At 43.7% G+C, this 144,179-nt stretch overlaps 1 protein-coding gene across 1 annotated transcript; it reads left to right on the top strand.

Annotated features, from left to right (window-relative positions):
- The first annotated feature begins 31,709 nt into the window (after positions 1-31,709).
- On the top strand, positions 31,710-108,722 carry STXBP6 (syntaxin binding protein 6). Its single transcript, XM_073639039.1, has 6 exons — positions 31,710-31,913; positions 69,696-69,877; positions 100,420-100,550; positions 105,027-105,192; positions 106,488-106,645; positions 107,910-108,722. Exons 2-6 carry the CDS (start codon positions 69,724-69,726, stop codon positions 107,931-107,933), a joined length of 633 nt encoding a protein of 210 aa, XP_073495140.1. The 5' UTR covers positions 31,710-31,913; positions 69,696-69,723; the 3' UTR covers positions 107,934-108,722.
- The last annotated feature ends 35,457 nt before the right edge of the window (positions 108,723-144,179 follow it).

Genomic DNA, 144,179 nt, shown 5'->3' with positions numbered 1-144,179 from the left:
AAAAAAATGGGGTGAGGAGTCCCCGAAATATATGTTACTGTCAGACAATCAAAAAAGGCCACACACTCTCTGAAAAGCTAAGGATTCTTTAGCGCATAAAAGGACCATACTTATTAAAGTTTATTAGCTTTAACATAAAAAATACAGTGTTTACAAGAAAAGATATAAAAAGATAAAAATAAAACGACACACAAATATTCAAAAACAGGTGTAAAATAAGAAGGGAGAAATAACAGAAAATAGCTAGTTGTTCTTCTGTTTCCTTTGAGGAAGGAGAAAATGAATCATGGATCACCATTAGCAGAGGCAAACCCCCACATATGACCCCCTTTCTTTTGTGTAAACCAGCTTTAATATACCTGACCCATGACTCGTTTTTCCAGGATGGCCTAGATTGGAATATTAAAATTGCTGTGTTGTAATTAGACTGTGGGCTAAATAGGGGCAAGTGTCCTGCATATTAAACCTTGTGCCTCCCCCACCCCATCTACACACAGTAAATGGGAACTATTCTGCTTAGTTACAGACCATCTGCTAACTCTTTTAAGCTCACAGTCATGGAGCTGAAGTGTCATGGTTGACACCTCTGTATTCCAGTCCCCTTGTTCTGAGTTCCTAAATCAAAATACATCAAAATACATTAATTCCACAGTGCTTCACAGACATTATAGGCACTGTCCCCATCGGGGCTTACATTCTACATTCCCTATCAGTATGTCTTTGGAGTGTGGAAGGAAACCGGAGAACCCAGAGGAAACCCACGCAAACAAGGGGAGAACATACAAACTCCTTGCAGATGTTGTCCTTGGTGGGTTTTGAACCCAGGACTCCAGCGCTGCAAGGCTGCAGTACTAACCACTGAGCCACCGTGCTGCCCATAGTTTATGCCTTTTGATGTAGATGCAGTCCTGTGGATGGCAGATTCAAATCAATGTAATTTCACTGCTGTTATACATTTCTCTTCCCATTATATATTTCCTTTACACATAAGTATGACAAAGAAGCATTTAATGATCAGCTCCTGGAAAATCAAAGAAGATCTTCAGTTACCTGTGAGTCCTGCAACCATCAGAAGATGCCTACGTGAAGCCAAACTTAACAAGAAACCCTCGTAAAGTACCATTGCCAAAAAAAAAAAGGACGTGTTGAAAAGGTTACAATTTGCCAAAAAACACATTAATTGGCCTAAAGAGAAGTAACGCAACATTCTATGGACAGAAGAGAGCAAGATTGTTCTTATTGACAGTTTGTGAGACGACTTAAACACCAAATTCATGCGGAAGTACACTGTGAAGACTGTAAAACATGGAGGGGCAAGCATAATGGTTTTGGGAAGTTTATCATAATGTAGAGTTGCCCATTTATCGTATACCAGGCACCATGGACCAGTCTGAATATATTAAAATACTGGAAGAGGTCATGATGCTAAAGAAAAAATTTGCCCTTGAAATGGTTATTTCAGCAGGACAAGAACCCCAAACACACCAGCAAGTGGGCAACATCATTATTCCAGACCAACAAGATTGATGTTATGAACTGTTATGAAGTGACCAGCCCATCCCCAGACCTCGATTGAGAATTCGTGGAGTGACATAAAAAATGCTAGTTTTGATACAAGTATAAAAAAAAAAGAAAGGCGCCCCATGTGTGTGTCAATCAGGCTGATAAATTATACACATGTCAAAGGTGCTCACTAGGGCTGAGCAAGCATGTTCGGATATGGAGTTATCCGAGCATGCCCGGGTTCGGATAGAGGAGCTGGCATACTCGAGTCAAATGTTTGGGTAGCCGTGGCCGCATGTATCATGGCTGATACACTGAGCTAAACATGCGGTGAATGCCCAATACACAGGCATCCTTTTGAAGGTTTCCACAGTAGGCAAGAGTCTGATGTATTGGGGTAGAGAGTTCCAGAGTAGGGTGTGATGCACGGGAGTATGCGATTGTGGGAGGAGGAGATAAGAGGGCAGTAGAGAAGGAGATCTTGTGAGGATCGGAGGTTGCGTGTAGGTAAGTATCGGCAGGGCCGGCTCCAGGTTTTTCTGGGCCCCGGGCGAAAGAGTCTCAGTGGGCCCCTTTAATACATACCACGATTCATGATGCACAGATACCGCAGAGAAATATATATATATAGTACAATGCAAAGATTTCTCTTCTTTCATTACATGAGCAATATCTATTGTAAATTCCACAATAGCTCAGAAACCGGCGAATCGCTCCACACAGAATACTGGCCCCCATATAAGGCCCCATACGGAATACTGGCCCCCATATAAGGCTCCATACGGAATACTGGCCCCCATATAAGGCTCCATACGGAATACTGGCCCCCATATAAGGCCCCATACGGAATACTGGCCCCCATATAAGGCTCCATACGGAATACTGGCCCCCATATAAGGCTCCATACGGAATACTGGCCCCCATATAAGCTCCATACGGAATACTGGCCTCCATATAAGGCTCCATACGGAATACTGGCCCCCATATAACGCTCCATACAGGATACTGGTCCCCTTATAAAGCTCCATACAGGATACTGGGCCCCATATAATGCTCCATGCAGGCTGTTACCCCCCACATAATGCCCCATACAGGCTGTCCCCCCCTTATAACGCTCCATGCAGGCTGTTAACCCCCACATAACGCCCCATACAGGCTGTCCCCCCCCCCCCCCTTATAATGCTCCATGCAGGCTGTTCCCCCCACATAAAGCACTATGCAGGCTGTCCCCATGCAGGCTGTTCCCCCCCTTATAATGCCCCATGCAGGCTGTCACCCCTCCTCTTTATAATGTCCCATGCAGGATGTACCCCCCCTCTTTATAAGGCCCCATGCAGGATGTCACCCCCCCCTCTTTATAATGCCCCATGCAGGATGTCACCCCCCTCTTTATAATGCCCCATGCAGGATGTCACCCCCCTCTCTTTATAAGGCCCCATGCAGGATGTCAGCCCCCTCTCTTTATAAGGCCCCAAGCACGATGTCACCCCCCCTCTTTATAATGCCCCATGCAGGATGTCACCCCCTCTCTTTATAATGCCCCATGCAGGATGTCACCCCCTCTCTTTATAATGCCCCATGCAGGATGTCACCCCCTCTCTTTACAATGCCCCCATGCAGGATGTCACCCCCTCTCGTTATAATGCCCCATGCAGGATGTCACCACCCTCTCTAAATAATGCCCCATGCAGGATGTCACCCCCTCTCTTTATATTGCCCCATGCAGGATGTCACCCCCCTCTCTTTATAATGCCCCATGCAGGATGTCACCCCCCTCTCTTTATAATGCCCCATGCAGGATGTCACCCCCCTCTCTTTATAATGACCCATGCAGGATGTATCCCCCCTCTTTATAAGGCCCCATGCAGGCTGTCACCCCCTCTCTCTATAATGCCCCATGCAGGATGTCACCCCCTCTCTCAATAATGCCCCATGCAGGCTGTCACCTCCTCTCTCAATAATGCCCCATTCAGGATGTCACCTCCACCCCTTTATAATGCCCCATGCAGGATGTCACCCCCTCTCTCTATAATGCCCCATTCAGGATGTCACCCCCCCTTTATAATGCCCCATGCAGGCTGTCACCACCTCTCTCTATAATGCCCCATGCGGGATGTCACCCCCTCTCTTTATAAGGCCCCATGCAGGCTGTCACCCCCTCTCTCTATAATTCCCCATTCAGGATGTCACCCCCCCCTTTATAATGCCCCATGCAGGATGTCACCACCCCCCATATTATGCCCCATGCCTCCATACATTAAAAAAAAAAAAATCAAATACTCACCTCCCTCCTCCTCACCTGCTGCAGCTGCTCAGGTCCGGACTCCAGCGTCGCCGGTATCTTCCCGCTCTGTGCTCCCTGTGACGGCTCAGGGGGAGGGCGCGGTGGAAAGACGTCACCACACCCTCTGACCTGAGACGTCACAGGGAGAGCACAGCAGGAAGACAGCGTATCTGCGGAGGCACGGGGAGAGGTAAGTATCCGCCTGCCGGGGCCCTGAGCAAGTGGGAAAGAAGGGCGGGCGCTGACACAGCTCTCCTCCGCCCATAGCCCAGCGGGGTGCGCGACCGCCAGTGGGCCCCTCTGTATGCTCAGGGCCCCGGCACTTGCCCGGGTGCTGACGCCGGCCGTGAGTATCGGGAGACTAGGTCACAGATATATGGAGGAGACAGGTTGTGGATGGCTTTGTATGCCATGGTTAGGGTTTTGAACTGGAGTCTCTGGGTAATAGGGAGCCAGTGAAGGGATTGACAGACAGGAGAGGCCGGGGAATAGCGGGGGGACAGGTGAATTAGTCGGGCAGCAGAGTTTAGGATAGATTGGAGGGGTGCGAGAGTGTTAGAAGGGAGGCTACAGAGCAGGAGGTTGCAGTAGTCGAGGCGGGAGATGATGAGGGCGTGCACTAGTGTTTTTGCAGATTCGTGGTTGAGGAATGTACGGATCCGGGAGATGTTTTTGAGTTGGAGTCAGCAGCAAGTGGAAAGGGCTTGGATATGTGGTTTCAAGGAGAGATTAGAGTCCAGGGTTACCCTAAGGCAGTGAGCTTGCGGGACTGGGGAGAGTGGACAGCCATTGACTTTGATGGATAGGTCAGTTGGGGGTGTTGAGTGAGACAGTGGAAAGATCATGAATTCAGTTTTATCCATGTTAAGTTTTAGAAATCTGTCAAAGAATGATGAAATATCAAACAGACATTGTGGTATTCTGTTTAGTAGGGAGGAGATATCGGGTCCAGAGAGGTAGATCTGTGTGTCATCAGTATAAAGGTGATACTGAAAGAAATGGTATTCTATGAGCTGTCCCAGGCCGAAGTTGTAGATGGAGAAGAGCAGGGGTCATAGGACTGAACCTTGGGGGACACCAACAAGGGCGAGATGAGGAGGTGGTGTGTGATTGGGAGACACAATGTCCTGTCTGTTAAATATGAGGAGATCCAAGATAGGGCCAAGTCTTTGATGCCAAGAGATGAGAGAGTCTGTAGTAAGAGGGAGTGGTCCACTGTGTCAAAGGCAGATGACAGGTCCAGGAGGAGGAGGACAGAGTAGTGTCGCTTGGATTTGGCAGTTAGTAGGTTGTTGGTGACTTTAGTCAGGGCAGTTTCAGTGGAGTGGTGCGGTCGTAAGCCAGATTGTAAGCGGTCAAAGAGGGAGCAGGAGGAGAGGTGGGAGGACAGTCCAGAATGGACATGTTGTTCCAGTAGTTTTGAGGCATAGGGGAGAAGTGATATGGGGTGATAGCTAGTCAGAGAGGAGGGGTCAGGGATGGCTTTTTGAGGATGGGTGTGATCGAGTCATGTTTGAAGCATGAAGGGAAGACACCAGTTGTTAGTGACAGGTTGAAAAGGTGGGTTAGCATTGGGATGAAGACTGTGGTGAAGTTGTGGATGAGGTGGGATGGGATTGGGTCAAGTTTGCAGGTGGTGAGGTGTGATTTGGAGAGTAAAGAGGAAAGTTGATCTTCCGTAATGGTGGAGAAGCTGGTTTTGGAGGAGGAGGGTTGAGTAGAAATGAGGAGGAGCTGTGGGGACTTTGGCAAAAGCTTTGTCTGATGGTGTCAATCTTCGGCTTGAAGAATGAGGCAAAGTCTTCGGCTGAGATGAAAGGAGAGGGAGGAGGCGCTGGGGGGCGGAGGAGAGATTGGAAAGTGTTGAATAGCTGTTTAGGCTTGTGAGACAGGGAGGATATGAGAGATGAGAAGTAGGTTTGCTTTGCTGCATTAAGTGTGGACTTGAAAGTAGTGAGGGACTGTTTGAATGCGATGAAATGCTCGTTGGGAGTGGGACCTTTTCCATTTCCGCTCGGCAACCCTGGAGGCCCTTCGCAGTTCTTTACTCAGGTTGGTGTGCCATGGTTGCCTGTTGAGTGGGCGAGCTGTGGTATGTGTGAGGGGGGGGCGACCGAATTGAGAGATGCAGCTGTTGTGGAGTTATATAAAGTGGCAGCAGCATCTGCATCGTGTAATGAACTTATGCCTGTGAGAGGGAGAAGGGATTCAGAGAGTGAGTGTAGGTCAAGGTGTGTGAGATTTCTGCAAGGGTGTGCAAGTTTGTGGAGTGGGGCTTGTGCACCTGGAGAGGGAAGAGAATGTGAGGTTGTGGTCAGAAAGAGGGAGAGGTGAGCTAGAGAGGTTAGATAGGGAACAGAGGCGGGTGAAGATGAGGTGCAGTGTGGAGCCATCTTTGTGAGTGGGGGCAGAAGACCATTGAGCATGGCTGAAGGAGGAAGTGAGGGATAGAAGCTTGGAGGCAGATGAGTGGGAAGTGTCAATGGGGATGTTGAAGTCACCAATGATGATAGTGGGGTTGTCAGCAGAAAGGAAATGAAGCAACCAGGTGGTGATGTGGTTAAAAAAAATGGTGGCTGGTCCTGGGGGGCAGTAAATGACGGCCAGGTGGAGGTTGGAGGGGCAGTAAATGCACACACAGTGCACCTCAAAAGAGGGGAGAATAATGGAGGGTGGCAGGGGGATTTGGGTGAAGGAGCAGTTATCTGACAGGAGAAAACCTACTCCTCCATCAAGCTTGCCATTGGAGAGGGGTGTGTGAGAAAGATGGAATCCTCCACACGAAAGTGCAGCTGGGGAGGCCGTGTCAGAGGGGGTGAGCCAGGTTTCGTTGATGCAGAGGAAGGAGAGTTTGTTAGTAATGAAAAGATCATGGATGTAGGAAAGTTTGTTGCAGACGGAGTGAGCGTTCCATAGAGCTCCTGTTAGTGGAACTGGGGGCTGGGAGGATGGGTATAAGGTTTGAAAGGTTGCGAGAGTTTGTGACAGATCGTGGATAGGTGGCGGAATTGACTGTGGGGATGAGCTGAGGAGGGCCAGGATTTGGAGAGATATCGCCGGCAGACAGAAGGAGCAGGGAAAGCATTAGTAGGTGGGAGCAGGAGAGGGCATGAGATGGCTGTCTGTGTATAGAGACACAGGAGTGAATATTGAGAAATAGTTCTGAGGAGGAGGTGAGATGAATGGGGAGGTTGGAGGGAGAGATGAAGAGTTCCTTACTAGGTGTAGGGATTAGGGGGGTTAGTAGAAAGTGAAGATCTACAGGGGAGAGAGTGAAAACAAACAAACATTGTTCACTTTTCCTGGGTATCCTGTTAACTTCTGTTCCCTTCAGGTTCAATTCAGAATTAATTCAATGCCACACTTGTATGATCACACTTGGTGATACACACTGGCCAGACTACGTCATCAGAATTAGACTTCACAATATATATGCTAGTTTAGTGATTAACAGAAAAGCTAAGCTTGGTTTAGGGATTGTACTCACTCAGGTGCAGTGTGAGGCAAACAGGAGGCATGTTCCTCTAAATGTTCATAGCGGTTTATTGGCTTCATAAACTGGTCAGAAAGTGAAATGCAAACAAACAGCCTTTAAGACAGGCAAAAGCAAAGAAAACAGCCCTTAAAGCAAAGTCTTTGGTAAACCGGACCTGTGGTCACACAGGCTGATACTTATCCAGCACACAGCTCAGTCTGGAGACATCACACACAGGAAGCCTTCTCCCTCCAAACACAGACCATGTGCCAAACAACACCCAGAGGTGAGGTATGGGGGTAGCTGAACCAGCCCATTCTCTTCTAGCTACCCGTTACTCGGCTCCCAGGTGCACCAAATGATCCTCTTAGTGCTTATGTGCACTAGAGAAACACTCTACATCAGAGACCAGCCATCTCTGTGACACATACAGTACAGACCAAAAGTTTGGACACACCTTTTCATTTAAAGATTTTTCTGTATTTTCATGACTTTGAAAATTGTACATTCATACTGAAGGCATCAAAACTATGAATTAACACATGTGGAATTATATACTTAACAAAAAAGTGTGAAACAACTGAAAATATGTCTTATATTCTAGGTTCTTCAAAGTTGCCACCTTTTGCTTTGATGACTGCTTTGCACACTCTTGGCATTCTCTTGATGAGCTTCAAGAGGTAGTCACCGGAAATGGTCTTCCAACAATCTTGAAGGAGTTCCCAGAGATACTTAGCACTTGTTGGCCCTTTTGCTTTCACTCTGCGGTCCAGCTCACCCCAAACCATCTCGATTGGGTTCAGGTCTGGTGACTGTGGAGGCCAGGTCATCTGGCGTAGGATCCCATCACTCTCCTTCTTGGTCAAATAGCCCTTACACAGCCTGGAGGTGTGTTTGGGGTCATTGTCCTGTTGAAAAATAAATGATGGTCCAACTAAACGCAAGCTGGATGGAATAGCATGCCGCTGCAAGATGCTGCGGTAGCCATGCTGGTTCAGTATGCCTTCAATTTTTAATAAATCCCCAACAGTGTCACCAGCAAAGAACCCCCACACCATCACATCTCCTCCTCCATGCTTCACGGTGGGAACCAGGCATGTAGAGTCCATACGTTCACCTTTTCTGCATCGCACAAAGACATGGTGGTTGGAACCAAAGATCTCAAATTTGGACTCATCAGACCAAAGCACAGATTTCCACTGGTCTAATGTCCATTGCTTGTGTTCTTTAGCCCAAACAAGTCTCTTCTGCTTGTTGCCTGTCCTTAGCAGTGGTTTCCTAGCAGCTATTTTACCATGAAGGCCTGCTGCACAAAGTCTCCTCTTAACAGTTGTTGTAGAGATGTGTCTGCTGCTAGAACTCTGTGTGGCATTGACCTGGTCTCTAATCTGAGCTGCTGTTAACCTGCGATTTCTGAGGCTGGTGACTCGGATAAACTTATCCTCAGAAGCAGAGGTGACTCTTGGTCTTCCTTTCCTGGGGTGGTCCTCATGTGAGCCAGTTTCTTTGTAGCGCTTGATGGTTTTTGCAACTGCACTTGGGGACACATTCAAAGTTTGCCCAATTTTTCGGACTGACTGACCTTCATTTCTTAAAGTAATGATGACCACTCGTTTTTCTTTACTTAGCTGCTTTTTTCTTGCCATAATACAAATTCTAACAGTTTATTCAATAGGACTATCAGCTGTGTATCCACCTGACTTCTGCACAACACAACTGATGGTCCCAACCCCATTTATAAGGCAAGAAATCACACTTATTAAACCTGACAGGGCACACCTGTGAAGTGAAAACCATTTCCGGTGACTACTTCTTGAAGCTCATCAAGAGAATGCCAAGAGTGTGCAAAGCAGTCATCAAAGCAAAAGGTGGCTACTTTGAAGAACCTAGAATATAAGACATATTTTCAGTTGTTTCACACTTTTTTGTTAAGTATATAATTCCACATGTGTTAATTCATAGTTTTGGTGCCTTCAGTGTGAATGTACAATTTTCAAAGTCATGAAAATACAGAAAAATCTTTAAATGAGAAGGTGTGTCCAAACTTTTGGTCTGTACTGTACCTCCCATCGATTATGCAACCATTAGCCACCTTACACTGGAAACAAATTTCAGTTTATATTTTAAATTTTCAAGTTTGTAAATGAAAATGCAGACATTGCTATTTTTTTGAGCAGCTTATTATTTATTTTTCTTCATTTTGAATTTAAAAATTGACTTTTTGTTCATATTTTCATTTGTGCAGTGCTCCCATTGCCTTTGTGTATATGGAAAAATGCTATTGTGAGGATTGAGCTTTTTCTCAGTTATTTTAAACACACTGCTATTATTTCACACAACTGTATACACTTAATTTATTTTGTTACTATTATTTATAAAGCATTTAAAAGATCAATTAAGTATATACAAATCTTTTGCGATTTGTTATCCGCTATGGAACATAACATGGAAGAAAGCTTTATCCTCTGTTTGAAACTATTAATCCACTGATTTCAAGGAACTGATTACTTAAACCCCCCACACACATTAAATTAAAGTCGTCAGAATCTGCCAATTTTTTGGCAGTCGGCCCACCATCTAATATGCATGAGGCCTCTCAAGACTAACCCAACAGATAATGTCGAAGCTAACAGCTCTTTCATTTTAGAATACAGGGCTGCATGGCAAATCAGTCATGTGCATGAAACCTGAGTTGTTTAATATGAAGGTGAAGTGCTTTTAATCATTGCAGGAGTAGGACAAATCAGACAGTGCAGTATTCCGACTCCTCTCTGTAGCGGTAAACCCGTGACACAAGAACTGTGAAAAATTCTTACTACCTGCAATATCCCTGGCACCTCTTCTGAATAGTAGGCTGCCTTGGCATCACACAGGGTTCACACCACAACTCCAAACCTATCACAACCAGCAGCCTATTAACCTAAGGGGTCGCAAAGGATGCTGCTGGTTGTGATAGGTTTGGAGTACTCTGTTTTGGCAGCCATGGACTATCAACATGGTCAATGGACATGGGTCCTGGGAATCTTTTTGGTCAACTGTAGCTGACAGCTTTACTAACAGTTTCCTACACAGATAAAGCTGATTTCTTGGGTTCAGGAACAAGCACACTTTGTAACCACCTGATTGTCAAGCAACTCATAAATAGGGATTTGTAAAGTAGATAATCCCTTTAAGAAAACACATGTGGTCACAATCCAAAAAATATAATATTCTCGATTTCATTTTAAAGGTAGGGGCTAAACCAAAGTGTAGACAAATAATGGAACTGGCTGTGCCCAGATTGTGCAAATGCTGGAAATTAATAGTCTGCAAGTGAATAAATGATCTCGCTTATTGGAATGAGTAGCAATTTTTAAGTTCATGAATCAAGCTTCTTTTAATTACCATATATTTTCTCTTTTTAACAAGTATCAGCCAAAAATGGCAAAATTTTAAACTGAATTGGGAAAAGGGTGATGGTGAATGGTTGAATGCTTAATCATTCATGTGAGGGTTGAACAAAATCAATGCTTGTAAGTCAAGCAAAGAGGGAAGCAATGAGTTGATTTATTGGTACCAAGCTTGTCCTATCTTCTCTGAAATTGATTATGTGTGCAGCGCTCAGAATAATAAGACCCTGCCTACCTCCGGGAGGAATTTTATGTTCACAAATTGTGCAGTGTATGAGTAATAAGCAATCACTATTTTATTGCAAAAGAACATTTTTCTCTTGGAAATTAAGCTGTAGGATATTTTCTTGTCCTTTTTTTTTTCAAATAAGGAAAAAGGGAAAAGGTGAAACAATAAAAAATGTAAAGTTCAATAGTTTCATAAATAGCTTTATAACTTGGATTCCAGTTCTAAAATTCTTAACTGTATCTTGAATATTTTCTTGGAAGTGCTGCATTATTAGGCATTATTAGGCTGTGTGCCCACTATGTGTTTTCCAAGCGTTTATGCTGTGGAATTTCCGCAGCATAAACTCTTGGGAAACGCTTGGTAATCCGCTCCCCATGGTCCCCAATGACAAGCCGCAATGTCAATGCCCATGCTGCGGATTTTTCCGCAGCATTTATGCTGCGCTCAAAAATCCGCAGCATGTCCATTAATTTGGCGGACACGCAGCGTAATCGCCGCCATTGACTTGCATTGAAACGCATAATATCCGCGTCAGTACATTTGTACACACGGATATTATGCGTTTCTATGTGCAGATGGTACCCAAGTCTGGAGGAGAGGAGACTCTCATCCAGACCTGGGTACCATAGAAACTGTAAAAAAAAGAATTTAAAATAAAAAATAAAGTTTATACTCACCTTCCGTTGTCCTCCCGGTGTTTTGTCTGCTCCGTCCGGTGTCTTGCACTGCTCGCGCTGTTGTGAAGGACTTGCAATGACGTCACTGAGTCATGTGACCCATCACATGGCTCAATGACGTCACCGCAGGTCCTTCACAAAAGCGTGAGCAGTGCAAGACACCGAACGGAGTAGACAAAACACCGGGAGGACAACGGAAGGTGAATATAAAACTTTATTTTTTTATTTTTTACCATTCTTATTCTTTTTTTTTAACTAACTTGGTCACACTACTATAAATCCATGCCGTTTGCATGGATTTATATAGTGTGAACAAGTAGTCAAGCACTTTTCCAAGTGATGCTAAAATCGCTTGGAAAAGCGCTTGATAACCCGCATGCAGAAATGCATGCAAAGACGCTTGACAAACGCTTCTACCCGGCGGGAAAAACGCATGTAAAAAAAGCATGAGTTTTTCCTGCCAGGGAGAAGCGTAAAAAATATGCAGCATTTCTGCATCGTGGGCACATAGCCTTAGAGGCAGAATTCTTTAGAGTAAAATAATAGAAGTAGAACTCAGTAGGACATTATTTTCTGATACTTATGTACAGATTGGTAGTATTTCTATAAAATATAGTCATGTAGCCTTCACCATAATTATCCAGAAAGACAGCAGCATTCTTGGACTCTTTCACATGGACACATATGAGACAGCACTTTTTCATCTTTTTTTATACCTGTTATATTACAGGGATTATTATTTCCACGTCAGGCTTTGGCAGTGCACGTCTTGACTTTACGACCCTGCACCACGCAGTGATTTCCAAAGCCTGGACGCTACCGGAAGTCCATGGCTATACTGAAAAGGCCAGAGATGCGGCGCTCGATGGCAGAAAGAAGAGAACTGGATGGCGGGCAGTGAGCAGTGGGGTGGCTGGAGAGGTGAGAGTGTTCAGCTTTTTTTTTCTTGTCTTGTAACGGTTTCTAGTTCGCAACCCGGTGACTGCCTGTATTATTTAAGCTGAATACTGCCTGTATATTAAAGCATGGCATATGCAATGGAACCTTGATAATCTGCAGAAACAAAAACACAGGAAATGTAAAGCAAAAGATATGATTAGATGCCAGTGTGCAAAACAAATTATTTTCACCTGTAGTGATTCTACCTGTCACGATACTGTAGCAGGGCAATGGTCTCCTTCCCTGTCCCTCAAGCTAGGAGGACCCTAGGCTATCCCTGTTCCCCAGATTACTCCTGATGGTGGAGATGTTGGGGTCTCGTATCTTGCTATGCTCCTGTATGCACACTGATCTGTTTCCTTCCCCACTGAGGGGAGGTATGGGACAGAAGTGTATAGGATAACACAAACCTGACAGACTGGGATAAAAGAAAACCACAATCATACAAAGTCACTCACAAAACGACCGAGTGGGAATCAAAGGAACAGTAAGAGGGATAAAGCAAATGGGAAAGAGGATTAGGATAAAACATGATATCAAATCTACGCAGATATCTCCCATAAACATTAACCAACTGCTACTAAGTCAGAAATCTCCTTCACCACCAAACCAGGAAGTTGTAAACTATCACCAGCAATTCCCCAATGCAAGCAAATATGAGCATATATTCCTGAGATGAGCATACAGTATATACCTTAAGGGAGTGGCAAACACAGGACAGCTGAGACAATTCAGGATGGAGAGCTCCAGGAGATCAACAGAACTGATTAACCCTTGTAATAACAGAGTAAGGAAGACTTGCGCTACTAAAAGGAAGGTGTAGCAGATGTAATACAGTTATATGAAAAAGATTGGGCACCCCTATTAATCTTAAGCTTAATGTTTTCTTAAAATTGTTGTTTCTGCAACAGCTATTTCAGTTTGATATATGTAATAACTGTTGGACACAGTAATGTTTCTGCCTTGAAATGAGGTTTATTGTACTAACAGAAAATGTGCAATCTGCATTCAAACAAAATTTGACAGGTGCATAAGTATGGGCACCCTTATCATTTTCTTGTTTGAAATACTCCTACCTACTTTTTACTGACTTACTAAAGCACTTTTTTTGGTTTTGTAACCTCATTAAGCTTTGAGCTTCATAGCCAGGTGTATGCAATCATGAGAAAAGCTACTTAAAGTGGCCACTTGCAAGTTGTTCTCCTGTTTGTGTGGCACCACAGTAATAGAAATATTAAGTCTGAGAGCAAGTGGGAGGTTTCCTGGTCAGGAGCCCTTAAACATGCAACACCTCCTGTCCCAGACCAGATAGGGGAGGAACCTGCCCTATATAAACTGGATCTGGGGCGGGGTTAGTGAGTCAGAGCCTGGAGTTTATTCCAGACACAGGGAAAGTAACAGCGAGGAGCTCTGTAGGAGCAGGAGCTGAAGACCAGGGGCTGGAGCTAAGCAGAGCTCGCCCTGGCAGAAGAATCTAAGAACCGGACACCGGAGTCCGAGGCTGCAAGGATCTTTAAGTCCAGCAGCAGAAACCAGCCGGCAGGGGATTCCAGGTCCTCTGGCCATAGAAGCCCGGAGGCTCAGTCACGAGCAAGGGACCAGCACTGCCATCGAGGAGCGGAGGCTAACAAAAGGCCCCAAGTCACCAGCCGTACGGGTGAGCACTACACGGTACACTCCGGGACGTGGGCTACTTCCACTCGCTTACAGCAAGGTAGCCAGGAAGAGTGCAGTCAGACGGGGAGGCCTACAACTCTACCTGGTCAGGGGAACTCCTGTTTGCTCACAGACTGACCAGGCTCCTTATGCTAGCCAGTACTCCCGGGAGGGTCTGCCTTATTATCACCAGTAAAGACCCTGAACTGCACTGCAAAGACTCTGAGTCGTTTCTGCTGCGCTCGTGCACCATCACTCCCATCATCCACACTCAAAGCCCTGAGGCTATACTCCTCCCGTGGGGAGTTATTCCATTTTCTGCTGCACATACAACACCAGCCTCAGCGGTCTGCCTCGCAGTGGCGGTACACCCTGACCGCAATCCACGGGTGGCGTAGTCGGACAATTAACCTAAAACCTATAAAAGACTGCCACTGGTTTGACCACCCTGAGCCACGGGACCGGGTCACCGCCACGGAGACTACAACCCCCAGAGACCCGGCTCGGGTATCCCACGCACGTGCACACACGGCCCAGGGGGCGCGTCATTTGAATCTCCTCTGAAGAGTGGCATCATGGGCTCCTCAAAACAACTGTCAAATGATCTGAAAACAAAGATTATTCAACATAGTAGTTCAGGGGAAGGATACAAAAAGCTGTCTCAGCGATTTAACCTGTCAGTTTCCACTGTGAGGAACATAGTAAGGAAATGGAAGAACACAGGGACAGTTCTTGTTAGGCCAGAAGTGGCAGGCCAAGAAAAACATCAGAAAGGCAGAGAAGAAGAATGGTGAGATCAGTCAAGGACAATCCTCAGACCACCTCCAGAGAGCTGCAGCATCAACTTGCTGCAGATGGTGTCACTGTGCATCGGTCAACTATACAACGCACTTTGCACAAGGAGAAGCTGTATGGGAGAGTGATTCGAAAGAAGCCGTTTCTGCAAGCACGCCACAAACAGAGTCGGCTGAGGTATGCAAAAGCACATTTGGAGAAGCCAGTTTCTCTTTGGAAGAAAGTCCTGTGGACTGATGAAAGCAAGATTAAGTTGTTTGGTCATACAAAAAGGCGTTATGCATGGCGGCAAAAAAACACAGCATTCCAAGAAAAACACTTGCTACCCACAGTAAAATTTGGTGGAGGTTCCATCATGCTTTGGGGCTGTGTGGCCAATGCCGGCACCGCGAATCTTGTTAAAGTTGAGGGACGCATGGATTCCACTCAGTATCAGCAGATTCTTGACAATAATGTTCAAGAATCAGTGACAAAGTTGAAGTTACGCAGGGGATGGATCTTTCAGCAAGACAATGATCCAAAACACCGCTCCAAATCTACTCAGGCATTCATGCAGAGGAACAATTACAATGTTCTGGAATTGCCATCCCAGTCCCCAGACCTGAATATCATTGAACATCTGTAGGATCATTTGAAGAGGGCTGTTCATGCTCAGCGACCATCAAACTTAACTGAACTGGAATTGTTTTGCAAAGAGGAATGGTCAAAAATACCTTCATCCAGGATCCAGGAACTCATTAAAAGCTACAGGAAGCGACTAGAGGCTGTTATTTTTGCAAAAGGAGGATCTACTAAATATTAATGTCACTTTTCTGGTGCAGTGCCCATACTTATGCACCTGTCAAATTTTGTTTGAATGCAGATTGCACATTTTCTGTTAGTACAATAAACCTCATTTCAAGGCAGAAACATTACTGTGTCCAACAGTTATTACATATATCAAACTGAAATAGCTGTTGCAAAAACACCAATTTTAAGAAAACATTAAGCTTAAGATTAATAGGGGTGCCCAAACTTTTTCATATAACTGTATGTGCAGAAGTTTGTGTAACCAGACACTGCAATCTTCAAATTGATGACACAAGGGCCTGCCTGCACATGGGATACCCAGAAAGTAGACAGAAATGGTCAATACTAGGCACAATGTGCACTTAAGATCCAATATATATTGTAGAAAATTAATTTTTATTTGATGTCTTCACATTTAATATTTTAAGTTTTAAAATATTTTTTTTAAGTAGCATAGCTTTGCAAAAATTACAAAACTGGCATTTGTGAATGAGGATTGCTGTATGCTTCTTGAATTCACTGATTTTTAAGAATTATTTCTGCACAAGTAGCCTTGCTCCAACTTAGAATTATTATGTGCCTTATATATTGAAATGAGCTAAAGATTCAATACTCTCCGCTGCTGTATTTAAGACTGAGGTAAGTGAAAGTTTCAGCATTTCTCAGTATCATATAACACTTTACTCTCAGGCACACAGACATATTGATTAAACACTTGGCAAGTGCACAAGAGGCTCACATGGTGAATTCAGTTAGATACCAGATCTGAGGACATTGATAAGTATCATGGCTCTGCAACAGAAATCCATTGTAGAATTAGCTCAGTAACTGGCACATGCATTTCATTGTGATAAGAAGGTTAAAAGCAGATAAGTATAATATTACAGTTTTCTTCTGCGGAATACTTCAGTGTTAAAGGTGCAGTTGTTCTGCAATTAAGTGCAGCTAGCGAACACGGCAGAAATGAGGAAACTCATTTTCTCAGTTTTGTATTCAATTTTTATCAATCTCCAAGATCTTCATTTGATTTATGCAAGATATGGAAAATTCCTAAAATAATTTTTTTATCACTAGTGATTTTGTTTAGACTCATTTTGACCAACTGTGGATAAACCAGCATACTGCTGGTGCGCGAAATGGGAATCTTGACTCATCAAATTTTGTTGGGTGAGGATCAACTTGGTTGGCATACACACTTTTTTACAACTATTTATGAAAGCACATATTTAATTCAGGTAAAGAAAAGTTTGGATGTTTAAAAAAAAAATAATAATCTTTGAAGACCTGTTTTTGTCAACATACATGTTAGGAAGAAATAGACCACATGCATAGAAAAAAAACTGCAAAAAAGACTTGCAAATATAAATATATTTATAATTTAAATAATGTTAAAATTCAGCTTTGTTTCCCCAAGTACCAGTTCCCTAGGCCATAATGATGCTGGACCATAGTGATGCCCTGTAACGTGATAATAATGTTCAATTCCGTCAAGTGTCGATTAATCGAGACTGAGGTAGTAGGAACTGCAGATAACCTGCTCTGCTGGTAGTGTATCCACAAAAGAATCCAATACGGTAAAAGGGTTGCAGTGCGCTTTATGTTTCAAAGTGCTCTCACTTCTTCATCAGGACAACCACAAAGATCTTTACCTATCCTTTGTTAAAAATCATAGAAATCTAGCCCTCAAGAGCGCAATGAAGGTGCTCGGCCACACTAAGTGTGCACTTAGCACCCTAATTAGCATAGAGAAATAAAGATTTATTGCAAACCGGAGGTACAGCTTTTTACAGTCAAGGTATGATTTTTATAGCTAAGTCTGCTATATAACTACATGTTTAGTTTAAATTGAGTTTTGCAGGGGACAGACTTCCTTAAATTGTATTGTATTATTTAGTTGTTACTTTTAGGCAATATTATAGACTATTTTATATTAAAGTGTTAGATTTTTCATCTAGGTTAAAAAGAATGTCTGGCGCTACTCACTTCGGCAAATTGACGTGAATGTCGCTGATAAGGTCATGTCTGTACATACATGCCAAGAAGTGCACCATCGTCACATCCTGACAGGTACGTGCAGATGCAAAGTCCTTAGTGATGCTTACCTCCCGATGCGCAAGTGAGCAGTCAGAAAAGTGCTTTAAATGGAATCTGTCAGTAGGATCAGCCTTCCTAAGCCATCTATATTTGCATGCAGGTCATAGAAAGTGGAATAAAATGATTCCTTGATATCTGCAATCTGATGTCTTATTCCAGAGAAATCCATGTGTTTCTTATATGTAAATGAGCGGTTAAGATTTATGGGCGGTGCATAGATCTGTAGGAGATTCTGCCTCCAGAGCTTAGTTTTAATAAAAGAAGGTGTTACCAGTTTGAGACATGGACTTAACACTAACACAGAACAGGAGAACTGAACTTTGTCTTATAACAAACACGGTGCAGCTGCAGCTCTCACAGCTCTGCTGTATTGTAACACTATTACAACTCTGTCTGCCTGTGAGATGGAAGCTGAGAGGAACCTGCAGATGTGTCAGTTATAATCGCACACAGCTCTGCAGTGTGATCAGAAAAGCAGAGAGCGGCCAATATATATCCCACTGGTAACCATTACATATCACACTGGTAACGCCCCCCTTTCATGGAAAATAAGCTCTGGAGGCAGATTCTCAAGGACATCTATGTATGGCCCATAGCCGGGAATAACTCATTTACATATAAGATTGCAGATATCAAGGTATCATTTTATGCAACTTCATATGACCTACATGCCCATATAGACGGCTTAGGAGGATTGATCCTACTGACAGATTTCCTTTAAAAGACGACTATTGAAGGTGGTCCTGCCTTACCTGTTCACGTTTTACATTGCTGGCATTATATGGTCAGACGTAGTTAAAAAAAGTTAAAATTGCTTCTATTTTTAAAGCTTTACAGCATTGTACACGTTGCCTTGCATTCTACACATTTCCCCAAAAGGACTGACATTACTCTTGGAAATCTATAGAAATGGTAAGTATTATTTCTAGATCCTGTAAAAATCTAGTGTTTTAACATCAAATGTGCCTCAACAAGGCAAGCCTTAAGCACTTGGGTCTTTGACAAACCGTTTAAGAAATCTGAGTTCTATTTCTCATGATGACACTTTACTCGTGAACTGCAGTCAGCCTAAAAAAAAAAAATCTACACTGGTTACAGTAGCTTTCCTGTTTAAAGTGGTTGTATCGTCATTAATCTTCAGAAGCGTTCCGCTCCACAGTTTCTCAGATTCCGGCTTACTGAGGTCTGGGCTGTTTTGCTTACAGCTAGAACACGCTATTTTGGAGCCCCCATGTACCAAGAAGCAGGAAATGGGTCAAGTGGGTGTCACAACAGAACACTCAGAGCGCACGTAGCGTCTCATGTGCGGTTGCAGATAAACCGTTTCCTAAATGTCATAGCGGCTTTTTGCTGCAAAATTGATTGCTAGTGGCTATTTTGCAGAAATATAACCATACATATTAAAGACATTTGCAATTAATTGCTAAAGATATAGCGGGACGCTGCTGCGACGTTTAGGAAGTGGCTTCTCAGCAGCCGAACTTCGGATGCATGCAACATGCGCTCGGTGTAACTCCAGCTCTTGAAAGTCAGGAGACAATCTACCCCCTATCACAAATCCTGTAACCATCATAAAGTTACAGTCTACCTGCATCCTGTCCATCAATGTGATAATGAAAATGGTGCACAGAGTGCCCCACAAAAAAAATGGTGTCATATATAAATAGGATGTACATCACTCTGTATAAAAATATGGTGCGAGGATACAGTACCACTCCATATACTCAGTGAAGAAAAAATCCGGACTCAGAGTTGCAGAAAAAACAAAAACAGATTTATTAGTAAAGCAATCCAAAAACAGTGACGTTTCGGTCTAAAAGGACCTTCTTCAGACTTTAAGGAGATAATAAACAGAAAAAAATGATATGTTACAGTGAAATATACAACGAAATTTACTCGTATATACACATAATAATGGTTGAGACCACCTTATACAAGGTAAAAAACAACATGTAGGAAAACTTGCACAAATCAAACAACTGTATAATAATTGATGTCATATTTACAAGAATTAGAATATGGCAAAAAAAACGACAAAGAATATGTATGGGTCTCTGAAGAAATGCATGCAGCATTTCATTGGGTATGTACAGAAGTTAATTCGCAAAGATCACTGAAAAAGGAAAGGTACCCCTAGTATATAGCAGCCTACATGGGGATTCAGCAAAGGGTTTGTTAAAGACTTAAACGCAGCAGACAGCTATGGTGCACTTAGTAGATAATAACTGTGAGATAGTGACGGACAAATCCACAAGAGGGCACTGAAGATTTAGACCATAAGGAGAGGTAATGTGTGTCAGTCGCTTGATATAGTGTCTGTAAATCGAGTTTCTGGTTCTGGCTTATATCCTAAGTCATGTGATAAGGCTCGTTAAAGGGTCACTATTGACTTTTAGGATTGCTACTTCCTATAGGTGGCTCTAGAGTTCTGTTCCTCTTCCTCTCTGAAGAGACAATTTGCATAGAAACATGATATAAAGAGAAGACAATAAGATGAGCCCCAGGGTAGAGTGAGTGTGACATGAAAATGCACTCACCAGATTGCATATGCAACCTGAACCATATGCAATCTGGTCCTCTTCCTCTCTGAAGAGATAATTTGCATATTTAATTTCCCAGAGCAGCATTCATGGCATATACAGTGGGTACGGAAAGTATTCAGACCCCTTTAGATTTTTCACTCTTTGTTTCATTGCAGCTATTCAGTAAATTATAAAAAGTTCATTTTTTTCTCATTAAAGTACACTCTGCACCCCATCTTGACTGAAAAAAACAGAAATGTAGACATTTTTGCAAATTAAAAAAGAAAAACTGAAATATCCCATGGTCATAAGTATTCAGACCCTTTGCTCAGTATTGAGGAGAAGCCCCCTTTTGAGATGGTACAGCCTTGAGTCTTCTTGGGAATGACGCAACAAGTTTTTCACACCTGTATTTGGGGATCCTCTGCCATTCTTCCTTGCAGATCCTCTCCAGTTCCGTCAGGTTGGATAGTGAACGTTGGTGGACAGCCATTTTCAGGTCTCTCCAGAGATGCTCAATTGGGTTTAGGTCAGGGTTCTGGCTGGGCCAGTCAAGAATGGTCACAGAGTTGTTCTGAAGCCACTCCTTTGTTATTTTAGCTGTGTGCTTAGGGTCATTGTCTTGTTGGAAGGTGAACCTTCGGCCAAGTCTGAGGTCCAGAGCACTCTGGAAGAGGTTTTCATCCGGGATAGCTCTGTACTTGGCCGCATTCATGTTTCCTTCAATTGCAACCAGTCATCCTGTCCCTGCAGCTGAAAAACACCCCCATAGCATGATGTTGCCACCACCATGTTTCACTGTTGGGATTGTATTGGGCCGATGATGAGCAGTGCCTGGTTTTCTCCACACATACCACTTAGAGCTTTTTGTAATAATTCTATCTTCGTCTCATCAGACCAGAGAATCTTATTTCTTATAGTCTAGGAGTCCTTCATGTGTTTTTGAGCAAACTCTATGCGGACTTTCACATGTCTTGCACTGATGAGAGGTTTCCATCGGGCCACTCTGCCATAAAGGCCCGACTGGTGGAGAGCTGCAGTGATAGTTGACTTTGTGGAACTTTCTCCCATCTCTCTACTGCATCTCTGGAGCTCAGCCACAGTGATCTTGGGGCTCTTCTTTACCTTTCTCATCAAGGCTCTTCTCCCACGATTGCTCAGTTTGGCTGGACGGCCAGGTCTAGAAAGACTTCTGGTGGTCTTAAACTTCTTCCATTTAAGGATTATGGAGGCCACTGTGCTCTTAGGAACCTTGAGTAATGCAGAAATTCTTTTGTAACCCTGGCCAGATCTGTGCCTTGCCACAATTCTGTCTCTGAGCTCCTTGGGCAGTTCCTTTGAGCTCATGATTCTCATTTGGTCTGACATCCACTGTGAGCTGTGAGGTCTTATACAGACAGGTGGGTGCCTTTCCAAATCAAGTCCTATCAGTTTAAACACAGCTGGACTCCAATGAAGGAGTAGAACCATTTCAAGGAGGATCACAAGGAAATTGACAGCATGTGACTTAAATAGGAGTGTCTGAGCAAAGGGTACTGAATACTCATGACCATGTGATATTTCAGTTTTTTCTTTTTTAATAAATTTGCAAAAATTTCTACATTTCTGATTTTTTTCAGTCAAGATGGGGTGCAGAGTGTACTTTAATGAGAAAAAAATATGAACTTTTTAGAATTTACTAAATGGCTGCAATGAAACAAAGAGTGAAAAATTTAAAGGGGTCTGAATACTTTCCTTGCCCACTGTAAGTCTCTTCATACTAGTGTGTCACTCTCCACAAGGAGAAACCTTACCCCTTAGATTCCAGTCTTAGACTCTCATCTAGCCAAATCACATCTTATACTTTGTACTGATGAGGACCAATACCCCAAAACACTGTTTCTACAAATTGAGATTCTGAGTTGGATTTTATCCTAAGTCATATTTCAAGGCTCGTTAAAGGGTCGATATTTACTTGAAGGATCGCTTATTCCATTAGGTGGCGCTATCGCTCTAGTCCTCTTCCTCTCTGAAGAGACAATTTGCATATCCAATATGATAGTATTGACGAACTTAGCACTCGTAGAAAGTTGCAAACTATTGTGTTTTATTGACATGTGCAATTCACAGTTTAATGCATAACGTTTCGGCCAGATCCCTGACCTTCATCAGTTGCATGGATTGTTTTTAGACAGGTGTTTAGAAAATATAAACCATGGGCTCAGAGAATAGCGGGTCACTGCTGGAGAAACCGCAGAGTTTATTCTGAGGGTCATTCGCATAATCGGCCTGATTTTCTCGGATGAGAGAATCTACGGCCGCCTGGACCTAGCCTAAATGTATCATAGGTGGGGTACCACTCCTATGTGGTTTGAGTAACTGATTGTTCATAATTCCATAGACTTCAATAAGCCACACATACATTGTATCCAGCCACCTATCCTCCTGAGTGCAGTATGGATATGTTAATGTTGGCCATCTTTCCTTGCAGAATGGGGAATTTTTTCAATACATAGGTGTCCCAAGTATGTGATAAAATAATGGGATCATACTGTTAAGTTAAAGGTGCCCAGCATACATCTTAGGTAGCAATCAGCTGACAGCTACCTCTCCCAACTCCCTCCTACATATGATGAAGCGCTCATGTGTTCTGCATGAGGTGCAGAGAGAAAGCAGCTGCAGACACCTGGTGACGGCTCATCTAGTGGGAGAACAAAAACTCCTAGACTCTGCTCTCCTCCAACATCATCTGTTGAGAATGGGATGGCTCTTTAAGACTTCTCTGATAATGGCCTTGAGCTCCACACACTTTGTACCAACATTCATAAAAGAAGCTTTTGATACATGATGAATTGCAGCGAGGATGCAGCCTCTGTATACAATAAGCCATTGTATTGCAGTTTCCTTTTTGCACAACATCAGAAACTATTCAGCATCAGATGCATGGAAAAGAATATTCTGTAAACACATCTGCAATCCATTCACTTTAACAATATGACACATCCACAATGTACTGTCACCCAAACTTTTATTTAAAGGGAATCTGTCAGCAGGTTTTTGCTGCGTAATTTGAAGACAGCAGGAGATAGAGGCTGAAACACAGAATTCATGAATGTGTCACTTGTCAATGTGTGCGCTGCTGTTTATCAACTGTGAAGGATTTATCAGTAAGAGATTAACATTGCTGAACTAGTCTGGCAACTCCCCCTCCTGTGATAAGCAGCTCACTGACTGTGGACTTTGTACATACAGAGCCTGGGGAGGGCAGGGAAGCTTTCCAGCTCAGCTTCTTCTATATAAATAAAAATGTAAATGTTCATTTGTTCAAAATCTTAAATCTCTGAAAGTTCTTCACCAATTGCTTTGAAATTTTGACACAACATTGCATTCGAATACATGCATGTTTTTATATACCAGCTGTTGGACGTAAAAGCAACAGCGAGAGGGGGGTGTTACGAGCTCAGTCCCAGGCTGACTCTCCCCAGCCGCCCGGCATCCCCCCCTTGCTTAGTGACATCGCGTTCATAAAACCTTCTCTCTCTCTCCTTCATTCGCCCCATGCTGCCTGTGCTCTGCTCCTTTCGTGTCCCCCGTGGTGGTTGGGGGGTGGGGGGGGGGGGGGGGAGGGAATAAAGAGACAGTCTGTTAGAGGCCGAAAGACGTTGCTGCTCATCATCATCACCACCACCACAGCCTGAGAGGCAGCCTCCTCTGCTCTCCGTCCCCGCTGCTGCTGTGATATGGCGACTAGTGTTAAGCGCAAGTGCTCGCTACTTGAGTTTGCATCGGGTGCTCGGGTATGCACGGAGTATCGCGGGTGCTTGAGTGACATGCTCGAGTCTCCACCCATATGTTTCATGGCTGTCATACAGCCAAAAAAAACAAGTGAGATTGCCAGCCATACAAGCAATTCTCGCATGTTTTTTTGAGGTGTCTAACAACCGTGAAACATGCTGGTAGGGACTCGAGCATGTCACTTGAGCACCCGCGATACTTGGTGCATACCCAAGTACCCGATGCAAACTCAAGTAGCGAGCACTTGCGCTCAAGACTAATGACAACTTATTCAATAATTCAATATGATGACCTAATGTTATCAAATTCTGTGTCGTACCTCTAGGTTCAAAATGTTCACTATACCCCTTGATAAAATCCGTGAGGGGTGCAGTTTCCAAAACGTGGTCACTTGCGGGAGGGTTTCCACTGTTTAGGAGCATCAGTGGCTCTCCAAAGGCGATATGGCATCCAATCTCAATTCCAGCCAATTTTGCGTTCGAAAAGTCACACAGTGCTCCTTCCCTTCTGAACCCTGATGAGTGCCCAAACAGTGTATTTTCCCCAGATATGGGGTATCAACGTACTCAGGAGAAATTGCGTAACAATTTCTGGGGTCCATTGTCTCCTTTTACCCTTGTGAAAATAAAAAATTTGGGCCTAAAAGTACATTTTTGTGGAAAAAGTTAGATTTTTTTTATTGTCACGGCTCTACATTATAAACTTCTGTGAAGCACCTGGGGGTTCAGGGTGCTCACTACACATCTAGATAAGTTCCTTGAGGGGTTTAGTTTCCAAAATGGGGGCAGTTTCCACTGTTTAGACACATCAGGGGCTCCCCAAACGCGACATGGCGTCTGCTAATTATTCAAGCAAATTTTACATTCAAAAAGTCAAATAGCGCTCCTTCCCTTTTGAGCCCTGCCGTGTGCCCAAACAGTGTATTTTCCCCACATATGGGGTATCAAGGTGCTCAGGAGAAATTGCACAACAAATTTCGTGGTCCATTTTTTTGTTACCCTTGCAAAAATAAAAAAGTTTGGGTCTAAAGCAGTGTTTCCCAAACCCCATCCTCAGGGCCCCCCACAGGTCATGTTTTCAGGATCTCCTTAGTATTACACAGGTGATTGAAGTATCATCAAGGCATCAGGAATTCTCTCACCTGTGCAATACTACGGAGATCCTGAAAACATGACCTGTGAGGGGCCGTGAGGATAGGGTTTGGGAAACACTGGTCTAAAGTAACATTTTTGTGAAAAGATAAACGTTGATTGTTTTCTTCCACATTCAAAAAATTCCAGTGAAGCACCTGAAGGGTTAATAAACTTGTTCAATGTGGTTTTGAACACCTTGTGGAGTACAGTTTTTAGAATGGTGTCACCTTTGGGTATTTTCTGTCATAAAGGCCCCTCAAAGTCAATTCAAATGTGATGTGGTCCTAAAAAAATGGTTTTGTAAATTTTGTTGGAAAAATGAGAAATCGCTGATCAACTTTTAACCCTTGTAACTTCCTAACAATAAAAAATGGTTCCAAAATTGTGCTCATGTAAAGTAGACCTGTCGGAAATGTTATTTATTAACTATTTTGTGTGACATCTCTCTCTGACTTTAGGGCATGAAAATTCAAAGTTTGAAAATTGAAAAATTTTCGACTTTTTCACAAAGTAACACAAGTCATATCGAAGAAATGTTATCACTATCATGAAGTACAATATGTCACGAAAAAAACAGTCTCAGAATCAGGGGGATCCATTGAAGCGTTCCAGAGTAATTACCTCATAAAGTGACAGTGGTCAGAATTGTAAAAATTGGCCTGGTCATTAACGTGCAAACCACCCTCGGGGGTAAAGGGGTTAAAGATTCTGCCGATATCCCCAAAAAGGCCATTTGCATCACCAAAGGGGTTAAGGCTTGCTTACAGATGGTATTCAAAGTTTTTTTTTCCATTCCGTATTTTGCTGAAAAAAAAAGTGTGAATGGTTCTCAACAGAAGTGGAAGTGTAACATTTCCTTTGTGAAATATTTTCCTTCTTCTATTTGCAAAGATTTAGCCCCTTACCACCAAAAAATATAAAGAAATAAAGATAGAAGATTACAGACAATAAAAAATCGGCCATAAATCAATAGTATTATAGCTTATTTCAATAATTGACACTCCTCTCACCCTCTATGCGGGGCATGAGCTGGGAGGGCAGGTCTCATGATTAGCGGAAGAGGAAGGTTCTTAGAGCATTAATAACATCATGACTTATCTCATAGTTGAGGCATACACTTACTGCAAAACACATTGTGCTAAAACTTTATTCAACTGGATACTGTTTTCTGACAGGGTGTGTATATATGTACTGTATATATACGGTATGCATGGCACCCCTCATCCCCAATCCCAGTATGCATGGCACCCCTCATCCCCTAATCCTGGTATGCATGGCACCCCTCACCCCCAATCCTGGTATACATGGCCCCCCCATCACTGCACACGTGAAAAAAAAATAAACACTCCTACTCACCTTCCATCCCTGTGCTCCAGTGCTGCGTCCTGTTCTGCCTGCAGCTCACCTCAGCATCTGAGCAGCGCCTGACATCGCCATGTATCCTCAGACGACGAGGTGAGCTGCCGGGATATTCACTCCTTCCTACGCTAGGACTATGGGAGTGGAGAGAAGTGAATAATCATTCTCAATAGCGCAGTGTGAGTCGCAGCTGCGGCTTCCTGCGATCACATGTGCCCTCTACTAAAGAAGAGAATGAATATTCATTCTCTCCAATAGCGAGCACAGAGGATCGCAGAGCCGCTGCAGGAAGCGGCAGCTACAACCACACTGCGCTATTAAAGAAAATGAATATTCACCCCTCTCCACTCCCGTGGGCGTGGAAAAGAGTGAACATTCATTTTCTTTAGCAGTGGGCACACATGGTAGCTGCAGCAGCAGCTACTGCCTGTGCCCGCTCCTCCGCCGCTATACCACCCCCACCGGTATATACTGCATATATAGGTATATACCCGAGTATAAGCAGAGGGGGGCTTTTTCAGCATAAAAGGTGTGCTGAAAAAGTAGGGTTATACTCGAGTATATACAGTATATTTTTTTACTATAGGCCCACAAGCGAACAATCAGGTAGTTGCTAACTACCTGCCTGTTCAGAGTTGTCACTGACTGCTCCTGCTAGCAATTCAGATGCTTCAGATCAGCAGAGCAGCTCCTCTTCTTTCTGGCTGCTCTGTCAATGGGACGTGACTGCCAAAGTCATGCTGATTGGCAGCTGGCTCCCCAGAATCAGTATGATGGTGGCAGTCACGCCCTGTCAACAGTGTAGAGTGGAAGCTGAGGCCGCTGCTCTGGTGACGTGACGTCATCGGAAGCCACTGAATCGCCGGCAGGAGCGGACTGTGACAAGTGTGTACCGGCAGGGACCAGTGTCAGGCACAACAGGCAGGTAGTTAGCATCTACCTGCCTGTTAGTTGTTGGGCCCGTAGTAAAAAATTATATAGTCCCGTTTAACCTGTGGAATATTGTAAATATTTTGTGTGAAAGAGGCTTTAATCCCATGTATTAATCAGACCTTCAAAATAAAATATAAAGAGAAGCTGTTTACTTACTGGGGAATATCAGCATATTGAGAAACATTGTTCTCTTAGTCATAAAATCTCCTATTGACAAAAGCTGCTACCTTCCCATGCATGGCCTTCCCAATCGGGAACATTCACACTAACTGTTGCCTTTCCAATGACTGTTATACCACTAGCTGTACTACTCCATAATCCACGGAGCCTTCTGCGCCCTCCAGGACAAAAGCTTGTGGGGGTCTGTCAGTAGTGGAGACTATTATATGTAGATAGATAGGTGTTCTGCATGTACAGGTAATTATATAGCACATACTGTATACAACAGAAGCCATATAACGATGACTGCAGTAAACGCCACATGTCGAAGATGCAGACCACCCAAACTGTGTAACTTACTTCTACAGCTGTGAGAAGTGACCACTATGCTGGCACCTCTTATGGTGGGGGCCAGTCTGCCGCCACTGCTTATTTGAAATAATCTTCATCAGTGGGCACTTTGGCAGTGCGCTCCTAATAAACGGTGTAATCAGTCATTCGACTGGCACAATTTATGCACGGCACTTCACTAGCACCATTTTTTTTTATGGGTGGGTGGGAAGTCTGCAGTGCTCTCAATGGTCCAAATGGGAATGTTCTCCAGCACCAAAAAGATGTAGTTAAAAATTTAGCCTTTAATCTTAGAGGATAAAAAATTTTGGGAGAATGTACACATATTAAAAAAAAAAACAATCTTAGGCAGTGTGCCCACGATGCGTTTTTTAAGCATTTCCGCAGCGGCAAAAACGCTGCAGAAACGCTTAAAAAACGCATGGTAGAAGGCCTGCCACGTCCCCCAATGATAATCCGCATGTGCTCTGCACATGCTGCGGACATTTCCGCTGCGGATTATCATTGCGGAAAAAAAAGCAGCACTACTAATTATTTTGAGGAAGTACTGCGTTTTCGCCGCCATTGACTTGCATTAGATCGCATGGATTACGCATCACTGCATCTGTGGATGCGCATTCCATGCGTTCTAATGTGCGGATGGTACCCAGGTCTAGAGAAGAGGACAATCTCCTCCGGACCAGGGTACCATTGAAAACTGTAAAAAAAAATAATAAAATAAAAAATAAATATATACTTACCTTCTGGCGGCCCGCGCTGCGCTCCTCCTTGCTTAGCAGCAGTTCGCGATGGAATGAAGGACCTGCGCTGACGTCAGAGTCATGTGACGGGTCACGCGACGCTGACGTCGGCAGGTCCTTCACTCTACCGCTGCCGGCAGCCGGGACGGCGGAAATCAAGACAGCGCGGGCCATCGGAGGGTAAGTATATATTTATTTTTTTATTTTTTGACATTCTCTCAGGTCACACTATATAAATCCAAGCCGGTTGCATGGATTTATAAAGTGTGACCAATTTGTCAAGCACTTTCCAAATGATGCTAAAAATCGCTTGGAAAGCGCTTGTCAACCCGCATGCGGAAATGCAAGTGAAGAACGCTTCACTTCCGCATGTCCCTGGCAGGAAAACTCATGTACAATCCGCATGCATTTTTTTCTGCCAGGGAGATGCAGAAACGCTCAGGAAAAAAATCCTGAGCATTTCTGCATCGTGGGCACATAGCCTTACACTTTTCGAGTTGAAAAACCCATAATTATAGCTCCATGATTTTTGGACAAGTTGCACAGAAAAGAGAAAAATTCAGGTTGATTGTCCTGGCAGGGGTTCATGTATCCATGATGTATATTAGTCATATTGAGATAATTTATTGGAGACCTTATTGGGACCCACTTTTATTATTTAGTGTTAGGTTATGCTTTTTTTGCTGCTTTTCTTATGCAAAATGTTAAGCTAACTTTTACAGTACCAGAAAAGTCTATGAGATTTCAGAAATCTCATGCACACACTTTGTTTTTTTTTCCTGACTGATTTGGAAAACTGCTGCGTTTTTGAAAACTGCAGCATGTCACTTCTTTCAGAGTTTTCGCAGTATTTTTTCACCCATAGAAAGCAATGGGCAAAAAAGCAGCAAAAAATGCAGGTATCGGGTTTTGCTGCATTTTTTGTAAAAAAAAAAAAAAAGCAGGTACAGCAGTATACGAAACCCATTTATTTTTGTTATTTTCCCAAGTTTAAACCATAATGTCTTAGTGTTCATGGCAGTTGGGAATAGTACAATTGAATTAAATTAGTGATGTGTCCAAAGTAAACATTGGCCGACCAAAATGTGAAAGTAAACAGCGTCCTACAAACTCAATTCTCTGTAAATGTCTTAGGTAAACTATTCACCTCCCCCACTGTTACATTTGTGTTTTTTTTTATGAACTTTTAGTTCAGTATAGTCACTGTTTTTTCAGACATAAAAATCTTTTTCCACTAAATAATTTGATCAAATTGCCCTTTTCTAAAAATGGTTTTATGATTTCACATACGCCTTGCATTGGTGACCTAACACCTAGAATTGTTCATGTTTCTGTGGTGGAAGCAGAGCTGAACTTTGAGATCCCGAAAAATGCAGTAAAAATCTGCTTTTTTGTACACAGCTTCTTTACTACCAAGAGAGCAGGCTTTGCCTGCAGAAAAAAAAGCAGCGTGTGAACATAGTCTTAGGAGTTCAGCTCTGGAGGATAGCAAGAGACCATGTAAAGGAGTGGTTGTCTACTGCTGTATTGAAGTGCTTTGTATTCCCTAACACGAGACGTAATTGAAAAATAACTTGACTGTATATTTGGCAATTACGTGATGAGGGATTTTTTTGGCATAGGGTGATAGCCTGTACTCTGACGGCCAGATCTTGGGTTTATCACCCGTAGATGAAAAATTTCCATTTACAGATGAGTTTGTGCAGCTTTAAAAAAAATCTAAAGATGGACTTGTGTTTATCCAAATCAAGAACGCATTTTCAGGAGGATTAAAGGACAATTCGTTATTTCATGAAAATATCTCACCTAAAATTTTATAGACATTAAAACCATATAGTGGCGCACAGCCATCTTGCCCGAGCTTCTGTTAGCAGCATTTAGAGATGCTTTACGGCAGTGACATGGACCACAGACAGTAGACAGGAAAGGGCACTTTAAAGGCCTTAAGGTAGGTCACACCGAGCAATAATGGACGCTGTGTCTGGAGACCCACCAGATAACCCCTCTACACCCCCACCACACCGTGGGTAGTACATTCCACCGGCCCAAACAGTGCACTCTCCCATGCTACCGCCGGCCCAAACAGTGCGCTCTCCCATGCTACCGCCGGCCCAAGCAGTGCGCTCTCCCATGCTACCGCTGGCCCAAGCAGTGTGCTTTTCCATGGCTCATCATTTTCCCAAACGGTGCGCTCTCCCATGCGGCCTCCGGCACAAACACTCTTTAATGCTTCCATGATATACGTTTGCCTGTGCAGTACAGAAGGAAGGGGAGACTGAGGCTGGCAAAGTGAATGCGTCTAGCCTCGGAGACCAGCCACCTCTAAAGTGGCCAGTAACCTAGACAACGAGGCGTACACTAGAGAAGTAACAATCCCTCTGTACCTGAGACTGGAGATATACAGGTAAATTACAAAGTTGCTTAGCTTTTGACAGGCGATTTGAAATTTTACCCAAATAATAACATAAGACAATCCCTTTAAAAGTTGATGTGTGGACTATATATATATACACATACTGTATATATATGTAGATAGATAGATAACGTGGCGTAAAATAAACACAATTTTTTTTACAATTTCTCTTGGACACTTAGAACTAACAAAATGTCGCAATTTGTGCAAAAAGTTTTGGAAAAAAAAAGGCAGGTCCCGTCAGTCAGCCGCACATGGCCGCTCCCGTTATATGTGCAGCAGTAGAGAACATTGGTCACGTTTCCCGCACGCCTCCTCCGCTGTGTGTGTACAGGACGCTCCGCACATTGCTCACCACATGTACACGCTCGGAGCCGGCTCTGCACACAGCTCCCGGCGCCGGAGCCTCCTCCTCGTCCCGCTCTTCCAGTTTTAGTCCTCACTCTCCTCCAGCCTCTCCTGGCAGCCACTGCCAGTCCTCTCCCCGATCCTCGGACACTGATTGGCTGCTCCGGGTCACGTGGGCGAGCCCCCGTTTCTTACAGCAGCAGACAGAGGCAGGACAGTGCTCCGCAGAACATAGTGCAGCCGGGACCGGAGAGCTGCGGAGTCCGACACACAGGCGCTGCAGCTGGGACTAGCGGGAGCGGAGCTGTCCGCAGCATTACCCTGCCAGGAGTTATCTGCCAGCGGCCAGAGGTGAGTGCAGCCTGCACACCTGGCACCGAGAGGCGCCCCCTCCTGCCTGCGCCACACCTCGGGTCAGCGCAGCTCCTCGCCGGTCACTATGTACGTGGCCATGCGCTGCTCTCTCATCGGTGCCCAATGATAGCACGTGAATTGGACGATTGCATTGTCCCAGGTCTCCAGCTCAGTCCTGCCCCCCCCCATAATAAGTGCAGTATTTCCCCCATGATCAGTGCAGTCTCATCTGCTTCTATTTCATTGTTTTGGTACCAAGATTGCAGCGATTCTGACGATCAGGTGTCGTTCTCGTTCATATTGTGCGATCAATCACTGCTTTTCGTGGTCTCTCAGATTGGTTGCCACGTGATCGATGTCTGTGCTTGTGGATTGGCATTGTGTGGGACAGTGGGAGCAGGTGCCAGGTGTGTGATGGGTGGCAGCGCCCGGCGGGATGTCAAGTGTTCGTTCTCTACCTTTCCAGAGGTTTCAGCATCTGGCCACATTTGGGGGAGCAGACATCTGGCACATCGGGGGCGCCAAACCACATCTAGATTGGATTTTTTTTTTTCCGTTACTTAAATGTGTGTATTTTGGGCTAACAATTATTATTGCAATTGGGTTTCAATAAAGACGTCGTTTCCCTTTTACGGGCTCTTTGTTTCACTGCACAATCAACTTTAATGTGATCTGTGGTCAAAAATCATCTGAAATGAGCTCAGAAAGACAACTAAGGCCACGTTCACACCTTCAGTATTTAATCAGTATTTGTAAGCCAAGACCAGGAGTTGATAAATCATAGGAAAAGTATAATAGAAACAGGTCACCACTTCTGATGTTGACCTACAAATATGGAACGTGTCCTAAGAGTTAAAAAATCTCCCATTGGACCATCAGAATGAGCTCACTGACACATTCTCAGCTGACTCATTCTGCAGCCAGCCATAGACAGTGCAACATTTTGAATGAAACCAAATAATTTTTAATAAACAAAAACTCATTTAAGTAAACAAAAAGGAAAAAAAAAACTGTTCAGGTGGAAAAAAAAACTTAAAATTGCAAACCGCTTACTGACTTCTGTTGTGGCCTAGACTTGGCTTCCGTCAGCGTTGGGCATAATCAACATTTCAACATTGACCCAAACAATCCAACACGGCAGATCAACTTTTTGACAGCTCTCCCCAATCAGTCGACATCTTGTTTTACTCATTTGTGTTGAAAAGGCTCAGAAAATTATCCGAATTGGCATTTTTGGCTGTCAAATCTCTAGTGTGTTCCCAGCATAACTTTTCAAGTGGATGAAAATGATGCCAAATAATTCATCTCATGTGCACTATTTCTCTAAACTTGTCTCCCGGGAGAATGAAAGGATCAGGTCTATTAAAGGGAATCTGTCAGTAGGATCTACCCTCCTAAGCCGTCTATATGGGCATGTACGTTAGAGGAAGCTGAATAAAATGATTCCTTGATATCTGCGATCTTATGTCTTATTCCAGAGAAATCCACATTTTCCTTATATGTAAATGAGCTGTTAAGATCTATGGGCCGGACATAGATCTCCCTCAGAATCTGCTTCCAGAGCTTAATTTAAATTAAAGAGGGCGTTACCAGTGTGAGACATGTAATAACTGACAGTCTGCTGTCCTGATCTATGTGTCTCACACTGGTAACACCTCCTTTTATTAAAAATAAGCTCTGGAGGCGGAGTCTCATGCAGATCTATGTCCGACCCAGAGATCTTAACAGTTCATTTACATATTAAGAAAAATGTGGATTTCTCTGGAATAAGACATCGGATCATAGATATCAAGGTAACGTTTTATTCAGGTTCCAATGACCTACATGCCCATATACTCGTCTTAGGTGGGGTTGATCCTACTGACAGATTACTTTTTACTTGGATTTCACTCCAAATTAGTGTAGGGCTTTGTTCACACCTGCATTTCAGGTTTTCTGTGTTCTGTTGTTGGAACAGAATAAAGAAATTCATACAGAGCACAGATATCTTGCATAACGGAGATAAAGACCCTGTTGGCGAAATTGGGGTCCTTCAGAGAAATGGAAGGGCAAAATACAGGTGTGAGCAGAACTTAAATGTTCCGCGTAATGTTCAGTTCTGTTGAGCGGGGGCGCTGTGCCGCACACTAGTTATGACTGCAGGTAATGTAAACTGTTGGGCAGGGGCTGTATGAGGTCACGCACTGCAGGACTTTGTTCTCCTGTGCACTGTCAGACTAAAACGTTTACTCTGTGACTTTCTTAGTTCTATCTAAACCATAGCAGCCAATCGGATCCATGATTTCATTCTCTTGCACTTTTATTTTTGTTTTTCTTGATAATTTTTTTTTTTTTTTTTAAATGTTGCTGTATTACCTACTTTTATTCTTGAAGCTATAAAATTAGAGCTACAATTCCCAGGGTTTTCCCAGCAGGGACGCCATCTGTTTTCTTGACTGCTTCCCGAATGCTCAGCTTGTTGCTAGAAGCAGCTACTTGGTCTACACATTTCTAGTACAGCGCGATCGGAGGGTAATTTTACAAATCACACGCAGCCTAATTCCTGATTCCAGCGATGTCTCACTTACTGGGCTGCTTGTTGTACTTTTGATAAAATCACAGTTTTATCAGCAGGAGATTATCACTAGCGGACTAGTAAATCTGCTGCCATGTAGTCCTCGATATTCATGAACTCTGTATAACCCCCACCCACACCACTGATTGGCTGCTTTCTGTGTACAGACAGAAAGCAGCCAATCAGTGGTGTGGGTGGGGGTTATACAGAGCTCTGCATTAAGAAATATGGCAGATCTGCTGCAGAGAAAACAAGTATTTTATTAAAATAACAGCAAACAACCCAATAAGTGATACATCGCTGGAATCAGGGTCTCTGCCGCTACATCATATTGTTTTCTGATGGAGTAGCAAAAATCTGGTGACAGGTTCTCTTTAATAAATCTCTACTGTGCCCAGAAACTTCTACCACCATATCATACACCTTTATTGGCTAACCAGACAAAAAAAAAAAAAATATATATATATATATATATATATATGTATATGTTTCATGACTATGAAAATTGTACATTCACACTGAAGGCATCAAAACTATGAATTAACACATGTGGAATTATATACTTAACAAAAAAGTGTGAAACAACTGAAAATATGTCTTATATTCTAGGTTCTTCAAAGTAGCCACCTTTTGCTTTGATGACTGCTTTGCACACTCTTGGCATTCTCTTGATGAGCTTCAAGAGGTAGTCACCGGAAATGGTCTTCCAACAATCTTGAAGGAGTTCCCAGAGATACTTAGCACTTGTTGGCCCTTTTGCCTTCACTCTGCGGTCCAGCTCACCCCAAACCATCTCGATTGGGTTCAGGTCTGGTGACTGAGGAGGCCAGGTCATCTGGCATAGCCCCCCATCACTCTCCTTCTTGGTCAAATAGCCCTTACACAGCCTGGAGGTGTGTTTGGGGTCATTGTCCTGTTGAAAAATAAATGATGGTCCAACTAAATGCAAACCGGATGGAATAGCATGCCGCTGCAAGATGCTGTGGTAGCCATGCTGGTTCAGTATGCCTTCAATTTTGAATAAATCCCCAACAGTGTCACCAGCAAAGCACCCCCACACCATCACACCTCCTCCTCCATGCTTCACGGTGGGAACCAGGCATGTAGAGTCCATCCGTTCACCTTTTCTGCGTCGCACAAAGACACGGTGGTTGGAATCAAAGATCTCAAATTTGGACTCATCAGATCAAAGCACAGATTTCCACTGGTCTAATGTCCATTCCTTGTGTTCTTTAGCCCAAACAAGTCTCTTCTGCTTGTTGCCTGTCCTTAGCAGTGGTTTCCTAGCAGCTATTTTACCATGAAGGCCTGCTGCACAAAGTCTCCTCTTAACAGTTGTTGTAGAGACGTGTCTGCTGCTAGAACTCTGTGTGGCATTGACCTGGTCTCTAATCTGAGCTGCTGTTAACCTGCGATTTCTGAGGCTGGTGACTCAGATAAACTTATCCTCAGAAGCAGAGGTGACTCTTGGTCTTCCTTTCCTGGGGCGGTCCTCATGTGAGCCAGTTTCTTTGTAGCGCTTGATGGTTTTTGCAACTGCACTTGGGGACACTTTCAAAGTTTGCCCAATTTTTCGGACTGACTGACCTTAATTTCTTAAAGTAATGATGGCCACTCGTTTTTCTTAGCTGCTTTTTTCTTGCCATAATACAAATTCTAACAGTCTATTCAGTAGGACTATCAGCTGTGTATCCACCAGACCTCTGCACAACACAACTGATGGTCCCAACCCCATTTATAAGGCAAGAAATCCCACTTATTAAACCTGACAGGGCACACCTGTGAAGTGAAAACCATTTCCGGTGACTACCCTTGAAGCTCATCAAGAGAATGCCAAGAGTGTGCAAAGCAGTCATCAAAGCAAAAGGTGGCTACTTTGAAGAACCTAGAATATAAGACATATTTTCAGTTATTTCACACTTTTTTGCTAAATATATAATTCCACATGTGTTAATTCATAGTTTTGATGCCTTCAGTGTGAATGTACAATTTTCATAGTCATGAAAATACAGAAAAATATTTAAAAGAGAAGGTGTATGTGTGTAATATATAATATTATGTTGTACTTTTTTTTTTGTCTGGTTAGCCAATAAAGGTGTCACTCCGAGAGTACTTTTGTCATTTTTGGGCATAAAAGTCATAGGCATAGGGAACACAGTGGTTGCAGTTACACCCAGGATCCTCTCCCGAGGTCTCGCAGATTCCTTTTCCTATAATATGTATGGACATTGTTAGGTGAGGTCTCCAGCTGTTATAATCGCTTTAGATTTTTATAGTTCGCTTTCTTTTGAAAATGGGGTTAAATAGCTGTTGATGGAATGCTGTTCTTCCTGCCTCCCATACACATGCACACTCAATTTGGCGAGCCAACAGCTTATCTCCCATAAGAACGAAAGATTGAGCACAATGAAATCCAACCTGCCTGATCTTTCTTTCACTTGACATCACCCCAAACACACAGAGATTCTGCCAGCTTTGTTCTTATGTGTGTAGAGGTCACTGTGTCCTGTGGAAACCTTTATCAAAAGCTATTGATTCGTCAAAGCATCACCATTGTTTTAAGAGAAAAGTGTTTAATGTCATTTGGTGATTTATATACAGGTGCATCTCACTAAATTAGAATATCATCAAAAAGTCAATTTATTTATTCAATACAAAAAGTGAAACTCATTATATAGAGTCATTACAGAGGGATCTATTTCAAGTGATTATTTTTGTTAAGGTTGATGATTACTGCTTACAGCCAATGAAAGCACAAAAGTCATTATCTCAGTAAATTAAAATAATTAACAAAAAACACCTGCAAAGGCTTCCTAAGCGTTTAAAAGGGTCCCTTAGTCTGTTTCAGTAGGCTCCACAATCATGGGGAAGACTGCTGACTTGACAGATGTCCAGAAGGCAGTTATTGACACACTCCACAAGGTCCCAGACTTCCAATTTTCATTTAGAAATCAAGGTCCCAGAGTCTGGAGGAAGAGTGGAGAGGCCACAATCCAAGCTGCTTGAGGTCTAGGGGGAAGTTTCCACAATCAGTGATGGTTTGGGGAGCCATGTCATCTGCTGGTGTAGGTCCACTGTGTTTTATCAAGACCAAAGTCAGCGCAGCCGTCTACCAGGAAATTTTAGAGCACTTCATGCTTCCCTCTGCCGACAAGCTTTTTGGAGATGGAAATTTCATTCTCCAGCAGGACTTGGCACCTGTCCACACTGCCAAAAGTACCAATACCTGGTTTACACACAACAGTATCACTACGCTTGATTGGCAGCAAACTCGCCTGACCTTAACCCCATAGAGAATCTATGGGGAATTGTCAAGAGGAAGATGAGAGACCCCAGACCCAACAATGCAGACGAGCTGAAGGCTGCTATCAAAGCAACCTGGGCTTCCATAATACTTCAGCAGGGCCACAGGCTAATCGCCTCCATGTCTCGCCACATTGATGCAGTAATTGATGCAAAAGGAGCCCCGACCAAGTATTGATTGCATTTACTGAACATACATTTCAGTAGGCCAACATTTTGGATTTTAAAAACATTTTTCAAGCTGTTGTTATAAAGTATTCTAATTTACTGAGATAATGACTTTTGTGTTTTCATTGGCTGTAAGCCATAATCCTCAACATTAACAGAAATAAACACTTTAAATAGATCACTCTGTTTGTAATGACTCTATATAATATGAGTTTCACTTTTTGTATTGAAGAACTGAAATAAATTAACGTTTTGATGATATTCTAATTTCATGAGACTCCCCTGTAGGTGTCTGCTAAAAGTAAGAAACTTGTGTGCTCCTATGTGTAAAGGTTTTTCCGAATATCTTCTTGACCGTGCTGGGTTGTGACATTTTGCTCAGATCACAAAGTCCACTTTAAAGGGAATATGTAAGCTGTTTTTGCTATGTAATCTGAGAGCAGCATAATGTAGGGGCAGAGATCCTGATTCCAGCGATGTGTCACTCACTGGAAGCTTGGTGCAGTTTAGATAAACTCCACTACTGAGTGACAGCTTTCTGTGTGCACCGTGAATAGGCAGAAAGCAGCCAATCAGTGGTGTGGGCGGGGTCAGCATTCTGAGAACTGCTAGATCTGTAGCAGATAAAACAGGGATTTTATCAGCAAGCAGCTCAATAAATGACAGATTACTGGAATTGGGGTCTCTACCCCTATATCATGCTGCATCAGATTGCATAGCAAAAACCTTTTAAGAAACAAAAATTCCACGGGTTGGACTTACAAGAGCGTAGTAAAAGAGACATTATGCCCTCGTTGAAGCCCCAGCGCTGCCTCTACACTGATCCATTGGACCACGCTCCAGCAGTGACATTCCATCTACAACATGTAACTGCTGCAGCCAATCACTGACCTCAGCATCATGCTGGGACCACTGAGGCCATTGATTTGGTGCTGTGATCATGAGTTTTAGATCACTTCTTCAGCCTGTCATCCAAACAATTTATGGAGTGGGGGTTGGCGCTGGAGCTTTGGAGTGTGGGGGTTGGCGCTGGAGCTTTGGAGTGTGGGGGTCGGCGCTGGATAGTAATGTTTATTTTATATTCATTCCTCATTTCCAGCCCCTGGTCATATGTTTTAAACCTGAATTTTCTTCCCATCACATTTGCACTAAAAGTCTTCTGCACTTTTCATAATAATACCTTATGATGGTCTCTGTACACCCCCCACATCTTATAGACAAAATACATTTATTAGAGACTGTAAGTGAATGAAAAAGGATTGCAATGAGAAATTGTAGCAGATATGTAAGATGTTCCAGCTTCTCTGCAAGAGAAGAGGAGATTTTGATTATTGTTTAAGAGGATTATGTGGATCAGACGTTCATGTATAATAGACCCTATGAGAACATCCAGATCCGTAGCTGGAAAGGAAATTGGAGATCCAGTACTTCTAGTACATCAGCCAATCTTCCCTAAAAGAGAGAAATTCCCTTGTGATCAGAAATGGCGAGTGTTTGATGTTTTGTGTCAAGAAGTCCTCTTAGGTCGCCAGGCTAGCTTGGCCTGCCGCTCTCTCCTGAGCCCCCCCCATACACATACTCCGGGGGCCAGTGGTGCATAATTCGTTAAGAGGTTGTCCACCACCTGTTTTAACTTTAAAACGTGCCCAATGTGCTTTACAGAAACTAAATAATGCAAACTCAACTCCCGATCACTCACCGCTCATCTGTACCGCTAGCCAAGTCCCCATCGGTCTTCTCTGACGGGGATTGCGATTGACCACCCGATCGGCCAGTTCTGCTGACTTTAATGTAGTAAGTGTAGATTAATCTGCCGTCTATGATCTCTTGGTGATTCTTAGCTTGATTTTTGAGTTAGTCTATTCCACAGCTTCACCGCTCTTACCGCAAAGAAGCTATATAATCTCTTGGGATTTAATCTGGCCAGTAATCTGGAGTGTTTATTTCCCTATTTTCCTTTTTGGCCACAAGATGGGAATTACCCAATGGACAAGCAAAGCGCTCACTCATTAGTTGAAATGATCTTCAAGCCTGCTTAAAAAGTCATTTGTTCTCGGCAGCACATCATCCTGTGTAATCAGAATATGTGCTGCCGAGAGGAATAATATTCCAAGTGCATTATTGTTCTGCGTGTATAAATGTGCGGATGGCCTATATAAGGAGGCTATTAAATGACTGCCGGTCAGCAGGCATTTATCAGCTATGGTCGGGGCCCTTACGCTCAAGCCTGGGAGGAGTGCCCCCCACCATGTCTGATGAGGCGTCCTTAGTTGAGAGTAGTCAGGCAAAGGTGAAAATGCATCTCACTTCATATATAAGTAATGACTAAGACAAGAAACTAGTCAACAGCACAATTTTCGGTCATATTTGCAGCCTCTGGATGTAATCTGAAAGGTTTCCATTTACTTACAGCTGGAAGAGATAGTAAAAATGATGAATAATTGAAACAGGAAGTATATTTAAAGAGTAATGCTCATTTTTAATTTGTTTTAATAAATAAATAGTATTTGTGAAAATAAGAAACTTTATATACCGGTATATCAAAATTCATGGGTAAAATCTGTCTTCAGTCATTAGACTTTCCCATTACTGAGCTAGGAGATGACAATTGGTGCTCATAAAGTTCTATGGAGAACTTATAACGGAATGTCTGTGTCTGCCTCTAGCTCCTCCCTCCTGTCTCCATAGAATCTTTTGAGCACTAACTGTCATCTGCTATCTCTCTGTCCTCACTGAATACAGATTTTACCCATGATTTGGTAGTGAATGATCAGTCCAGGAGGAGAAAGAAGCAGATTTCTATAATAAGATATATTACTAAGTTTCATATTCTAGCCTGTACTATTGATTTATGAAATAAAAAAAGTTGACTCTTTAAAAGTTGCTTAAGTTTTTATTACACAGTAACAAAAAAGAGCAATTAAACCTGAGACTGTATGACTCTTCTTTATAGACATACCTGTCCCCATGCGGCCTCTGACCACTGACTGATCCCTCATAGGAGAACAAGATTTCCTTTTTTTTGTTTGCTTGTTATCTTTCTTTCTTCTTTTCTGATGTGTCTTGTAGATATAAGTGCAGTCTCTTCTGCTGACAGCCGGTAAACATTCATGTCCATTGAGCGCCATTGGCAATGCTTTCAGCACCATCTCATATATGATGCTCAGATTAGCTATGTGTATTTCTACATGTTCAATTTGCATTTTACTACCTGGCAATATTCGGAAATTAAGATTATTTGACTGCTCCAAAAATGAAATTCTTCCAAATCAATGTGAAAAATTGCAGCTTGGCCTTTTTGATTGCACTGAGGTGTAAACTCTTTGATTCATTTGACCTTATTTTTTTTTTTCCAGTTATTGAGTGAAAGAAAATGCCGCCAGCAGTTTGTGTGTGTGTGTGTGTGTGTGTGTATAATAAAAAAAAATTATATATATTTTGTTGCTGCAAGTAGTGAAAATGTGTGTTTGAGATTTATGACTTGTTCACACGCTGCATTTTTTTTCTGCGGCCAAAAACTGCTCTCTTGGCAGTAAAAAAAAAAACGCTGCGCTCAACATGCCTCTTTTGTGGCTTTTTTTAAACACTTTTTTTTGTTTGCAGCTTCTCTTTTGGCTTTAGTTTTGTCTAAATACATCTTTAATAATGTTGTGTTTTGCTGCATTTTTTATGAATAAAACTGTTTTATTTCACTTTTTCGTTGCTTTCAACGGGTGAAAAAAAAAAAAAAAAAAATGCTGCCAAAATATTGAAAGAATTGATGTGCTGCAGAGCTCAGATAAGGCAGGAAAGCAAAATCAAGCGTGTGCTTGAGATTTCGTAAATCACATAGCGTTTGCTGGTAATTCCAAGAGCAGCTTTTAATTGGCATGAAAAAACGCTGCATGTGAACATAGCCGAAACCTGTGCACATAGGCTTGCGGTTGGTTGGCTGTCCTGGGTCTGCGGCCTCATTACAGCAGATGGGGAGTCACTAAGGACAAGAGAGAAAAGTACCTGCAATAATGTCTCCTGCTGACCAATCATTTGTACATCCTCCCCATCTGTGTGGTGGGATATTCTGCAAGGAGTGTCCAGTTAGGAAAACGCACCTATCCGAATATTCCTCACTTTATTATATTCATTTGTTTTATACAGCAGGATACAATGTGCTTGTAGCTTCTTCGCTTACATATTTATAAATGCAGTAAAAAGAGATACATGCAGCTTTTTCATAGTGTCCTTTTTAACAACCATGTATACTGTCAGAGCCTTCCTTAGGGTACGTACACACGGTTTACTTCAGATCAGGGGTCTCAAACTCAGCCGGGTAAATGGGCCGCACAAAGAGAAAATTTGAATGTGAAGGGCCGCGTTTTTTGCGGGAGAAGATGACGTTTTCAATGATACCATTATTTTTTTAAATGACTTTTTGATCATCTTTTCTTTTTGCCATGTTTTTAATGGTGTTTATCGTATAGGTTATGATACAGTTTTTATATAAAACAAAATTTTTAGTGGCCAAATATTATTCCATTATTTTTTTCATTATTATACTTTTTTTTTTCATGTTTTTTCCTTTTTTTTTTTTTGCCACTTCTCCCCCAATCGGCCTTATACAGTAATATAGTTTTAGAATTTTGTCCTATGTAGCAATTATTATGTCTCCAATCCTGTAATAATGTCCACGGTCCTATAATAATGTCCCCATTCTGGTCCCATCTTATAGTAATGTCTTCATCCTTGTCACCTTCTTGTAACACTGTCCCTATCCTGGTCCCATCTTATAGTAATCTTCCTATCTAAGGCTGTGTGCCCACGATGCGTATTTCATGCGTTTTTGGTGCGGAAATTTCCGCAGCGTAAACGCATGGTAAGCCTTCTGCCATGGTCCCCTATGCAATTCCGCACTTAAAATGCGCATGCTGCGGATTTTTCCGCAGCGTTTATGCTGCGCTCAAAAATCCGCAGCATATCCATTAATTTTGCGGAAGCGCAGCGTTTTCGCCGCCATTGACTTGCATTAGAACGCGCCAATTCCGCAAGACTGCATCTGTACTTGCGTAATTGGCGCGTTCTAATGTGCGGGTGGTACCCGGGTGTAGAGGAGAGGAGAGTCTCCTCCACACCCAGATACCATAGAAACTGTAAAAAAAAGAATAAAATAAAAAAAGATTATATTTACCTTCTGGCGGCCCGTGCTGCGCTCCTTCTCCTTTGCCGGCACATCACGTTGGACTGTAGGACCTGCGGTGACATCAGTCATGTGACGGTAGGTCCTTCAATACAGGGCATCGCAATATCCCGGCAGCCAGGAACGAGCGCAGCAGCACATCCCGGGCCATCGGAAGGTAAGTATACATTTATTTTTTTATTTTTAACCATTCTAAGGTCACACTATATAAATCCATGCTGTTTGTTAAAGCCCTAAAGTTGCCATTTGAAATGACTTTAGTTTTGTGCCATGTCTGTGATCTGCATTTTTTTCAACAACATTAAACAACTGAATGAACATCCTACGAGCCCAGCCCGGTGATTCCATAATTTTTGCCAGGGGTTGTAGTAATGTCCTCATCCTTGTCACCTTCTTGTAACAATGTCTCTCATTTTGCTGCTCTTTACTCTCTCCCTCAGCAAACAGCATCCTCTTCCTGCTCTGCACCCAGGGTGCTTAGCAATGATGTCTTGTGCTGCCGTGCCGGGATGTCGACGTCAGCTGCTGGCCTCTGATTGGCCAGTGACTGGTATTAGTATTGCGGTGCAGAGAGCTGGTCTCTGCGCTGCAATACTTTTCAATTGAATGTGCGTCCCGGGGTGCACATTCAGTTGAAAAAAAAGTGCTGACATCGGCGGCCCTTGGCTCGCTGTATGCGATTGGCTCAGGGGCCTAAGAGCTGCAGAATGGAACCTCAGGGCCTGCGTGTTTGAAACCGCTGCTTTAGACGTTGGCATACCCGCTTCTTTTTTGCTTACTGAATATGCTTCAGTAAATTGCTGGCTGTACTTTTTTCCTGAGGCATCTTCCTTGGTATATTTTCAATGCTTTTGCAGCAGGATTTAGTTTTTTATTTTATATATAAAATGGTGGCAGCCATCTGAAGAATGGACTAATCACTTCTTTTAGCCACTTCATGGCTTTCAAAGTCTGAAGTGGTTAAAAGAATGTACAGAAGATGGAACATTCGCACAATTAGTTGTTTGTACATTGCTATGCATTTATTGAGCTCTTTTTAGGTGGGTTACAATCGGAATCCACCTAAAAATGATGCAGTGTGCCCATTATTGTAGTATTAGTGTAGTTTTTGGACTGAAAACTATCCGTAAACTCTCCAAGTTGTCCTAAAAATCTTGTGATTAGGATTAAATCCAAAACCAAAATCTCAATTTGCAGACACTGTGTTTCGTGGTACTGCCCCTCATCAGTGCTAAGTGTGAGATCTGGTTTGGCTGAGTGAGAAGCGTCTGACCAGGATCCAAGGGGTAACGTTTCTCCTTGCGGAGAGTGACATGTCAAGCCTGACATGCCGAGGTGAGGAGCCTTTTTTTTTGGCTTTAATCCTAAATTATGTGACAAGGCTCGTTAGAGAGTTGATATTGACTTTTAGGATTGCTACTTTGTATAGGTGGCATGAGAGTTCTCTTCCTCTCTGAAGAGACAATTTGCATATTTTCCAGAGGAGCATTGCGGCTTTAAAAGTCTCCTCACCTCAGCATGTCACTCTCCGCACTGAGAAAAGTTACACCATGGATCCTAAATATCTTAAAACTCCTCAAAGACTTTGGGCTTGATTCATCAAGACTGACATTTTCACTCCGCTCTTGATAAGGAGATGTGCTGGAGTCAGGTGCTCCTGATTCAAGAAGATTCATATGGATCTGGAGCGTCGGATGAATGGCGTGTCTCACCACAAATCCTACTCCAGCCCCTGCTGGAATAAGATTTGTGGCATAGTGAGCGGCACCACTCGTTTGACAGGCCCCTGTCCTGATCACTTTGTCGGTGCTGGGCAAAAATGATGTGAGAACGCCAAATCCACACAATGTTAGTACAACCTTGAGTTGCCCCAAAAACTATGAAAACTCTGTAGAGAGTTAGTGTACACCTCTTTCTGTTAGAAAATCTCCTGTGTGGTTGCACTGGGTGCCTCTTCTATTCTTGTTAAGTAGGGTATCCCCTGGTTTGGTCAGGCTTGGGGAAACTCTGTCCTATCTTGCGCACAACTATGTTTTAGAATTCTTAACTTCTCTTGCTTATATAGCGCCAACATATTCCAAGGAGGTTTCCAGTCATTGTCATCACTCACTGTCTCCAGTGCGGCTCACAATCTAAATTTCCTATCAGTATGTCTTTGGAGGATAAGGCTATGTTCACACATGTTGTGTTTTTCATTTTTTTTTTTTTTTTTTTTTTGCTGCAGATTTTTATGCAAATTTTCAGCTGCGTTTTGTAGTACCAGCAAAGTCTATGAGAAACCAGAATTCTCTGTTCACACATCATGTTTTTTTTTGTTGCATATTTTGTGCCTTGGTTGGGTTTTTGGTAAATAGAGCATGTCACTTCTTTCAGTGTTTTTTTTCACCCATAGGAAGTAATGGGTGATGGAAAAAAAAAAACGCACCAAAATTTGCATCAGCGTTTTTGATGGCAAAATAGAATGGGGTTCTTTTTTTTCACAGAACTTTATGTACATGCAGAAATAGAGACAGAAGGACAGTGATAAAAATGCATAAAAAAAAAAACGCAGCAAAACCTGCGATTTTGACGCAGCTGATTTCCTGCCAGAGATTAGGTTTTGCTGCAGATTTGTGACGATGTAAAACCCAACATATGTGAACATAGCCTAAAAGTAAACCAAAGTATCCAGAGGGAAAAAAACATGCGGAGACGTCATTGCATTGTGGATAAGTAATGGATTGGTCTTCGTACATGAATAATAAGGGACAACGAACAGAACCCTTAAAAATTTTGCACCATTGTCAAGAAAAATAAAATAACGTCTCCTCCTGTCCTGTGCTGTTAGAACATATTCTCTCCTCTTCTGGCACTTTGTCATCAGTGTTACTCAAGTATTACCGTACTTCATTTAAAATACTTTATACATCCGGCCATAAAATGTTATCTATGAGGAGTGAATTTTGCTTAAAGTTGTAGACTTCCAGCTGCGGGAGGTCGGAGCCTCCGGACATTCCAGGAGAGCGGGCAAGTCCGTCCTATTCTCAGCTCTATGGCTTTAACCTCTTAAGAGGAGGCATGCTGCTTTTTTACTAGACCACCTGCCACCCACGTCCAACACTCCACAGTTTCCACATCTGAATAAGCGCTTCTTTGTGTAATATTCACTTATAAATCACTCAGGTTTTCAACTGTAAATAAATCTTTGATTTGCAGACAAATATTTTGTGTTATCATCATGAACGGAATTTGACCTCTTGCAATAAATGATATTTTCAGGTCTTAGTTCTGTTTATACCATGAATACTACTTGTTTTATAAGTGATGTTTGTCTTCTTTTTTTTTTTTTCTCTCCAGGTTGTTATATATAAAAGGCAGTGCGAAAATTAGCCATCTTATCAAGTTTTGTACAGTGCAGTTTACTCAGCATGACCTATCAAGCCTGCTCAACTAGTTACAAAATAGCCAAAATAAACTATGGCTGACTTCCTTTAATATTTTGCTCCACTGGAAAGTTGATGGTGGTAGATGCAGTATTTGGATTCGAAAGGTTGTTCCTTTGCTGCTGGTGGATTAAACATATTTAAAGGGGTTGTCCAGGCTTGGGGGTTCAGTGACTGCAAACTTGTAAATCCTCACATAACGCACTGCACGCTGTCAGGATTCTCCAGAAACAAGAGTGGGCTTGCACGTGACTGCAAGTAAGCGATTTGCATACATGCTGACACATGCCGACTAGACGTGTGCAGGTTCACTCAATATAAGTTGTATTGAGAGAGGCAGGACACGTCTAGTCAGAATGTGGCTGGAAGTATTCTGATCGCTTATTTCCCATCACGTAATGGTCTACTTCCGGCACCAGAGAAATCTGAAAGCACGCAGTGTGTGCTGTGAGGATTGACAAGTCTGCAGTCACATAGTGATAGCTGCATTCAAGTGATAAAATGACCGCGATTGTAGTTGGAGGCAGATGCTGACTATGTATTACAGCTGTCCTCTGCCTGGTATAGTGCTCAGCTACTGACCCTGCTCCATACACTGGGATCTGACATAAACACACTATTACGTCCTATGTCGGGAAAGCAGGGCTGTGGAGTCGGTGTCCATTTTGGTGGAGTTGGAGTCGGAATCAGAGTCGGTATAAAATGGACAGACTCCAATTCCTAAAATATATAATAAATTGGGTACAGTAGTTCAATGCAGTTTGTGGGGAATATTTTTTCATAAGAATTTGGGAAAGTTATTAAGTGTCCTATAAATGTCTGTCCTATTCCTGATCTAAGGGTCTAGACTTTTAGCAGAGATAAATCTGTGCTACAGTAAATTTATCACTTAATCACTCAAATCACTTATCACTCAAACATGTATGAGGGAGTTGTGGAGTTGGAGTCTATGTCATGGAAATTGAGGAGTCTGAGTCGGAGGTTTGGCTTACCGACTCCACAGTCCTGCAGGAAGGGGTTTAAAAGCTTTTTAAATCTCAAGCTTGAGAAAACTGAATTCATTTGGGCATATTCATCATCACTTTCTAATTTTCCTAATTACGCCAAACTTATTAATGTGGCTCCTACTGTTCGATAAACATGGTGCGCCTTAAGACTTTGTAGTCTAAATCTGCACCATTTATGAGTTGCCTTACTTTAATATTTTTTTGTCACATATGAGCCAGGCCCTTTTCCAATCTGCCATAGCCTCTCTGTGGACTCCAATCCAACACTCTTGTACCCCTTCTCACATTACTCCTCTGATACCCCTGTAGGATAAGCCCTTCACTTGCTACCCATTCTCCAGGTAATACAGGTAAAAATACTATTTATTTATTTTACTCACTTATATAGTGCCATTAATTCCACATCACTTTACAGACATTATCAGCACTGTGCCCATAGGGAATCTGGATAGTGAGCCCCAATCAGTATGTCTTTGGCGTGTGGGAGGAAACCCACGCAAACACAGGGTAGAATTTGAACCTGGGACCCCAGCGCTGCAAGGCTGCAGTGCTAACCACTGAGCCACCGTGATGCCCTGTACTACCAGTGACTTAAAAGTCTGACCGTAACCTGTACCCTCTGTACATAACTGACCTTTCCTCGCTAACAGCCTCTACACTGGTATATGAGCAGCTTCTATCCTCACCTACCGTCTGCCGCAGTTGTAGATTGTAAGCTCCCGTAGGCTGGGTCCTCTCTCCCTCCATAGCAATCTATCACTTACTACCTTATGTTATACAGATTGGGGTTTGTATGGAGTAATTGTGTGGTTGTACTTTGAACATAAGAAAAGTGATCTAGTGTTAGAGAACTTATCCTCAATCTACGACTTCCCTTTTTATTCAATAAATAATCGGGTAGCCCAAGGTTTTTCTAAAAATAATCTATTGAGAAAAGCATTCAGAATGGCCCCTAATACCACTTACCTGAAAGGGCCCGGACTTCCGAGTGGGATCTGCCTACCTGTTGCGGCCACTCGTGCAGTGAAGGCTCAAGATCACGTCCATTGCATTGACCTAGCACTGCCATGTACTTTACTAAGCTGAGAGTAACGGTAACAACACTCGAGCAGTGGATTAGTGGATCTCCCTCTTTTACTGCAAAAGGGGCCGAAATGGGTGGTGGAATCCCGCTCTGCAAAACCCTTTTGGGAAATATTAGTGTTGCTTCTGAGAGCTTTCGCTAATGGTTGATCATCTGGTGACTTGTTTAACTATCATCTCTGTACAAAAGTTCTCTGGAGGGTCCCATATTTTCCAAAAGGGTTATACAGAGCGGGATTCCACCACCCATTTTGGCCCCTTTTGCAGTTAATGAGGGAGACCCACTAATCCACTGCTCGAGTGATGTTACTGTTACTCTCAGCTTAGTAAAGTACATGGCAGTGACAGGTTAGTGAAAGAAACGTGATCTCGCTCCATTGCTGCAAGCGGGGCCAAAGCGGGCAGCCAGATCCCGCTCAGAAGTTCGGGTCCGAGTTTTGCTAGAAAGTCCCGGGTCCTTTTAGGATGGCGGCATTATTGGCCGTCCTGAGTGCTTTTGTCAATAACTAACTTTTAATTTTTAGAAAAGTCACCAATCTTGGGCTTTCATAAAAAGGGTAACCCCAGATTGATGATGGGTTCTCCTTGAGTCTCACTGCTGAGGTTTTCAGGGATGACGCAGTGTAAGCAGGAAGAATAATTATGTAATTATTCGCTGTTATGTCCACGTGCAGGACAAATGTATTCTCTGTTGTGAATTCCACATCAATGAGTCCCTTTCCTAATCCTTTAATTAAAAGTAACTGTAATTATTTCTAGTTGTGATGATCATTGAAGGCTTTGAATACCTGGTCCTGATGTCAGCGTTTCTCTGTTTGAGGCACAGAGGCTTGAAATAATAAAATCCCAAGTCCGTCAAGCTCAGTGTTGAAACCCTAAAGGAAATAACATTGACAACATTTCTTATTAAACCAGAATCTGTCACATTAAACACGATGTTGTATCTGTGAGAAGTGATTCTAGATGATGTCATTTACCGGCGGCTTCAATTCTCTCCTGAGTAAGCAATCGCTAAAGTAATACACCCACTGGACTCCTATGAAATAATGGTCAACTCAATGAGTTACAAATTACTGTATGCTAAATGTTTTTCTTCAGAATTGTAAGTAAATTTAATCAGCCTCTGTCACTCCAGCTCTATTTCCCGCCCAGCGCCGCCTGCTCATTCTTGCCCGATGGCCTCTATGCTTTGTGACTTCAGGCAAAGGAGCCATTGGTCAAACAGAAAGATACAACGCTGGGTGGAGAGTAGAGCTGGAGTGACAGAGGGTTCAGATCTACAAATAGTTCTTCATCCTCATTTGAACATCGGTTCAAACCCAGATTTCTCACGAAGGAATGGACTGGCCACGTAAAGGAATAGCAGAACTGGTCTTTGAAAGAGCTACATGCACATATAAATAGTTTAGGGGGAGAAATTATGCTGACAGATTCCCTTTCATCTAATTTAAACATTCTAGTTTCTCTGGATTAATAAGACTATAGGTTGAGCTTAATGGACTTTTGTCTTTTACCCTTAAATAGGTTGCTACTACTTGGCTACCCCATTCTGAATCACTGTCCCCCACCCCTATAAAATAATAACACCTATACTCGCCTCCGGTGCCAGCGCCATTCCAGCGGTGTTGGCAATGTTTCTCCCGGGGCTCACATGACATTATGCCACATGATCTGTGCTGCAAATCAGCACTGACGTCCCTCTCCCATCCTTCAGACAAATCAGACATCTGGAGGAAGTCAGAGCAGCTGCAGCTCTCACTTCATCCGGATGTCAGTTATGTCCGTAGAGCCAGTGCCGATTGGGTGCAGGGATCATGTGACATTTTTAGCCCCGAGAGAGCCAGTACCGACACCGCTGGAAAGGCACCAGAGGTGAGCATAGGGGTGATTATTTTACTGGGGGGGAAATATAGGAATTGAGAAGAAGTTGTTTGAGTAGTGGACAATCCCTTTAAGATAAAATCATTTGTTCATTTGATTTTGGCAATTTGCTTTACTATCTTCAGAAAATCCATTGAGGTGAAAAGTGGAGAGCCGCGCCTGTGCAGCCACTTTTCCATTTACCGTCCTTCAGATAGGTGGGGCTTGCATCTATCATATATTTATGTTGTATACTGTGAAAGGCATGTTCTACATAATTATCAGTAGTGTAATGAACATCTGAGTAACATTCCTTATCTAATATTTTAAAGCGACTGTCACCAGGTTTGACCGATATGAGATACGGCCACCACCTTTTAGGCCTGATATACAGCTTTCTAATATGCTGTACATAAGCCGCCGATCCAGCCTGCAAGACAAGAAAAAGAGCTTTTATTCTACTCAACTGGGGGCGCTCGGGTCCGAGGGGTGTTGCTCGTCCTGGTCCGGCGCCTCCCTCCTTCTTGCAATGCCGTCCTCCTTTTTGCTTTGTGTGGATGACGCGTCCTACATCATCCACACAGTCTCCCCGGCATCACGCTCCTGCGCAGGCACACGTCTCTGCCCTGACTAGGGCAGAGCAAAGTATTGTAGTGCACAGGTTCCGGGAGCTGGTCAAAGAGCCCCGGCGCCTGCGCACTGCAGTACTTTACTCTGTTCTAGTCAGGGCAGAGAAGTGTGCCTGCGCAGGTGCGCGATGCCGGGGAGACTGTGTGGATGACATAGGACGCCTCATCCACACGAAGTAAGAAGGAGGACGGCATCGCAAGAAGGAGGGAGGCGCCGGACCAACACCAGCAACGCCCCTCGGACTGGACCGCCCCCCAGGTGAGTATAATAAAAGCTCTTTTTTTCTTGTCTTGCAGGCTGGATAGGGGGCTTATATACAGCATATTAGAATGCTCTATATCAGGCTTAAAAGGTGGTGGCCGTATCTCATATCGGTCAAACCTGGAGACAGGTTGTTGTTGTTATTATTATTATTTATTTATATAGCGCCACTGATTCCATGGTGCTGTACATAAGAAGGAGTTACATACCAAATACTGATATCACTTACAGTAAACCAACTAACAATGATAGACTGGTACAGAGGGAAGAGGACTCTGCCTTTGCGGGCTTACATTCTACAGGAATGGGGAAGGAGACAGTAGGTTGAGGGGTTGCAGTAGCTTCAGCGTTGTTGAGGCGGCAGCGAGGTCATGGCAGGCTCTAAGCTTTCCTGAAGAGATGGGTTTTCAGGTTCCGTCTGAAGGATCCGAGTATGGCGGATAATCAGACATGTTAAAGCACAGAATTCCAGAGGATGGGGGATATTCAGGAGAAATCTTGGAGGCGAGTGGTTGAGGAACGAATAAGTGTGGAGGAAAGAAGGAGGTCTTGGGATGACCGAAGATTACGTAAGGGAATATACACTGTGTTCCAAATTATTATGCAAATAATATTTTCTCAGATTTTCCCAAATTACCTATATGAATTGCAGTCATTGTAACTTTCCAGTCAAATAACTATTAGAGTACAATTGAAAGGTTTTTGTGCAAACTGCCTATGATAACAGTATATTTAAAAAAAAAAAAACTCAAACTGCACTCAAAATGCATGTTCCAAATTATTATGCACAGCAGAGTTTTCAACCTTTTCATTTTAATAAAGAACAAAAAAAGGGTCATTTTTGAAATTATAAGCATTAGCAGGTTATTACAAACTGAAATCAAACAGTTTTCAACTCAAAACTTTATTCTAGGTGATGTTACATTTGCACATAGGACCTCTTGTTCGAAAGGAGCTTCTGAACTCTCTCGTCCATTGAATTTGTCAGGTTTTGGATGGTTTCTGCTTCAATTGTTTTGCATGAGGACAGAATACCCTCCCAGAGCTGTTGCTTAGATGTGAACTGCCTCCCGCCATCATAGACACTCCTTTTGATGATGCTCCAGAGGTTCTCAATGGGGTTGAGGTCAGGGGAGCATGGGTGCCACACCATAAGTTTGTCCCTTTTTATGCCCATAGCAGCCAGAGATGCAGATGTGTTATGTGCAGCATGAGACGGAGCATTATCATGCATGAAATGCTCTCGATGGTCCAGATGGATGGAGTGGAGGATGGCTGGTTGATGGACACCCCATGCAAACACGGCTACGGCGCTAACATGGAGGAGGTGGAGTAATGTTTTGGGCTGGAATCATGGGGAGAGAGATTGTCGGCCCTTTTAGGATCCCTGAAGGGGTAAAGATGAACTCCATAATGTATGTGGAGTTTCTCAAACAGCACTTTCTTCCATGGTTCAAGAAGAAGAACCGTGCATTCCGCAGCAAGATCATTTTCATGCATGATAATGCACCGTCTCATGCTGCACATAACACATCTGCATCTCTGGCTGCTATGGGCATAAAAGGGGACAAACTTATGGTGTGGCACCCATGCTCCCCTGACCTCAACCCCATTGAGAACCTCTGGAGCATCATCAAAAGGAGTGTCTATGATGGCAGGAGGCAGTTCACATCTAAGCAACAGCTCTGGGAGGGTATTCTGTCCTCATGCAAAACAATTAAAGCAGAAACCATCCAAAACCTGACAAATTCAATGGACGAGAGAGTTCAGAAGCTCCTTTCGAACAAAGGGTCCTATGTGCAAATGTAACATCGCCTAGAATAAAGTTTTGAGTTGAAAACTGTTTGATTTCAGTTTGTAATAACCTGCTAATGCATATAATTTCAAAAATGACCATTTTTTTGTTCTTTATTAAAATGAAAAGGTTGAAAACTGCTGTGCATAATAATTTGGAACATGCATTTTGAGTGCAGTTTGAGTTTTTTATTTTTTTAAAAATATACTGTTAACATAGGCAGTTTGTACAAAAACCTTTCAATTGTACTCTAATAGTTATTTGACTGGAAAGTTACAATGACTGCAATTCATATAGGTAATTTGGGAAAATCTGAGAAAATATTATTTGCATAATAATTTGGAACACAGTGTATATCGGGAGATTAGTTCATAGGTTATGGATGGCTTTGTAGGTCAGTGTTAGTAGTTTGAACTGGATATGCTGGGCAGTTGGGAGCCAGTGAAGGGATTTGCAAAGGGGGGTAGCAGAGGAGTAGCGAGGCGAGAGATGAACTAGTCGCGCAGCAGAGTTGAGGATGGACTGGAGAGTTGCGAGAGTGTTAGCAGGTAGGCCACAGAGGAGGGTGTTGCAGTAGTCGAGGCGGGAGACGATGATGGCATGCAGAAGCAGTTTAGTAGATTGAGGGTTGAGGGGAAGGACGGATTCTGGAAATATTTAGGTTCTCTTTAAAGGCCCCTGTAATATAGCCATAATATGACTGTTCCATCTGAACAAGTTCTAAATAAAAAGCCACACACTGCAGAAAAGAAAAACATTCGGATATATCCAGTTCCAACACTTCTCACACAAATTAACCACTCTGGAGCATATCCCGAAGAGTCTTGTTAGCAATTTCACCATTTCAGTTTGACTTTATTTCAGCCCGATTTACACCCTGCATTTTGTTACAAAATCCGCACCAACATTTAACTCCGCAAATTAACAGGATTTTAAAAAGCCCATTTGGTCTTAGTTTGCAAAAATTCTTAACATCAAAAATCATCAGGATACCTCATTTCTCATTAAAATGCTGGAAATGTTCACCCTTCGATTTCCCTTATTCCAAGGCAGAGGTTAAAGATCTCACCAAAATCTGCATATAACACTTAGATATTGATTTAGGATTTTCGTCTAAATTTCTAGCTTGATTTAATCCACATGTGAACCCAGCCTTAATGTCCCCACAATAAAAAATGTGACCAATTATACCAGATTCCTAGTTTCCAAAACTTTTTCTGGGAAACTTCATCTGTTTTTTTGCTTCATTCTCCTCACCCCACCCACCTATTGTTTTCTCCCTGTTACACCCTCCAGTTTTCCCAGTGTGTCACCAGAATTTCGGTGCACTTTCACCTTTTCATGTTGCAGACTTGTTCCTACAACTGATCCAATTGAACTACGACTTCCATTTACTAGAAAAGCCAATACTATATCTGAACAGAAAGCGGATATGAATTCCAATGATGTATGTAATGTATGTGACAGCTAATGCCTCCCTTTATCAGTGTCACATCTACATAAAATAAATTTGGTGTAGCCACTGTGCTAGTCCTTCCTATAGATGGCTACCTATGTGATGTCAAAATAAAGCATGATATTCTAGTGAGACACAGAATATTACGTAGAGAGAGCTAAAGCGACAAAAGTAGTAACCCAGAAATTGCCGCACAAGTAAAAAGAGGGCACCCCTAAAGCGCGTTTTGCTTTAGCTGTGTTGGAGGGTTTTAGTGAAAAATATTTAAATACATCAGGGGAATTGTCCTTATCCACTGCAGCTGGAATCTGTTTATATCGGCACTCAGCGGCTGATGTCACAAAGTTGAGCGCCCCCCTGATAAATCTGTGGGGCGGCGGGTGTGTGTGACGTCATGTGGATGCGTTATGGCGGAAACCGGAGTACTGGTCCAGCTGCTGAGACGCACACTGCTTCTCTCTGGTGGGTGGAGGTTAGAATTGCAGGAGCGAACCAAAACAATAGCACAGAGACCCTATATGGGGATATCATACAACAAAGAAATGGAACAGTTGTTAAGTATGCAGAGCAGCCATAATGCTATAGTCAATAACCATGCAAGATATAAAAGGAAAGGTGCAATAATGGACTAAAAGGTATCAAAAAAGAGGGAAAGAAAAGATGAGGTGTGCAAAAAGAGAATATAAAGGATATCCCCCATCTTCCCATGGGGATCCCCACTATGATGAGAGGGCCAATGGGAAGGGAAGGGACGGAACAACCGGATTACAGAAAAGCCATAATAGAAGAAAGGAGAGAAAAATAATATTAGTAGTACATGTGCGGTTGCTGAGATAAATAAAAAATGACTAATGGAAAAAATAAAATAAAAAAAATAATAGTCCCCCATCTCCCAGAGGGACCCCCACTGTGGAGAGAGTGCCAGTGGGAAAAGGGGGGATATATATGTTTTTGGTTTTTTTTTTAAAAAAAGGCGGGGTGGGATGCTTGGAAAAATGATAAATAACAAGGCTTAATAATGAATCCTAGGTAATAGTGAAAAGTGATTGCTAAAAAAAAAGGTAGGTGAATTATTATTTTTTTTATCATACCGTGTCACGTTTCTTTTTACCTCGATTTTCTCATATTTGGCCCTTGGTTCCTCCAGAAATTTAGTCCTATGAGAAAAATTTAACAAGAACTGTGATAATGATGTAACTTTCTCCAGTCAGTGAGTCCTGAGACTCTTTTAATAAGCATGCCATACACTGAGCTGCTGAAAAACTTCCAGGAACTTTGTCAGTCTACATTTCACATTAGCTAATGAATTAATTAATCACATAGGCTTGGTATGTTTAATTAGCAAATCCCAATGCTGGTGAGTAAAAGACTTTGGATTCTGGCATGATTGCCACATGGAATGAGCTAAGGGCCTAAAGAGTCCGCACATCGCATATTGTTGGGATTTTCAATTCTTTTCAATATTTATATATGTTGTGTATATTGACCCCCATAAAGATCTTCCTAAGCTACAATGTAGATGGATGTATTTGGGCTTTGAATCACATAGATCCGAATCATACCACTCATAAAAATATATATTTTTCCATTATTCACATGCAGTTGCCATCTTTGTAAACCCTTATTACTCCCCCACTGACCCTATGGTTACTTTAAAGTTTAAATTGCTTTTGCATAATCCCATAAACATTAAAAGAATTGACAAAGTTTTGGGCAAAGCTAAATCTTAAATGAAAACCATATATGTTAAAGATTAGTCAAGGGCAGATTTTGATAAAATCATGACGACACTTTAATACTCAGGGTATCTCCTGGAAGACATGGGTGGCCTTCAGGTAGGCTTACGCCTCAACATCAGGCCACTCTTGATCTTTGCTTCTGGTCAATACACGTGTAATTATCGGTGTTTGTTCATGTTCTCACGTTGACATTTTCTCTGGTATCACTCTGTACCATGCACTTACCATCTGCTAGCAATGTTTTGATTGTCAATTGTTATATCCTTCTTATTGCAAATCAATACAAAGAACTTAAAAGAAAAGTCTAAACAAAGATATCGTAAAGTCTTCTTGCATAGAATTTTCTGGGGGTTTTTTTGTGTATTTTTAGTAATATTTTTCCCTGTAGCCTGCCCCAAAGGATTATGTCTAAAATAATTTACTATAAACAGTGAAAGTGATGTGTATGAAAGGGACATAACATAGCTGCGTATGTCAAGTGTCATCAGTTCGGGACTTTAGAATCAGGAGGATGAGGGTGATTTTACATTTGGCTTAGAGGTTGTCCACTACTTGGACAACCCCTTCTCAATCACCTTGTTTCCCCCCGCCCCCCCCATTAAAATAACACTTATACTCACCTACGGTGCTGGAGACTGTTCCAGCAGTGTCGGCCCTGGCTATCCCGGGGATTGCATGATATTATGTCATGCTATCCCTGTGGCCAATCAGTGCTGGCTTCACTCCCCCTCCTTCAGACAAATCAGACATGCAGAAGAAGTGAAAGAGCAGTCGCTACTCTCACTTCCTCCGGATATCGATTTACGTCTGTAAGAGAGTAGAGTAAAGTCAGCGCTGATTGACCGCAGGGATCGTGTAACATTCGGGGAGCCAGTCCTAACCCCACCAGAAGTGAGTATAGGTGTTATTATTTTACTGGGGGGAAACAGATGGATTGAGGAGGAGTTGTCTAAGTAGTGGACAACCCCTTTAACTTGTATTTTTCCATATTTCTGATTATGGCCATATCCCTCTTCTCCAGGGCTGTGAAGTCGGTAAGCCAAACCTCCGACTCCTCAATTTCCTTGACACCGACTCCGACTTCCTCATACATTGCTCATGTTTAAGTGATAAATTTACTGTAGCACAGATTCATCTCAGCTAAAAGCCGAGACCCTTAGATGAGGAATAGGACAGACATTTATAGAGCATTTCATAACTTTCCCAGTTTTTAATTGAAAAAATATTCCCGACAAACTGCATTGAACTACTGTACCCAATTTATTATATATTTTAGGAGTTGGAGTCGGTCCATTTTATAACGACTCCGACTCCACATCCCTGCTCTTCTCATTCTTTTATTTTTTATTTCCGCCTTTTGCAGAACCACAGCATAATTGTGTAATAATAGATGGGCTCCTAGTGTGTCATCTATACGTCTGCAATGTATTGTTCAATTTGGGCAGAAAGGTCTCTTTAAGAAGCCACCACCTGGTCTTGGAACCAAATTTAACGCTCAATTCTGAACTAAAATACCTGGTGGTCTCTTTTTTTTTTTTTTTTTTTTTTTTTTTTTTTTTTTTGGCTTCCACCAATTTGTCATTTTAGGGTCCCGCTGTGAAGTGAACTGCAATGGCCATTTGAGAACATGGAGTATGTCTTGAACTTTCAGCCCACATCTTGTGCATCTGGTGGTTTTGGAAGCTGTGGCTATGCTGGGGGGAAGAAGAGAAGACCATAAAATTGGAGATTGGTAGCAAGGGAACCAAGAGTTGCTCCTTATACCCAATTCCATGTAATATTTGGGGTCCCAGGACCAGAGGGTCACTTCACTAATTACTCCGCATAGAGCTTATTTTGATAATGTGATATGAATGTCTCTGTGCTGCTCTGGTACTGGGGAACCCTATGGAAAGCTTTAGCTCCCAACTGAAGTGACACAATCTCCTTTTTATAATGCTGCTAATTGTTCCAGTTGATCTGTCTGTGAGTGCCAGCCTTGCTATGCCCACGCCGGAGCCATGCTTATTGCACCCACTGTTCCAGAATAAACGAGCAACATCTGCCCACACAGTTTTGTGCACTAATACGAGCTTCTACCTGCCTAATTACCACTATTAACATTTTACAGCTCATCTGGCTTTACTTGCCGGGTGAGCGGTGCTGCTTCAGCACAAATAGTCTGTGTGAGCGGCTCGTGTCCTGGGCACTGTTCATATTCATTCCTTTCCTGATCTGTAATCCTAGATGAATGAATGGAGGCTCCTTGCCTATGACATAACCATAGACTTCTCCAAGCTTATGCAGCAGAATTGCACGCAGACGTCCTTCGGAAGAAACGTGACTGTACCAAGAGAGTCGTCATGTCCTGCGGATCATCACTATGGGGTGTGGATATAGACACCGATAATACAATGCCAATTATAATGGTCATCCAAAGAATGGAGCGTGGCAGGACTACATAAAGATTCATTAACAAATGTAAGGGACTTACTAATCCAATATCTATTAGTGGTGAAACCATTATTTTCTAGCAAGTTGCCATTTAACAGTCTGAATGGGACACTTCATGGGTTCAGAGTAGATCGAGGCGTCAGTCAAGGCTGCATCCTGCCACCATTTCTATTCAATTTATATGCAGAAGCTATTTTCAGGAAAGCTAGACTTGCCAAAAAAGAAGGAATCAAAATTGCTGGACGAATCATCAACAATCTTAAATATGCAGATAACATTGATAGCAGCAAGCGTAGATGGAATGCAGGACTTATTATCGAGTGTCAAGATGGAAAGCTCCAGCATGGGACTGCTACTTAACAGAAAGAAGACGGAGATATTAACTACTGCCAGGTACGACCGGGACACATTTGAGATGGACAGTGACAAACTGGAAGTTGTAAAGGTCTTCAACCTACTCAGATCGATGATAACTCAAGATGCATCGATGACCCCGAATGTCAATAGGAGAATGGCTATGGGCAAGTCAACAATGAAGTCACTGGACAAGGTCTTCAAATCGAGGAATGTTTCACTGGTGATGAAGACACGGCTTGTACATGACTCAAACATAATTTGTTTTGGAACAAAACAAGCCAGACATGTCACTCGAAGCAAGGATCACCAAGCTATGACTTGCCTACTTTGAATGCATCATAACAAGAGAGTAATCACTGGAGAAGGACATCATTGTCAGAATAATAGAAGGAACATGGTGAAGAGGAAGACCAACAACCCGATGGCTTGATACTATCAAGATAACGGCGGAGAAGACCCAAGTGTACCTATCTTGGCTTGCATAAGACCAATCTTCCTACAGATCGTTCATCCATCAAGTCACCATGGCTCGAGATCGAAACAAATCCTGTTTTAAAAAAAAATCAGAAATTGAGACCAGGATCAACGCGGTCTTCTGTTGCTACGATTGAATCAAGAACGGTATCTTTTTGATTGCTTCAATGAGCATTTATTTAAAAATAAGAGTATTAAAATACTAGTTTCGGCTGCTTATAGTCTTTATCAGGTATATAATAAAAATATACAGTACAGACCAAAAGTTTGGACACACCGTCTCATTTAAAGATTTTTCTGTATTTTCATGACTATGAAAATTGTACATTCACACTGAAGGCATCAAAACTATGAATTAACACATGTGGAATTATATACTTAGCAAAAAAGTGTGAAATAACTGAAAATATGTCTTATATTCTAGGTTCTTCAAAGTAGCCACCTTTTGCTTTGATGACTGCTTTGCACACTCTTGGCATTCTCTTGATGAGCTTCAAGAGGTAGTCACCGGAAATGGTTTTCACTTCACAGGTGTGCCCTGTCAGGTTTAATAAGTGGGATTTCTTGCCTTATAAATGGGGTTGGGACCATCAGTTGTGTTGTGCAGAAGTCTGGTTGATACACAGCTGATAGTCCTACTGAATAGACTGTTAGAATTTGCATTATGGCAAGAAAAAAGCAGCTAAGTAAAGAAAAACGAGTGGCCATAATTACTTTAAGAAATGAAGGTCAGTCAGTGCGAAAAATTGGACAAACTTTGAAAGTGTCCCCAAGTGCAGTTGCAAAAACCATCAAGCGCTCCAAAGAAACTGGCTCACATGAGGACCGCCCCAGGAAAAGAAGACCAAGAGTCACCTTTGCTTCTGAGGATAAGTTTATCCGAGTCACCAGCCTCAGAAATCGCAGGTTAACAGCAGCTCAGATTAGAGACCAGGTCAATGCCACACAGAGTTCTAGCAGCAGACACATCTCTTCAACAACTGTTAAGAGGAGACTTTGTGCAGCAGGCCTTCATGGTAAAATAGCTGCTAGGAAACCACTGCTAAGGACAGGCAACAAGCAGAAGAGACTTGTTTGGGCTAAAGAACACAAGGAATGGACATTAGACCAGTGGAAATCTGTGCTTTGGTCTGATGAGTCCAAATTTGAGATCTTTGGTTCCAACCACCGTGTCTTTGTGCGACGCAGAAAAGGTAAACGGATCGACTCTACATGCCTGGTTCCCACCGTGAAGCATGGAGGAGGAGGTGTGGTGGTGCTTTGCTGGTGACACTGTTGGGGATTTATTCAAAATTGAAAGCATACTGAACCAGCATGGCTACCACAGCATCTTGCAGCGGCATGCTATTCCATCCGGTATGCGTTTTGTTGGACCATCATTTATTTTTCAACAGGACAATAACCCCAAACACACCTCCAGGCTGTGTAAGGGCTATTTGACCAAGAGGGAGAGTGATGGGGTGCTACGCCAGATGACCTGGCCTCCACAGTCACCAGACCTGAACCCAATCAAGATGGTGTGTGGGTGAGCTGGACCGCAGAGTGAAGGCAAAAGGGCCAACCAGTGCTAAGCATCTCTGGGAACTCCTTCAAGATTGTTGGAAGACCATTTCCGGTGACTACCTCTTGAAGCTCATCAAGAGAATGCCAAGAGTGTGCAAAGCAGTCATCAAAGCAAAAGGTGGCTACTTTGAAGAACCTAGAATATAAGACATATTTTCAGTTGTTTCACACTTTTTTGTTAAGTATATAATTCCACATGTGTTAATTCATAGTTTTGATGCCTTCAGTGTGAATGTACAATTTTCATAGTCATGAAAATACAGAAAAATCTTTAAATGAGAAGGTGTGTCCAAACTTTTGGTCTGTACTGTACATATCCAACTTTATATTCTCCACCACAAGGAAGTGGGAGGAATGGAAAGGCGAGGGTTCCATTGAAGCAATCAAAAAGACATCGTCCTTGATTCAATCATGGCAACAGAAGACTGCGCTGATCCTGGTCTCCATTTCTGATTCTTCTACTGTGGGAAGCTGCTGAAAGCGGTTTCCCCGGTCACTCCAGGGATAGCTGCAGTCTATCACTTTTGAATCTAAACCAAAACGAGAGTTGTTCCTCAGGCAGCACAACTATATCAGGTGAGAAAGTTTTCTTATACAACTCCCCTTTTAAGACTTGGCATAAACTCCCTACGCTTGGATAGCACCACGTCTTTTTTTTTTCTCTTTTAGGATATTCCATACAATAGTGGGGGTAAAAAAAGCTATTTATTTCTGACTTTATGGCTTTGACGGCTGAGGCCTCTGAATATTTGGAGCGTAAGAGCGACTATGAAATCTGTCGAAAGTGTGTTTTGGTGGCCACATCACGTCTACATTCTGTTCAGATAAAATTATTTCCTCCTGTTTTTGTGCCTTGTAAATATCTCTTGCAATAGAGGAATAGAAGCTTTGCGACTGCCAATCAGCCAGCAATTCTCTTCTGAGCACAGAGGTGTTTGCCAGCTGCACTATATAGGATGTTTGTGTAGTGTAGGCAGTGACGACTATAAAGGATCTGCAAACACACAAGACCTCATTTATGAAAACCAGCGCTGGCAAAAACTAAATTCAATGTTTCCAATGCAAATCTCTCGAGTGGATCCTAAACAGATGTGAGATCCTGTTAGTCACGTGGAGTCCTTACTGTTAACTTAAGGTTCCATAGAACACCATATTCTTTTTGAACAATCCTAGGCATCTGGAGATACAGTATGGACCCAGCGCAGTTTGCCCTTATTACAGATATTGTGCAAATTAATAATGCAACAGAATTATGACTGTTTGTGCAAAAAAAAAAAGTCAGTTATTTATTGTTTTACAGGGTTGGTCCGAATATAAAATGTATTTTCATCCTAAATGCTTCTGTCTTTATTTTAATAGTTTTTCTAATATGGTTCTATTAACAAAGTCCCTATTTTTCCCTCTCTAATCTAACTACTTTGTTATTTTTTGAGCTTGTGTCATTTGTCATTTACTGTGTAATATTGTTCTCTGTGCACAGTGGCAGTGCGCTCCCTCATCGGCTCTACTTAAAAGTGACGTTTTGGCAACAGAACAAAACTTCCTCTAATTAGAACCGTCGAGGGAGCGCACTGCCACTGTGCACCGAGAAGAATATTACACAGTAAAAAGGGAGCTCATACTGATCATACGTCGGAATTGACAACCAACGCATGCTCAGTGGAGTAGCCCCTGAAACTGTTGTCACTGATGACTTTGTTTCATGGTGGGGACAGGTTGTGGCAGTGATCGCAGCCTCTGCCCCCTGATGATGCTTCATTTGAACATCCCAGCATGCACTGAGGATTCTCAAATGAAGCGTCATCGAGATGGAAATAAATAAAATAGATAGATAAATGAAATCATGCAGTTTGATTAGGGAGGGAAGGGTAGGGACTTTTTAATTAAACCATATGAGAAAAACTTTTATACTATTAAAATAATTAGAGATCTTTAGCATGAAAATCACTATTCATTTCAGACCACCCCAGTGAGACTTTTTGCACCTCATTATACAATGAACAGGAGGAACCCTAATTGTGCCACCATTATGTAAGCCAACCAAGTGGTAGTGAATGTATCTACCAAGATGCGGAAAGTTAATTATGCAGATATGTGAGCTAATTCTTCCTGTGCTCTGATAGAATCACTATAATGTATTTATAAATTGTAGGTTAAATGCTATAAAAAATGGAGGAAAAAAAAAGGATTTAGTGGTATTTCTTCTTTTGATTTCACTTCCGTTTTCATATGTATGTTATTGGTATCCAGGCTTAGAATTGTCAGATTGAACTTCAAAGCTTAGTGTAACTTGGAAATTATAGACTGTTCAAAGAGTAAAAAATGGGAAAATGAAATGTATTTGCCTTTTTTTATTCTGCCTTTTATGCTGATCTTCTCTGCCTCCTCGCTCCACCGTTCAGCACCCACACTGCCTGTCAGAACGGTGAATCTGCGGCATTCTCTTTTGTTATTACCTGTGTCGGGAGGTGGCTGCCTGAACAGATGTCCTGCTTCCAGTCTGTGCTGGGAACCTTCCTTCCCACAGATGCTGATGAATGTTTCCTGCCTTAGGGAAGATACTGTATCTGCAGATAGATCTGCTCATCACAAAACCGCATCTGAAGAGCACAGTGACCAGCATGTTGTAGAGCACAGCACAGATGCGCTGCAGATACATTCTGCTGAAATAGAAAGAGAACTTTCTAAAGGAAATAATATACTCAATTCTGTTTAGTTACTATGTAAACCTATGACAAGTGTGATTTCAGGCGATGATGGAAAGATGGAAGCTTAGTCAGTATATGCACATTTGTGATATTAGAAAATCTTTCCCCTTTTAACTTTATGTATTAACCACTTTAAGCATGAGACTGTGTGTATATATACACACATACATATACAGTGGGGGAAATACGTATTTTATCCCTTACTGTTTTGGTAAGTTTGCCCACTGGCAAAGACATGAACATGCAATAATTTTAAGGGTAGGTTAATTTTAACATTGAGAGATAGAATATCCAAAAGAAATCAAGAAAATCACATTGTATAAATTAGATAAATTTATTTGCATTTTGCAGTGAGAAATAAGTATTTGATCCCTCTGGCAAACAACACTTAATACTTTGTGGCAAAACCCTTGTTGGCAAGCACAGCATTCAGACGCTTTTTGTAGTTGATGATGAGGTTTGTGGACATGTTAGGAGGAATTTTGGTCCACTCCTCTTTGCAGATCATCTAATGTGTTACCAATGGTTTTCTTGGTGACTGTGGTCCCAGCTGCCTTGAGATCATTAACAAGTTCCCCCTGTGTAGTTTTAGGCTTATCTCTCACCTTCCTCATGATCAAGGATACTCCACTAGGTGAGATTTTGCATGGTGCCCCAGATCGATATCAATTAAGTCATTTTGTGTTTCTTCCATTTTCTTCCTATTGCACCAACAGTTGTCTCCTTCTCACCAAGCATCTTACTTATGGTTTTGTAGCCCATTCCTGCTTTGTGCAGGTCTATGATCTTGTCCCTGACATCCTTAGAAAGCTCTTTGGTCTTGCCCATATTGTAGAGGTTAGAGTCTTGACTGATTAATTGAGTCTGTGGACAGGAGTCTTTTATACAGGTGACTATGTAAGACAGCTGTCTTTAATGCAGGTAACGAGTTGACTAGGAGTGTCTAACTGGTCTGTAGGAGCCAGAACTCATAATGGTTTGTAGGGGATCAAATACTTATTTCTCACTGCAAAATGCTTATAAATGTATCTAATTTATACAATGTGATATTCTTGATTTTTTTGGATATTCTATCTCTCAATGTTAAAATTAACCTACCCTTAAAATTATAGACTTTTCATGTCTAAAACAGCAAGGGATCAAATACTTACTTATTTCCCCACTGTATATCGTGTGTAATGTACTATACTCTCTGCTTCTGGGGGATGGATACCAGTTTGTTAAAGAGGACCTTTCACTTTATTTTTCATGTTACACTGGACACACGATGTAATAGTGTCTGCACAGCGAAATAAAACTTTTTTTTTTCTTTTTAATTTTACACCTCCATTGCAGAGATATTAGCAATCAAAGCATTTGGCCCCTAATGAGTTAACTTTTTGTAAGTTCAAGTGGGTGTTCTCAGACAGTTTTCTCTGGGGGTTTGTCCTCCTATGAAGCTGACCAATCATAATCAGGCAGCAACACTCAAAGGAATGAAAAACAAACCATAGATTAGAGCAGATTTCTCAGTGTGTAAGATGTAATGATACAGTTCTGATCTCCTGATTTAACCTCCATGAGGGGGGGGGGGGGGATAGTGCAGCTGAGTTTAGCTGTGTCACATTACAAACCCTTCTGTCAGCTGTCCTCCTGTAATAGGACTGTCATCTCTGCTGTTCTACCCTTCGCCCACATGTGAATGTATTAGTAATCATATTCATGCTTGTTGTGCACAACTTGTAATTACTCTGCAGTGAGATCTTACCATTGTCTCATTACACTTGCACAGGAGTAACCCAGAACAGAATGCTCCTGTGTGAGATGTAATGATGACAGCTTTGATCTCTCTGCAGAGCAATTACAAGTGGACCACAGCAGACATAAATGTGATTAGTGACACACTCACTAATTAGCAAGGCTAATATAAAGGTTTGTTTGCAATGTGACACAGCTAAACTCGGCTGTGCTGCCCCTCCCCCGACACTGACTCATACAAGAGGTTAGACCAGGAGATCAGAGCTGTATCATTATATCTCAAACACTGAGAAACCTGCTCTAAGCTTTGGTGGGGGCATGTTTTTCTATCCACTGACTTTTTTGTCTCCTGCTTATGATTGGTCACGATCACACAGGAATGAAACACACGCCCCCAGTGAAAACGTTCTGATAACACCCACTTGAATTAACACTAACTCATTAGGGGCCAAGTACTTTGATTGTTAATATCTCTGCAATGCAGAGTCAAACTTGGGGAAAAAAAAGTATCATTCCGCTCTGCAACCACTATTACATCCGTGTCCACTTCAAAATGAAACATTTTGTGAAAGGTCCTCTTTAAACACTAAACAGAACCTTCGTTGTAGACCTTGCTTCATAGGGGGGAAAAAAAGTACGTGATCACATTCCTCTAGGTTACAACTTTCTCAACTAGCCAAATTTTTCTTTTTCTTTTTTCAATTTTCTACAACTGTCCCGTAAATTTGAATTGGGTTGTTTGCGGTTTGAGTTAAAGGGAAGGTGTCGGATGATTCAAGCTTCTCAAACCACAGGCAGCGTGAATAAGAGGCCGGCTGCGTTATTACAGACAGCGTTACAGAATAAACATACTTTGAAAACCCATCTGGGGACAGTGTGTCTTGTATAACTAGTCCGAGGCCGGTCCTTAGCGGCTGCTCCGCTAGACTCACAGATCACTCCTGGTCAGTCATGGGGAATGAGAAGAAGCCACTGGGACCAGTCTGGGACTAGTTATACAAGACACACTGTCCCTGGCCAGCTTTGTAAAGCATGTTTTCTCCAAAACGCTGCAGCATTCCAGAGTACGCCCTACATAACTGTAATAACGCAGACATTTTCTGAATCATGCTGCCTGTGGTTGGGGCAGCTTTATTTAGGTTCCCTTTAAAGTGGTATTCCCAGTGGCTATATTATGCAATAAGTACAAAATAAATAATAGTCCATTATTTATACCGTATACTCCATGAAATTGTCCTCCTAACTTACCGCTGCTTGCACCAGGTCATCATGGGATAGGATCTGTAGTAGTGTGATGTATTACAGGACGAGCATGCATGGTTTCTTTCCGGTCAGTCACAGATGGCTATGCTGGCAATGGGTAAATGGATGAATTTGGCACTCCAAAAATGTATGCAATAACTAAAGTATTGTACAGTTTGTCAACTATTTGCAGTAGTTAACGTTTCGGCCAGTTCTGGTCTTCTTTAGAATAGTTCACTGCTCAGTAGAAAGCATGTGGCTCGTGGAGGCAAAACTACCGTAAGTTGATGTGTGCTGGAAAGGGCAAAGTCCTGAGGCCGACGCTGGAGGAAGCAGCGGGCATATGCCGGCAATGCTTGTGCACTAGATATGGTGTATCAGAGGAGGACGCACTCGTGCGTGAGGTCACCATGCATTAAACACTTAAGGGCCCGATTCAACAAAGCTTTTACCCCAGTATTTTGATGTATAAAGCTTTGATAAGTCACATAATTTTGGCACCACGAACGGCTGCACAAAAATTATGCTACTTTTGGCATTCTCACACTATTTCCACCCAGCTCTGACAAAGCAGGCAAAACGGGGACGTGGCGACCGCCGCTTGTCAAATTCTTGACGAGTGGTGGCGTTCACCTTGCCTCGAATCTTTGTGGCAAGGCGCACACAGAGGTTTACACCACTCGTCCGGCATACACATCTCCATGAATCAGGAGCGTCTGACTCCAGCCCGTTTACTCATCAAGACCGGCATGAACAACGCCGGTCTTGATGTATCAAGCCACCCCCCTTAGGGATTGATACATCAAGAATGGTGCTGTTCATGCCTGTCTTGATGTATCAGGCCCTAAGAGTGGTGGCTTGTCAGTGTGTAAGAGGCAAGAAACGGATCTGGCAGCATCTCCATTCCCATAGAACTGCAACTGAGCAGACGTATTGGGGAGAGGGCAGGCTACCTAAGCATAGAGCCATGCCAAGGACCTGCTTGATTAGATGTATATGCATCTAACTACAATTGCATGGAGTGTGAAAGACCACCACGTGTACACCAAAGTTATGCACCAATAAAGGCAGATAAGTGCCACAACGATGATGGCTGTGTACTCATGGGCAGCGTAGTGTCTACCATCCTAACGGGAGCCACCTGATTAGACCTTACAGTCCGGCCCGCCTATTTCAGCCTCTATGCAAAAAAAATATTCGAGGACTATAGGGTCAGAAAAAAAAAAAGCAACCTGCGTTGGAGGGCAAGGAACATATAATAGGCATGCTTCTAAAAGTTTATGAAAGTTCTAAGAGTATTCTCAAAATATTGGGAGTGGGAAAACCCACTTTAAGCGTCTCATACCCATTAGAAAATTCAGCCAACCCTACCTTCTAATGTGTATGGGGGCCTTCCAACTATTTCCCCAACAGATTATTTTGGGTAGAGGGTTATTGGGCTTGTTGAGTATTAATGTCCTATACTTTTGTGTACTCTGTAGAAATTAGTCGCTTGAGGTGTCTAGCAGCAACTTTCTCCTCTTTCTCCTTTGAAAACACACAGTCGACTCATTGTTATCAAATTGCTGATTGCAGTACAGTCCATGTTTTCACTGTGATACGAGTGGATGAAATGTCTTTAAAGCCTAAACATTACATAATGTTTCGCCACTATCCAGCTTCCTCCAGGGCTTTTGAGGCTATGGTTGTTGTGTATATATTCCACCCACATTTTTTTAAATCCACAAAAAAGGAAATGTTTTACTATGCATTGTGTTTGACTCTGGGAAACCTTTTTCTTAATGTTGCTTCTTTTCAGTGTCTTGGGATGTTGCCTGTTTCACCGCTGTCCAGCTTCCTCTAGGGCTTTTGAGGCTATGGTTGTTGTGTATATATACTACCCCCTGCTGTCCAAGATTTTTTTTTTTTTCCTTATCTTTTTTCTATACACAAAAAAAGAAATGTATTACTATGCATTGCGTTTGACTCTGAGAAGACTTTTCTGTAATGTTGCTTCTTTTCAGTGTCTTGGAATGTTGTCTGTTTCGCCGCTATCCAGCTTCATCTGGGGCTTATGAGGCTATAGGGGTGTGTGTGTGTGTGTGTGTGTGTGTGTGTGTGTGTGTGTGTGTCACAAAAAAATAAATGTTTTACTATGCATTATGTTTGACTCTGGGAAGCCTTTTCCTTAATGTTGCTTCTTTTCAGTGTCTTGGGATGTTGCCTGGTCAATAGTGCTTTCTACATCTGATAGCAGTGTCACCTTCAGAATAATTGCTTCACTGAGACACTTTCATCCAGATAATTGGCAGTGTGATCGTTCCTAAAGAGGAAACCGAAAATCCTTGAAAGCTGTTAAGTGGGGGAAATGGTAATCTGCAATGAAAATCTGCATTGTTTTCAATATTCTGTCATTTTAGTTCAATCCCTAAAACCCGCAATGGTCAGATAGCACTTACCCATATGTCCAGTGTCACATTCTCTGGCACTATTGTACTAACAGCAGCGGCCGGCATTAATAAACTTGCAGCCTTGCTGGCAAGGCAGTAGAGAATGGATTTGACGTCACGGTCGGCCATGCGGGAATAGCAATTAGCCGGTTGTCTGCAGCTTCATTAGACATGGTGGAAGAGAGTTTAGAAGGGACTGTAACATGAGTGGCTGCAGCACAAATATAGCGGTAAATGTGTATCACTAATTTCTATTTTTTTACTTTATTTTTGTGTTTGAGTATAATGTATGTGAAGTTTTATAGTCATGTATAATCAATATACAGCTACTTTTATCCATTCATAGATAAGGTTCTGAATGTTTTCCGTTCTTTAACCCCTCTAGGTGACGCTTCACCCTAATCGTACGCGCTATGTCTGCTAAAGCCACTATTAGCAAGGAGGTTTTCTCTCCCCAAGATGAGCGTATGCTGGGGGCCGTGCTTGTAAAACGGAGGACCAAGAAAAAAATTCCATTCCTAGCAACCGGAGGACAAGGAGAATACCGCACATACATCTGTCTATCAGGTAGACCATACGGAGACTGTTGAAAGGAATCTGTCAACAGGTTTCTGCTACACACATCTAATGTAGGGACAGAGACCCTGATTCCAGCAACAGTTTGCTGCAGTTTTGATAAAATTACTACTTTTATCTGCTGCAGATCTAGCCGTTCTCTGAATGCAGAGCTCTGTATAACCCCGCCCACACCACTGATAGGCAGCTTTCTGTGGACACTGTGCATAGGCAGAAAGCTACCAATCAGTGGTGGGGGCTGGGCTATACAGAGCTCATTAACATGGAGGACTACCTGGCAACGGGTTTACTAGTTCTCTAGCGACTAATCTTCTGATAAGTCAGTGATTTTATCAAAACTACAGCAAGCAGCCCACTAAGTGACAAATCACTGGAATCAGGGTCTCTGTCTCTTTATTATGCTGCTCTAAGATTAGCAGGCAAAATCCAGTTGACAGATTCTTTAACTCATATTTTTTTAACTGTTCACTGTTATGGTGCAGTCAGGCGGCTGTATAAATCGGACCGCAATGCTTGGACTTGCTGGCGGTTCTCTCAAGCATGATGGCTTCGTGTATTTCTATGCAGCTGTGACACTCGGGTCAGATGAGCTGCGACCAATTAAAGATTTGCGGTCCAATTTATCTGGCCGTCTGACTACCCCTTATACTGAGAAGCGTTGTCAGATTTCCGTGGTTATCTTGCGGGGTATCCATATTTATATCCCGCTGAATTACGCGGTTACTGCTGTGCCATGTGTACTGCTTACAGTTTTTTGTAGTCAGCAGTATGAATGTGTTAATGTGCAAAAATAGAGCTTTAATAATACTTGTTTTCGTCATTGCCCTTTTGCATTGATCTACCAAAAGCTTCAACTAGCTACAGTCTGTGTGACCTCTAGTAAACATATAAAATGATTGCCTACATTAAACAAGAACAATAGTGTCAGGCCTCATTCAGACATGAATTATTGTTATTCTTTGTGCATGCACAAATGGCCCGATTTCCATCAGTGTTCTGGATTAGATTTTGATTTGGTCAGGGTGTCCATTTGTATCATCAGTTTCATCTGTTTTTTATTGTATTCAATATGTATCTGATGGAGGTTTCTCAAACTTCTCCTAGCATCTGACAGGAAAAAAGTGACAGCACACAAATGCAACTAGGACGCCATCAGAGCGCTGGCACTTATCCATATAAGTGCCAGTGCTTAAATTCCATTTGCTCACAGTGTATAATGGATATGTGTTTAACAATGAGAATCTCAGATAAAACACGGACGTCTTAGTTGGGCCTTAGGCTGCAGTGTTTTCTGCATGATCCTGAAGCAGTCTGTCTTGTAGAAATCCTGTAGAGAAAAAAGGTGTTCTCCTCGGTCTCATTAGTTCCATCTTCAGTTGATGATTGACTGTAGCTTCACCCCGTAACTAAAAGGCTGCTGGGGCATAGGGACCTCTAGTCCTATCACACATAGATCTCAGCAGGGAGGCTTCTGCTGCAGCCAGTTGTTTTACAGCCAGATTAAACACAGTGATGAGGTAGAGGGGGACATGACTTATCTCCTGTAATAGGAGTCAAATGGGGGGAAAAATGGACAATAATGGATGAATGCTGGGATATACTATATAGATCTATGCAACCGGCATGGATTTATATAGTGTGACCATAAAAGAATGGTAAAAAATAAATATTATACTTGCCTTCTGATGGCCCCCGGTGTCCTTATCCGATGCGTCTTGGCTTGCCAGCAGCTTGCGGTGGACTAAAAGGACCTGCCATGATGTAATTTAGTCATGTGACGGGTCATTTAGTCATGTGATGGCCCCCATCGATAAGGACACTGGGGGCCATCAGAAGGTAAGTATAAGGTATATTTTTTTATTTTATTCCTTTTTTTTTTTTTTTTTTTTTTACAAGTACTATGGTACCCGGGTCCGGAGGAGAGTCTCCTCTTCTCCAGACCCGGGTACCATCCGCACATTGAAACGCATAGAATCCGCATCTGCAGATGCAGTGATGCGGATGTCATGCGGTCCAATGCAAGTCAATGGCAGCGAAAATGCCGCGATTCCGCAAAATAATTGGTAGTGCTACGTATTTTTCTGCAATGATAATCCGCAGCATGTGCACAGCACATGCGGATTATCATTGGGGAACATGGCAGGACTTCTACCAAGCGTTTTTTAAGCTTTTCTGCCGCGGAATTGCTGCTGCGGAAACGCTTAAAAAACGCATAGTGGGCACACAGCCTAAGTCGGCAGCATGGTGGCTCAGTGGTTAGCACTGTTGCTTTGCAGTACTAGGGTCCTGGGTTAAAATCCAACCAAAGAGTTTGTATGTTCTCCCAGTGTTTGTGTGAGTTTCCTCCAGGTTCTCCAGTTTTCTTCCACACTCCAAAGGCATACTGATAGGGAACATAAATTGTGAGCCCCAATGGGGATAGTTGATCATGTCTGTAAAGCGCTGCAGAATATGATGCCGCTATATACGAAATGCAGAATAAATAAGTGATACGTGATACTGCTGGTGAGATATAGATGTGTACATATATGTATCTGCAACAAGGATTTGACTTCAAAGTTCACCATGATCGCCAGTAGACTTTTTTTTTTTTTTTTTTATACTAGATCTTTCTTGATCTCTCCAAGTGCAGATTAACTGTAATTGGCCAAATACACCTGTTCTAATCCAAGTAGTGCTAAGTTTCTGGTGCCATTCATGTCAGGAATACTAATTTATGGCAGACACATGCATAAGTGCATTTCTACAACTACCACCAAACACCTAAGGGCTCTTTCAGACGTCCGCCATCATTGGCCCGATCTCGGACTGACCATGCATCTCCCGACTTTAACCGTGACCACTTGATATATTTCTATGAAGGCCATCATGCTCGATTGCGAAGTGCGGTCAGTCCGTGCATTGCGATCTGAGATGGGGTTGCTGATGGCGGATGTCTGTAAGAGCCCTCAGAAGCAATGTCCTACCTATTTACATACAAGGGACTAAAATCTGATCTATATGCTGTGGGGGTTCTACTCACTCAGGTGTGTTGGGAGGCAAACAGGAAGCATGTTCCTTTTAAATGTTCATGTCGGTTTATTATGTCATAAACCAGGCAACAAGAAAACAAACAGCCTTTAGTCCAGGCAAAAACAAAGTAAAGAGTCCTTCAGGCAAAGTCTCTGGTCAGCCAGTCCTGTGGGCACACAGGCTGGGTAGCATCCAGTCCACTGGCTCAGTCGGGAGGCAACACACAGGAGGCCTTCTTCCTCCAAACACACAGACCATGTGCCAAACAACGGCCTCCATTTTATACCTTAACCACACACAGAGGTGAGGTATGTGGGTAGCTGGACTCACCCATCTCTCCAACTACCCATAACCCGGCTCCCAGGTGCACCAAACAATCATCTTAGTGCTTACGTGCACTAGAGCAACAATCTGGGTTACATCACAGAGGACAGCCATCTCTGCGACGCATACCTCCCATCAACTATGTGTCCGTTAGCCACCTTACAATGTGGATCTAAAATCAGCAATTACCCCACCTCCCCCTGTTGTACCATTTCTGTTCATCCAAATTTTCTAATCTCGTTGTTTGTTGTGACCTACAGAATAGAGCGCGGATTACTGCTTTCTTGTGCACAGCACAGTAGAGCGCCTCCAGAAAGCACTCAGCGGACAGGTACCTCTTATAATGGCTGAGTGTCTCCTACGTTTCCATTGAGATGTGAGAAACGTATCTCAGGCTACTAATTAAAATATCAAGTAGGATAGCGTTTTTTATTCTTTTTCCATGCAGTGTCTGTAAAATGAAACTGTTCCTCTTCGCATGTTCACGGACCATGAGCACTGCATTGTAAAGCATGTCTTCTACTTGACATAAAGTCAATGCAAAGGGCTCATACTTTACGCCCCCTTCTTCAGCTCCTAAATTACGTGTCTGCTAATAGGAATCTACTTTAAATGCTAGTAAAGAGCAGCGGCTTCATATGTGACTTGTAAAGGACATTCAGTAGGGAAATGTTCAGATTCTGTGGTTTTAAATAGAGAGTCCAGAAATAAAACATTGATTCGACAGGTGAGTTCAATGCCAATGACGATGCCAATGGCTTGCGTGGATAAGACAATCCTAATTGTAGAGCGAGACATGCCGGTTGGGCTCCCTTTGTTAGCTAGACTTTACTTAGAGAAATGAGACCATGGTTGGCAAGGGATTAACAGGTGGTTGATAGGACGTCTAGCAATAGGACCCCCACAATCAGCTTTACTCTGTCGGTGAGGGGAGTTGCAGTTTGATAATTTTGTCCAAAAGGATCTCTTTGATTACACTTAAAGGGGTTTTCCCACAAATAAAAGTTCATTTTAATCAATAGATCTTGGAATAATAATAAGTTCCACAATTGGATGTGGTATGATCAGACCATGTTCCTGCACAGTCAGACACAGCCATTACACAGTACACAGCAGGGGCACATTTATAAGATTATCTCCGCACAGGAGCATTTTATTGATAAACATCCAATTGTGGAACTTATTATTATTCCAAGATTTATTGATTAAAATCAACTTTTGTTTGTGGGAAAACCCCCTTTAAGTATACATATACAGTACAGACCAAAAGTTTGGAGACACCTTCTCATTTAAAGATTTTTCTGTATTTTCATGACTATGAAAATTGTACATTCACACTGAAGGCATCAAAACTATGAATTAACACATGTAGAATTATATACTTAACAAAAAAGTGTGAAACAACTGAAAATATTTCTTATATTCTAGGTTCTTCAAAGTAGCCACCATTTGCTTTGATGACTGCTTTGTACACTCTTGGCATTCTCTTGATGAGCTTCAAGAGGTAGTCACTGGAAATGGTTTTCACTTCACAGGTGTGCCCTGTCAGGTTTAATAAGTGGGATTTCTTGCCTTATAAATGGGGTTGGGACCATCAGTTGTGTGGTGCAGAAGTCTGGTGGATACACAGCTGATAGTCCTACTGAATAGACTGTTAGCTGTTTTTTTTTTACTATAATACAAATTCTAAGTAAAGAAAAACGAGTGGCCATCATTACTTTAAGAAATGAAGGTCAGTCAGTGCGAAAAATTGGGCAAACTTTGAAAGTGTCCCCAAGTGCAGTTGCAAAAACCATCAAGTTCTACAAAGAAACTGGCTCACATGAGGACCACCCCAGGAAAGGAAGACCAAGAGTCACCTCTGCTTCTGAGGATAAGTTTATCCGAGTCACCAGCCTCAGAAATCGCAGGTTAACAGCAGCTCAGATTAGAGACCAGGTCAATGCCACACACAGTTCTAGCAGCAGACACATCTCTACAACAACTGTTAAGAGGAGATTTTGTGCAGCAGGCCTTCATGGTAAAATAGCTGCTAGGAAACCACAGCTAAGGACAGGAACAAGCAGAAGAGACTTGTTTGGGCTAAAGAACACAAGGAATGGACATTAGACCAGTGGAAATCTGTGCTTTGGTCTGATGAGTCCAAATTTGAGATCTTTGGTTCCAACCACCGTGTCTTTGTGCGATGCAGAAAAGGTGAACGGATGGACTCTACATGCCTGGTTCCGACCGTGAAGCATGGAGGAGGAGGTTTGATGGTGTGGGCGTGCTTTGCTGGTGACACTGTTGTGGATTTATTCGAAATTGAAGGCATACTGAACCAGCATGGCTACCACAGCATCTTGCAGCGGCATGCTATTCCATCTGGTTTGCGTTTAGTTGGACCATCATTTACTTTTCAACAGGACAATGACCCCAAACACACCTCCAGGCTGTGTAAGGGCTATTTGACCAAGAGGGAGAGTGATGGGGTGCTACGCCAGATGACCTGGCCTCCACAGTCACCAGACCTGAACCCAATCGAGATGGTTTAGGGTGAGCTGGACCGAAGAGTGAAGGCAAAAGGGCCAACCAGTGCTAAGCATCTCTGGGAACTCCTTCAAGATTGTTGGAAGACCATTTCCATTGACTACCTCTTGAAGCTCATCAAGAGAATGCCAAGAGTGTGCAAAGCAGTCATCAAAGCAAAAGGTGGCTACTTTGAAGAACCTAGAATATAAGACATATTTTCAGTTGTTTCACACTTTTTTGTTAAGTATATAATTCCACATGTGTTAATTCATAGTTTTGATGCCTTCAGTGTGAACGTATAATTTTCATAGTCATGAAAATACAGAAAAATCTTTAAATGAGAAGGTCTGTCCAAACTTTTGGTCTGTACTGTATTTATTGTTTTAATGAAATGTGATGGTTTTAATGAATGCTGGTCCAGAACGGACTCGTTTGTCAGTTGACCCTTGACTAGCGTTGCAAATACGGCATCAGAAGAGTCACTACATATTGCAGGGTCAAAATACTCCTCTTGGCATTTTTTAGGGAGCTATTTTTATCCAAGGATGAGGAGAATTACATCTAAATGCCCCTACAATAGTATAACAAATCATATCTACAGGTCCCCCTCACAGTATAATAACCCAATCGTATCTACACCATGTGCACAATTATTAGGCAATTTGTATTTTTGACAATTAATTTTATTATTGAACAACTACAGAGCTGTCGGTCAATCCAGAAGGTTAATAAACCTGAATATTTAAGAAATTAAAAGTGAGGTTTTGTTTTTCTTTGAAGAATATCTGTATGTGCAGAATTATTATGTAACTAAATGAAAAATGTAAATTTTTCCATCGCAATTGTGTATTTTCATTAAAAAAAAAAGTGAGAACAATGACCAAACAACTCAGTGTACGAAAATACATGATGAAGCCACAGGTCTTGTGGCGACACGCGTCGGGGGGCACTTTGCCCTACTACTTTCCTCCAACCATCTTTTGAATTTGGACTTCACCATGATATTTTGAAGGATTTAGATCTTTGATCTCTGACACTATTATGTGTCTTGAGACTTTCTCCAACAGTTTTTATTAGTCTTTGCCTGGCTTGTGCCTGTTGTCTGCAGCATATGGTACATTCTCTTTATTACATCATTATTTGGATAAATGGGCGCCTTGCACTTAAACCTATCTTGTATTTGAGTAGTGCAAGTAGACTATTTTAAATATATCTTTTTTTTGTTGGTGATGTATTGCTTTAGTGTTTTCCATTCTTCAGATATCTCCTGGTTAGTGGTGGAGATGCATGGGTTACTTAACCCTATTGTGGTTTAATATTGTTATCTACATGTCACTTTTTACTTTTTAAGTGTTTTTAATAGTTTTTTTTGTCTGCTGTAATGGTAATGTAATGGTTCAACAAAATGATTTTTTTTATTTTTGGTGATCCCTGTGTTCATAGCATGTTTGTTTCTTCTTTTTTATAATATATGATTTATTGATCACATGCTACTGGCTGATCCCTGGTATTAGATGGTGCTCTCTATATTATATGGTTCTTGCACCCGCAATACTCTGTGCATATCTGAACACCCTAGGCAAACTCGAGTAATGAGCACTTGAGCTCATCACTACATATTTTCAGTCTTCTTGAGTGTCTTTTAACTGTTTTAGGCTTCAAAAGCCACAAAGCGGTTAGAAGAAGTAACCGGTCCATTCTTCAGGCGGCTCCTCTTAGCTCCTGACACTAACCCCACTCTGAGTTATCATCTAGCTAATCTAAGTGTAGTAATTCACCTTATGCTCCTGTGCACTCTCTGCTTCTGATCAGTTCCCTGCCTGGCTGATTTTATCTTCTGCCATCTACAACAGCACAACTGCCTGTGTGTTTTTACATCATTGTCAGCTGGTTTATCTCATAATTTAGCTCTGCCACACTTCTCCACAACAAATCTTGCTCTTGCAACAAATCAACTCCGCAGAACAGAGCGGTGTTTGTTACCTGTTGCTAACAGCACTATTTGCAGTTTCACATCACTGATCTCTGTTGATGCATATGGCAGAGGATTATCTTCTGCCATATACATTATTATAAAGATCTCCATGTACCAGTGTGTATAACCTTCTGTTTTTTTCCACTTGATAAATATGCCAAAACGGCATTAAAACGCATAGTTGATAATAAAGATCCTTCTAAGAATATCGCAGCAAGACACTTCTTTCCAGCAGCGTAGCCAATTTTTAAATGTGTTTTTATCCTGTTTTTGTATGTACATTAATAGAACAGCATTTAGAGTTTCACATCACGTGTTGTGTTAGAAGTAGGCAACAAACAGCTATACTCCTCTCAGCCCCTCTATATACAGCCCCATCCTGCAGTATATAACCCCTTCCAACCCCTCTATATACAGCTCCATCCTGCATTATATTACGCCTCTCATCCCTTCAATATACAGCCCCATCTTGAAGTACATTGCTTCTCTTACCCCCACAACCCACCAGTGTATGGCCCATTCCGCAGTATATGGCTGCGTTCACACATTGCGTATTTTTGCGTGCTTTTTTGCTTGCGCTTTTTCAAAATATGCAATGTGCCTTGTGTCTGCCAGCAAAGTGAATGGGAAATTCACTTTGCCATTCAGACACTGTGTGATTTTACGCAGCGCGAAAACGCAGCTGCGTAAAGAATTGACATGTCAATTCTTTACGCACTGCGGCCTGCGCTTTCTCACATATTGTGCCCATTATAAGCGATGGAATTACGCAGCGGTGTTCACACACTGCGTAATTCCAGCGCTTTTTTACGGAGGTGCAGGAGAAACTATGGATACTCGCCTATCCGATGGATGGGAGAGGCGTCCGGTACGGTCCCGCCGCTTCCAGCATCTGCCGTTGAACCGATCAGCTGACTGTCAGCTGACCGTCTTGTAAATCAGCTGATCGGTCTAGTCAGTTGATCGGTATACCGACCGATCCGCTGATGTACGAGCCGGTCAGCTGACAGTCAGCTGATCGGTTCACCAGCAGATGCTGGAAGCGGCGGGATGATGCCTCAGTGTCTGTAGGTGCAGGAGATGAGGCTCCGCCCACCAGCTCCAGCCTGTAGCTCCAGCAGTGCGGCTGCTCCCAGCATGGCCCCTTCTCTCTGCCTCCCCTGTGCTCTCTCTCTCTGCCTCCCCTGTGCTCTCTCTCTCTGCCTCCCCTGTGCTCTCTCTCTCTGCCTCCCCTGTGCTCTCTCTCTCTGCCTCCCCTGTGCTCTCTCTCTCTGTTTCACCTGTGCTCTCTCTCTCTCTGCCTCCCCTGTGCTCTCTCTCTCTCTCTGCCTCCCCTGTGCTCTCTCTCTCTCTGCCTCCCCTGTGCTCTCTCTCTCTCTCTGCCTCCCCTGTGCTCTCTCTCTCTCTGCCTCCCCTGTGCTCTCTCTCTCTCTGCCTCCCCTGTGCTCTCTCTCTCTCTGCCTCCCCTGTGCTCTCTCTCTCTCTGCCTCCCCTGTGCTCTCTCTCTCTCTGCCTCCCCTGTGCTCTCTCTCTCTCTGCCTCCCCTGTGCTCTCTCTCTCTCTGCCTCCCCTGTGCTCTCTCTCTCTCTGCCTCCCCTGTGCTCTCTCTCTCTCTCTCTGCCTCCCCTGTGCTCTCTCTCTCTCTCTGCCTCCCCTGTGCTCTCTCTCTCTCTCTGCCTCCCCTGTGCTCGCTCTCTCTCTCTGCCTCCCCTGTGCTCTCTCTCTCTCTCTCTGCCTCCCCTGTGCTCTCTCTCTCTCTCTCTGCCTCCCCTGTGCTCTCTCTCTCTCTCTCTCTCTGCCTCCCCTGTGCTCTCTCTCTCTGCCTCCCCTGTGCTCGCTCTCTCTCTGCCTCCCCTGTGCTCGCTCTCTCTCTGCCTCCCCTGTGCTCGCTCTCTCTCTCTCTGCCTCCCCTGTGCTCGCTCTCTCTCTCTCTGCCTCCCCTGTGCTCGCTCTCTCTCTCTCTGCCTCCCCTGTGCTCGCTCTCTCTCTCTGCCTCCCCTGTGCTCGCTCTCTCTCTCTCTCTGCCTCCCCTGTGCTCGCGCTCTCTCTCTCTCTCTGCCTCCCCTGTGCTCGCTCTCTCTCTCTCTCTCTGCCTCCCCTGTGCTCGCTCTCTCTCTCTCTGCCTCCCCTGTGCTCGCTCTCTCTCTCTGCCTCCCCTGTTCCTCTCTCTCTCTCTCTGCCTCCCCTGTTCCTCTCTCTCTCTCTCTGCCTCCCCTGTTCCTCTCCCTCTCTCTCTGCCTCCCCTGTTCCTCTCTCCCTCCTCCTGCCTTCAGCCCTGCAATTTGCAAGAACACTCTGCAGTCGGGCCCTGGGAGATGGGAGGCTGCATCAGAGAAATGCATCATGTGGAATCATCTGCAGAGAGGGTAAGTCCATGTGTAATGTGTGTGTGTGTGTGTGTGTGTGTGTGTGTGTATATGTACAGTGCCGGCAAAAAAAATCTTTACACTTGCGCAGCAAAAAAAAACTTTACATATAAAATCCACATCAAAATGTCACTTTTTAAAAATGTACACAATGGGGGAGATAATAAAAAACTGTCTAATATTAAAGCTGGCTTTGTTGCAAATATCAACGCTCAGTTTTCACTTCTCTGGTAAAGCGAAAGCTGCACTCTGGTTGTTATGTGCAGCTCAGCCAGTTTTGCTATTAGGCAGTCTTTTATTATCTCCCACAATGGGTCGAAAGAAGCTTAAAATGGAAGAGAAATCCCGTGCCTTGACTCTGCTCGAGAAGGGGGATTCAGTGATTGCTGTAGCTAGAGATCTGGGAGTGTCAAGAGAAGCAATTTATCAACTGAAGCGGTCGGCGGCATCATTGCCTCCTGGGATGGTACCGCAGAGGAAGTCGGGCTCTGGCGCACCTAAGAAGACTTCACCAAGGACTGATAAGCTTCTGAAGCGTGAAGTGATGTCACATCCTTCTATAACTGCCGTTGAACTAAAAAACAAGTACCCTATGCTCCTCCAGAACATCGCAACTAGTACAATTCGTCACCGCCTGCAGAAAGACCTGGTTCTACCAAGTTGCTGTGCTTCAAAGAAGCCCCTGCTCACAGCAGCAATGAAGAAGAAAAGGCTTGCCTTTTGTAAGAAATATCAAGATTGGACATCTGAAGAGTGGAAGAAAGTGATGTTTAGTGATGAGAGCACTTTCAGGCTGGTCACGCTAGGCTCAAAGGTTGTGCGTCGTCCGAGTACCGTGTCACGGTATGACCCAAAATATACAGTTAAGACTGTTAAACACCCTGACAGTGTGATGGTGTGGGGTGCATTCAGTGGAAGCATGGGCAGGGCAGGTTTGTACTTCCTTCCCAAGAATGTAACTATGAAAGCAAGCAATTTTATTACTGTTTTGGAAGAACACATGCTTACTTTTGGGGTCATACATCAGTGTGATTACTTTATGCATGATGGAGCCCCTGTCCACAAAGCCAAGGCCGTGAGAAAGTTTCTCAGTGACCATAACATTAACATTTTAGAGTGTCCAGGTAATTCCCCTGACCTTAACCCCATAGAAAATGCCTGGAATTTAATGAAAAACAAGGTTCAAGAGACACGACCCAGCAACATCAACAATCTAAAGGAGGTGCTGAAGACACTGTGGGTAAACATGGACTCCACATACTTAGCCAGCCTTGATGAATCCATGCCTAAACGACTGCAGATGGTGATAAAATGTAAGGGTGACATGACAAAATACTAATTGTAATAAAATATCCACAATAAAACACTTGAATCCACTTGAATATTAAGATTTTGTGGTTACATTGAACTTGTAAAGATTTTTTTTGCCGGCACTGTATATGTGTGTGTATATATATTGTAAGGCAGCGCTACTTATTATCCTGGGGGATACTCGCTTCGCTGCGTAAATCAACTCACATATGATAAGCTTTCTGTTTTTCAACAGTGCTCAGCAGTTTATTACACTTCATCAACAGCTTCTTTCCGGGTCCAACTCCGTGACCCGCCGACACACTGATAAAGTCCACGAGCCCAAGTTGCAGACCGGCCCACTTGGCTCTAATTACAGCCTTCCGCAAGGTAGTACTAAACAATGTCCATGTAAATGTCCATAACACAAAAGTATTACCTTTTGCCGGCTTCAGCTGTAATAGTGAACTTCATACGCCACCACTGTGGCTCTACTTCTTCCCACACGTGGTCTCCAGCCGTCACTCCCTTTAAGGCTTACTGGCATACTACACATATCCGGCCTTCACCCTCCAGGACACTTGTGTGGCACTCTGAGGCTTACTGGCATCCCCCACACTCTCACACAGGATTCCAGGCTTCACCTCCACCGGAGTCCACCAGGCCTCTTGTGTGGCACTCCGAGGCTTACTGGCATCCCCCACACTCTCACACAGGGATCCAGGCTTCACCTCCACCGGAGTCCACCAGGCCTCTTGTGTGGCACTCCGAGGCTTACTGGCATCCCCCACACTCTCACACAGGGATCCAGGCTTCACCTCCACCGGAGTCCACCAGGCCTCTTGTGTGGCACTCCGAGGCTTACTGGCATCCCCCACACTCTCACACAGGGATCCAGGCTTCACCTCCACCGGAGTCCACCAGGCCACTCCAGGCCTCACACGAGCGGTGTTCCCCCACACACACAGGGAACAGCCTCGTGCCTCTCACACGGTGCCCACACAGGAACTCCTACACACCGGAACACACCCACACAGGAACACACAGGATTTATATATACTTCAGCACACACACACACCCACAGATAGGACCTTAACTGTGTGCATAAGGACCTGTGTGATGTCACGGTCATGTGACCAGTCAGTTAAAGGGGAAGGTACATGGTCATTCAAACTACACAACCATTAAAGGGATGTCTGCTGCATCACAATAAATATATATATATATGTATATGTATATATGTATAATGTATGTATGTATGTGCATATATGCAGTGGTGTACCGCCAATGGCAGCAGGCCACTCCACTGTTATGGGACCCATGAGCCTCACCGCAGCGGGCCCTCCTTCTTCCCGTTAGCACCCACACTGCCCGGCCGCTCGCCCGCACAAAATGATGGGATTGGAAACGTCTTCTGATGCTTCCTCCTCCATCATCATTGCTCACACTGACAGCCGGAGGGGGCCCAGTGCGAGCAATGATGATGGAGGAGGTAGCGTCAGAAGACGTTTCCATTCCCATCATTTTACTCGACTTATGACGTCATTACAGGGCACTCGCTGCTATGAGATGTCCGGCGCTTCACACTGGACGCTGAGGAGACCGGAGCATCGGCTGGAACCAGGAGAGATGAGTACTGGATCTATTTTTTTTAAATCAGTGACCGGTGGCCATAATACAGTATGAGTGTACACTGCAGAAAAAACGCATGCGTAAAAAAACGCAGCAAAAAACGCTTTGTCTGAATGGAGGTGCTTTTTTTACCTGCGTAAAAAAACGCAGGTAAAAACTGCAGGAAAATACGCGCGCGTAAAAAAAAAGCAGCAAATACGCAATGTGTGAACGCAGCCTCACTCTTCTTTCTGTCCCTTCTGTATAAAGCACCTTCTGCAGTATATCATCCTCTCTCTATTCTATCACAGCCTATAGTACATCGCTCCTCTTGGTTGTGAAAGACCACATTGTGTTTTTGGAATATACAATCGTTCTATATGTATAGAGTATCATGTTATCGGCAGCACATCAGTTGTTTACAGTGGTCTATGTGCTGCCGATAACTATCATATTTACTTTTTTTTGTGTGTATGGGCAATTTTACTTAAGACTGTCACTCAAGGATCCAGTCACCTTCGCAGTTTGCTGATGTGTCTGACCTGAGTTTTAGTACCCGGCCTTAATGGGATTCTCCACAATATAGCTGTAAATTGAATAATTCCTGATTAACAGATACCAAATGCATAAACTGCTTCTAGTGTTCCCAAAAGTATTTTGTGCTCCATAACGTTGGCCGCATATTCAGAGTCCAGGAAAATTAGAGGATAATGCACACACTGACATTGCTTTTGAATGAGCTTACTTGTACAAAGTTGTCATACGTGTCTCGCCTTTGCTGTGGGTCTCTGGATACCTTCCAGTCTTACCGTCTCGGACACTGGCTGACACTCTAGTATTTGGCAGCTTCGGAGTGTTTGTATTTTATGCCGTGGGAGTGCGCCAGGATCTGACCCAAAAGAAATTTAATTTGAAAAGAACAGAAAACGGCTACATTAAAGCCTTGTCCTTGGCCATCTATTCGAGAGCACAATCCTTTCTAGATGAAGATAAAGAAGCCAATTTGAGTCTGCTTTCCAAACGGCTGCACGAAGACCTCGTCATTGCTCCCTCTGCAATGGGCCGAACAGTTTACAAATTATCTACTGTAGATTTCTGCATTGCATTAATGTAATTGTTCATGACCTTTTGAGAACTTTTTTTTTTTCGCTTGGCTTTTGCTATGAGCTATGCAGTGATTTTATTATAATATGCGATTAAACTTGCTATTGCAACTAAGAACGCTGCCATAAATGTGAAGAAAAAAACCCAAACAATTTTAGATCTGTTCATGGAGCCTATTTTAAAAGAAGTGGAAGCGATGATCAGTTGGAAGTAGCTTTTGTTTTTAAGGCTATGTTCACACATGTTGGTTTTTTTTAAGCATCACAAATCTGCAGCAAAACCTAATCTCTGGCAGGAAATCAGCTGCGTCAAAAACGCAGGTTTTGCTGCGTTTTTGTGCCTTTTTTCAGCTATTTTTTTTCACTGTCCTTCTGTCTCTATTTATGCATGTACATAAAGTTCTGTGAAAAAAAAAAAAATCTCATTCTGGTTTTGGCATAGTGGGGGAGGTGAATTGTTCAAGAATAGTTTAGACACTGGCAATGCACTAAGTTTGTAAGACACTATTTACTTTCACACTGGTCTGCCATTCAGTTGCACAGGTATTGTTCAACTTCACACCTCCCTGGGCCACAGGTATTGTTCAATCTCACATGTAGCTCAGCTAATGTTTACACTGTATACATCACTAATTTAACTAAACTCTCCTAATACAAACAACCATCTCAGTGACCAAGACAAGATGGTAAAATCACAAAAATAAATGTGTTTCACATACTGCTGTACTTGCTTATTTTCACTAAAAACACAGGAAAACCTGATAGCTATGTTTACACATCATCGTTTTTTTTAGCCTTTTTTCACTACCCATTACTTCCAATGGGTGAAAAACGCTGAAAGAAGTGACACCTGTTTCCTGATTGTTAATGTGATACCATTGGTTGGCAATAACATGTGATTCTATGTATGTTCTTACTTACGTCATATTCACTCCATTTTGGCATAACCATTAGTAAGGCTTATTCGAAACTCGTTGGTTGATGACCACTGGAGGAACCGCTACTGTTCTATGATGATCAAATACTTAAGTTTCACTCATTTGATTCTTTGCTGGAGATATTTTGTTTTCCTGCTGTCTGCTAACTGCACCTGTCCTGGGCGGCTCCTTGCAAAGACTTGGACAGCTTCTTTACAGCGTGGATCTGGTGAGCTGACTACTGTTTCCCCTTTTCCCTCACATTTATGTAATATGAAAATCACACCTGAAACCAGAAAAAAAGGGCAGAAGTTGACTGTTACGGATCGGGGTGGTGGAACCTCTGTGCCGTTGTGCAAGGAGGGACCCGGAGGGACCCAGAGGGGCGTAACTAAGTATCAACTCAGACCGACCCTGGTCGTACGGCGGCTAACGACTCTGTGACCAGGGAGGGACTGAGCAGAGGGACCAGGTGCTACTCTGGGGACGACCTTGTAAGAGAGCAGGTGGCTCCCACGGGTCAGAAGACTGGGACTGACCGGTATAGCTGGTGGGCACAGCAAGCAGGCAGAAGTCTCTGGGTTAGCTGACAGGTGGTCACTGCACGTGACGGCGGAGCAGGCTGAAGTCTCTAGGTTAGCAGACTGGTGGTCACGGCAAGTGACGGCAGGAGCCTCCAGGTAGGCTATCAGGTGGTCACGGCAAGTGACGGCCAAGCAGGCTGAAGTCTCTTGGTTAACAGGCAGGCTATTGGCCGGGAACTCCTTAGGACGGCGCGCGCGGCCCCTTTAAGAGAGAGGGAGCGCGCGCCCTAAGCACAGTGCCCGGGAAGCTGCGCGCGCCGGCAGCAGCAGGAAGAGGAGCGCGGGAGGACGCCGCGCGGGGAGGTGAGAGGGACGGCGCCTCTGCCTGCCAGGGGGCAGAGACGCCGATGATACATTGACTAAATCTTTGCATTGTGTGTCTGTGTGCCACAGTAAGCACAGAGAACAGAAAGAGGAGAAGAGAACTGTCTGAGGACTTGAGAACCAAAATTGTTTAACAATATGAACAATTTCAAGGTTACAAGTCCATCTCCAGAGATCTTGATGTTCCTTTATCCACGGTGCTCTACATAATCAAGAAGTTTACAATGCATGGCACTGTAGCTAATCTCGCTGGATGTGGACGGCAGAGAAAAATTGATGAAAGATTGCAACGCAGGATAGTTTGGATGGTGGATAAGCAGCCCCAATCAAGTTCTAAAGAAACTCAAGCTGTCCTGCACTTTCAGGGTGCATCAGTGTTAGCGCGAATTATCCGTCAACATTTGAATGAAATGAAACGCTATGGCAGGTGACACAGGAGGACCCCACTGCTTACAAAGACATAAAAAAGCTAGACTATAGTTTGCCAAAATGTACATGAGTACACTAAAATCCTTCTGGGAAAGCGTCTTGTGTACAGATCAGACCAAGATAGAGTGTTATGATAAAGCACATCATTCTACTGGTTACTGAACATGGAATGAGCCTACAAAGAAAAGAACACACTACCTACAGTCAAAGATGTTTTGGGGCTGTTTTGCTGCCTCTGGCACTGGTTGCCTTGACTTTGTGCAAGGCATCATGAAATCCGATGATTACATTGCAACCCAAAATCCTTTGGTAGTGCCCAGCGTCAGAAAGCTTGGTTTGCGTCCTAGGTCATGGGTCTTCATTACAAAAATCCTAAACATACTTCAAGAAGCACCCAGAAATAGATGGAAACAAAGCACTGGAGAGTTCTGAAGTGGCAGCAATGAATCCGGATCTAAATCCTATTGAACACCTGTGGAGGGATCTTAAAGTTGCTGTTGGGAGAAGGCGCCTTCACATATCAGAGACCTGGAGCTGTTTGCAATATAGGAGTCATCCAAAATTTCAGTTGAGAGGTGTAAGAAGCTTGTTGATGGTTATAGGAAGCGATGGATTGCAGTTATTTATTTCAAAGGGTGTGCAACCAAATATTAAGTTGAGGGTGACAAAAATTTTGTCCAGACCATTTTTGAGGTTTTGTGTGAAATTATGTCCAATTTGCCTTTGTTTCTCTGTTTTTATTGTGTTGTTCCAATAAACACAAAGGAAATAAACATGTGTATAACAAAACGTGTAATTGCAATAGTTTACTGGGAGAAAAGAAATACTTGATTTTCTGGAACAATTTCAAGGGTGCCAACACTTTCGGCCATTACTGTGTATGGATAATCGCTTAAACACACAAAATAGGGAGATCATGCACTTTAAAATCACAGGTGTACAATCATCTTTATTGCCTACAACACATTACCAAGTCTGTTTTTATTAGGCTCAAGCATTAGGTGAATGTTGTCTAACCACTCTGACATGTTTTGGCGTTATCACAAGCACAACTGTTTAGATCAAGATTGGTTTTACAAATTTGTTTTTCATGGTCTGAGTAAGTATTTGAACATGATCCAAATATGACAGCCTCAGAGGCAGGCTTGGACTGGTCCACAGGAGGACAGGTGAATTCCCTGGTGGACTGGTCCACAGGAGGACAGGTGAATTCCCTGGTGGGCCCCCCATCCTCCAATATAAGTAGTATTTGGCACAATACTCTTTAATGTTTATGTACAGACAAAAGTTGCATCTTATTCATTTAACAAACTTGTTGTTTTATACATTTGTTAATAAGAATAATGTAATATGTGCATGTAGCTGAACAATATTACTTGTGGGCCCTTGGCTCCCAAGTAAGACATTGCTCATAGGCCTAAATAAGGCTGTTTAGTTCCGGTCAGGAGACCCCGTGACCAGTCTGTACTCGCGCCGCGAAACACTGATGTGTGAAACCAGCCTAAGATTCACAGAGATAATTACTAAAAGGGCATAAAGCTTTATAGGAAAAATGCCTTCCACTAGCAAGCTAATTAAAACTTAACCTTTGTTAATATCATTTAAAAATCTGAATGTTGTGTTTGAACAGGTCACAATTGTTTAATTAAAACTATCTTGTTGCTAGGTAACTTAAGTAACTTTAATTATAGGTATGCACTGATATGAATCATGTCAGTGCAACTAATAGCAAAGTAGGACGTCAGTCAGGAGTGCAGTCTCATGTACATTATAACCTGGCACCGTTGTGGGATTTCTTATCTCACACATAAAACATAATCTCACACTCCAAAAGTTTCCCCAACATGTTTCACAACTTCTGCGGCATCATGAGGGAAAGGGACAATGATGTGAGAGGCAAACAGCCAAGGCACGACTCGTGTGTATATGTACAGTAGTTTATCACTGACTCAGTATGTGGCCAGACAGAAAATCAAAATGACCACAAGCTGCTTATATCCGAACAGGAGCAGAGAGTCGACCAGTCAGTGAATACCTTGTCTGTGATCTTCTAGAATAGTAGGTGGTGCCATACTATTGGCGCTTATCCAGTATTGCCATATGCTCCACCCCTATGACACCTCTTGATATTGAAGCAATGCAACTGGCACCGCGCCATCGTCAGCGCTGAAAAAAAAATCACAGCGTGCACTACTTTCAACTGAGTCTTGGGTGAAACTCGCCAATTCAAGTCTATGGGTGCCTGAAATAATGGAGTGTCATCTGATTCTTACTTATACATTTCTATTATAAACCTAAGAAACTGTATGTGATCATGTATCTGTCTCAATGTAATTGTATGAAAATGATCGCACACAGGCATAAAATTCGGACACACGGATGAAAATCTGATGCAAATTAGAAAAAATAATCTTACGGACAATTTTTCATACGCTAATCTGTAGCCTGACTAAAGCAATGTGCATGTCCTTGTAACCCTAACTAGGACACGTGTCTGTGATGCAACATGCTTATTATTTCAGCCAACGGGACCACTTTGCTTGGATCACAAAAGTTGGTTCACATTCCCATGACGTTGATTTTTTGCACTTTTGGATGCCCCAATATTTTTAGCTCCAAAGGATCCGTGTTGTGATTTAAACCGCATATGCCTAGATAATGTCGTATCATAACAATTTTTTAGAAAACAAATTTACTGTAAAATACTTCTCCTTAACTGTTGAGTGCTTTTCTTTGCATAGTCGTGGACAGGAGCACATTGCTGCATAAAGGACTCCAGAAGTTGATAAAGTGATAAATATTTTTGTTAGAACTGCACCTGCGTCCCTGCTCGAATCCCCTTCCCTGTCCCTGCAGGGACGCCGACATGTTCACTTAACCTTCTGCGCTACCTCAGCGTCTGTTTCCTCCCAGGACTTGTGCACTGCACGCAGGTCTCCTGGGAGTGTGCTTGGGGAGCGCTCCCTATCTCTTAAAGGGCCAGCACGTGCATTTCTGAAAACGTCCCCAGCCAATAGCTGGGAAATGTCTGATATTTTAATGCACCCTCCCCTGTTGGGAGGTGCCTTAGCAACTTCAGAATTTAGTCTGTTTTCTGCTACCAAGTTGTAAGGTCCCTGAACCTGACCCTGTCCGGCTTGCCTGCTCTGTTTGAACCTGAGCCTGTTTGTCCTGCCTTTACCCTATCCTGCTTGCCCTGTCTAAACTGGTTCCTGTCCGCCCTGTCTAAACTGGTTCCTGTCCGCCCTGCTGTATCCTGTTCCTGAGCCGGTTCCATCTTGTCCGCACCTATACCGCTACCCTCACCAGTTCAGTCTGAACCTGCACCTGTGATCCTGTACCATAGGCCGTCCTGTATTCCTGAACTAATCCTGTCTGTTCCTTATCCTGTACCAGTTCTGTCTACCAGCAGCACTTCCTCCTGTAATCCAGTTTCTGGCCAGTCTTGCTTCCCTGCGGGGGGTCGGCTGCCGTCTGTCCTGGGGTAGCACCTGACGTCCACCTGGGCTCAAGTTTAACCACACCATGAGGGGCTCTAGTGAAGAACCAGGTGTTCGCTTAGTTACTCCCCTCCAGGATCTCCCCTTATTGTGGCATAGTGGTTCCACAACCACGTACGTAAAAAAAATTTTTTTCTTTTTTTGTCCACTGGATTGAGAAACCCTTTTATAGTAGCCCTGGAATTGCATCCTTGGCAATGTCCACGTTTGTAAGAGCCAAACGTTTTCTCCCGATCGACCTCTAATCATCGGACTTCCACATATCATTTCTTTCTAGTCCGGATCGGCTAACAAAATATTCCATTCCTTTCAGAATATCCTACAAACAACTTGCGCATGTTCGTCAAAAGTACCGATACTCCTAATATAAGGATTGTTTTATCTGTTCTTCACAGTTTAATTCTTTCTCCCATGAAAGGGGTTATGCAGGACTATATTTTTTTTTCTTACAACATGTCTAAGAACTAACAGGCCGGCAGTTGATAACGCCGTTCCGGGGGCAGATCTCTGCCGGCACAGAGCGTCTTGCTAACGATTCAGCGGCTTCCACTTACATCACTTTGACAGAGCAGCGGCTTCTCTTCCACTCTGTTCTGTTGACAGCGTCACTAAAGATGTCATGCTGATTGACAGCCGACTCCACGATACCGAACTGCAGGAAATCTGCTGTAAACCAGCATGGCGCCCGCAGTCACACCCCGTTGACTGAGCGACCCAGAAGAGAAAGAGCTGCTCTGTTGACGTGGAGCTGCTGAATTGCTGGCAGGAGCGTTTGGTGACTGCTATGAGCCAGCGCCAGGTACAAACAGGCTCTATTAGCAACTACCTGCCTGTTCGTTTTTAGCCACACCGTAAAAAAAAAATAAAGTTCAGGACAACCCCTTTAAGCAATTGTATTGCCTGTGTGACCCGCCCCTTGAAGGCTTTTTTCAGGAGTTTACAGGAATAGTGCATTATGAAAAATGATCTCTGCACAAGTATAAATTGCACCCAGCAGATATTGTCATTTACTGGCATTTCTTTGGTTTCCTTATATTTAGAATTTGTCATTTTACTATAATCTATATGTTTTCTTCTTCCTGATTTACCATCTCCGGCCTTCCTAACTCGCTGGGTCGCTTTGGCTGTTTGATTTCTGTTTTTCCTTCCTGTATACCTGAAATAAACCTTGGCAGCGTTACAGTGAAGCGCTTGTTCATCCATCATTCTGGCGACGTTTCCTCTGGGACCCTACAGCAGGATTAAGTACTAATTTATGTGTGTTGCGGGTCAATGCATCAAACGCTCCTAATTACCATTACCGGTTACAGTAAGCCGGGCACATGCTGCCACTGTTCACCCCAACCATAGGCTGTACCTCTGCTTTACTACGACTCCTTGTAATTCTGTAGATTTTGAATTTCTTTTATATAATTTTTTTTTTCCCACTGCATCACGTAGTTCAGCACCCGGGCACAAATGATCAACTATAACTTTTACCAATTTTGGCTTCTGTTCTAATATTTGGTAAGTTAGTTTCAAGTTGGAAATGGATGGAAAAGTGACTTTAGGATCAGTCTACACAGGGTTTGTTTATAGTCGGTTACATATGTGATGCCTGTTTTCTCTACTGCAGATCTAGCAGTGCTCTTAATGCTGAGCTCTGTATAACCCCGCCCCCACACCACTGATTGGCAGCTCTCTGTGTACTCTGTGCATAGGTAGGGATGAGCGAACCCATGGAAGTTAGGGTATCAGAACTGTACCTAAACTTGAACCTGAACCCCATTGAAAACAATTGAGACCCAAACTATGGATCTGGGAAAAAAAAATTATTTCCTTTCATTCTTCCTTTCATTCTTCCTTTCATTCTTCCTTTCATTCTTCCTTTCATTCTTCCTTTCATTCTTCCTTTCATTCTTCCTTTCATTCTTCCTTTCATTCTTCCTTTCATTCTTCCTTTCATTCTTCCTTTCATTCTTCCTTTCATTCTTCCTTCCTTCCTTCCTATTTTTCTTTCTCTCTTTTTTTTTTTTTCTTTCTCTCTTTTTTTTTTTTCTCTCTTTTTTTTCTTTCTCCCTACGGAAATCTGAACTTTGCAACGGACTTCCGGGAAAAGTCCGTTTCGGCGTTTAGTGCCGGACACCAACTGTCCAGTACAAACCCTGAACTTTTAAGTTTGGGTTTGCTCATCTCTATGCATAGGCAGAAACCTGCCAATTAGTGATGAGCAAGCATGCTCGTTACTCGAGATTTACGAGCATGATCTGGTGTTTTCCGAATATCTTCACGCTCTCGTGTTATGTTTTCGTCACTCAGCGCTCATGATTTGCTACTGTTTGACAGTTTTAATACATGTGAGGAATGCCTCATCACTACTGCCAATCAGAGGTGGGGGCGGGTTATACAGAGCTCATGACTATGGAGGACTCCATGGCAGCAGGTTTACTAGTCCTCTAGTGATGATCCTGATGATAAAACACTGATTTTATCAAAACTAAATGAAGCAGCCCAATGAGTGACACATCGCTAGAATTAGGGTCTCTGTGTCTACAGTAGGCTGTTCTCAGATTGGGGGACAAAAACTTGCTGACGGATTCCCTTTAACTACAAACTTCAGGTTTAACAGACGAATGAACAGCAGAAAAGTAGGCCATCAGAAAGGGGGCAGAGACTCTTCATTCTTAAATCATTGTTCTTCATTCTGGCTTTAAAATGCAGGAAACAAAGAATGGAACAAGAAAAGCTAGTTGTAGTACATGTAAGAAGAGGAACCCCTTCTTCACTCCAGGCTCTGCTGCTGCTTGATTCATCCATAGACCCCGAACTGAACAAACCTCATCCAAATGTTCCTTAAGGCTGTGTGCCCACGTAGCATTTTTCAAGCGTTTTTGATGCGGAATTTCCGCAGCGTAAACGCTTGAAAAACGCTTGGTAACACGCACCCCATGGTCCCCAATGGGATTCCGCAAGTTCTATGCACATGCTGCGGATTTTTCCGCAGCGTTTATGCTGCGTTCAAAAATCCGCAGCATGTCATTTAATTTTGCGTTTCCGCAAGCAGAATTGCCTTTGTTCAATGCATAAAAAACGCAAGGCAATTCCGCATGTGGAAAACGCGTGATAAACGCGCGAAAAAAGCGCGATAAACGCGTGCGGAATTCCGCATGCGTTTTTCCGGGAGAGGACTTGCATTTATGCAGCAGAAATTTTCTGCTTCATAAATGCAACGTGGGCACATAGCCTTATTTCCACTGCCTTTTCAGCAATCATCTAGTGGCATTTGTCTGATGAAAGAATGTTGTAAAAAGGCGGAAAAAGACATAAATAAACAGTCGTTCAGAATGATGTGGACTCCGAGGTGGAGCTTCAGTACAATCATGCTCGCTTGTCCGTTCCCAGTGCACAGTCTATCTGTGTCTGTAATTGTTTGATTTGTTTGAGTACAAGGAAATCCGTGTTACTTGTGTGTGAAAAGGGAATGGAGCCAATTCAGGAAATATCGGCGGTTCCTGTTGTGGAGTGGGGCACTCATCTCTCCACAGCCATCAGAGCTTCATTTCTCTGTAGTCTCCCCATGAATCATTTTCTGGTCAGATAGGGGGAGGACACTATTTAGCACATAGTCATAATGCTGTGTATAAGTTTAGATTTTAGAATATGTTTGGGCTTGAACCTGTCCTTGCTCCACATTGTAGAGGATTAGGGATTTGGGGGAAAATACCCCTTTGATGGCTGCTGGATAACCCATTGGATGCGTGAAGAGTGTCAGCGTCGCAGAAGATTTACAGCAAATCTTCTGCGACGCTGACCCTCCATTGAGCTATCCAGGTGTATTTTCACTAAAACTATAATCTTCTTCAAGTTCCAGGGGTGCCTTTCTGGCCCTATTGGCCTCTGTCTAGTGATCCTGAACTTGGACACTGGACAGCAGCAACGTAATTCACTCCTCCTTCCCCATAAGTGGGAATAACTAAAAAATGGTTAGTATCCCTTTGTTGACCATGATTAGGGTCACCTTCACCTTTTAAAGAGGTACTCCAAGGAGATAAAATCCTTGTCTAAAACTCTAATGGCTCATATATCTCTCCCTATTTTTATGCCCCTTCATGTGATTTTTCGACTCCTAGCTCAGCACCGCTGTTGCTCCTGATTTCACCCCTCCCTGTGGTTATGGTATGTCAAAAAAATCCAGGGGCATGGTTTACTTCTTGCTCCTTGTGCAAGCCAACCCCCTGACCAAGAGCTTTCTCTCTTCAGTTTTAGATCAGGGTGTGTGGCTTGTGTCTTGCTCCTTATGCAAGCCAGCCCCCTGACTAAGCCTTCTCTCTGCAGTCACAGATAAGGAGTCTTGCTCCTTATGGATGCCAGCCTATTGACCAAGACTTATCACAAGCTTCATGTGTTCTTTCCCTGCTATACTCCATGCTGATAGACCCTTGCGAGTTGCTGAGTGCAGACTGAGCCATGGATGTGCACAATGTACACTGACATGACTCATTTTCCGCTTATATAGTGAGTTGTTAGTGATGTATGATCCATTGCATGGTTTGTACCGGTCCATGCATCCGATGCCAGGACTAGTCAGGTTGTGGCTGCAGCTGGATCACCGAAATGCTGGATTTTAGTCCCCCATTGCTACACAGTCTGTCTATTAAAGATGAATGTCTCAGATGATAAGTCACTGCTGGTGCTGTGTTATTGTCAATTATCTTTGCATTTATGAATAATGTATATATTATACAGTCTTACGGTACTGCAGAACATTAAAACTTAGTTGTTTTTTTTCTGTTGCATAATTTCTCTCACTATTACACTTTGTGTTTTCTGATTAATGGCCCAAAATGTTATAGATTTCAGAAATTCAAAAGCTGCCAGTGTTCTAGATACTGCACCCCTTAATGGATATGAAAATAAAGTCAGTATTTTGTGCGCTCCTATAGTACCTCGCTAGATGACAGATACAGGGCTCCTATAGTACCTCGCTAGATGACAGATACAGGGCTCCTATAGTACCTCGCTAGATAACAGATACAGGGCTCCTATAGTACCTCGCTAGATGACAGATACAGCACTCCTATAGTACCTCGCTAGATAACAGACACAGCGCTCCTATAGTACCTCGCTAGATGACAGATACAGCGCCCCTATAGTACCTCGCTAGATAACAGATACAGCGTTCCTATAGTACCTCGCTAGATGACATACAGCACTCCTATAGTACCTCGCTAGATGACAGATACTGCGCTCCTATAGTACCTCGCTAGATAACAGATACAGCGCTCCTATAGTACCTCGCTAGATAACAGATACAGGGCTCCTATAGTACCTCGCTAGATAAGATACAGGGCTCCTATAGTACCTCGCTAGATAACAGATACAGGGCTCTCATAGTACCTCGCTAGATGACAGATACAGAGCTCCTGTAGTACCTTGCTAGATGACAGATACAGCTCTCTCATAGTACCTCGCTAGATGGCAGATACAGAGCTCCTATAGTACCTCGCTAGATGACTTATACAGCGCTCTCATAGTACCTCGCTAGATGACAGATACAGTGCTCTCATAGTACCTCGCTAGATAACAGATACAGTGCTCTCATAGTACCTCGCTAGATAACAGATACAGCGCTCCTATAGTACCTTGCTAGATGACAGATACAGCGCTTTCATAGTACCTCGCTAGATGACAGATACAGGACTCCTATAGTACCTCGCTAGATGGCAGATACAGGGCTCTTATAGTACCTCGCTAGATGACAGATACAGTGCTCTCATAGTACCTCGCTAGATGACAGATGCAGTGCTCTCATAGTACCTCGCTAGATAACAGATACAGCGCTCCTATAGTACCTTGCTAGATGACAGATACAGCGCTTTCATAGTACCTCGCTAGATGGCAGATACAGGGCTCCTATAGTACCTCGCTAGATAACAGATACAGCGCTCCTATAGTACCTTGCTAGATGATGACAGATACAGCGCTCTCATAGTACCTCGCTAGATGGCAGATACAGCGCTCTCATAGTACCTCGCTAGATGACAGATACAGTGCTCTCATAGTACCTCGCTAGATAACAGATACAGCGCTCCTATAGTACCTTGCTAGATGACAGATACAGCGCTTTCATAGTACCTCGCTAGATGACAGATACAGGACTCCTATAGTACCTCGCTAGATGACAGATACAGGACTCCTATAGTACCTCGCTAGATGGCAGATACAGGGCTCCTATAGTACCTCGCTAGATGACAGATACAGTGCTCTCATAGTACCTCGCTAGATGACAGATACAGTGCTCTCATAGTACCTCGCTAGATAACAGATACAGCGCTCCTATAGTACCTTGCTAGATGACAGATACAGCGCTTTCATAGTACCTCGCTAGATGACAGATACAGGACTCCTATAGTACCTCGCTAGATGACAGATACAGTGCTCTCATAGTACCTCGCTAGATGACAGATGCAGTGCTCTCATAGTACCTCGCTAGATAACAGATACAGCGCTCCTATAGTACCTTGCTAGATGACAGATACAGCGCTTTCATAGTACCTCGCTAGATGACAGATACAGGACTCCTATAGTACCTCGCTAGATGGCAGATACAGGGCTCCTATAGTACCTCGCTAGATAACAGATACAGCGCTCCTATAGTACCTTGCTAGATGATGACAGATACAGCGCTCTCATAGTACCTCGCTAGATGGCAGATACAGTGCTCTCATAGTACCTCGCTAGATAACAGATACAGCGCTCCTATAGTACCTTGCTAGATGACAGATACAGCGCTTTCATAGTACCTCGCTAGATGACAGATACAGGACTCCTATAGTACCTCGCTAGATGGCAGATACAGGGCTCCTTTAGTACCTCGCTAGATGACAGATACAGTGCTCTCATAGTACCTCGCTAGATGACAGATACAGGACTCCTATAGTACCTCGCTAGATGGCAGATACAGGGCTCCTATAGTACCTCGCTAGATGACAAATACATCTCTCTCATAGTACCTCGCTAGATGGCAGATACAGAGCTCCTATAGTACCTCGCTAGATGACCGATACAGGGCTCCTATAGTACCTCGCTAGATGACCGATACAGGGCTCCTATAGTACCTCGCTAGATGACAGATATAGCGCTCCTATAGTACCTCGCTAGGTGACAGAGCGCTCCTATAGTACCTCGCTAGATGACCGATACAGTGCTCCTATAGTACCTTGCTAGATGACAGATACAGTTCTCTCATAGTACCTCGCTTGATGACAGATACCGGGTTCCTATAGTACCTCGCTAGATGACAGATACAGGGCTCCTATAGTACCTCGCTAGATGATAGATACAGGGCTCCTATAGTACCTCGCTAGATGATAGATACAGGGCTCCTATAGTACCTTGCTAGATGACAGATACAGGGCTCCTATAGTACCTCGCTAGATAACAGATACAGCGCTCCTATAGTACCTTGCTAGATGATGACAGATACAGCGCGCTCATAGTACCTCGCTAGATGGCAGATACAGCGCTCTCATAGTACCTCGCTAGATGACAGATACAGTGCTCTCATAGTACCTCGCTAGATAACAGATACAGTGCTCTCATAGTACCTCGCTAGATAACAGATACAGCGCTCCTATAGTACCTTGCTAGATGACAGATACAGCGCTTTCATAGTACCTCGCTAGATGACAGATACAGGACTCCTATAGTACCTCGCTAGATGGCAGATACAGGGCTCCTATAGTACCTTGCTAGATGACAGTTACAGTGCTCTCATAGTACCTTGCTAGATGACAGATACAGTGCTCTCATAGTACCTCGCTAGATAACAGATACAGCGCTCCTATAGTACCTTGCTAGATGACAGATACAGCGCTTTCATAGTACCTCGCTAGATGACAGATACAGGACTCCTATAGTACCTCGCTAGATGGCAGATACAGGGCTCCTATAGTACCTCGCTAGATAACAGATACAGCGCTCCTATAGTACCTTGCTAGATGATGACAGATACAGCGCTCTCATAGTACCTCGCTAGATGGCAGATACAGCGCTCTCATAGTACCTCGCTAGATGACAGATACAGTGCTCTCATAGTACCTCGCTAGATAACAGATACAGTGCTCCTATAGTACCTTGCTAGATGACAGATACAGCGCTTTCATAGTACCTCGCTAGATGACAGATACAGGACTCCTATAGTACCTCGCTAGATGGCAGATACAGGGCTCCTATAGTACCTCGCTAGATGACAGATACAGTGCTCTCATAGTACCTCGCTAGATAACAGATACAGCGCTCCTATAGTACCTTGCTAGATGACAGATACAGCGCTTTCATAGTACCTCGCTAGATGACAGATACAGGACTCCTATAGTACCTCGCTAGATGGCAGATACAGGGCTCCTATAGTACCTCGCTAGATAACAGATACAGCGCTCCTATAGTACCTTGCTAGATGATGACAGATACAGCGCTCTCATAGTACCTCGCTAGATGGCAGATACAGCGCTCTCATAGTACCTCGCTAGATGACAGATACAGTGCTCTCATAGTACCTCGCTAGATAACAGATACAGCGCTCCTATAGTACCTTGCTAGATGACAGATACAGCGCTTTCATAGTACCTCGCTAGATGACAGATACAGGACTCCTATAGTACCTCGCTAGATGGCAGATACAGGGCTCCTTTAGTACCTCGCTAGATGACAGATACAGTGCTCTCATAGTACCTCGCTAGATGACAGATACAGTGCTCTCATAGTACCTCGCTAGATAACAGATACAGCGCTCCTATAGTACCTTGCTAGATGACAGATACAGCGCTTTCATAGTACCTCGCTAGATGACAGATACAGGACTCCTATAGTACCTCGCTAGATGGCAGATACAGGGCTCCTATAGTACCTCGCTAGATGACAAATACATCTCTCTCATAGTACCTCGCTAGATGGCAGATACAGAGCTCCTATAGTACCTCGCTAGATGACCGATACAGGGCTCCTATAGTACCTCGCTAGATGACCGATACAGGGCTCCTATAGTACCTCGCTAGATGACCGATACAGGGCTCCTATAGTACCTCGCTAGATGACCGATATAGCGCTCCTATAGTACCTCGCTAGATGACCGATACAGTGCTCCTATAGTACCTTGCTAGATGACAGATACAGTTCTCTCATAGTACCTCGCTTGATGACAGATACCGGGTTCCTATAGTACCTCGCTAGATGACAGATACAGGGCTCCTATAGTACCTCGCTAGATGATAGATACAGGGCTCCTATAGTACCTCGCTAGATGATAGATACAGGGCTCCTATAGTACCTTGCTAGATGACAGATACAGGGCTCCTATAGTACCTCGCTAGATAACAGATACAGCGCTCCTATAGTACCTTGCTAGATGATGACAGATACAGCGCTCTCATAGTACCTCGCTAGATGGCAGATACAGCGCTCTCATAGTACCTCGCTAGATGACAGATACAGTGCTCTCATAGTACCTCGCTAGATAACAGATACAGTGCTCTCATAGTACCTCGCTAGATAACAGATACAGCGCTCCTATAGTACCTTGCTAGATGACAGATACAGCGCTTTCATAGTACCTCGCTAGATGACAGATACAGGACTCGTATAGTACCTCGCTAGATGGCAGATACAGGGCTCCTATAGTACCTTGCTAGATGACAGTTACAGTGCTCTCATAGTACCTTGCTAGATGACAGATACAGTGCTCTCATAGTACCTCGCTAGATAACAGATACAGCGCTCCTATAGTACCTTGCTAGATGACAGATACAGCGCTTTCATAGTACCTCGCTAGATGGCAGATACAGCGCTCTCATAGTACCTCGCTAGATGACAGATACAGTGCTCTCATAGTACCTCGCTAGATAACAGATACAGTGCTCCTATAGTACCTTGCTAGATGACAGATACAGCGCTTTCATAGTACCTCGCTAGATGACAGATACAGGACTCCTATAGTACCTCGCTAGATGGCAGATACAGGGCTCCTATAGTACCTCGCTAGATGACAGATACAGTGCTCTCATAGTACCTCGCTAGATAACAGATACAGCGCTCCTATAGTACCTCGCTAGATGACAGATACAGCGCTTTCATAGTACCTCGCTAGATGACAGATACAGGACTCCTATAGTACCTCGCTAGATGGCAGATACAGGGCTCCTATAGTACCTCGCTAGATAACAGATATAGGGCTCCTATAATACCTCGCTAGATAACAGATACAGCGCTCCTATAGTACCTCGCTAGATGACAGATACAGTGCTCTCATAGTACCTCGCTAGATGACAGATACAGCGCTCCTATAGTATCTCGCTATATAGCAGATACTGTGCTCCCAGCGCTTTCTTTCTAAATATCTAGGCCCTTCATGGTAATGTGTTTAGCGCTCGGGAATTTTCAGCCCCCCCCCCCCCCACGTCTTGAGACACAGGAGAGACCCTTCACCTGTGTGTTCCTCATTCTCTTTTACCTATCTTATACTTACTATAACAGTCTATGGAGATGTATTGGAGGAAACGGGAGAGATGATTGTTTTCTGTATGACCCTTTGATTTTTGTTTTCATCTACAGTTACTAATAAGAAACCCTCACAAGTCTACATTACCAAGGTTAAACAGTTCGAAGGCTCATCTTGTTTCGTGAGAAGATCCCAGTGGACTCTAGAACAGCTCAGACAAGTAAATGGTATTGACCCTAATCGGGTAAGTTCTGTCCTTACTATGTCTGTACAGGCATGATGAATACACCTTAGTCCTAGACTGGATGTAATGTGCTTCTTCACGTCTTTTTGTTGCTAGGACTATTGAAAATAATGTTACAAACTGATAATCCACACCCTCACCCATTTCATTTTTAGTAGCTTTGTTGGGCTAGGATTGTCTTCTGAAGACCATCGTCTTCACCCCTCAGAACCCTCTTAACGCTGCAGAACATAGAGCTGCTCAGTACAAGTATTGACACCAAATACAGCTTTTAATTTTTTAATTTTTTTTTATGTTATTAATATTTTAGAGTTAGTTTATTACTTTTCATAGTTGTTTAGAAATGTTAATAAATTATAAGTTTATCAAAAAAAAAAGTTTAGTTTTTATTTTCAGCGTATGACGATTCATTACGGCACAACTTGTGACACGTTTTCATTAGGTTTGCGTTCTCTCTTCTCCATTTATTACATAAGGGGAGGTAATTTCTCAACACGTGAGGCGGGTCTTTCTTATCTCAGCAAACGCTCAAATCCGGTCACTCGCTGCATGGACAAATAAAGGAGAGGCAATATCTGAAATATCCAACATAAACTACACAGGGCACGAATCCTTACGTAGCAAATGTATTTGTGCAAGGGACAGATCATCTATGAAAACGAAGTAAGCTCATCCATTGTCCTCTTACAGATGATATAACCCTCGTTCTGCGGCTGCTAAATTAGATTAGCAGAACATATGCATAACGATAGATTAACTGCAGAAAACCAACGTCCTCATTGAAGTTTCGGACTATTAATCCCCAGCCAAAGAAAACAGCAGAGTAAATCAGCCTAAAAAGAAAAAGTTATAAAGTTACATAAAGTAAGTCGGCACAAAGCTCAATAATTAAAACGTGTCTCGCGTTCAGCACCATAGCCCATCCATAGAGACCTCAGATCCGGCTCATGTATTGGAGGACCATTAGTCTAATGACTGCGAGTCACAAGTTAAAGAAAAAATGTCTCCATGCAAAAATTGGAGGACAATGTTATATGTTCATAATAATAGGTATAATTGCTAAAAGTATAAATATATATTATGTTTGTCAAATTAAGGCCCCTATTTATAATAAAAGGAAAAAAAAACTGGGATTACCAGCAAATTTTCAACAGTGAATTTTGATATTTCTGACGTTGTCTTACTGACTCCACTGTTCTAGTTTTCATCCAGTACAAAGAGTGAAATAGAAAAAGTCTAAGTTGTAGATGTTTTTCTTGAGATTGGCACATTTTCCTAATACTGGTGTTCCAGAATGTAATTACAATCTAGCATACGCCATATTCCACACACAAAATGCATGGAGAATACAGAATATGGCGTAGTTACTGAACGATGGCCTCCATATACCCAGCACATCTCACAACAACCTGCTTGATTTCAGACATATACAATATAGGCTCATGTCATACATGTGATGTCATGCCTATGCCCTCATAGTCACCACACTGCCCTCCCGCCATGGACCGTCTAATCATAAGACTACACATGACCTCAGGCACAGCAATGTGCAGGATAATCAGTCTAGAAATTGAAAAAAAAGGAAATCCCTGTCAAGGCTCTGTTCACATTGTAAGAAAGCAGGACGTAGGGTCCTGGATGGCAGGTATGTGTCACCAAGGTGGCTGGCCTCGGTGATGTAGTTGCCGGGATATAGTGCACCAGTAACACTAGGTTACTGAGAGGGTTTTTATGTGACTGGATTTTGGGTCCAGGATTTAGGAGCATCCAGAAGTCTGGGTGGGAAAGGTCACTCCCATACTCCATGTATAGAAAAAACAAAAGTGGTTTATACCAGGCGCCAGTCATCCCAGATCACCCGAATAAGTCAGAAAGATTTTTTATATTTATGCACAAAAAACTTATGATTCCACTCGTATGCAGTAGTGTAATTACATAAAATCATTTAAAAACACAAAAAAATACAAAAATGTGAAAAGATTATCCCCTTAAAATGAGACATTGTTATTATATCTGACGTTTTACCAGACGAAAATAGGACAGCACGCTTGTGTGGTACTTTTAGCTGGATTTGCCATGGAGACTCCACACAGTTCCTCCATACACTGTAGGGGTTTCTGCTCTCTGGTAGCTGCTTGCATACGCACTGTCACAGGGTGTTTATATCAAAACAGAATAAAGATATTGTCCTTTATAAACTTTACAGCTCCAAAACAGCCTTTCTTCAGCACAAATTATTAACAAAACAGTCCTTTCTTCAGCACAAATAAATAACAAAACAGTCCTTTCTCTAGATAAGGCAAAGTAAATCATATAGATAGTCTATGTGACTATCACAAATACGAGTGCTATCCGTGAAAATCCGATGTCTGAATGAATCCTATATGTGTGCAGCCTGCCTGTGCTGAGGATGGGGCGGATGGGAATCTTTGCAAATAGGTCCTTAATTTCTATGGACAGGTGGTGTTCATACCTTTCATGGAGTAACACTTCTGGCTCGTCTGGACTTTAGCTGTCACACCTATTTACTGGAAAGGATACGCAGATGTCCAGAGGCACAGGAAGCCAAAGGCTAGCACTATTCCCGGTACATAAATCCTAAAGTTCAACTTTCATTCACAGTTCTGGGCTTCAAGAAGAAAGGACACAGTGATTTTGGGAGTGATTTAGATGATCCTGCTGTAAAGACAAATTCATAGAATTGTGTTAACATTAGATTACTAGCATTTACCTCCCAAACTACCATCCTATTATTGACTTCTCCCAGGTAATCTAGAGATACAGGACGGGTTCAGTCTGCATTTCCTCATCATTATTCACTGCACACGGTTATTCAGCCGAATGCTTTCAAATGTGACTGCACCTCGTGGTTCTGCATCATACTGATCAATAGCAATAATTTCCCACAGGACTGGATTAATTATTCCTGTTTATCATATGTATCCGCTGAATCTAACACTCCTTTTAATAATACCAAATACACAAGCAAAATCGGACATAGGAAATGTTTGTTCTGAAAATGGCATTTGGTTGAGTAATGTTGGTGCTCTTGGTTGCACAGATAGACCCACAGGAGGCACAAGGAGAACCTGTGACCTAGTCCTCAATGTGGCACCATATTACGGGTCTATTCAAGCTTTTAGGGTAAAATATTTCTTCAATAATTTCAAAAGAATACACTTTCGGCCTCCCTCTAATGAATGAGGTCTTATGGGAACGTACAGTTTGCCGTGGGCTAAGTGCACGGACTATGCTCTTAGCCTTAGACCATCAGGAAAAAAAGTTTGTACGCCTTCATACGAACGCCAAGGCATACAGAGTTTCAGTAGGTCCTTTATAAAAGTATATACAGTGGCACGTAAATGTTTTAGCACCCAAAAATTATTTGGTCAAAATGATGTTATTGTGAACAGTTAAGCAAGTTGAAGATGAAATGATCTCTAAAAGGCCTGAAGTTAAAGATGATACATTTCCTTTGTATTAATTAAAAAAAATATAGTAATGTTTTACATTTTAATGACAAAAAGGAAAATGGGCCGATTCAAAAGTTTTTCCACCCTCATGGTTAGTACATAGTATCGCCCCCTTTTGCAAGTAACACAGATTGTAAACACTTTTTGTAGCCAGACAAGAGTCTTTCAATTCTTGTTTGAGGGATTTTCATCCATTCTTCTTTGGAAAATTCTTCCAGTTCTGTGAGATTCCTGGGTCGTCTTGCATGCACTGCTATTTTGAGGTGTAGCCACAGATTTTAAATGATGTTCAGATCAGGGGACTGTGAGGGCCATTGTAAAACCTTCAGCTTGCACCTTTTGAGGGAGTCTGTAAAGAAATGTGTCATCTTTAACTTTAGGCCTTTTAGAGATCCTTTCATCTTCAACTTGCTTGAAGGGAATGTCACCCCCTGGGAGTTATCAGACCTTTACTATGGGCATACAGGTTATAGAAAAGTAAATCTATACATACCTGTATGGCCCTTAGTAGAGGTTTGATTGCAGAGAAAAGAGTTTTAATTAATTCTATTTTGTACAGGCTTGGCGTCCGGGGGGAGCCAAGCAATCCCCCCCTGTTTATTATTCCCCCAAATCCCTGCCTATATGCTTAATTATCATTCTCCCCCCCCCCTCTCCTGCATGTCACAGTGCCCTGTGATGTGCACTGTGCTCCCTGACTCCCGGGCATGCTCAAAGGGCCGCTCACGTAGAAGCGCGCTTTGCTTCCTCCCGGCCCTGTCTCTCTGTGCTCTGAGCCGCAGGGTTGTATTGCGCAGGCGCCAGAAAGTGACAGTGACTCACCGGCACCTATGCCACTGTATCTGCCCTATTACAGCTCTGTAGTATATCTAGGGCATTGCATGGAGTCTTGGTATGGCTGAGTCCATGAGGCATCATACAGTGTTCCTGCAGAGAAGGCTTTTGCATGGCGGTACCATTCTTGGACTCACATATTCTGTTTATTCTCCTTTGTCATATGTAGGAGTCTCCAGAATTCGATCTTCAGTTTGACAACGCTTCTGATCAATGGGTGGCGAGTTCTGGCTCAGAGAAATTTACCTTCTTCCAAATCTTGCATCATACATGTCAGAGATATCTCTCCGATAGGAAGCCTGAGTTCATCAACTGTCAGTCCAGACTTTTCTCAGGTGATTATTGAACAATTTTCTATGCTAAAGTTTCCTAACTGCATAGAGACATGCACATTGCCATCTCATAGCCATCACACATGAGCATGCTTGTGTATGGAGGAGTGGGGAGAGAGGGCCGTTCCCTTTTGCTGTCTTTGCAGGATATATTTTGGGAATTACTGTGGCAAAAATGCCACTAATGTTACTTTTTTTCAGATGACCCAAGGACAGTGATTAATAGAAAAGTGGCTGAAACACAACCACTTATGTATTTGGTTACTTTTATTTTCAACTTAGAAATTACTGATGGTTAATGTGAAATTTTATATTTTACACTATGTGCAACCCCCAACCAAGTCATTTAAGTCTGTTTTCAACACCCAAGAACAGTGTACATGAGACTAATCAGGGAGGTAAACCATAGATTATTAGATAGATATTACCAACAAGAGCACAAGGTGGCCCCACACATCGAATAGCTGTTGGCCAAACACTTGTTCAACCTTCGGCTGTCTGTCCCAGCTCCTCAACCCATATGCACATTTGGCTCGGCCGTGCATGTGTTAGCAGAAGAAAGTAAAGCCAACCATACATGTTATATGACTGTCAACCGAATAACGCTTCAGCCTATCTTTTGGCCAACAACCATCTCAGCCGACACTCCCATACTGAGGAGCACTCACTTTCCCGAGTACTCCTGTATTCTCTGTGAGAAAGATGCCAGCTGACAACTCTGCTAGGAGAACAATGCAATTGCCAATTCGAAATTGGACATGCCCAATCGACCCTTTCCACCAAACATTGGCCGACCGGCGCCCCCCCATACAAATGAGACCATGAACCGAAACCCGTTCATATCGGTGGGGTCTGCCAACATTAATCTGTGTATGTGGACCTTAAGCTGCCTCCAGGGCGGCCCAGTCTTCTCCAGGGCGGCCCAGTCTCCTCAGCCTTCTAGGCATTGATGAAGCTGACTAGTTCGAGTCATGAGACTCACAGCTGGTCTGTGCTTGGACTGCGACACATCGATGGGTGAGTGTAGCCTAAATGACACAGGTCCACCCATCTAGCTGGAGCAGTAGAGCCCTGAACAGCTGTTTCTTATGGTTGCAGTGCTTAACATTAAAAATGTTTTGCCATGACAGATTACATATGTCATAAATGTTGCTGTGGATCAGATATTGGAAGGGTTCTAAGTGGTCAAACCTCAAGGCATGACTTTCTTGGAAAAGTCTCCTGTAATAGTTTCTGCTTTTTTTTCTTTTATAAAGTTTTACATTTTATTGCCAGACTAAAGTTTGTATTCACTGCAGGCAACAGTATACTTCACTCGGCTGCTGACAGTGTAACCAGTGCTGTACAGAAAGCCAGCCAAGCCCTGAACGAGCGCGGAGAGCGCCTTGGCCGTGCAGAAGAATCGACAGCGGAAATGATGAACAGCGCACAACAATTTGCAGACACCGCTCACAAGGTGAACATAATTCTGATTTGGCTGAAGTAAAGCACCTGCTCCTATTACAGTATGTCATAAGCTAAACATCAAAGTTACTACAAGGCCACGCACTGTCTGGTACATGAGGGTCACAGGACATAAACTGATATATTGCTTAGTGCTGTTATAGGACTTCCAGTCCTCGGCTTTAACCAAGTCAGTTCTTACTTTAGAGACCGGATGAGGTGGAAGGGCTTTGCCAGACTGGAATTCGAAATACTGCCAAATTTTTTTGGGCCATACAGGGTCAACATCTTGAGTTAATCGTCAAACTTAGGACTCCTTTACCTGAGGTTCACTGGGGCCGTTCACATGTCCGTGATGTTTCACAGACTCAGCGGTCCGTGGAATATTGCGGAGATATGACCAATTTTGATCAAAATCAGCAATGCAAGTCAATGGGTCCATGAAAAAAACAGACCGCACTCGGATGACATCCAAGTACAGACTGACAGAATGGAGAAAGTGACGAGAAAAACTGATGACCCTCGGACCACACTCTCTAATCAAACTCTGATCAGAATAATCTGTCCATATTTCTCACATGTGGTAAAATCGGAGGTGTAAATGAGGCCTTAGAGTAACATTAATTTTAGTTTTTATTTCATAAATTGATAGTACACATGAAAATAAGCATCTTTGTAATATATCTTATCAGAGGAATCTGTTTTTTCTCCTTCTGGACTGATCTTTCACTCTTAATTCATGATTAAAATCTGTGTTCGGTGAAGACAGACACCTACATTACTGAGATAGGAGATGTCAGTTGGTGCTTGTATGATTCTATGGAGGGAGGAGGAGCTAGAGGCAGACACAGATATTCTGCTGCAAGTTCACCTGAAATGACAGGTACAGTTTAAAATGTCAGTGTAACTGTCATTTCAGGAGAACTTTCAGCAGAATATCTGTGTCTGTCTGTAGCTCCTCCCTCCACTCTTCATAGAATCTTATAAGCACCAACTGTCATTTTCTATCTAAGTAATGGGGAAATCTATCTTTACTGAATGCAGATTTTACCCATGAAATCAGAACGAATTATCGGTTCAGGATGAGAAAGAAAGCAGTTTTGTCCAATAAGATATATTGCAAAGTTAGTTATCTTCATGTAATCTATGAAATAAGTGATGGTAGTTATTAAATATTTTTTTCTTACGGTATTTTTCTACTACATATTTTGATATAAATCCCATGTGCTATGTGAATTTTCATTGTATTGATTCCAACCTTTTCCATTTCTCCGCAGCTCGCCATGAAACATAAATGCTGACACTCTTAACGGAAAACTGTGTCATTACCTTATACCCCTGCCGAACTCTATATGCCAAAACCTCAGCACAAGGTTATTAGTAAGAAAATATCTTTATTTTGAATGGGACACCTACTGACTTCCTCTCGCCACTCATGTCGTGTCGTGCTTCTCGGGCACAATTGTTGCAAATGCAACGCAAAGTTAAAAACTCTGGGAATAATATGCAGGGTACAGCAGCAGCTTCCAGCACCCACTACCATGCTAGTAATACACGGACATAATTGGGAACAATATCGAGTATACCGAAGATGCTGCATCCTAAGGAAATGCATGAAGGAGAACTGTGGACACCTGAAAGTTTGCGATTGAAGATACGTTGTTTCCCATGATTGCCAGCTATCCAAATACCTGCAATGATGTGACTGCATTATGCCACGCCGCAGTGGCTGGGTATGAATGGTCGGTGCTTTTTCAATTGCTGGCACAAGTGACTTGATATGAAAGACATATCTTATTCCGAACCCGGAGTGTCTAGTGGCAATATTTAAGCAGCTTTGCGCAGACTTACCGATTTTTTGCACCGCCTTTCGTGTGTGTCACTGGACATCGTGGTTCCTTTTCATATTTTTAAGTCAGATTTTATCATAGTTTGTGTGTTTTTTTTTTTTTTAGTTCATTGCCGTCTTTCATGCCAGTATTTCTATACAGCTGGGATATCTACAACATTTCCATGTATTTAATTTCCAAGCCATGTCGCATAATAATATTCCAAGCAATAAAAAAAAAGTTTACTGATATCTTAAAAAACATTACCGCCTCAATTTTATTTTTTCGTGGAGAAGTTTAAAGAGGTTGTCCACTACTTTTACATTGATGCCCTATCCTTAGGATAGGGCATCAATGTCTGATTGGCCGGGTCCAACACCCGTCACCCCACCATTCATCTGTAATTGGTGGCAGCCGGCCGGAAGTGCTTGCGGAGCTGGTTGTCTACTTGTAGTAGCCGCAGCAGGGTACTACACATCCGCCTCCTATTCAAATCAATAGGAGGTTAATGTGCAGTATTAAGCCCCGGTCACTACAAGTAGACTGCCAGCTCCGCAAGTAAGTACTTCCGGCTGGCTGTCACCGATAACAGCTGATCGGCGGGATGCCGGGTGATGAGACATTGATCCCATATCTGAAGGATAGGCCATCAATGTAAAAGTAGTGGGCAAACTCTTTAAAGAATTTATGTATAGGAAAAAAAGGTAAGAAATTATTTTTTTTCATTAAAAGAATAATAGTGGAATTGAATAGCACCAGTATGAATAACACCAGTTTCTAAATTAGGTTGACACTGTCCCTCATAGACACCCAAAATTTAGAAAAATAATTTCTAATTGGACTGAAAATGGGCTCAAGGAAAGTATCCAGAGAGTTGTGGTGAATGACTGCAACTCTGCATGGTCTCCCAATATAAGGGATGTGCCCCAATGTTCAGTGCAGGATCCGCTATCATTCATCTTATTTAATAGGCTGTGTGCCCACTGCATTTTTTAAGCGTTTCCACAGCGGAAATTCCGCTGCAGAAACGCTTGGTAGAAGGTCTGCCATGTTCCCCAATGGTAATCCGCATGTGCTGTGCACATGCTGCGGAAATTTCCGCTGCGGATTATCATTGCTGAAAAATCCGCCGCACTACCAATTATTTTGCGTAATCGCGGCGTTTTTGCCGTCATTGACTTGCATTGAATCGCTTAATATCCGCATGACTACATGTGCACATGCGGATATTAAGCGATTCAATGTGCGGATGGTACCCGGGTCTGGAGAAGAGGAGACTCTACTCCAGACCCGGGTACCATAGTACCTGTAAAAAATAAAAATTATACATTATACTCGCCTTCTGATGGCCTGATACTGATACTCACCTTCTCCATAGCGATGCATCCTGGCTCCCGGCAGCTCGCGATGGTCTGAAAGGACCTGCCATGACGTCATTTAGTCATGTGACGGGTCACGCGACCGCTGACGTCGGCGGTCGCGTGACCCGTCACATGACTAAATTACATCATGGAAGGTCCTTTTACACAACCGCGAGACATCGGGAAGACCGGACGCATCGGATAAGGAGACGGAGGGCCATCGGAAGGTGAGTAAATGTTTTGGGTTTTTTTTTGGGGGGGGGGGGGGTTACCTTTTTTTTTAATTAACTAAGTAAAGTGCAATTTATGGAAGCTTTTCATTAGTTACAGTCTGGCTAGCACCAACTACAGTAAATGTTTGGGCATCCATTTGGCAGATGAGGTTCATTTACACAGACTGGCCGTAAGCATTACGTGACCACTGGTCTGTAATCATTTACGGAACGTTGGTCTTTTAATTGTCTATTTATAAAGGCAGTAGATAGATGGTTAATGATGCGGACTGAGCGATCTGTAGTAGATCTGTAATGGATTACTCAGTGCACATAAGCTGCTGTAGTTCTCGGTAACGCGAGTCTTGTTTACACAGGACAATGTGCCGCCGAGAAAGATGTTCTGTTGTGAAACCCAATTTTTAATATGTAGATTTAAAGTTGGAGCAATTGCCCAATAACAAGGAAAGAAACCCTACACTATACACACGAACGTAAAATCACTTAAAACAAATAAAAAGTGCTCAATAAAAAACCTGTGTAGATGAATAAATGATTCGATCTCACCCCTTAGGTGTCGATGGGGACCGTCCAGAAGAGATCATCATAGGAAGATTAGGACATGGATACTGATATTCTCCCTTATTCACCTGCACAGGTTTTTTATTGAGCACTTTCTATTTGTTTGAAGTGATTTAACATTCACTTATCGCCTGCATAGTTGTCTTTATTCTTGTTATCGGGCAATTGCTCCAATTTTAAATCTACATATTAAAAGTTAGGCTTTAACATCTATCTTCTTGCTGTATACTATATTTGATGGGAGATTTATTCATTGCCTCTGCCACTTAGGGTTAATTGCTGGCTCTTTCTATTGTGAAACCCAATAGATCATTTCACCTAATGAACAAGCGTCCTCTTCATTTTTCGAGTGACCAAAAGCCTGTTTACACTGAAAGATTATCATGAAGCCAGCTTTCTTAGGAACCCGCATTCACGTAATCTTAGAGTATAAATGTAGCTTTGTGGTTACTAATCTGTATTCTCCTTGGGGAAGGAAAACAGGGAGAGTCACTTGTTGGGAAGGATCTGGGTGTAGTAATAGATCATATTCTATATAACACCATGTACCGTCAGTCAGTGCACTACACGTAACCATGCCATTGGCATCTTTATTTGTGTGCTTTTAGGATGATGAGCTTAAAATGCCCTGATGCGGGATAAGTGTTTGAGTGGCACCTCCATCATATACCATTGGACAGGGCCGCCATCAGGGTATTACTGCCATTACTGGTGTATGGAGCCCGGTGAGCAGAAGCAAAAGGAGGGGGACTGGATGAGATACGCTGCATAGCCTGCACTGAGGCAGCACATCCCGGCCACTGTATACACGGCCTGGCACACTGGGGCCCGGGCTAATTACCTTACTTTGCCTTATTAAGCCTCTGGAGCCCCAGTCTCTCACAGCTACTTACATAGTATGACCGCAGCAGAGGAGGCCAACCGCATTTGACATCAGTGACGTTAAACGCTGCCGGCCCGCCCTCTGTTCCTAAGCTGCCGGCACTCCCTGTGTTCCTAAGCTGCCGGCACCCCCGGGCCCCTGCGGGACCTTATATGCAGTAGTTGAGGACCTGAAAGTGATGAGGTGCTTACTTGCCCATCCCACCTCTCATTCGCCCACCCGCTACTCTTCTTGTGCAGTGTGAAGTTGGAGGACGTCACTGTGTGCTGCATGCCATTTTAAGTAGGTTGGAGTAGAGTAGGGGCCGGCCAAAAGTGTCTCCTTGTCGTGATGGCAGCTTAAATAATGTTTAGACCAAAACAAAAGCTGCTGACTATGTATGTAATAGGGTGCTCGATGGGAAATTGAAATGTGTGATTGGTGAGGACGTGGTGCGGAAGTGGAATTTTTCCAAGAGTGGGCAGTGGGACTGTGGAAAGTTTGAGGGGTAGGGCCTTGGAGGAGAGTTAAGGGGACCGAAAATTTTGCCAGTATGGGGCCCTGAAATTCCTGGTGGCAGCCCTGCCATTGGGATCTGTCTGCATCCTGCAGTGAATTGGTATTTTAAAGGGAACCTGACCTGAAATTCATGCTGTAGGAACCATTGGCGGCATGAATCAGATTTTGGCTGCGTTATTGAAGCCTTGCATGTTTTGCTCTGAAATACTGCAACAGAAAAATACTTTGAAAAGCTGGGATGTTTCTTAGATACACGAGGCCAGTCCTTGGCAGCTCCTCCCCATCTTTCTCCCTAAGATGCATTAGAGAGAGAAGCCGCTTCGGACCAGCCTCGGACTAGTCAACCAAAATGCATAGGGGCCGATTCATCAAAGTGTTTTCTCCAGATTGCTTGCGTAAAACACTTGGCAAACTTGCAAAACTTTTGCACAATGCAGAGTTGCACAAAAAGTTTTCATGTCAGTCCCGGCTAGCTTTGCCAAATTGGGTGGAGCGTGGCGGTGCCTGGTCTCCAAATACATCAAAAGTCAACCTATTGCTTATGCCAGTCCCTGACCGGAGTAGCATTTCTGGTGAGGCACATAGCACTGAATTCATTAAGGTAAGTTGTGCACGCCTCTTAATGAATTTGGCGCATCTTGCACCACTACGCCCCTTTGTTTAGACTGCCATGTACACTGCACATAGTGATGAATCGACAACATAGCCTTTGGTTGACTTTTCAACTATTTTTTTCTGAAAGGCTAGTGCAATTTATCAACCAGTATTTGATTCATGCTGCCTGTGGTTTGGATCCCTTGAGTCATATATTGGTAAATGTGGTCTTTTCTTAGTGATGCATTGTGGTCTTTATTACCTTTTTCAGAGTTTTGTTCTTTGTGCCTGCAGTTGTATGTACGTTACTTTTTCAGCAGCTTTGTGCTTTTCATTACTTTTATAGATTAAGTTCTATTCTGTAATATGCCCTGTTACAATTTTGTCACTTACACTGGCTGCATATTATGAGGACCTGCTCACACGTTGTGACAAAGCAAGTGCTGAATTTCTGTTCGTTATTATGAAACATCTTGTACTCCCTCTATCTCTCTTCTGCGTATTTTCAGGTCATGATACGGTTATTCCACTCCTAAATTCCTGTAGGATGAGACAATTAGTTCCTGCTAAACTTGTACTAGAAATGCGTAAAAACAACCTTTTCTAGCTCAGAGCTTTATTTTCCACTTTTTCTTTTTTTTTTTTAATCTATCTTTTTTTCTGGAAGTCTGTTGCACAATACAAGTACAGTCACAGAGTACATTGCCATGAGGAAAAAATTATAAAATGATGCATTGAATGCACAATCCTTATGTAAATTGTTTCTTCAGAGAGGAAGAGGACTAGAACTCCTAGCTTCCAATAGGTGGCGCTAGAGTTCTAGTACTCTTTCTCTCTAAAGAGGCAAATTGTATATTTACCTTATATACTAGAGTATAAGTCGAGGTACCTAATTTTACCACAAAAAACTGGGAAAATTTATTGACTCTAGTATAAGCCTAGAGTGGGAAATGCCGCAGCTACTGGTAAATTTCCCCATTCTGGTACGCATTGCTCCCTCATCACCTATCCTGGTATGCATGGTCCCTTCATCCCCAATCCTGGTATGCATGGCCCCTTCATCCCCAATCCTGGTATGCATTGCCCCCTCATCATCAATCCTGCTATGCATGCCCCCCTCATCCCCAATCCTGCTATGCATGGCCCCCTCATCCCCAATCCTGCTATGCATGGCCCCCTCATCCCCAATCCTGGTATGCATGACCCCATCATCCCCAATCCTGGTATGCATGGCCTCCTCATCCCTAATGCTGGTATGCATGGCACCCCTCATCCTGGTATGCATGGCACCCCTCATCCCCAATCCTGGTATGCATGGCACCCCTCATCCCCAATCCTGGTATGCATGGCACCCCTCATCCCCAATCCTGGTATGCATGGCACCCCTCATCCCCAATCCTGGTATGCATGGCACCCCTCATCCCCAATCCTGGTATGCATGGCACCCCTCATCCCCAATCCTGGTATGCATGGCACCCCTCATCCCCAATCCTGGTATGCATGGCACCCCTCATCCCCAATCCTGGTATGTATGGCACCCCTCATTCCCAATCCTGGTATGCATGGCACCCCTCATTCCCAATCCTGGTATGTATGGCACCCTCATCTCCAATCCTGGTATGTATGGCACCCTCCTCTCCAATCCTGGTATGTATGGCACCCCTCCTCTCCAATCCTGGTATGTATGGCACCCCTCATCACCCAATCCTGGTATACATGGCCCCCTCATGCCCCAATCTTGTTATGTATGGCACCCTCATCTCCAATCCTGGTATGTATGGCACCCCTCATCTCCAATCCTGGTATGTATGGCACCCCTCATCCCTCAATTCTGTTATGCATGGCCTCCTCTTCCCCCAATCCTGGTATGCATAGGATCCCTCATGCCCCAATCCCAGTATGCATGGCCTCCTCATCCCCCAATCATACATGGCCCCCTTATCCCCCAATCCTGGTATGCATGGCCCCCTTATCCCCCAATCCTGGTATGCATAGGACCCCTCATCCCCCAATCTTGGTATGTATGGCCCCCTCATCCCCTAATCCTGGTATTTATGACCCCATCACTGCACACATAAAAAAATAAACACTTATACTCACCTTTCTTCCTCACCTCTGCTCCCGCGCTGTGTCCTGTTCTCCAGCTGCAGCCCATGTTGGCTTCTGAGAGCGCATGGCGTCACAACCATGCGCTCTCAGATGCTGATGTCAGCTGTTGCTGGCATATTCACTCCTCTCCACGCCTGGACTATGGGCAAGGAGAAGAGTGAATGTGCATTCTCTTTAGTCAGCAGGAGCCACGGCTCAGCGCTCCTCCGTGCCCGCTACTAAAGAGAATGAATATTCCCTCTTCTCCTCGCCCATGGGAGTGGAGAAGAGGGAATATTCATTTCCCTTTAGCAGTGGGCACATGTGGTAGCTGCAGCAGCGGCTACTACGTGTGCCCAATCCTCCACCGCCGCAACCCGCCCCTTCGCCACCGCAACCCCCCCCCCCCCCTCACTCTCACATGCCAGGCTTGGCTTGTCACTTTCCACAAGGAGAAACATTACCCCGTAAGCTATGTTCACACCTGTTGGGTTTTTTCAGGGTCACAAATCTGCAGCAAAACCCAACTCTGGCAGGAAATCAGCTGCGTCAAAAACGCAGGATTTGCTGTGTTTTTGATACGTTTTTGTGCTTTTTTTCAGCTTTTTTTTTCACTGTCCTTCTGTCTCTATTTATGCATGTACATAAAGTTCTGTGAAAAAAATCTCATTCTGGTTTTGGCATAGTATAGCACCCCTAAATAGCACCCCTAAATTAATTTATATTCGTCACTGGAACCCTAAATTTACTGAAATTCAGAAATGTAAACCCTAGATTTAAAATATATATCCAGTCTAATAAACTTGCACCATTGTCAGAGTCCTAACACCAACAGCTGTGGATACTCCTCTACAAAAATTTGATCAAACCAACAGAGGGCCATTAGAAAAAAAATTGCCCCGTCATTCTGTCCTGCTGAGTCCTGCATGGTCCTACTGCCTATCCAGATCTGGTCATCAGAAATGCCAGATTGGCATAGGCAGTTCATCTCTGAATACCTCTCTGATCACCAGTGGAGTAACTAGAGTCCGATGGGCCCCAGTGCAAAATCTGGACCTGGGCACCCCCTCATGTTAGTCAGATGTATGGGCCCCTGTAGCATTGTAAATCCTATGAGGACATGTGTTGCCCCCTCCCTATTATGTAATACTGTCCTTTATACTGGGCCCCTTCCTTATATATATATCCCTCATCCTGGGCTCCTTTCCTGGTATATAAGTCCCTATCCTAGGCTCCTTTCCTGGTATATTAAGTCCCTATCCTGGGCTCCTTCTTGGTCTATATGTCCCCCATCCTGGTATGTAAGTCCCTATCCTAGTATATATGTCCCCCATCCTGGTATTTTATGTCACTCATCCTGGGATCCTTCCTAGTAAATATGTCCCCCATCCTGGCCCTGGTATATATGTCCCCCATCCTGGGCTGGTTCTTAGTATATATGTCCCCCATCCTGGTATATATGTCCCCCATCCTGGGCTGGTTCTTAGTGTATATGTCCCCCATCCTGGTATATATGTCCCCCATCCTGGGCTCCTTCCTGGCATATATGTCACCCATCCTGAGCTCTTTCCTAGTATATATGTCCCCCATCCTGGTATATATGTTCCCCATTCTGTGCTCCTTCTTGGTATATATGTCCCCCATCCTGGTATTTTATGTCCCCCATCCTGGGCTCCTTCCTGGTATATATGTCCAACATCCTGGGCTCCTTCTTGGTATATATGTCCCCCATCCTGGGCTCCTTCCTGGTATATAAATACCCATCCTGGTATATATGTCGCCCATTCTGGGATATATGTCCCAGCGGGTTTCTGCGTCAGCAATACATTTCAGCTGAATGTTAGATGCACAACCAGCTGAAATATGGGCTAGCACCGGCGGGCCCCCCGTCCAATTGTGGTCACACCTTCTGTGACATTGAACGTTACGCCCCTGCTGATTCCCAAAGTAGCCCTCCTCTTCTATTGTGTACTTGTGGCTGCTCATGCTCAGTATGTATTGATCAGTGATCCAATCTGCTGCACTGTTCAGACACATTCACAACTGAGAGATCCCACTGTGTTTCTTAAAGGGGTTGTCTAGTCACGGTATGTTCCAACATCACTACTGATTAGCCGTTATTTGCTCCGGCAGTTGCCACATTGGCCACGATTCATCAAAGTAATTTTGCCAGAATTGCTTTGAAAAGTCACAACATTTTTGGCACAACTGTGAGTTATGCAAAAATTTTGCAACTTTTGGCGTTTTCACTCTTGTTTCTTCCAGCTCTGATAAAATGGACAAGCTGGGGTGGGACGCCGCAGCTCTTTCAATTTTTGATGATCTGTGGTGTTCCTTACTCCAGAAATTGTACTCTAGTTAGAGACTGGAGTAATATTTCTGGCGTAGCGCACAGATACACACACCACTCTTCAGGTGCACCTCTTCATGGACCCAGGAGCGTTTTACTCCATCTTGCCCCTTCAATCAAGACTGGCAGGAAAATCTCCGGTCTTGATGAATCGGGGCCAATTAACCAAGCTGAAAAGTACAGTGTCGTTCAATTTGTTGTAGCCTCTGCTGGGTAATGCACAATAACTCCTTTTCTTTTGATCAGACCTTTGCCGAAGTATTCTATAGCTGCCATTAAAAGTTTTTACATCCCGTGGCCACCGGAGCAAATAACAGTTGTTTGATGGGAATGTCGGGTGGAGGATCGCCACTGATCGGATATTGATGTCCTATTCTTTAGCTAGGTCATCAATATGCTGTGACTGGACAACCCCTTTAAGTGAAGAGACTTTTATGTTTAATATTTTTTTACTACAACAGTTTATTACTTTAATAGACTAAAAAAAAAGAATTACTATACGGATATTTTTTACTTTTTTCAAACCTAATGACAGAGCTCCACCTGGTGGTAACTTGCTAGAAATTTATGTGAATTAGAATTTCCACCAAAAAAGTAAAAAATGGCCACCTATTAATAAATTTAGAAACTTTGAACAATTATTATGTTTTCCTTAGACATTTTGTCACATATATTTACAGTTGTGTTGGACGTTACTTTTTTGATAGCTTCTTTACTTGATGCTTGTCAGTTTCTTCTTGGTTTATATACTGACATAATGAGGATAGTTCTGAAAATGTACTGCAAAGGTGATAACCAATATGAGTGCAACGTCTCCTGTGATTTTGGCTAATATGGTTGCTGCAACATTATACAGTCATGGCCAAAAGTGTTGGCACCCCTGAAATTGTTCCAGAAAATAAACATGGGACGGGCAAAATAATTATTTTTTTCATATTTTATAACATTAAAAAAGTAAACATTTGAAAACAAAAAGCTAAGACATTAATGTTTTCAATTTTTTAAAAAATGTTTCACATTTTTCTTTAATTATAAATTATTTTTAAGGCTTACTGCTTCGTTCTTGTGAACCTGCTCTATAAGAAGCTATTTACAGTCATGTCCGAAAGTGTTGGCACCCTTGAAATTGTTCCAGAAAATGAAGTATTTCTCCCAGAAAAATTATTGCAATTACACAGGTTTATTTCCTTTTGTGTGCAATTTAACAATACAAAAAGAAAAAAAACATATTATGTGGACATAATTTCACACAAAATCCCCAAAATGGGCCATGCAAAATTGTTGGCACCTTTCCAAAATTATAGGTAAACAACTTTGTTTCAAGCATGTGCTGCTCGTTCAAACTCACTTGTGGCAAGTAACAGGTGTGGACAAGATGAAAATCACACCTGAAACCAGATAAAAAGGGGAGAAGTTGGCTCAATCTTTGCATTGTGTGTCTGTGTGTGCCACACTAAGCATGGAGAAGAGAAAGAGGAGAAGAGAACTGTCTGAGGACTTGAGAACCAAAATTGTTGAAAAATATCAACAATCTCAAGGTTCCAATCCATCTCCAGAGATCTTGAGGTTCCTTTGTTCATGAAGCGCAACATAATCATGAAGTACCCAACAAGAAGGACCGGTCTAGTAATAAACCCTCTTCAAACAAATATAATACCCAAAGAGAAAAAGGAAGCAGAAGCGTCTAAGTAAAATGTTATAAATCTTTATAGAGAGCCAATAATAATAAATAAAATCCATCAAAGGAATATTCATAAGGAGAAAGTGATAACAAGTGCCACACCACAACCAGGAACATGCAGAGTAACAGGATAAGTAAATCGAGATAATCAAACCAACTATAATTTAATTGAGAAAACAATAGCTCACAGGATGCCATCTTCATGTTGGAAATAAAGCATAGCAGTAGGGTAGGTTTCCTCGCACATTTAGGCTACGTTCACACGTTCAGTATTTTACATCAGTATTTGTAAGCCAAAACCAGGAGTGGAACAATCAGAGGAAAAGTATAATAGAAACACGTCCCCACTTTCGTATTTATCACTCACTCCTGGTTTTGGCTTACAAATACTGATGTAAAATACTGACCAAATACTGAACGTGTGAACGTGACCCTAGGTTATGTGTCCCAGGCATCTTTTTCAGGTGGATTCTGCCCAAAAAAGTGCCTTATAAAATTAACATAATGCGCATCAATATCAAAACAACATTGCTGTGCACATGTTCCATCTTATGTCTGTTCTTTTAACATCGTCTTCCATAGCTGCTCGCTCTCTGTACTTGTATAGCATGAATAATGGCGCAAGAATGACAGCAAAACTGTTGGTGAAAATTTTTTAGGAAAATGACAGCCGGTGTATTTCTTTACACTTCTTTGCCCGACTCCATCTGCACATTGACTTTAAGGTTACGTTTAAGTTCAGACGATGAGGATTTGGTGAATTTTTAATGTTGCAGATTTTCTTTCGGATTTTTGCACCTATGACATAAATTAGGTTACTTGAGAAATTGACCACGTTGCAGATTTCACAGGTTAGTTTACACTGCGTAAAAAAAAAAAAAAAGCAGCGTCAAAAACTGATCGTGGGAACTTAACCTTACAGTACGTTGTGAAAAGCTTCCGAAAAAAAACAACCAAAAACTGCAAGAAAAAAATTGCAGCAAAAGTGCATGTCTTGCGGTTTTATACACATGGAAAGCGCGCCACAGAACTGGCATGATACATTTGCTAAAAATGTAAAAAACGTGCAGTAAAAACATGTACTATAGGCATCAAAATTATGGGAAACTTGTTGCAAGTGTGAGGGTGTGACAGGGGCTGTCATAGGCCACGTCCTCTCTAAACAGTGTTTGCACCAAGTGTATGGTTTTATTATATGTTGGTGACTATATTAATATAGAAATCTGCATTGTTTTATAGGCATTAATGTAATGTATTGTGATTATTGTATAATGTTATTTATATATGGTATTTAGGGAAAGCATAGGACACGGCCTAGGGCTTAGTTAGTGACAGAAGGAATATTGGGGCTGATAGCAGTGGTGGCCTATTAGTATACAGAAGATAAGGCAGAGTGTAGAGTATAGGAAGTTTAGTGCTCGTTATTAGTGGGTGAATACGGCAGTTCATTGGTGAAGGCAGAAGTTTACCCAGCGACCAGCGGAGACGGTTGCTCATTGGTCCAGTTAAAAAGGGGGAGGGGTTTGGGCCAGAGTGGAGCAACGTTTATTCCTGTCAGGAATCAGTTCAGTCAGGACGGTGGTTGATGTTGGTAACGTTGAAAAAGGTGGGGGAGTTTGGGCCAGAGGAGAGCAAGCGTTATTCCTGTCAGGAAACCGTTCAGTCAGAGCAGTTGTTGCTGTTGTTAATGTTAAAGTCTGTTCTGGAGGAAGACTGAGGAGAAGTTCAGGGCCCTGAGGTCTGAAGGTCAATAGAGATACAGACGGATGATGGAAAGATAGTTGGGCAGCTTGGGGAACGATAAAGCGGACAACTCTGAGGAAAATTCCCTAAAACGTCGAAGGCCTGTAGAAGGCCTGATGGAGCCAGCCTTCACTACTCCCAAGGAGGGGAGAGCGGACGGGGACATACCTGAGGAGAGTTGGACCGTGTTCTGGAAAGCTGCGGTACATGGAACACTAACTCTGAGGATAAGACAGGAAGGGACAGTAGAGGAAGCTGAAACTGTAACAGTGATGTCCCAAAAGACTGTATTAATGACCATAACTGAACTGAAGAAAAAGTTAAGTAAGGCTGGTTTTTATATAAAAGAGACTGTGTGACAGTGATTGCTCGCCTTCAACTACTGGACTCCTAAAGAAGACGGAGGGACGACAAGGGATTGTGAGTGTTGTGCACTACATGCAAATCACAATACAACACGGACATTATCTTTTATTGGTGAGCATATACCACAACAGCAGCCCCTCGCAACTACTACCACCCTGCACCCCTCACACAAACTGTAAGAGGAGAACTGTGGGGTATGTTCACATTGCGTTTTTCTTTTTGCGGGGGGGGGGGGATTTGGTGCAATTCTGCTGTAAAATCCACATGAAAAACACTTATATGCTCTCTGAATACATTTCCTATTGATTTAAATTCAAAAACATCCCTATAGTACATTAATGCTTATTTTTTTCTACATGTTTTTCCTTAAAACGTTCCAAATTTGACCAGGTACAAAAAAAAATGCTCCATACATAAAAAAAACTCCATTTAAAAAAACTCCATGTAAACATATAACCTTTAACACAAGAAGATCTATCTAGCTTAACATTTTGCAACTACTTCCTCAAATCACTAACATATGGCTGTACTGTTAGCCAGAGATAAGCAGATGTGTAGACATTTGAATCTGTCGACTTTTCCCCCAAAATATGATTTGCAGCGAATAAATTTGTTAAAATCTCAATCTTGAACAGTTTGTAATTGCTTGGAAAATATGCTTGGGTGACAGGAGAGAGAAAGAGGACGCCGCTGACTATAAGCGCTTACACTCTACAGGAGAGAGAGGACTCCGCTGACCATAAGAGCTTACGCTCTACAGGAGAGAGAGGACCCTGCTGACCATAAGAGCTTGCACTCTACAGGAGAGAGAGAGAGAAAGAGGACCCCGCTGACCATAAGAGCTTACACTTTACAGGAGAGAGAGGACCCCGCTGACCATAAGAGCTTACACTCTACAGGAGAGAAAGAGAGAAAGAGGACCCCGCTGACCAAAAGAGCTTACAGTCTACAGAAGAGTGAGAGAGCCCAGCTGACCACAAGAGCTTACACACTATAGGAGAGGACCTCACTGACTATAAGAGCTTACACTCTGCAGGAGAGAGAGAGAGGACCCCAATGACCATAAGAGCTTACACTCTACAGGAGAGAGAGGACCCTGCTGACCATAAGAGCTTATACTCTACAACAGAGAGGACTCTGCTGACCATAAGAGCTCACACTCTGCAGGAGAGAGAGAGGACCCTGCTGACCATAAGAGCTTACACTCTACAGGAGAGAGAGGACCCTGCTGACCATATGAGCTTACACTCTACAGGAGAGAGAGAGGACCACGCTCATCATAAGAGCTTACACTGTACAGGAGAGAAAGGACCCCACTGATCATAAGAGCTTACACTCTACAGGAGAGAACCCCACTGACCATAAGAGCTTACACTCTACAGGAGAGAGGGCCCTGCTGACCATAAGAGCTTAGACTCTACAGGAGAGAGAGAGAGAGAGAGAGGATCCCGCTGACCATAAGAGGTTACACTCTACAGGAGAGAGAGGACCCCACTGACCATAAGAGCTTATACTCTACAGGAGAGAGGATTCCACTGACCATAAGAGAGACAATAACGCATGCGTTAAAAACGCAAATGAGCTGAGGTGTGGGTTCATGCGGAAATTCTGCTGCCTGAACAAACACTGATCGTGGGAACGTACCCTTATACTCTGACAACATTGTTCCCAGCAACGACCTGGGAGTCAGAGATGAATCCAGGTATGTTCATCATGCTGTTCCCATTCCATTATACCGCTGTTTCCATCCATTTCAGCGATTTTCCTGCACCCCCTCAGCCCTCCTGTTAGGGTCTTCCAGAAAAATGCTCGAGTTTCCCATTGACTTCCATTACTCTCTGTATTCTAGTCAAGCCCATCAGAGTATCTGACCTGCTCGATTCGAGTACCGAGCACTTGAGCATTTTAGTGCTCACTCATCACTAGTTACTATCGTATAATAAAAAACATTAATGCAGAAATTGAAAAATAGTAAACAGTCCATGTCCAAATGACTAATGACAAAATTACTGGAAATTACTTAGAATTAAGGACAATTACAGACAATTAAATGACAAATTTACAGACATCTTCATCATACTAAGTACAGGGTAATACGGACTTCAGAATATCCTGTGGCTTCAGGCTCTTAATTATTCAGCTACTCATGTGCTAACAATTAATCACTAATGTGAATCAGGACCTGGGAGCAGCCATTGTTTGAGCAGATGCAGCCTCTCCATATACAGCCCAAACCTTAGCCCCTAGGACTAAGTCGTAAAGGTAAAGCATATTCCATTTAGTGCTACTCATGTCCCCACGATTGCTGTTATGATGAGTATTGTTCTCAGATACATGCATGTGCTTTAGGTGATGTGGTACTGCTGGGACTTCTGGTTCTATACGCTTCCATACTGAGCTTCATGTGCTGTCTACACCTCTTGTGTTCATTGTGTTAGGACTTCAATGAAAATATAACAAATACTATTGGAACCTGGGGTCATTTCCCAGAACCCGAGAAGGTGTCACAATACAAACATGATCCGTTAAGCTTTCTGCCCACATTAGCGGTCTGGGCGGCAATCCGCGGCTGTATAGGTGGTTTCACAAGTAGAATGTAACAAAAATGGCAACCTGAGCTGCCAGTGTGTATGGCACTGCATAAGTGAGGAGTTATCCAAATCAAAGCTGGGATTTGTAGTGCATCCTATCAATGCAAATGATTTTTTTTCTAAAGAACCCGTGAAGTGAAGGAGTTCTCATTGGTTATATCAACCAGAAACACTTGTAGAGGCAGCACTTCATGGTAGCACTAATATAAGCAAACCCTTTACAGGGATCCATACTTAAATTTAAAGTATGAAGAATATCACCCTACAGTAAAGCCGAATTCCATAGAGGACTTATATTCCCAAATGATTTACTTACACAAAAAGGTGGGAGATGGGGCTCATTCACACGACTGTATTTTCGGCCTGAGTGCTGTCTACGAAAAAAAACGGACAGCCCTTGGACCAATGTTATTCATGGGGCCGTGCAGATGAGCATTTTTTTCCCCCACTGACCCAATCTGCAGGTGAAAAAAAAATCGCAGCATGCACTAACTTCTGTAAATCAGATGAGACTCACCCATTCAAGTCTATGGGTGTGAAAAAAAAAAATTGGATGCCATATAGAGCCACAATACAGCTTCTGATTTTTATGGATACATTGCAATTCTGTAACACAGAAAACTGTAAATGATTAATAGCTGCTGGAAAAAAAAAACATTGTATATAGATGACAAGTGAGAAAAAAAATCGTCCCACTTTTTTTGGGTGAAATTCTGAACAAGTTTTTATATACTCGTGTTAACCTGGCCTTACAAAAAGTATTTCTAGGTAGAACAGGATGCAGTTTATATAGTTTTTTATAAGTGGGCTGGTTAGATAGAGCACAAGTAAAAACGGTAGTAGACCAGTGGAGTACCACCAATGACGGCAGGCCACGCCACTGCTATGGTGCTCGTGAGCAGGGGAACCCGGTGTAAGCTCCCTCACCGTTTCCCCCGCCACCCATCAGCACTTGCACAGAATGATGGGAGTGGAGGGCTGGAGGCGTCTGCTGACGCTCCCTCCTACATCATCATTGATCGTGCTGACTGCAGGAGCTTCCGCCGTCAGCATGAGAAATAATGATGGAGGAGGGAGCGTTGGCAGACGCTTCCGCCCCCATGATTCCTCCACTGCGTCTGACGTGTCAGAGCAGCAGGCGTGATAACCTCAATACTGCGCGCTCGCTGCTCTGAATGAGATGAGGGGTGAGTATTATATTTTTTTAAAATCAGTGACTGGTGTTTATAATAGACCATGGGGGTGCATTATACTGTCTGGAGTACCATGGGGGTACATTATGAAGTATGGAGGACCCTGGGGGTGCATTATGCAGTATGGAGGACCATGGTCTGGGGGTGCATTATGCAGTATGGAGGACCATGGTCTGGGGGTGCATTATGCAGTATGGAGGACCCTGGGGGTGCATTATGTGATATGGAGGACCCTGAAGGTGCATTATGCGGTATGGAGGACCCTGAAGGTGCATTATGCGGTATGGAGGACCCTGGGGGTGCATTATGCGGTATGGAGGACCCTGGGGGTGCATTATGCGGTATGGAGGACCCTGGGGGTGCATTATGCGGTATGGAGGACCCTGGGGGTGCATTATGCGGTATGGAGGACCCTGGGGGTGCTTTATGCGGTATGGAGGACCCTGGGTGGTGGGTGCGCTCTACTGTATGGCGGACCATGGAGGTTGGGTGCGCTCTACTGTATGGAAGAAATTATACAGTTTGAAGGTTTGTGTGGGATCCACCTTACTGTATGGGAGCCATTATACTGTTTGGAGGGCTAGTGCAGGCCATTATACTGTATATAGGCCTATTATACCACATGGGGGGCTGTGTGGGGGTCACAGTTGGGGGATCATACTGTGTTGGGGTCAAAATACTTTGTCTTGGGAGTTGAGGTGGGGTCATTCTACTGTGCATCTGGAGGAATTCACCATGGGGGTATCATTCTGTGTCTGGGGGCACTTTTGTTGGCATCACACTTTATGGGGGCAATGAAAGAGGAATCCAGGACTTCAGCAGGAGGAAAATTACTAAGTAAAGGTTGAAACTTTTCTAAGATGTGCTCTTCTGTGACCCCTACAAATATTGAATTTTTTTTATGGGGGGGCCCAATTAGAACATCTGCTATGGGGCCCCATGCTTTCTATGTGCGCCCCTGTAAGTAGGATCACATAGTCTTGATTCCATGTAAAAAGGGAATAATTATACCGGCTAACACAAAAAACCCTTTGTCTATTTATCTTAAAAGGTAATCTTTAATAGTCATACTTGACACATATAACATACATCAAGTGCCCATAAAAAGTGACCTAGTGCAGGTAGAACTGTTCATTTATCATGATTATTTTTATGATTATTTTTTCTCTTTTTACACACCTTATTGCTGACGACGATAGTCTTCCACTACTGGATATATAATTTTATAGGTGTGAACTTGGGCAAAAATAGCCTATACACAACAAGTCACTAAACTTAAAAATAGCAGGAGAAGGTTGTTGTAGATGGGGCTTATGAATGCATATCTATTATTTCCCAAGCTACATCAATATATCACATATATATATCTCAAGGGTGCAACCTTATACCAGTAGTCCTTAATCAAATATATTCACATATTCCAGTATAATAATCCTATAGTTAGCAATGCTAATCCCACTCACAATTTGCATTTATGTGGTAAACTGATACTCCATTCCAAATACTTTTTCATGATAATGACATGATCAAAAATAGGACTTATCTTATATAAGTATTCAGGTTGCCCCCATCATTCCTCCAAACTCCTCGAAGCGTTTCCCCGTTGTTTGATGGTTCAGTAGGAGAAGATCATCCTGCAGAGGGCTACCCCTGTAAGTAGACCCAAACTTGACTCTCACATGTCAGCTTGCATCAGATGGCATTACTTAAAGAGGACTTTTCACCAGGCGAAAATTTGTCAGTTTTTGCTCTTATTTTATTCCTGTTGCTCCCCGGTGTATTCCAATATATTATTTTATTTATTTTGTTTTTTTTAAATCTGCCATGAAGTTCCAGAGATATGGAAGTTTTTTTGTGATATTTATTATGGTCTTTACAAATGGACGTTACAAGATTAAAAATACGAAAGAAAAAAACCCTGAATATTTCAGGGAGCAGCAGAAATAAAATAAAAGCAGTCTGGCCGCTTTTGACCTGGTGACGGGTGTTCCCCAGGCCAATCACATCAGTAAATTGCATACATGATTGCCTCCATTACAAGATCTTTGTAAGGCTATGTTCACACGTTGCATTTTTGCAGCAGTTTTTTTATGTTTTTTTTATGCCAATTTTCAGCTGCGTTTTACAGTACCAGTAAATTCTATTTGATTTCAGAAATCTCATGCACACACCTTGGTTTTTTTCCCCGACTGTTTGGTCAAAGAGCTGCATTTTTGCAAAATGCAGCACGTTACTTCTTTCAGCGTTTTTGCAGCGTTTTTCACCCTTAGGCTGTGTGCCTACAATGCGTTTTTTAAGCGTTTTTGCAGCGGCAATTCCGCTGCAGAAACGCTTAAAAAACGCTTGGTAGAAGACCTGCCATGTTCCCCAATGATAATCCGCATGTATGCTGCGGAAATTTCCGCTGCGGAAAAAAACGCAGCACTACCAATTATTTTGCGGAAGCGCTGTGTTTTTGCCGCCATTGACTTGCATTGGAACGCATAGATTATGCATCACTGCATCTGTAGTTGCGCATTCCATGCATTTCAATGTGTGGATGGTACCCGGATCTGGAGGAGAGGAGACTCTCCTCCGGACCCAGGTACCATAGAACCTGTAAAAAAAAAAAAAAAAAAAAAAAGAATAAAATAAAATAAAAAATAAATATGATATTTACCTTCTGATGGCCCCCGGTGTGCTTGTTTTCGCTTGCCAGCAGATCGCGGTGGACTGAAGGACCTGCGCTGACGTCATTTAGTCATGTGAAGGCAGGTCCTTCAGTGTACCGCGAGCTGCTGGCAAGCCCGGACGGATGGAATAAAGACTCCGGGGGCCATCGGAAGGTAAGTATAAATTTATTATTTTATTTTTTACCATTCTTTTAGGTCACACTATATAAATCCATGCCGTTTGCATGGATTTATATAGTGTGACCATGTTGTCCAGCACTTTCCAAGTGATGGTAAAATCGCTTGGAAAGCGCTTGTCAACCCGCATGCGGAAATGCATGTGAAGAACGCTTCACTTCCGCATGTCCCTGGCGGGAATAAAGCATGTACAATCCGCATGCTTTTTTCTGCCAGGGAGATGCAGAAATGCTCAGGAAAAAATCTGGAGCATTTCTGCATCGTGGGCACATAGCCTTAGAAAGCAATGGGTAAGTGCAAAAACCGCAGGTATCAGATTTTGCTTCAATTTTGGTGCCAAAAGCTGAGAAAGTTAAATCAGATTATTTTTTTTAAACACTAAACTTTATTAGCATGTACAAGAGACAAATGTACCCTGACAAAAACGCTGCAAAAAAACGCAGCAACAACTCCTGAAAACCTGCTTTTTTACGTTGCTTCTTTGCCAATAGAGCAGGTTTTGCCTGCGGAAAAAAACGCAGCAAAAACTGCAATAGTGACTGCTTCGAAGCAGAAGCCACCAAAAGAATAGACTGCTTCACAGCTTTTTTTAGCCTCAAGCGTTTAAAATAATTGACAAAGTACGGAATACATGAACCTCAAGTATCCCCATTGCTTTGAATATTATTTCTTTTATGTTTGTCTTTTTGTGCTTTTTCAGGTGGGACTCGCTGACAGTGTTGGCCGAAATAGTAGGGGCACTTTGAGTCAGGACAAATCTAGTGGTGGAAAGTGGGTGAGGGAACAAGGAGCTCTACCAACTTTCATCTGAGTCAGGGATGATGATGGCAATTGTGTGGTGGACAAGACCTAGAAATCAGCTTTGGGTGATGAGAAGGGTGGTGGCATCTTCCGGGGGCAGATCCGCTTCTTCTGTGGTCAGCTTTGGAGCAGGTGATGGTGCAAAACAGTTGCAAAAAGCTTTGGTCATGGACATGGTGGTGGCAAGTCCAATGTGCATCTTGGTGTGGGAATCCTTTTAAATGCTGCTGGACGATGAATCTTTTGCTGTATGCAAGCTCTATAGGAGGAAAATAAGCCTTGAACATCCAATCTCGAATAAACTAAACACTATGGCTCTCCATCAGCACATGAAGTAACATCACCTGATCATGTGGGAAAGCGGATTGGCCAGAAATATGAGCAAGGCCCAAGCCGTCCTCCTACTCCTTCTCTCCATGCTTGTATTTTTGGTAGCCAGGACGTATTCTTAGCTAGTGCCTGGTTACTGTCTTCATCAACCCCATTGTAAGAGGTGTGGACTGGACTATCGCATTGCTATCCCTGAAGACACCTATCCCGTTGTGAGTGTGTGTGTATGTATAATATAGTGTTATGCGTCTTTTGTATATCTTGTTTAGTGTAATATGTTTACTTGTATAATGTAGAGATAATGCATAAGCGTAACATGTATAATGTGAATAGTGTAGGATAAGACATAAATAGTGACATTACTGTATAGGATGTAGATAGTTGATTGTAAAATAGTGTTTTGCATTGAAATTCTGCCCAGTAACAGACAGAAGAGGAAGTGAGAGTTAGAGCTGGGACTAGCCCACAGTGGGAGAAGCTAGTGCCAGGGAAACAGACTTATAGTTAGTCACTCTCAACACTCTAACTCCTATCTGACAAGTGTGCAATGCAGCCAAGGGGTGATCCAAAACTAGAAGAGACTGGAGCAAGGAATAGCGAGAGATCCTAAAGAGAGTTACTGACGAGACTGAGAGACCTTCCAAAAGGCGTTATCAGACAAGACACAGAGTAACGAGAAGCTTGAGAGCTTGCTAGTGCTGAAGGTGACGAAGAGGTAACGGACCTAAAAAGGACTGGGAGCATGGGACTAATGGGGGTCCCGAGTGGTAGATCCATGGCGTCCATAGTGATAGGATGCAGAACCACTAAGCGAATAGAGAGAAACTTTCTGATCATGACTGTGGCCTAGAAGCTGGGTTGTGGCGACGTAAAGACAAAACAGATATTCTGCAGAGCCCTGGAGTAGCCTACAGACGAAGGATACAGTGAGAATAAAAGGGCTGTGAAGGAAACGTGCTTAAGACTGTGTTCCCGCAATCTTATGTATATAACCCTTATCAAGTTCAGTTAAGTCCCCATGTTTGAACGGAAGTCTACTTTATTCTGTGGAATTTGTGGTCCTGGTCAGCCAACACCACTGGCTAAAGGCGGCCTGCACGGGCACAAGTCTCTCACAACACCAACACCCCGCCAGGATCCATTTTTTTTCTGTAAAGTGCCAGGGCGACATGGAGCAGCAGCTTTTCCACCACTATCGCCCTCAGTCACTCTAAACAATGATTTTCATTTATGGCTTTCCATCCTTCCTCCTCTACCTCTATTGTATTCTCAGGTAGACATATGTTTGCCCAGGAAATATGCATCTAGTTGCCCATTCTTGTGGAAGCTCAACTCCCACAGGTCCAAGTTCACCACTATCGCTACCCACATCATGTAGATTTTGATGCCTTTTACAAATTGATGGCATGCCCTCAGTCTCAATGGAAAACGTCTAGCCGCCATTATTTATTGAAGAACGCCATCCCTGCTTTGTACTTTCACATGGCAGAGACTGTGGTTTGCTCCTTAGAAATGATATTGAATACAAACAGCAATTGTGCAGGGTGGCTCAGTGGTTAGCACAGTGGCTTTGCAGCACTGCTGGGGTCCCGAGTTCAAAATCCCATCAAGGACAACATCTGCAAGCAGTTTGTATGTTCTCCCCGTGTTTGCGTGGGTTTGCTCTGGATTCTCCGGTTTACTCCCACACTCCAAACGCATAGTGATAGGTAATGTAGATTGTGAGCCCCAATGGGGACAGTAATGATGCCTGTAAAGCGCTGTGTAATTAATGGCACACTATAATTGAGTAAAATAGATAATTGGACCTTTAACCTCTTAAGTACCAAGCCACTTTGTAGGTTAACGACCGGGCCTCCTCTTTTAAAATCTGACCAGTGTCACTCTATGAGGTAATAACTCTGGATCGCCTCAACAGATCCTAGTGATTCTGAGATTTGTTTTTCGTGACACATTGCTCTTCACGATAGTGGTAAACAGGGTTGGACTGGGGCAATCCTCCGATGCCCCCCCACCCCCAGCTCGAGCTCCTGCCCCCCCCCCACCCCCAGCTCGAGCTCCTGCTCCCCCCCCCACCCCCAGCTCGAGCTCCTGCTCCTTCACTAACCTAACCTGGACAGCGGTAGTCTAGCCTAACACTGGTTTCAATGCAGCCAATCAACACTTTTTTTCTTAGTGTGACCTCACCAGCACAGTTCCTTGCAAGGAGCTATGCTGTGATTGGTCCAGCAACCTGCCACAGAACCTTCTGAAAATCGTACAGAGGAGCAGAGGGAGATAGATGGCTGGAGACTGTGTGTGTAAGTAATAGATGTGCCTAACTAGTTCTCTGGCCACTGCCATTAAGTGCTCTCAGGCAATTTAAAGATGACACAAGGGGAAAGGGGCCAGGGAAATTAAAATTTCTAATGTTATTGTGGGACCCTCTCCCCCACTGTGTCACCTCTAATGTTATTGTGGGACCCTCTCCCCCACTGTGTCACCTCTAATGTTACTGAGGGGCCCCCCCTCCCCCACTGTCACCTCTAATGTTACTGAGGGCCCCCTTCCCCCACTGTGTCACCTCTATTGCTACTGTGGGTCCCCTTCCCCCACTGTGTCACCTGTATTGCTACTGTGGACCCCTCTCCCCCACTGTCACCTCTAATGTTACTGTGGGCCTCCCTCCCCCACTGTGTCACCTCTGTTACTGTGGGCCCCCCTCCCCCACTGTGTCACCTCTAATGTTACTGTGGGCCCCCCTCCCCCACTGTGTCACCTCTAATGTTACTGTGGGCCCCCCTCCCCCACTGTGTCACCTCTAATGTTACTGTGGGCCCCCCTCCCCCACTGTGTCACCTCTATTGCTACTGTGGGCCCCCCTCCCCCACTGTGTCACCTCTATTGCTACTGTGGGCCCCCCTCCCCTACTGTGTTACCTATATTGCTACTGTGGGCCCCCTTCCCCCACTGTGTCACCTATATTGCTACTGTGGGCCCCCCTCCCCCACTGTCACCTCTATTGCTACTGTGGGCCCCCCTCCCCCACTGTGTCACCTCTATTGCTACTGTGGGCCCCCCTCCCCCACTGTGTCACCTCTAATGCTACTGTGGGCCCCCCTCCCCCACTGTGTCACCTCTAATGTTACTGTGGGCCACCCTCCCCCACTGTGTCACCCCTAACGTTACTGTGGACCTCCCTCTCCTACTGTCACCTCTGTTACTGTGAGCCCCACTGTATCACTCTGACAGCGGCATAATGAGCGTGCCGGATTAGGGGTGCGTCATTCTGTTTCAATCATCCCTCTTTTTCCCCATTAAAAATAAAGATAATAAAAAAACGCACATATTTGGTATTGCTGTGTTCAGAAAAGTGAAATCTATTAAAATATAAAAATAACATGATTCGTACACACCATAAACAGAAAACAAATCAAAAATCCCAAAGTTAGGTTTTTTTGTTCTCTGCAATACCACGAAAAATGCTATAACAACTTATTAAAATGTCACATCTATCCCAAAATTGTATGATTAAAATGTTGTCTTGCCCAGTAAAAAATAAGCTGTCGCACAGCTCCATTGACTGAAAAAAAACGTTGCCAGTCTCAGAAAATGCTGATACAACCCAAAACATTTTTTTTTCAAACTTCAAATTTTTTTCCACCACTAAAATAATAAAAAAATGTACTTGTTTGGTATCACCATAATTGTACTATTGAAGAGAATCATATTGCAAGGTTATTTCTTACAGACAATGTACACTGTAAAAACAATTTCCAAAAAACAATGTTAGAATTTTGTTTTTTTTCACAATTTCACAGCACTTGGAATTTTCTCCCGTTTTCCAGAACACTATGTGTTAGGTCTCCTTCACACATCCTGGTGATTCCTGTACAGGAAAAAACAGTACTGGTGAGATCCGCGGTCCGGGTGCATGTGCCATCCATATGTCCGTATGTGACATCCGTGTGACATCTGTGTGTCCGTATGACACATCTGTGTGCCGTCCGTAAGACTGTGTGACACATACCAGCGCCTGGGAAAAGCATTACAGTTCATGCTGATCACAGGAATGCTGTAGGCAAAACTCATCATTGTCATCGAGACAATGCTTGGAGTTATATTCAGCCCCTGCTGAGTACATTCAGTGTAAAATTAGGAATTAAATGAAAAAAAATGGCGTGGGCTCCCGCATCATTTTCTTAACCAGCAGAGGGAAAGCCGACCACTGGGGGCTGATATTACTAGCCAGGGAAGATGCCATTAGCCAAAAATGTTCCCTGGCTATTAATGACAGCTCACAGCTGTTTGCTTAGCGTTTACTGGCTAGATTACAGAAGGAACCCAGAAAAAAATTGACGTAGGGTCCCCCTATAAAATCTACCCAGCAAAAACTAAACAGACATCTGTGGGCTGATATTACTAGCTAGGGAAGGGGCCATGGATCCTGGCCCCCTCCGAGGCTAATAACATCAGCCTTCAGCGGCCCTGGAAATGGCGCATCAATAAGATTCGCCAAATCTGGCGCTTAGCCTCTGCTCTTCCCACAGCCCTGATGCGGTGGCAAGTGGGGTAATAGGGTTGGGGTCAGCCTTGTATTGACATGAAGCCCAAGTTAGTAATGGAGAGGCGTCTATAAGATGCCCCCATTACTAACCCCAAAGTTGAAGTTAATAAATAAATACACAGCCCGTAAAAAATCCTTTATTTGAAATAAAAGTCCACACGGTTTTACACATTTATTTAAAAATAAACATAATTGTACTCACCTTACACCTAATCCCCTGAAGCCCATGTCCCCTGTAAAAAAGCTGAAAACAATAAAAAAAAATATTCACCTTCACACCTAATTCCCTGAAGCCATTGTCTCCTGTAAAAAAAACAACAACAAAAAAACAACCATAATACTCACCTGTCAGACATACTGTCCCACGGCGTAATCCACCTCTGCGATATTTGGTTTACAAGCTGAACAGTGGCTTGAGGCGACCATCCTGGCTTCAAACCATGAGACAATGTTTTTTATTTTTGTTTTTTTAGAGGTGACAGTGGCTTCCATGGATTAGGTGTAAAGGTTAGTATAATGTGTTTTAATTTTACACTGGATGTAGAGAGCGGGGACTGCCTACAGCAGCCAGCGCCGGGGATCAGCATGAAGAGTACCGCTGATGACACATGGATGTCATCCATGTGTCATGAGTGTGCACGTTTGCAGCATGCATTTTGTGTGTACTGTGCAAAAAAAACCTGACATGTCTGCGGGTTTTTTACACGGACACAAGGTTCGTGTGAAAAATATGACCGTGTGCGTATGTCCATATTTGGGACCCTTTAAAAACGTGCCACATAAGGACATACAAACGGACGTGTGAAGGGGGCCTTAAAATCAATGGTGTCATGTAAAGTAAAACTCGTCCCACAAAAAAAAAGCCCTCAAATGGCCAAACTGACAGAAACTTAAAAAATTATCGCGCTAGAAAAAGAGAAGTAAAAAAAGAGAGCTCAAAACTGGAAAATTTCCTCATCATGAAAGGGTTAATTTACATGAATTTTTTCCTATTATTAATTTGCCATACACAGACATATTTTGAGATCCGTCAACATTATGTAAGACTATGGACACAATGTAAATCTTCAGGAAGCCTAATGTCATTATTTTAGGAGCTTGACCTGTGTTTTGTTTTCTGCTCACTTATATTTTTCTTTGCCATAGGTAACCTACAATAGACAATCCAATGACCGCGTTCTCAGATTCAGAATTGTGAGTAGTGCCCCTGTTTCAATTATTAATAATGATCATTCATGTTTTATTTTATATGGAATGCACTTTTTTTTTTTTGGAAAGGCCAGGCTTGATGAGCACATTTAAAGTCCTCACACGAGCGATAATGCTCTCTTAACTTATTCTCTTGATTATGTAAATGCCACTCTACTCAAACTATGTCAGAGTTTGAGCCGAGTGTCTTCTTACTGTGATCTGATTGTCTCGCATGAAAGAATCATATCACAGGTGTGGAGAAGACGGAGAACTTAATTTCTCCATCTTCTCCATTCTCTGTGTCCACGTAAAGCAGTCTGCACTCGGATGACATCTAAGTGCAGTCCAGTGCTTCACATTCACCCATAGACTCGTATGGGTGCACGTGATCCAAATTGCGGAGCCATTCGAAACATGCTGCAATTTTTTTGTCATGCAGAATCGTTATTAGAAAGAAAAAATAGTGGTATAGAATAGAAAGCCGAACAGTGACAGGTTCGCCCATCACTATCCGTCAGCTCTCCTGTTTTGTGCAGTAGATAGAGGATCTGTCGCGTGTGGTGTAGTATATAGAGGATGTGTCCCATGTGGTGTAATATATAGAGGTGGTGTACATGCGGTGTAGTATATAGTGGATGTGTGGTATAATATATAGAGGATATGTCCGTGCCGTGTAGTATATAGAGGATCTTTCAGCTCTCCCGTGTGGTGTAGTATATAGAGGATCTGTCAGCTCTCCTGTGTGGTGTAGTATATAGAGGATGTGTCAGCTCTCCTGTGTGGTGTAGTATATAGAGGATCTGTCAGCTCTCCTGTGTGGTGTAGTATATAGAGGATCTGTCAGCTCTCCTGTGTGGTGTAGTATATAGAGGATCTGTCAGCTCTCCTGTGTGGTGTAGTATATAGAGGATCTGTCAGCTCTCCTGTGTGGTGTAGTTTATAGAGGATCTGTCAGCTCTCCTGTGTGGTGTAGTTTATAGAGGATCTGTCAGCTCTCCTGTGTGGTGTAATATATAGAGGATCTGTCAGCTCTCCTGTGTGGTGTAGTATATAGAGGATCTGTCAGCTCTCCTGTGTGGTGTAGTATATAGAGGATCTGTCAGCTCTCCTGTGTGGTGTAGTATATAGAGGATCTGTCAGCTCTCCTCTGTGGTGTAGTATATAGAGGATCTGTCAGCTCTCCTGTGTGGTGTAGTATATATAGGATCTGTCAGCTCTCCTGTGTGGTGTAGTATATAGAGGATCTGTCAGCTCTCCTGTGTGGTGTAGTATATAGAGGATCTGTCAGCTCTCCTGTGTGGTGTAGTATATAGAGGATTTGTCAGCTCTCCTGTGTGGTGCAGTAGACAGAGGATGTGTCCCGCGCGGTGCAGTAGACAGAGGATGTTTCATCTCTCTCCTGTGTGGTGTAGTATATAGGATGTATCCTGTGTGGTATTTTTACATAACTGCATGGTGGGCCCCAAGAATGATTTTTCTCTGGTGGGCCCAAGGTAGTTCAGTCCGACCCTGGTGGTAAAAATTTTTTAATATGACTTTATTTGTGAAAATATCAGAAATTTGGCAAACATTTTTAAAATGTAGCAATGTTCAAACTTTTAATTCTTATGCCCTTAAATCAGAGAGCTATATCATACAAAATAGTTAATAAATAACATTTCTCACATGTCTACTTTACACCAGCACAGTTTTTGAAACATGCCAAAAAGTTTCCTTCTACATTAATGCAATGTGGAAGGAAAAAATGAATATTTTACTTTTTTTTTTAACGTAGAGCCGTGAAAATAAAAAATCACATTTTATCCACAAAAATGTTCTTTTAGCCCCAAATTTTAACCCCAAATCTTTTATTTTCACAAGGGTAAGAAGAGAAAATGCACCATGCAATTTGTTGTGCAATTTCTCCTGAGTACTCTGATCCCCATATGTGGTCTAAAACTACTTATGAGGCACAGTGCAAAGCTCAGAAAAGAAGAAGCGTTATATTGAAGTTTAGATTTTTCTGAAATGTTTTGAGAGTACAATGTCACATTGGCAGAGCCCCTGAGGTGCCGGAACAGCAGAAATCCCTTATAATTTTCATCCTTTTACAAATTACACCTCTTAATGAATTCATCTAGGGGTGCAGTGAGCATGTTGACACCACATGTGCCTCACAGAAATTTATATCATTGGGGGGGGTGAAGAAAGAATAATTACATTTTACCACTAAAATGTTGTTTTAGCCCCAAATTTTTAATTTTCTGTGGGCTAATAGGAAAAAATGGACCTCTCGGTTTGATATGCAATTAATCCTTATTGCACCAATACCTTACATGTAATCGGAAACTACTTTTGAGGCGCAGTGCAAAGCTCAGAAGTAAAGGAGCACTATATTATAGTGCAGATTTTATTGTTATGGTTTGTGGGTGCCATAACCCTCTGATAGAGCCCCTGAGGTGCCAAAACAGCAGAACCCCTCATAAGTGACCCCATTTTACAAACTACACCTCTCATTGAATTCATCTAAGGTTGCAGTTATCAAATTGACATCACGGGTGTCTCACAGGATCTTACACCATTGGGCAGTAAAGAAAAAATGATTACATTTTTACCACAATAATTTTGTTTTAGCCCCATATTTGACATTGTACACTGGAAAATTGGAAAAAATTGCACCAAAATTTGTCCCACAATTTCTGCTGAACGTGAAAATACCTATATGTGGCTGTATAGTACTGCTTAGCCATACGGCAAGACTCCGGAGGGAATGAGCGCTATTTGCCTACTGGAGCGCAGATTTTCCTAGAATAGTTTTCAGACTCCATATATGACTCGCCCCCTGGGCCGTGGGGCACTCGGATCCGGGCAATAGGGGGAAACGATGGGAGTAGTAGTGGCAACCCGGTTCCGTGGCTCAGGGTGGTCAGGCCAGTGGTAGTCCGTTATATTGATTATGTCCGACTACGCCACCCGTGGATTGCGGTTAATAGGAACCGCCGCTGCATGCAGACCGCTGGGGCTGATGAGGTGTGCAGCTATGGTAGTGTGACTCCCCACGGGAAGAGTGCGGCCCCAGGGCAGTATAGTGGATGGTGGGAGTGATGGTAGTGCTGGAGGAGCAAGGAGCACACAGACAACAGATTGCAGTCCAGGGTCTTTACTAAACAGGTAAACTGACCCACAAACAGTCCCAGCTAGGAGGGGACCTGGATGTCTGAGAGCAACGGGGAAATTGGCCCCGGTCAGGGTGAGGGTGTAGGCCTACCGTGCTTTCTGCGCTCCTTCTGGCTATCTCCTCTTTATAGGGTAACAGCCCATGTTTCCAAGCTTTCCGTGTATTCTCGCCTGTATGGCCTGCGACGTGGGTTCCTTTCTGCTCCCAGCCTGGTACGGCTTTACTGGTCCCTTCGGTTGTGGCAGGGCCTCCAGGCTTCTTAGGCCAAGGAAAGTACAGTCCCTTGCGAACTGGTTCTCTGCTGGGGGATGTGGAATCCTTCCAGCCTCAGACACCAAAGTCTGGTAAAATTAAGTCTTTTCTCTGCCAAGACAGGCTCTCTTCGCCTCTTGTCTCTGGCTTGTGGCTCTCTCCTACTGCCACACTTCCTCTTAGGTGCAATCAACTTTCTGTCCCTGCTCCACTCTGGGACACGTCTCAAAGCTGAGACAGGCAATCCAGTTCTCCCTAACCCTGTCCCCAGTACCAGCTTTTATAGGGGCAGCCTGCTCCCCCTACTGGCCTGAGACAGGAGGCATTGCATGCTAATGTTCCCCTAACCAGAGAACCTCCCCCTTGCTCTCAGACACAGCTTTAATTACACTTGTGGCATCCAGGTAGGGTGACACATTCCCCCCTAGTGAAATTTAGTACTCCGGGACTAAACAATAAACAAAGACAATATGCATAACAATAAAACATTAATAGATAGACGACGCACAAATTGAGTTCTTTAGGTCACAGTGTGGTCTGTGACCGGGTGTCCATATCACCAAAACAACGGGGAGCCTTAACCAGGAGGGGGTCTGTCCTACCCCAAGTCCTTCACAGTCTTAGTTCATTCCTGGGTTAGGCTCCGAACGCAGTCCATACAAGGTCCCGGTTATAAAAAGTCCATAACCTGTGAGTCCTTACGGTTGCTGCAAGAGACTGAAACACAGAATTACCGGACATGCATGTAACTTGGCAAACAATTCAACATTTGGCAACAAGGTTATTTACAATTTAGTACACTCTATATTCTCCAGCGAGCGGGTATCTGTCCCTTTGTGCTCCTAGTTGACCTCCTTAACCCACTGTCTGGTGGTGGACCAACCTGGCTTTCCCCACTAGCGTTAGGGGTACAGCTACCAGCTGGGTGTACAGGTAGGGCAGGCAGCTGTCTGCGGGTCCTTTGGCTTACCGCAGGCATGGCAGGCTCACTGTCAGCAGAGGGTTGACTCTCCTGGGCTGCTGGAACAGGCTCTTCTGCCTCTGGAACCGCTTGCTCCTCTTCACCTTCCGGCTCTGGTGTTGGTTGTTGCTGGGCTGGTTGCAGGAAATGCAGGACGGGTACCACTATGGCATCATTTATGCGAGTCCAGGACTGAGGGAACTCTCCGAGAACGGTGCTGATCATTTCTTCCTTGTCCTCTGCGGGTTCAAGGTCACTCTGATCCTCTTCTGCACTGCGGAGTTGCTCGGGGCACCTTTTGAGGTGGTCTCTGGAGACGACACTAGTGGTTTCTCCTCCGTCCTTGGTGATCACGCACAACTTTGGGTTGTCGTGGTCAGACTGCAGTACGGTGTAGGGTTCCCTTTCCCACTGGTCGTCCAACTTATGTAGCCTTCTTTTTCGCTTTAGGACTTGCTCACCAGGTTCTAGGGGACTAGCAGGGGCGTGTTGATTGAAGAGTCTTTCTTGCTTCTCTCTCACCTGGGCCAGGCTCTTCTCCACACTCTCCTGTACCTTCTTGTACTGCAGTTGCCTTTCCGTATCCCAGTCCGCATCCGGGGAGGTGTCCTCAGGTATTAGGACTCCCATCTCCAGGTCTATGGGCAGCTTACCCGGTCTAGCTCGCATCAGGTAAGCCGGGGTGCAGTTTGTAGCATTCACCGGGATATTGTTGTACATGTCTACCAGGTCCGGCAACTTTTCTGGCCACAGGCTGCGTTCCTCCAGGGGCAACGTCTTCAGGAGATCAATGACTATATTGTTCATCTTCTCACACATCCCGTTGGTTTGGGGGTGGTAAGGCGTTGTCCGAATCTTCTTACAGCCATAGAGGTTGCAGAACTCCTGGAAGATTTCAGCTTCAAACGCTGGACCCTGGTCTGTCAGGACCTGTTCCGGATACCCGTGTGGACGGCAGAAGTATTGCTGGAAGGCTCGGGCCGCTGTTTGGGCTGTCAAGTCCTTTACCGGGACCACCACTAGAAAACGGGAATAGTGGTCCATGATTGTCAGGGCGTAGATGTATCCGGACCGGCTTGGAGCCAATTTGACGTGATCCAGAGCTACCAGCTCAAGAGGCTGCGTGGTGACGATGGGCCTCAAGGGTGTCTTCTGGCTGGTGCGGTCCTTCCTCCTCAGGTAACAAGGGCCACAGTCTCTGCACCACTTTTCTACAGCTCCTCTAATGCCGACCCAAAAGAACCTTCCTCTTAGTAGGAACTCCAGTTTCTTCCAACCGAAGTGTCCCGCTCTGTCATGGTAAGCTCCCAGGACCATAGCTGCATCTCGCCTTGGGACCATGACTTGCCAGGTCAGCTCGTGCGTCCGGTGGTTGACAATCCTTCTGCACAACTTGCCTTCGTAGAGGAACAGCTTGCTCTTCTCCTTCCATAGCTGCTTGGCTTCCTCTGGGGCATCTGGATCTAGGCGGGCGTCTTCCCGGGTCAGCAGATCTTTCACCAGGCGGACTGCAGGGTCACTATCTTGGGTCTCGGCCCAGCTGTGGTGAGGTAGGGGATTCATCATCACAGTTGTTAGATCCTCCTCCTTCACGCGGTGAGAGTGTTGAGCGGCTCCATACCGGTGAAACGCGGGGAGTTCTACCTCCTCCAGCTCTCCTGGGTCTTCGTCACCTTCAGGTAAGTGAGGCATTCTTGATAGGGCGTCCGCGTTGGCGTTGGTTTTGCCTGCCCGGTACTTGATCACGAAGTCATAGTTGGAGAGACGGGCCATCCACCGCTGTTCCAGGGCACCCAGTCTTGCATTGTCCAGGTGTGTCAACGGGTTGTTGTCCGTGTACACGGTGAACTTTGCGGAGGCCAGGTAATGCTTGAAGCGTTCCGTCACGGCCCACACCACCGCCAAGAATTCTAGCTTGAAGGAGCTGCAATTCTCCGGGTTCCTCTCGGTGGGCCTCAGCTTCCGGCTGGCGTATGCGATCACCCGTTCTCTGCCCTGTTGGTTTTGGGACAGTACGGCTCCCAGTCCCACATTACTGGCATCTGTGTGGAGAATGAAAGGCTGGCCGTAATCAGGGTAGGCCAGGATCTCATCCCCAGTGAGGGCCAACTTTAGCTGGCGGAAGGACTCCTCTTCCGGTTTATCCCACTTGAAGGGTGGCTTTTGACTTCTGGACTTGGACTGTCCGATCAGGAGGTCCTGCATAGGAGCTGCCATCTTAGTGAACCCGGGGATGAACCTTCGGTAGTAGCCTACCAACCCGAGAAACTGTCTCACCTCTTTGATGTTCGAGGGGCTTGGCCAGCTCTTGATTGCCGTGACCTTGTCAGGGTCGGGGGCCACTCCTTCCGCGCTTACCACGTGCCCTAGGTACTGGACCTTTGGTTTCAGCAGGTGACACTTCGATGGTTTTACCTTCAGGCCATAGCCTGCCAGGGCTTCGAACACCTCGGCCAGGTGCTTTAGGTGGTCCTCGTAGGTTTTCGAATAGACGATCACGTCGTCCAGGTAAAGGAGGACCGTCTCGAAGTTTCGGTGCCCTAGACAGCATTCCATCAGCCGCTGGAAGGTCCCTGGTGCGTTGCAGAGCCCGAAAGGCATACAGTTGAACTCACTCAGTCCCATCGGGGTGGTGAAGGTGGTCTTCTCCTTGTCAGCCTCTGCCACAGGAACCTGCCAGTACCCGCTAGTAAGGTCCAAAGTAGAAAAGAAGTTAGCAGATTTTAGTGCGGCTAAAGACTCCTCTATTCTAGGCAGCGGATATGCGTCTTTGTGGGTGATACGGTTGATTTGTCTATAGTCCACGCACATTCTCATGGTGCCGTCTTTCTTTTTGACCAGAACCAAAGGGGCTGCCCAGGGGCTACAGCTGTCTCTAATGACCCCAGCTTCTTTCATCTCCCTTAGCATACCCTTGGCTTTCTGATAATGTGCAGGGGGTACAGGTCTGTGCCTCTCTTTTATTGGTGGGTGGCTCCCGGTGGGGATGTGGTGTTCTATCCCCTTTACTCTGCCGAAGTCTAGCGGGTGCTTACTAAAGACTCTCTCGTACTCCTGTACCACCCGGTAGACTCCTTGTTTTTGGTGCAGGGGAGTGGAGTCAGCACCCACGTGGAGTTTCTGGCACCAGTCCTCCTTTTGTTTCTGGGAGCCATTACCCTCCGCCTGTGGAGATGGAGGCAAGGGTTCCACGGCCCTGATAGCTTGGTGTTCGACGACAGTTTGGCGAGTGTAGCGTACCTGGGTAAGTGTACTTCCCTCTCCCCAATGTTGAGGATGCGGACGGGCACCCTCCCATGACGGACATCAACCACCCCCCGGGCTGTCAAAATGGTGGGCCTGCTGTCTGAGTACACGGGTTCTACCATGGCTTGGTAGTCTCTACCTCTCAACCCGATTGCAGTCCGACACCAGATCATCATTTCACTTTTGGGAGGCATGGAAATGGGGAATGGGTCACTCAGTCTTACGCTACCGATCTCACCACCAGACAGTTCTACCTGCTGCCGTCTCATCAGGGCTTTTATCTCCTTGTTGAGGACTCTCTGTTGGCTGGAACTAGCATTCACCGCCACCTGTTGTAGAATTACAATTACTTCTGAAAGACAATTTTCAATGATGTTAGTACCCACAGTTATTTTAGGGTGACTTTCATGACGGTCAATGTCCACAATAATCACTCCCTGTGCCGGCAGTTCAACTTTACCAATTTTAATGGTCATCTCCTTGAACCCCATCTGCGGCACGGGTAAGCCATTACTGGCGATGATGCTCAAGTTACTGTCTGGATACCGTGTGATATCAGGATCAGTCCAATACTGCTTAAAAAGTACATAAGGGATTGTGGTTACTTGCGACCCAGTATCCAGCAAGGCGCTCATGGGGATACCGTCCAGCACCACGGGTAAAACCGGCGCCCCCCAACGTACTTATCACGCCAATTATAAGGGCCTGGTGATCTTATTCTTGGGGGTCGGCCCTCTGCCCCAGGTTGGACCCGTTTAAATTACAGTACCTGGAAATGTGTCCGGGCTGGTTGCATCGACGGCAAATGGGCTGTCCATCCTCTGCGTAGCGGTCTGTGGGCCTCCCTCGGAACGACGGGATCCTCCTCTGTCGACGCCACGGGACATCCTCCGGACTTGAAGCCAGCTCGATGGGTCTTGACGGGTCCACTTGCAACGCCTGGACGGTCCTGGTCAACGCCGCGACGCTCCTGGTCAGCTCCTGGACTTGGTGGTGCAGGCCTTTCGACGGGGCTTGGTTCAGGGCCTGTGCATCAGCCTCCACGGAGTCCATAGAGGAGGGCGCCGCCTCCTGGTGGTAGGTGATGGCAGGGCGCCGGGGGTTTATAGCGCCACTGGTTGCAGATTCACGGAGCACCCTTATGGCCCTGTCCTTAAATTGGGCAAAGGTCAGGTCGGGGTTCTGGAAGAACATGAGGCGCAGCTGGGCCCTGTGGGCGCTGGACAGCAGACCCTCTATGAATTGTTCTGTTAGCAGCTTATCGGTTTCCTGCACACTGCCAGGGTCAGTTTGTTGAATAGCCCTCAAGGCTTCCTGCAGATTTAGGGCATAGTCTCTGATGCTGTCCTGTGCCCGCTGCTTAGATCCATAGAACCTCATTTTAATTTCAGCGGAGGTACGTGTATCAAAGGTACCCCGCAGCCGGGCCAGAATACTTTTCACAGTCCTTTTCTCCTCAGTGGGCCATGACTTTACCTCCCTTTGGGCTGCGCCAGTTAACTGCCCTGTTAATATGCTGACCTTCTGTTCCTCTGTCAGGGTGTAAACGTGGAACCAACTGTATAGCCTTTCCTTGAAGTCAGTTAGGGCATGGGGCTCCCCTGAGTATTTGGGCAGCCAGGCCGCTCCAGGGATGTAAGGCAGGGAAAAGGGCATCACCGCTGCTGCAGCTGCGTTGGTGGTAGTGGGCGCCTCTGTGTCCGACATCTTCCTCCCCTCCTAGTGAAGTGTGGCCTACCTTCCGACGATCCTCTTCTGTAGGCCGCGGCTCCGCTGCTGCTCTGGACGAGGATCTGGCGTCGCACTCCGATGACGTCAGCGTCGCTCTCTCTCCCTTCCAGGACCTTGCGCAGCGTCGGTGCGTGGGGCGGAGCTTCGGATCTCGCGCGGTTTTGACGTCCACGCCCCTCTTCTTCCCGCGCGGCGTCCTGAAGATGGCGTCCGATGGCGGGAAGACGGCAGAAGACGGCGGGAAACGGTCCAAGATGGCGTCTGACGGCGGGAATCGGCTCCGGACGGCGGGAAACGACTCCGGACGGCGGGAAACTTCTCCACAGTTAAGTTTACAACAGTCTTTTTCAGGCACGCAGTACCCGGTGGTTGCGGGCACGAAATCCTGCCGACTACGCCAAAGCTGACTCGCCCCCTGGGCCGTGGGGCACTCGGATCCGGGCAATAGGGGGAAACGATGGGAGTAGTAGTGGCAACCCGGTTCCGTGGCTCAGGGTGGTCAGGCCAGTGGT

This window comes from Phyllobates terribilis, unplaced genomic scaffold, assembly GCF_046119375.1.
Source record: "Phyllobates terribilis strain yellow unplaced genomic scaffold, ASM4611937v1 Scaffold_7__3_contigs__length_470593459, whole genome shotgun sequence".
Lineage (NCBI taxonomy): Eukaryota > Metazoa > Chordata > Amphibia > Anura > Dendrobatidae > Phyllobates > Phyllobates terribilis.
Note: the sequence above shows the minus strand (reverse complement) of the source record. Positions and strands in the feature narration are given on the sequence as shown.

Coding starts and splice junctions, on each gene's coding strand:
- STXBP6 (XM_073639039.1), top strand. CDS start 69,724: ATGTCTGCTAAAGCCACTATTAGCAAGGAGGTTTTCTCTCCCCAAGAT. Junction 105,193..106,487: donor TCAGTCCAGACTTTTCTCAG/GTGATTATTGAA, acceptor TATTCACTGCAG/GCAACAGTATACTTCACTCG. Junction 106,646..107,909: donor TTGCAGACACCGCTCACAAG/GTGAACATAATT, acceptor ATTTCTCCGCAG/CTCGCCATGAAACATAAATG.